The 144,179-nt window shown below is 47.8% G+C and overlaps 1 protein-coding gene across 2 annotated transcripts; it reads left to right on the plus strand.

The window, feature by feature from the left end:
* Positions 1 to 2,388: 2,388 nt before the first annotated feature.
* Positions 2,389 to 60,310, plus strand: MICALL2 (MICAL like 2). 2 transcript variants are annotated; one of them, XM_080981019.1, is made up of 17 exons: positions 2,389 to 2,661; positions 20,429 to 20,477; positions 32,712 to 32,853; positions 33,733 to 33,911; positions 34,488 to 34,609; positions 37,394 to 38,068; positions 40,195 to 40,466; positions 42,843 to 42,921; positions 43,782 to 43,921; positions 45,720 to 45,872; positions 47,875 to 47,939; positions 49,364 to 49,487; positions 50,678 to 50,768; positions 51,787 to 51,860; positions 53,562 to 53,676; positions 57,536 to 57,582; positions 58,712 to 60,310. In XM_080981019.1, exons 1-17 carry the CDS (start codon positions 2,519 to 2,521, stop codon positions 58,789 to 58,791), a joined length of 2,550 nt encoding a protein of 849 aa, XP_080837145.1. In that variant the 5' UTR covers positions 2,389 to 2,518; the 3' UTR covers positions 58,792 to 60,310. The 2 variants fall into 2 exon arrangements, with proteins under 2 accessions (XP_080837145.1, XP_080837146.1); XM_080981020.1 differs by having other exon boundaries at positions 2,390 to 2,661; positions 40,198 to 40,466.
* The last annotated feature ends 83,869 nt before the right edge of the window (positions 60,311 to 144,179 follow it).

Raw genomic sequence — 144,179 nt, forward strand, 5'->3', positions numbered from 1 at the left:
CTTTCTGTAATGTATGCATGATGTCAACCCCTCCTTTCTGTAATATATGCATGATGTCAACCCCTCCTTTCTGTAATGTATGCATGATGTTTCTGGGGGTGGGCTTGACCTAGAGGGTGGGAATTTCAAAAGTTTTTATAAGGTCTTGCACACCATCTTTCTGGGTCTTTCCTCTCTCCTGCAAGTGAGGGGAACACCCTGTTGCAACAGTTCAATAAAGGCCAAGCCTACAGGCTGCTGTTTTGCTCCAAGTTATCCTGGTTGGTGTCTTTGTTTTTGTCCAAGGGAGCCCTCGGATTTTTCCGGTAACACTCCTTACAAAAATATGTAATTTGTCCCCAAGATCAACTTGAGGACAGGTAAGTGGCCAATGAAAATGCTTTTTATTTTTTATATTTTTTAAGGGATCCAGTGGGGAATTTCCAGGGGGAAATCACAGGCTGGTTAGCTTAGTGTCTGTTCTGGGGAAATCGGTTGGAAAGCATTGCTGTTGTTGTTGATTAAAGATCTCTTTGGTTTACAAAAGCACATGCCTTGCCTCTTTTTTCAGGATTTCTCACAGACCAGTGACATTTGTTATGAAACATTAGTGCTGAGTACAGTATAAGGCTGGAGAAGAGGGGGGAGAGGAAGGGGTAAGGGGTAAGGCCTATATTCTTTTATATAGTGTACTTGTGTGTGGGGGGGGGTTGTGTCAGCCTTGGTTGAAAAGCATTGCTAAAGATACTATTTGTAGTTGTTGGCAACCGTCTGTTTCAGGAGATGTCTGCGGGAATCCCCTGGAGACAAGAGCAGTCAAGTTCTGCATCCACAGCAGTGACCAGAGGAGAAATGACCCCCGGGAGGAGCAGAGAGAAGATTCGCCCTGGTGCATCTGCAGCAGCACAACTGGACACTTTCATGTGTCCCAGCTGCAACAAAACATGTCTCTCCCCTATCGGTCTCTACAGCCACGGCGGGCGCTGTAACTCTCCAACAGTTTGACTTTACCCAGGAAGGAGCACTTCTCCATTGTCTCCAGAGGTGCCAAAAACAGGGGATAGGAGGCCCTCTTATGGATTAGTAACTGCTTAAGAAGTGGGTGGCACTGTGGGTTAAACCACAGAGCCTAGGGCTTGCCGATCAGAAGGTCGGCGGTTCGAATCCCCACGACGGGGTGAGCTCCCGTTGCTCGGTCCCTGCTCCTGCCAACCTAGCAGTTTGAAAGCATGTCAAAGTGCAAGTAGATAAATAGGTACCGCTCTGGCGGGAAGGTAAACGGCGTTTCCGTGTGCTGCTCTGGTTCGCCAGAAGTGGCTTAGTCATGCTGGCCACATGATCCAGAAGCTGTACGCTGGCTCCCTCGGCCAGTAAAGCGAGATGAGCGCCGCAACCCCAGAGTCGGCCATGACTGGACCTGATGGTCAGGGGTCCCTTTACCTTTACCTAAGAAGCAGGAAGCCAAAAGTAGGAATAAATGGACAGCTCCCCCCAGCCGAGCCCTGTGTTTAAAAAATAATAATCATAAATGATCTAGATCGTTTTCCTGTTGGACAATAGGATTGGGCTGGACGTCCTACAGGACTCTAGGAGCTTACTTTTGAGAAAGTGCAATCAGGATCCGACCGCTCGACCCACCATTGGGAATCCTTTGCAAGGACCCGATCCTCTCAACTGCGCCAAGCGCGCCTTACTCCAGAGTAAGCATGCATAGGATCAGGCCAGGACACCCCACTGGACCACTCCCGAGCGCACCGGAGAGTAATCACGCAGAAGATCGCCGCTGGAGGCCCGACAGCAGCGAGGAAGGGCAGAGCCGGGAGGCGGAGTTCGGCTCGTCTCGTCCCGCTCCCCGCCCTCCTGCGCTCCAGGCTCGGCCATTGGCTCCCCGGCTCCCCCCGCCGCCGAAGTTTTCCTTTCCCTCCCCGCCTCCTCTTTCCCACAGATCCGGAGGCTGGAGTTTCTCCGGCTTTCCCGGCGGAGCCTCCCCGACGCGATCGCTCCTTACGGGGCTCCCTCCGCTCGGCCGCCCGCCCGCTCCTTCGGGCGCCTCTGGGGTACTTTTTGGAGAGGTCGTGCGTCTTGGCGCACGTCGGAAGCGCCGCGGGCGCTTTCCGTTCCACCGATCGGGAGCGGGGCTGGATTTGCGCCGGCGCTGCTCTTCCCGGGCGCCGGATTTGGGGAGGGTCTCTCGCACAGAGTGCCCGCCCCGCGCCCCACAACAATTTGGCACATTTTGGAGCGCGCGACGTGGCTGGCCACCAGACGTTGCCCCGCTGCTAGACACGTGTGCCTGGGATTTCAGACAGTTTTGCCTGCAGCTTTCCTCGCCTCGCCTCCTGCTATGGAAAAAGGAGGGCGCGGGGCGACTTGGGGGGCTGGATAGGGGCGGGGAGAGCTTTAGACGGCGGCGCGCTTCGGAAGACCGCCGGCGTCTCCAACCCTGCGCTGAGCAGCCCAGAAGCCAAGGCGAGGGGCTCTGAAACGCTCTCTCCTCCTTCTCCATCGCCTCCTCGTATTTTCATCGCCCCCCTCCAAGATGGCAGCTATCCAAGCCCTCCAGCAGTGGTGCAAGCAACAGTGCCAAGGATACCGGGATGTCAGCATCACCAACATGACCACTTCTTTCCGGGACGGTTTGGCCTTCTGTGCTATCCTTCATCGCCACAGGCCGGATCTCATGTGAGTTCTACAAAGAGAGAGAGCGCTGGGGAAGGGGTTGCCTTAGGGGTCTCACCCCCTTGCAATTAAGGACTTGGTGTGTGTGTGCAAAGAACCCTTGCAAAGCACTGGGGGGGGGGGGTGAGGGCAGGATGGCAAGTTTCTGGCAGGTAGAGCTTTCAGAGGGGGGTCTTCTGGAATAGCTAAGTGGCACCTCCACGGACAGATGCAGTCTACCAGAGACTTAAGTCAGCATGGTGCAGTGGTTAGAGTGTTGGACAAAGGCCTGGGAGTGACCAGGGTTCCCTTGGCCATAAATCATAGAATCAGAGAGTTGGAAGGGACCCTGAGGGACATCTAGTCTAACCCCCTGCAATGCAGGAATACTCAGTTGTCCTATACAGGGATCAAACCTGCAACCTTGGCATTATCAACACCACACTCTAACCGACTGAGCTATATTTTGGAACAGGCACTTACTCTCAACCTGGTCTGCTTAACGGGGTTGTTGTGAGGATTAAATGAGGAGGCAGGGAGAACCATGCAAAGGGGGGATATTTAAAGCAAATAATAATAATAATAATAATAATAATAATATAGGTGGTGTTGGTGGAGGCAACTTCTTCATGTCTCCAAAAGGCAGGATCAGCTGGGGTTTGTGGTCCAAAGTTGTTCCTACGCAAGATGAAATGTCAAAGTGCTCTGATCAGAAAATATGATGCGGGAATATCTCTCTTTAAGTAGTAGTAATTGCTGATGCTGGGGACCACAACTCCCATCACCCCCTGGCCATTTGCCATGCTGGCTGGGGCTGATGGGAGTTGGAGCCCAACAACTTATGGAGGGCAGCAGTTTGCAGGAGGCTGCTTTGGGCAATAGAGTTTCACATTCATTAACCTGTAAACATCCAGGTCGATCCAATAAGCTTCCTTATCAATCTGCCTTTGCTCTGAAATCATGTTCCAATGTCCACCTCTGTTTGTGCCTTCCCTTTTCAAGCGAAGTGGGTGGCGCTTAGTGAGAGAAGCTTTCTTCCTCTGTTATGGGATGCCGTCCCCTGAGGCTCACCTGGCAGCATCACAGCTTTCTTTTAGGCGCCAAGTAAAAAAACCCCACACCTTTTTGTTTGCTCAGCCTTTTGAAATGTTCTTTTGCACTTTTAAAGTGTACTTGCCCGCTCCTTCCCCCTCAGTTTCGTCTTGTGTGCTTAAAAACAGACAAACAAACAAACCAACCTGTATCCTGCCCTGGAGTCAATCCGGATGAAAGGAGGTTTTAAAAACATGCTCATTAATTTTGTCCTGACAATCCGTACAACAACCCTGCAAGGTAGGGGTGGTATCAGTGCTGGCTGAAGCCCGCAGGGTGGCTTGCCAATTCAGGACAGAGGTGAGATCTGAACAAGTTTTTTCACCTAAAAGCAAAAGTGATAATACAGAGTTGTCATGGCTAGTCACTGCTGATAGCTTTTACCTTCATGGATTTCTGCAATCTTCTTTAAAAGCCATCCAAGTTAGTGGCCATTATCACATTTTGCAGTAGGGAACCTCACAATTTAACTATGCGCTATGTGGATAAATTATTTTTGTCTGTCCTGAACCTTCCAATGTTCAGTTTCTCTGGATATCCTCTAATATTCTGAGAGAGGGAGCAAAACTTTTATCTATCCACTTTCTTCATGCCATGCCTAATTTTTATAAACTTGTATCTTATCCCCTCTAACTTGCCTTTTCCCTACACAAAAAACTCCCAAATGCTGGTGCCTTTCCTTGTAAGGTTGTTGATCCATCCCCTCCATTATCTGCATTGCCCTTTCTTGAACTTTCTCCAACTCTTCCATCTCCTTTTTGGGGTGAGGTGACCAGAACCCTACACGGAATTCCAAATGCAGTTGCACCTGAGATTTACATCACGGTGTCATGATACCAGCATTTTTCTTTTCAGCTCTTTTCCCTAATGATCCCTAGTGTGGAATATCAATAATTTTGGTTGCCCTTTTCTGGACCTCTTGAGTATCCTGGATGTCTCAGTTGGTAGAGCATGAGGCCTTTAATCTCCGGGTCATGGGTTCAAGCCACACGCTGGGCAAAATATTCTTGCATTTCAGGGGGTAGGACTAGATGACCCTCATGTCCCCTTCTAGCTGATGGTCCAATCAGCTGATCGGCAGTCACAGCAAGCCCTGGTGAGATCAGCTGCAATAGGGAGTGCCTGAGTGGGGGCTGCACAGCACAGCTTGCCCCTCCCATTTCAGCAAGTTCACCCCCCCCCCCGTTTTGCCCTAGATTCACACTAGGGCTGCATGCATTCCCCCAAAGCTAAGAAGTTCACCGTTTGTCTCCCGAAGCTTCAAAATTAATTCAAATTGGCAGTTGCCGCCCACAAAAAACAGGATGGAATTCCAAATAATAAATAACAAAATTCAGCCCCTTCTCTTCCAAGTAAATCCATTGCAGGAGCAAAAGGATTAAGAAGCAAAGGAAAGGAACTGCCTTCTCTTGGGAGTTAAGAAAACTAAGAAGTTTTCCACAGGCCTCTCGGGGGTCCACTATATCACCCTCCACTCCCACAGATGAGGGCCAGACAAAGGAATTGCTCACAACCAAACTTCGCCCACCGGATGACGCCATCCCTGTTGAAACCCCAAACGCACATGATGAATGAACTCAGAGGTTATGCATGACTGTCTGAGCCACTGTGGCATAATGTGCCCATGTCCCACTTCCTTCCATATGACTGACTCTGATGAAGGAACTGGTGGGAAATGAGAAAGGAGACAGCTGAGCAGTTGAGCTGTATCGCTGCTTCTCCCCAGCCCTCTCCTCTGCCTTCAGCACCAACAGGTCAAAGAATCGTAGAAATGTTGAGTTGGAAGTGTAATAAACAAAAATCTGCCCTTATTCCCTTATGGGGAACGCAAGAGCCCTTATAGAGTCCTTTGTAGGTTCTCCATCAGTCGGAGAAAAGAACAGAGGCCAACCAGAGAATATTGAGAAGCAAAGCAGCTCGTAAGCCTGATCTTTATTGATCTGTTGCAACAGGGTGCTCCCCTCACACGCAGGAGGACAGAGGAGGAACCCAGAACAAAGGTGTGCCCGCCCTTATATAGACAATTTAAATTGCCTTCCCTGGAGCTCAAGACCACCCCTCCATACATCATACATGCATCACAGAAGGGGTGTAACCCAAGACCCCCTCCCACAAACATCATACCTACATCACAGAAAAGGCGGTCTACAACAGAAATTTGAATGGTGTTGTTTTTCCTATCTGCCAGGTTATCTGATAATGTCTTATCTGATTGCCTTTCCTGGTAGTCTGGCCATTCCTTTGAGATGGTGATTTGCCAATTCCTGAGACAATGGGAAGGTTCTCTGATCCCCTCTCTCCTTGCAGAGAAAGCATTTGGTCAGTTTGGGAGTCAAAATGGTTTCAGGACTGTCTTCCTGTGCTGATCTATGTACGTGCTTGGTTGGTACATTTATGAACATTTATTATATATATAAGACCTTAAAATTTTTATTTCAGAAGGGACCCCCAAATGTCATCTAGTCTAACCCCCTGCAATGCAGGAATCTCAGCTAAAGGACAGATGGCCACCCAACCTCTGCTTAAAAACCTCCGAGGGAGGAGAGTTCATAACCTCCCGAGGGAGGTTCTGCAGTCAGACATCTCTCACTGTTAAATCCGCAGATGGATTCAATAAGTTTTGCTCCGTTCTTAAGAGCCCATCTGATTCTGGACCTTTGCAATGGAGCCTTCCTGGAAAAAAGCCAGGATTCTTGTCCCATATCCTTTCTCTTGATTGCATCTGTGTTTAAACAGCGTTTGTTTCTCAGCAAACAGACACTAAACTTACCCCTTGGAATGTGGAGACTAAAGCAAATAGTTTAGATGGAAAGCCTGCCTGCCTGTTATTGTTTTGACTTGCTTTGCTAACAGGTCTGACACATGTTTGGCTGTTTATACATAGTCCACATCCTTCTCAGGAAAAGCAGGCGGGGGAGGGGGGGTAGAGGAGAGAAGTGAAACAGAATCTGCTCGCCCAATGGCTAGCCTCTGCCTCCGTATTTTTACAATTTGTTAATCACTTTCTAAACCACTGTCCCAAGGTGATTTGCACATAAGATAATTAAAAACTGTTAAAAAAACCCCCAAGATTAAAATTCCAGTGAAGCATAGTGGGAAAGACCCCCTTTATCTATCTGGGGAAACCTGTTGGATCAAAAATGTCTTCAGCTGTTTCTGGAAAGTGCCTGTTGAATCTTGACAGGAATACTCTAGCCAAGTAAGATTGTCTTCCATGAGCGCAGTCTTAACAGTGAGTCTGTAATTGACTGTGGAGGCCAGTTCTGGATCCACATGTCCTTCCACAGTGGGGACATAGGTTTCCGGACGGGAGTTGATCACAGTGAGGGTTTGCCAAGCGTGCCTTCCTCTTAGCACATTTCTCCATTGCGTCCTGAGTTCCAGCATCTTCAAAGCCCATGACACCTTTGGTAAAGGCCGTTCTCCAATTGGAGCGCTCGCAGGCCAGTGTTTCCCAGTTGTCGGTGTTTATACTACATTTTTTTAGATTTGCATTGAGAGAGTCTTTAACCCTCTTTTGTTGACCACCAGCATTACTGTCAGAGCTGCTTCCAGATCCTAGCTCACAGAGGATCACGCTAGCCAGCGATCATTAAATAAAAGTCTTTATTGAGTTACAGTTTCCATTCTCAAGCTGCTGCGTGCAACTCTACGTCTCATGGTTAGATCGGCGAAGCTCCATCTGAGTCTCCGCCCCTTGTACACCAACTTAATATCCTAGCCTTGCTCCACCTTTTCCGCCTGACTGTTCTTCTCTGGGTCCCTCTGCCCCCCGGGGTCTCTTCCTTCCTGGATTCCTCTGACGCTGACGCTGACCCCCCTGACTCTTCTCCCTCCTTTCGGCGGGCTTTAGGACCTGGCTCCCTTTCCGGGCTGCCTACTGCGCCACCTTCCTGTGCATTTGAACTTGGTGCGCGCGCCCAACCTTCCACCTTCCGTCTGACCGTTTCTTCGCTCCCCGATGGAGGTGTGGCCACTCCTGACTCGTGCCCTCCCCCCTGTTGTGAGCTGCCAGCGCTTGATCCCTGGCGCCCTTCCTTTTCCCTGCTCTCTGGCGGTGACGCTGGTCCCGATTTCCAACTGCTCCCCTCTGAGTCCCCTCTGGCTCTATCTTCCTGGGGTGTCCCCCTAGGCTCCCCCCTTGCCCTGGCCACTGGTGCTCCTTTCTGTGAATCTTCTGATTCACTGGAAAGACTCGGAGATCTCGGGTCGTCGTCATCACTCATCTTTTCTTCTGCCTCCTCCCCCTCGCTCTCTGTTTCCTCCCTTGCCCTTGCCTCTGCTCCTGAACCCCTGACATCCATCCCCCCCTCGAAGCCCCCTCTTCCCCCCTCCCCTCCTTCCGGTGCGGGATCTGGGTGCTGCTGTGTCAGGGGAACGAATGTCGGATACAGTTCGCTTCCCGTGGCGGGCCGCCATCCGAAGTCTTCCGGTTCTTCCTCCCTGCTCTCGTTGACGACGGTCACCTCCGCTTCCATCTCTGTGCCGCCGTGCTCGAAACCCGGGTCGTCCCCGAAAACGTCCATGTCCGTCTCTCCCTCGTTGCCTTCTGGAGACGTTGCTCGTCCTGGACCCTCCAGCCACCTTCTGCGGAACTGCTCCTCTGGTCGATCATCCCACCAATACGAGGGTTCTGAAGCAGATCCCGAGGGTGACCCCTCTGGGGAACGGGCGTCTCGTGTCGGTTCCTCGTCCGAGTCGAACCCCCGGAACGTGCTGGCTGAAAGCGTGGGCGTGAAAAGCCAGTCGTCGAAAAAGTCTGCTGGCATTGGCCTATGTGGGAAGAGGGCATGAAACTCTTCTTTGAGCAGAGGTTCGTCTAAAGCGTAGCCCGGCACCCAGCTGTTGGCACTGGCCGGGGTGCCCTCCTTGGCGAGAAGGTATTCTACCCCCTCTTCCCCCCATCTGGAGTCCAAAATCTCCGTGACTTCGTTGATGCGCTCCTCCTGTGCCACTCCCCCTTGCCCGGTTCTCTCTCGGAGCGGACCCGGTGCCGTTCCTGGTTCCTGAAACCTGTGAGGTGCCTTGTAGGGAGTGAGCACCGATCTGTGGAACACCGGATGCATTCTGGAACCCTCCGGAAGAGCCAGCCTGAAAGCCACCGGGTTGACCTGTTCTTCGACTTGGTAGGGCCCCAGTTGTTTATGCCCTAGTTTCTTCTTCGCCAACGACCTGGCCGGCACTGCGTGGGCTGCTAACCAGACCCAGTCTCCCACATGGATCTCTTCGCCAACCCTTCTGTGTTTGTCCGCTTGTACCTTGTATGCGTGTTTAGCCAGCTCCAGGTGCCGCCGCAGCTGATCGTGGACCTCCTGCAACTCCGACGCGAACGCATCTGCTGTCTGCGGCTCCCCCTCCCCCATTCTTTCCAGTCCCGGGAAGGTTCTAGGGTGCCTCCCGTTGTTGGCGAAGAACGGCGTGACCCCCGTGGACACGTGCTTCGTGTTGTTGTAGGCGAACTCGGCGAGAGGCAGGTAATCCACCCACGTCGCCGGCTGTTGATTCGCATAACATCTCAGGTACTGCTGCATGATGGCATTGACCCGCTCCGCTTGCCCGTTGGTCTGCGGGTGTCTAGCCGACGCCAGGTTGATCTTGACGTTCAGGAAGCCCATCAGCCTCTGCCAGAAGTTTGAGATGAACTGTCGCCCTCGGTCGGACAGAATAGACCGCGGCAGACCGTGAACCTTGAACACGTGGTCTATGAACAGTTTGGCGGTTTGTTCCGCCGTGGCCACCTTCGCACACGGAATGAAATGTGCCATCTTGGAGAACAAGTCCACCACCACCAGCACAGCCGTCTTGCCCCTCGAGCTGGGCAGATCCGTGACAAAGTCCAGGGCCACTCTCTCCCATGGCTCGAACGGAGTTTGCAGCGGTTCCAGCAGTCCGGCCGGCGGTCTGTGCACTGGTTTGGACCTCTGGCAGGTGTCACACCTCGCCACGTAGTCCGCGACTTCCCCTCTCATTCCGGGCCACCAGAAGTCTCTGGCTACTAATTCCACCGTCTTCTCCTTGCCAAAGTGTCCGGCAGTGGGCGCGTCGTGCAGCTGCTGCAGTACCTTGGCGCGAAGTTCGTCTCCCGGCACGTAGATGGCCCCTTTACGGATGAGCAAACCATCTCGCAGCTGGAACTCGTCGGTCGCTGCCGTGCCCCTGTGCACCTCTGCCATCTTTGCTTGCGCGAAGGAGTCATCCTGCAACGCTCGTCGCACCGCATCCAGGTCAACTGTTGCCGCCGCGCACGCCCACACTGTTGGTGCGAAGATGTGCATGGCGGCCGCTGGCGTTGCCTCCTCCAGATACTGTGGCTTACGGGAGAGAGCATCCGCCATGATGTTGGTGTCCCCCGGGACATACTCTATTCGGAAGTCGAAATTCGCAAAGAACTCAGCCCAACGTATCTGCCTCTGGTTCAGGAACTGTGCCGTGCGCCAGTGCTCTAGATTCTTGTGGTCCGTGCAGACCTGCACCGTGTGCTTGGCGCCGATCAGGAAGTGCCTCCACGCTTTGAACGCTGCATGAATGGCCAGCAACTCCCTGTCCCAGATGGTGTAGTTCTGTTCGGACTTGCTGAGCTTCCTTGAGTAAAACGCTCCCGGCCTCCAAACCCCCTGCGGGTCTTTCTGCAGCAGGACTGCTCCCACGGCTCTGTCCGAAGCGTCTGTCTCCACCCTCATCGGCCTGCTGGGGTTGACATGAAGCAGCTGCTCTTCCGACGCGAAGAGACGCTTGAGTGCCTGAAAGGACTGCTCCGCCTGCTCTGTCCAGATGAACTTCTTTTTCTTGGAGCTGAGCGTGTCCGTGATGGCCGCTGTCTGCATCGCAAAGCCTTTGATAAACTTGCGATAGAAGTTCGCGAAGCCGACAAACCGTTGGACCTCCTTCCGGTTGCGTGGGCTTTTCCAATCCAACACTGCTCGGACCTTGGCGCTGTCCATGGCGAGCCCTTTATCAGACCACTTGTAGCCCAGGAAATCCACCTCGGTCACGTCGAATTGGCACTTCTCCAGCTTGGCGTAAAGCCTATGTTGCTGTAGCCTGCTCAGCACTTCCTTGACGTGTCTGTCATGCTCCTGCTGCGATTCCGAAAAGATCAGGATGTCATCCAAGAAACAGACGCACGTCTTGTAGAGGAGCCCCGCCAACACGTGATGCATGAAAGCTTGAAAAACGTGGGAGCCATTTTGCAATCCAAAAGGCATAACTCTATATTCGTAGGTGCCCAGGGGCGTGAACATGGCTGTCTTCCACTCATCTCCCTCCCGCATGCGAATGAGGTTGTATGCCCCTCGCAGGTCCAACTTGGTGAACACTCTGCCCTTCCGTACCTTTGCGAGGAGGTCGTCGATTCGGGGCATGGGGAAGTCCGATGGCTTGGTCACACTGTTCAAGATGCGAAAGTCCACTACAAGTCTTTTTTGGGGCGTGTCCCGCTTCTTAACAAAGAATACCGGACTGCCCCCCGCTGCCTTGGACTCTCGGATGAAACCGCGCTCCAAATTATGATCTATGAACTCTTTGAGTTCCTGCAGTTCGTCCTCAGACATGGAATACAGCTTCCCTTTGGGCAGCGCCGCCCCCGGCAGCAGGTCAATTTTGCAGTCATATGGTCTGTGTGGGGGTAGCCTGTCTGCCTCTTTCTCGCAGAAAACCTCCAAAAATTCTGCGTACTTGTGGGGAACCGCTTGCAGCGTGCCTAGCTGCAGCTGTGACTCCTCTTCCCCTCCTTCCTGCCTGGGCACGATGCAGTGTTCAGCGCAAAAGGAAGAGCCGAAGGTCAGCTGCCTCTGGTACCAAGCCAGCGTCGGGCTGTGCTTGTCCAGCCAACTCATGCCCAATACAATGGGCGTGTCCGATAGTTGAGTGACATTGAAGCTGATGATTTCCCTGTGATTCCCAAGTCGCATCACCATTGGTGGCGTCTGCTTCACCACTTGCCCCCCTAGCAGCTCCCTGCCATCCACCGTGACAACCTGCAGGGGCAGCGTGGCAGGCAGCAACTGTATAGCGTGCCGGTCGACAAAGTCCTGCCCTATAAAGTCCGCATTGCTTCCGGAGTCAATGGTGATTGGCACGTCCATGGTGATTCCATTGGGCAGCTGGAGCGACGCGGTGAGCTTCACTACCGGTTTGGGCGGGAGGGGGTCCATGGGCTGTAAAATCTCTGGGGACTGCTTCACTGACACGTCTGGCTGGGCCCCAGTGCCTCTTCTTCCAACCAGACTCCTTCGTTTCCCTGCTGTGGTTGTCCTTGCTGCGTTGCTGCAGTTACCATTGCTGAGGCTGCAGTGTGCTTGTGGAGCCTCTGGGGACACTCTTTCGCCATATGCTGTGGATCATCGCAGATGTAACACTTCCTGTTCCCTCTAGGAGGCTTCGCTTTCACTGCTGCCGGTGCTAGGGCTCTGGCTGCTGACTGAGCCCTTGCACCTCCAACCTCCATAGGTTCCGCTCCTCCTCCTGGCGGAGGCGTGGATTGCGCACGCGCTGCTTCTCTGGGAAGGAAGGAGGAGCCCCTAGCTGGTTCGCGCCCTCCACGCCCTTCGTCCCTGCTCCACGGACGTCCTTCCAGCCGCACCCCCACCGCCAGCGCCCTCTGAACGATCTCCTGCGTGGTCCGGGGTCTCTCCCCCCTCGCAATTTCATCTTTAACCGAGCCGTGCAATCCCTCCCAAAACAGGTCTCTTACAGGAGCCGAATCTCTGTCCCATTCCAGGGCACTGACCAAAGCGAAAAAGCGGGCATGGTACTGCCTTACGCTGGCCCTCCCTTGCTTCAGTCCATGTATCTCCTGCCGAGCAAGATCCACGTCAATGCTTGATAAAAAGCACCCATCCATCGCTTTAATAAAGGCATCCGCATTTTGGAGCGCCGGATCCTTATCTCTCCACAAATTGCGCAGCCATGCTTTAGCATCTCCATGCAAATGGGACATGATGAATCCCACCTTCTCTTGCTCATCTCTAAAGTCTTTGTTCAGCAGTTGCAGTGCACACATTACATCTGCTCTAAAGTTGGGGTACTGTTGCAAATTCCCATCGAAGTGAGAGACCAGACCGCCTGTTCGTCTCCCCAACCCAATCCCCTCCGGTTTGGGTGTCAGTTGCCCTTGCTTCGTAAGCACTTCCAACCTGACCTGGAGATCCCTGTAGGCGGCAGCTGCGTCCTCCTCTCTCTTCCTGGATGCAAGAGCCTCGGCATTCAGTCGTGTCACTGCTTCTCTGAGTTCCACTATCTGCTGTTCGGCCGTCATGTTGTCTGCCGTTCGTGAGCTCGCTAGTAGGCACCCGCTTTCTCTCCTCTGCGCGAGGACGTAGATGCCCACAATCTAGGGATGGAGCTTACTGTCAGAGCTGCTTCCAGATCCTAGCTCACAGAGGATCACGCTAGCCAGCGATCATTAAATAAAAGTCTTTATTGAGTTACAGTTTCCATTCTCAAGCTGCTGCGTGCAACTCTACGTCTCATGGTTAGATCGGCGAAGCTCCATCTGAGTCTCCGCCCCTTGTACACCAACTTAATATCCTAGCCTTGCTCCACCTTTTCCGCCTGACTGTTCTTCTCTGGGTCCCTCTGCCCCCCGGGGTCTCTTCCTTCCTGGATTCCTCTGACGCTGACGCTGACCCCCCTGACTCTTCTCCCTCCTTTCGGCGGGCTTTAGGACCTGGCTCCCTTTCCGGGCTGCCTACTGCGCCACCTTCCTGTGCATTTGAACTTGGTGCGCGCGCCCAACCTTCCACCTTCCGTCTGACCGTTTCTTCGCTCCCCGATGGAGGTGTGGCCACTCCTGACTCGTGCCCTCCCCCCTGTTGTGAGCTGCCAGCGCTTGATCCCTGGCGCCCTTCCTTTTCCCTGCTCTCTGGCGGTGACGCTGGTCCCGATTTCCAACTGCTCCCCTCTGAGTCCCCTCTGGCTCTATCTTCCTGGGGTGTCCCCCTAGGCTCCCCCCTTGCCCTGGCCACTGGTGCTCCTTTCTGTGAATCTTCTGATTCACTGGAAAGACTCGGAGATCTCGGGTCGTCGTCATCACTCATCTTTTCTTCTGCCTCCTCCCCCTCGCTCTCTGTTTCCTCCCTTGCCCTTGCCTCTGCTCCTGAACCCCTGACAATTACGCTTTCCATTTTTAAGTTCGGAATAGAGTAGTTGCTTTGGAAGACGATCATCAGGCATCCACACAACATGACCAGTCCAACGAAGTTGATGTTGAAGCATCATCGCTTCGACACTGGAGATCTTTGCTTCTTCCAGTACACTGGCATTAGTTTGCCTGTCTTCCCCAGTGATGTGTAAACTTTTTCGGAGACACCATTGATGGAATCTTTTGAGGAGTTGGAGATGGCGTATATAAGTGGTCCCTGTTTCACAAGCATGGGACCTGAGCGCCCCGTGTGGCTTCTCGCCTGTTCAATACAACCAGCAGAAGCTGAGTCAGTTCTGCCCACTGGCCTGATTTGCATAATGGATATAGAGGGCAAGACTTTTCTTGTGGGGAGGAGACGTTTGGGTGAAGTTGAGCAGGATTTTGATGCACACATATCTCTGGTGTTAATAGGGAGTGGGCTTTTGTGGGGCGGCTTCTGTGACCCTCTCTATGCTGTTTCTTAAGTTGTGGTAAAAAGATCATTTGCCAGCTTGCTGCTCCCCCAAAAAGCATCTTTTGTGCTGTTACCTCCCAAAAGCCCCAACAAGCACGGGAGGGGGGGGTTTGTGGTCCAGAGCACCAGGAGGGCACCAGGCTGATGAAGGCACCAGGTTGCTTTGTACACAAGCATTTTGGTTTCCCTGTGAATGTCCCAGTCCTCATACACTCTGCACTTCATTCGGGAGAAAGTTGTACTTGCAGAGAAGAAGAAGAAGAAGAGTTTGGATTTGATATCCCGCCTTTCACTCCCTTTAAGGAGTCTCAAAGCGGCTGACATTCTCCTTTCCCTTCCTCCCCCACAACAAACACTCTGCGAGGTGAGTGGGGCTGAGAGACTTCAGAGAAGTGTGACTGGCCCAAGGTCACCCAGTAGCTGCATGTGGAGGAGTGGAGACACGAACCCGGTTCCCCAGATTACGAGTCCACCACTCTTAACCACTACACCACACTGGCTCTCAGGTGATGCTCAGGTGATGCTGAATTTCGGCATGAATGTCGGCCCTTGTAGACGGATAACTCCCCAGGCAGGAGAAGTGATCAACACTTTCCAACGTTACACCATTGCGTTGGATTTGTGACACTGTGGAGGGGTTGTTTTGTGCTTGTCGGTGCAGCACTTTGGTTTTTTGGATGTTGAGCAATAGGCCAAGATTTCCATAAGCTTCTGCGAAGATATTTAGGATGGTTTGGAGGTCATTCTCTGAGTGTGCACACACTACGTTGTCATCAGCATACTAAAGCTCTGTGACGGAGGTTATGGTAACCTTATTCTTTGCTTTCAGCCTATTCAGCTTAAAGAGCTTTCCATCTGTTCAATATATTATTTCTACTCCGGTGGGGAGTTTCCATTTGACAAAGGGTAGGATCATGGCGATGAAAATAATAAATAGAGTTGGGGTGATAACACAGCCCTTTTTAACACCTGATGCCACTGTGAATGGTTCACTGAGAGCCATTGTTATCTGTGATTGCTGCTGTCATATTATCATGGATGAGCTGAAGCCATTGCCTCCAATGTTTGACATGCACACACCGCAAATCTACCTTAAGAGCTGAGTGCTGGGAGCAATTCACATACTTTTTCCTGATAATCTTTACAGCGACCCTGCGAAGTAGACCAGTATGATTATTCCCGTGTAGCGAGGGAGCTACAATTCCCAGATTTCCTTGGGAAGAGGGATTGGTTGTTGAACCACTCTGGGAACTGCTGCTTCTTCTTTCTTCTTTGGCTATCACTCGTAGCCAATTAAGATTGTCTGCAGCTGTGTGAGGGCAAGAGAGGGGGTCTCCCAGCGACTCTCAGCACCCTATAAAACCGCAGCTCCCAGGATTCTTTGAGGAGCTGAACTGGAAGCTGACCTGAAGCCGATTTGTGAGCGGAGGAAGGAAAAATCTCTTGTGCTGAGGATCCAGAAGTAAAAGTGAGTCTTCACTGAAACCGTAGAGAAGGCAAAGTACTTTCCTGCCTCTGTCCTGAATCAGCGGCACCCGAGCCAGGAGAGGCGGCTGAGCTCCTCTTTATCTCCATATCTTCATAACCTTCGTTGGGGGTTTTTAATAAGAGGTTGGATGGCCATCTGTCCTATAAGATCGAGTTGAGATTCCTGCATTGCCGGGGGTTGGACTAGATGACCTTTGGGTTCCCTCCCCAGTTCTATGATTCTATGAAACCACAGCTGTTTAAAGTGGCATCACGGCCCTTTATTTATACTGCCAAGTGGCCTTTGTCTCTTCATTATTTACCCTCCTTTTCCCCTTCTCATGCATCTCTTCCTGCTTCCTGCCAGCCCCTCCCACCTCCCTCAGGCATTTCCTTGAACTTCTCTCCCTCCTGTTCTCTTCCTGGCCAGGGAATCAACTTTCCTTTCAAACTGTGGCAGCGGGAATCCTTTTTTCACTGCCCCGGTGGTGTTGTTCTGAGAGTACGGGATTCCCCTCCCTTCTCCCTGCTTTCCCTTCATTTCCACTCCAGTTTCATTACTAATTGCCTCTGTCAATCTAGCCAGTTCAATATACTCTAACAGTTTGTCTTGCCATTCCTTTTTTGTTGGCACAAATTTTTTCCCCCAGTTTTTAGCAATTAGGATCCTTGCCGCTCCTGTGGCATAGAGGAATATTTTCTGATCTTCTCTTGCTATACCTGTGTCTGTTATCCCTGGTAGAAAAGCTTCTGTATTTTTCATAAAGTTATACTTAAACATTTTTTTAAGCTTGTCATATACAGTGGTTCCTCGGGTTAAGTACTTAATTCGTTCTGGAGGTCCGTACTTAACCTGAAACTGTTCTTAACCTGAAGCACCACTTTAGCTAATGGGGCCTCCCGCTGCTGCCGCACTGCCGGAGCACGAATTCTGTTCTCATCCTGAAGCAAAGTTCTTAACCTGAAGCACTATTTCTGGGTTAGCGGAGTCTGTAACCTGAAGCATATGTAACCTGAAGCGTATGTAACCCGAGGTACCACTGTACTATATTCCAGAAGCTTTTGATTTTTTTCACAGGTCCACCAAACATGTATAAGTGTCCCCTCTGTTTTACCACACCTCCAGCACAGATTTGTTTTTGTCTTATACATGTTAGCTATTTTGGTAGGTGTTAAGGACCAGCTATATAACATCTTGAATAGATTTCCACTCCAGTTTCATTACTGCACCAGGCAGGTTTGTTTGACCTCCTGCGCCTTTAATAGTTGTGTAGAATTTGGAGGGGGGAATTTTATTATGTGCCGCTTCTCCCCTTTCCTACAGCGAGACAAGTTGCGCTTGCAAAAATTTCCTTTTTTAAGCAGCTGTGAAATGATAGAGGAGACCGCATGCCCTCGAGGAAATCGCTTGGCTTCTACTGAGTGGGGCTTTTTGCACGACAGGCAGAAATCAACAGGTCAAGACTTTCCCAGGATGTTGATATGGTGATACTGGAAACTTGCCACAGGCATCTGGGGGTCAGAGACTCAGCGTCAGCCTCAGACCCCTTGTCCTTCCTTGCCCTGAGCTGAGATGCAAGTATGGGCAGGATCCTTTGGGGGAGCGGAGGACAACTGAGCAACTGTTTCCAGCTTCTCTTCATCTGCGTTGTGTGCATGTACAGGAAAGGATAAACTCACATTCCAGCAAAGGGCAGTTCAGAAAACTGGAGAGCAACAGTAGCAATGTGCAAACGTCAAGTAAGATGGACTAGTGAATTCAGTTTGTGCTCTATGTGGGGCGACCTTTGAAGGTGACCTGGAAGCTACAACTCATCCAGAATGCGGCAGCTAGACTGGTGGCTGGGAGCAGCCGCCAAGACCACATAACACTGGTTTTGAAAGACCTACACTGGCTCCCAGTACATTTTTGAGCACAATTCAAAGTGTTGGTGCTGACCTTTAACACCCTAAACGGCCTCGGTCCAGTATACCTGAAGGAGCGTCTCCACCCCCATCGTTCTGCCCGGACACTGAGGTCCACCTCCGAGGGTCTTCTAGCAGTTCCCTCGCTGTGAGAAGTGAGGTTACAGGGAACCAGGCAGAGGGCCTTCTCGGTAGTGGCACCCTCCCTGTGGAACGTCCTCCCACCAGATGTCAAAGAGAACAACAACTACCAGACTTTTAAAAGACATCTGAAGGCAGCCCTGTTTAGGGAAGCTTTTAATTTTAATATTCTGTTGAAAGCCACCCAGAGTGGCTGGGGAAACCCAGCCAAATGGGTGGGGTATAAATAATAAATTATTATTATTATTATTATTATTATTATTATTATTATTATTAACATACTAGGACTGCCACTTGCTTGCCATTATGGTTTCATTTACTGTATTTGTATCCCACTTTTCCTCTGGACCCTTCTCTGTTTTGTCCTCAACAACAGCCCTGCCAAGTAGGATAGACTGTGATGGAACAAATGGCCTGAGGCCAGCCAGTGAACTTCGTGGCTGAGTAGGGTTTTGAAGCAGGATTCAATCCTCTAACCCAGGCTTCCTCAACCTCGGCCCTCCAGATGTTTTTGGCCTACAACTCCCATGATCCCTAGCTAGCAGGACCTGTGGTCAGGGATGATGGGAATTGTAGTCTCAAAACATCTGGAGGGCTGAGGTTGAGGAAGCCTGCTCTAACCATTGCACAGCCGGTCAAACTATTGGAAACGTCTTCCTGATTTCTGATTCTTCCGGTCATTTTAGCCATTTCAGCATAGTCCATCAACTTCATCTGCCATTCTTCTCTGGCATGGACTTTATCTTCTTTCCATCACTTCCACCTCTCCTTTTATCACCCTACTATCCTGCTCTAGTGTCCTTATCTGTGGCTGGACACGCAAGCCAGCAGGGGACTTTCCTCCCGTGCCCAACCTCTGTGTTTGCATGCCAAACTTTGCACCTGCCAGGTGGGTCTTAAGGTTAATGCCCAGGTAGAAATGAAAGAGAAAGTGAGGGCGCTGCCTCCAAATTGCAGCAGGATTATAAACTTAAAGCTCCGGTGGTGATGATTTCCTTTCAAGTCTTGAGCCGGAGTAATAAAGAACAAAGATCAGCATGGTTTTTTTGGCTGCTTTGCGGCGTCTGCGTTGCCCAACCAGCTATGCCTTCGGAGGAAATGTGTTCTCAAGCTGATTTTTGATGACTCATCGGTCCTGAGTCATGCTTCCCTAAAACCGCCGTGGAAAATGCCTGCTAGCTCTCCGTGCCCAATTCTTCCGAGTACAGCGGTACCTTGGTTCTCAAACCTAATCCGTTCCGGAAGTCCGTTCCAAAACCAAAGAGATCCAAAACCAAGGCGGACTTTCCCATAGAAAGTAATGCAAAACGGATTAATCCGTTCCAGACTTTTAAAAACAACCCTTAAAACAGCAATTTAACATGAATTTTACTATCTAACGAGACCATTGATCCATAAAATGAAAGCAATAAACCATGTATATTGGTACCTCTAGTTATGAACTTAATTCATTCCGGAGGTCCGTTCTTAACCTGAAACTGTTCTCAACTAGAGGCGTGTGTTCACTAATGGGGCCTCTTGCTGTTGTTGCGCTGCTGGCACACGATTTCCGTTCTCATCCTGAGGCAAAGTTCTCAACTTGAGGTAACTCTTCCAGGTTAGCGGAGTTTGTAACCTGAGGCGCTTGTAACCTGAAGTGTATGTAACCTAAGGTACCACTGTACTCAAAATGGAAGCGTAACCCTCAAAACAGAGCATGTTCGGCTTCTGAAAAAGGTTTGCAAACCAGAACACTTACTTCCGGGTTTGCGGTGTTTGGGTTCCAAGTTGTATGAGTGCCAAGGCATTTGAGAACCAAGGTAGTCCTGTACAGAGTCACCCACCCACTCAGTGGACAATTGGTTGCTTGTGGCTTGGTCTGAGATCAGAGGCGAGTGCAAGCCAGCATTCCTCAGGCTTAAGGGAGTTGTAGTTCAAGATCTCTGGAGATGCATGGAGTTGGGGATAGCGGTTATAGGATTTGGGGGTGGCTGCACCGGTTCATGTTCCTCAGCAAGTTTGGAAGGTGCTTTTAATAAACATATCTACCTGCTTCTCTGGCCACATTTACAGCATACGTTTAAACCAGCATCATGCCGTTTTAAACAGGCATGGCTTCCCCCCTGCAAAGAATTCTGGGAGCTGTAGTTTGTTAAGGGTGCTGGGAATTCTTAGGAGGCCCCATTTCGTACCCTCCAGTTCATCAAAAGGGAAAAACCAGGACGCCATATTCTGGGGTGTCGTATTCCCTTTTTTTCCTAGCGAGAACATGAGGGCCATTTTGGGTGCTGTGATTTCACGCTGCAATCTCTCCCTGAAAAAGTGCTTTTCAGGCATGGTGCCTCAAAATGCACAAGATCGCAGCCGTGGGGAAAACACTGAGGAAATCGTGCAAGATCACGGCGCCCTAAATGGTGAGTGGAGCTGGCGAGCTGAGGGTTTGATCCTGCTGGGTGCTGCTTTGCCTTCGACAATCCCTGCAGGGATTAAAACTCAGATCCCTGCACCCGGCAGGATCGCAGGCTCCACTCTCCAGCTGAATAAAGTTCTCGGTGCCCGGTCTCACTTGTTTGGCTTAAACCTCCCTTCTCTTTGACCTTCTTTTCCAGAAACTTCGATGCTCTGAGCAAAGAAAATATCTACGAAAACAACCAGTTGGTAAGATTTTCCAGTTCTGCTTCCTGCTGTGACGTCATGTTTTCTGTGCCCTCAGGGTGCCTCTCTGCCCCTCCTCTCTGCCCCATGCTTTAGCCCTGGACAGATTAGATCAAAACAAACGGACCATAAATTAAGACAGCGTGCCAAGAAACTTAACCCTTCTTCCATTCTGCCTGCATCTGGCAGCCTTTGGGTCAATTCAAACACTCCTCCATCTGTACCTGTTTAATCGACGTTTGCCACTTTGTACAAAAGGCTTGGCAATGTGCCCTGAATTGAACCAAAGGCTGCCGCTCGTTTGCCATGTTGCCAGAGCAGAAAATCAGGAATTTGTTTGAGCCGTGGGCTAGTGTAGAAAATATCCTTTACTGTTCAGGACATAGAGTGCCGCCCTTTTCTGTCCAGGCTCTGAAAAACCAGTTCTGCAAGATTTCCAATGTGGTCAAGTGCAGCGAGGGAAAAGCTAGACGCAAGGGGTGTCTATTGGCCAATGCACGTGCCGTCACCAACACTCATACACACCCAGATCCTCAAGGCGGTTTTGCAAGTTTATAATTTGTTTGAGGGGGAGAGGTGAAGGATTGAAGAATAAGCGTATCCACATGGATTTGGGGAAATGTGTCTCTGTGAGGCAAGTGGAGAGGCCGGACTAGGACCTGGGAGAACAGGGTTCAAATCCCCACATGGCCATGAAGCTTCCTGAGTGACCTTGGGGTTCAGTCACTGCCTTTCAGCCTAACCTACCTGACAGGGATGTTTTCGGATTAAATGAGCAGGTGGAGAACCATGCCTGCTATCTTGAGCTTCTTGAAGAGAAAGGTGGGGTGGACATGCAATAAATAAACAAACAAATAAATATTACATACACACACACACCTTTTTCTGAGGACTGTGGAACAGTATAGATGGCTCTCCTTCCTGTTTTATCTTCACAGCAACCCTGTGAGGTAAGTTAGCCATAGACATGCCCAGTAGGCTTTTGAAGACAGAGGTCCTTTGGCTGGGTCGGGACGATATGGGGGGAAACTCCCATCTCTTGCGGGGGTGCAATTAGTGCCAGACCATCCGTTAAGAATTTGGGTGTAATCTTCGACACCTCCCTTTCCATGGAGGTGCAGATGCAGCTACAACAAAGGCGGCATTTTTTCATCTCCACCAAGCTAAGCAGTTGGCTCCTTACCTCTCTCGCCCTGACCTCGCCACTGTGATCCACGCGACGGTCACCTCCAGGCTTGATTATTGCAACTCGCTCTACGTGGGGCTGCCCTTGAGACTGACCCAGAAACTCCAGCGGGTGCAGAATGCCGCGGCTAGAATCCTTACTGGGTCCTCACCGCAGGATCACATTCACCCAGTGCTATACCAGCTGCACTGGCTCCCGATGGGATACAGGATCAGGTTTAAGGTGCTGGTTTTAACCAGCCCTATATGGCCTAGGACCCTCATACCTACGGGACCGCCTCTTCTGGTATGTCCCACAGAGGACCTTACGGTCTTCAAACAAAAACATATTGGAGGTCCCAGGCCACAGAGAGGTTAGGCTGGCCTCAACTAGAGCCAGGGCTTTTTCGGCTGTGGCCCCAATCTGGTGGAATGCTCTGTCACAAGAGACTAGGGCCCTGTGGGACTTGACATCTCTCTGCAGGGCCTGCAAGACAGAGCTGTTCCACCAGGCCTTTGGCCAAGGCACAGCCTGACCCCCTCCTTTGGTAATTCTTCACAGAACTCTAGCCCAATGGTTGCTATTAATTTGATTTGAACCGATTTTATAATGAATGGATTTTAGAATGCTATATTACTTTAATGTTGTTAGCCACTCTGAGCCCAGCTTCGCCTGGGAAGGGCGGGATATAAATAAAAAAATATTATTATTATTATTATTATTATTATTATTGGCTTCATGACTGAATGGGCAGGGTAGGATTTGAACCTGGGTCACCCCGGTCTCAAACCTTTATTGACATACAAACAAAATTCTGAAAGGTTCGGTGCAATAGAATCACTCAGCAAAATCTGCTTCTAACGATTAAAATACTGTCATACAACATTTGTGAATCCTCACTGCGTGTTGCAGAAACCTGGCTACTGTCTGCAAGATCACCCCAGTCTCCAATCTGACCCTGCTATCCTTGCACCTCGCTGGCTTCTATATTTTATTTTTTTGCAACCTCTCCCTAGACTCTGCCTTCCCATTTGGAAACTGGACCGTGCCCTGCTCATTCGCTTGTGTTTACCGAAAATTGCATTTCTGGATCTCTGCATGCGTGGTGGTGGGGGAAGGGAGCTGTTGTCTTGCACAGATGTTTCCCAACAGAGGCACAGCATTCGGACCACCCATCCGGCTCTGTGCTGGCTCCAGAAATCTGAATGTGGGCTGGCTGGATGAATGAATGAATAAATGAATGCATTCAGAATGGAATGTGCCTTGCGAAGAAGATGGGCTGCAGATTTTGCGGCTTCTACAAGGAGAGCTTCCTTGGCCTCAGCCCAGAATCAGTTCAGCACGAGCCTCAGAAGCCTCATCCTCAGCCTGCCCCTGCCAGAGAATATTTCCATGAGGACTAGTGACTTGACCCTCCGCTGAGCGCTGGGATGATGCCGCAAAGAGGCCACTCTGACATCCCTTTGCCTCTGGGCTTGTTTTGCCTCTGATTCCTGAGCCCCGAAACCAGGCTTTAGTTCAGCCAAGTGTGGGGGTGCTTCATTCCCTTGTGGGAGACTTTTGGGGGGCCTCATGCTTGGGCTGGGGTGGGCCAGTGGCGGGAATAGGCAGAAAGGCATCTATCCAAACAAACCCATAGCTTCCTCTGGCAAGGAAAATACATTATCATACTCCACAGCAGGGTGGATTTGATTTAACTCAAATCGATTTAAATCACGATTTAAATCACTAGTCAGTAAGGCTTGATTTAAATCACTAGTCAGTAATAATATAATAATATAATAATTTATTATTTATACCCCGCCCATCTGGCTGAGTTTCCCCAGCCACTCTGGGCGGCTTCCAATCAAGTGTTAAAAACAATACAGCATTAAATATTAAAAACTTCCCTAAACAGTAAGGTAAGACTTGATTTAAATCTTTTTTTTTTTTTTACATAAAGACTCATTCTTGCTGGTATTATCTTAATATTCACAACCAGATGAAGGTTTCATTTTTGAAATAATAAATTTTCAGAGTAGTTTTTACAGTTATATCAAAAATTGCTGATTTGGTTATAATACATAGACAGATAATTATGAAAGTATTTAAAGGTAGGTAGCCGTGTTGGTTCTGTAGTGGAAACAAAATAAAAAAATTCCTTCCAGTAGCAACTTAGAGACCAACTGAGTTTGTTATTGGTATGAGCTTTCGTGTGCATGCACACTTCTTCAGGCTTGTTTGCCTCGATTGACTACCGTCTCCAATTTTGTTCATACAATATTGATTTATTTTATTAGCTGTATCTCCACCATATGTTCTCTATTCAAGAACTTTGAAATAATACAGGTTATACATACCGTATTTTTCGCTCTATAAGACGCACCAGACCACAAGACGCACCTAGTTTTTGGAGGAGGAAAACAAGAAAAAAAATATTCTGAATCTCAGAAGCCAGAACAGCAAGAGGGATCGCTGCGCAGCAAAAGCAGCAATCCCTCTTGCTGTTCTGGCATCTGGGATAGCGGCACAGCCTGCATTCGCTCCATAAGACGCACATACATTTCCCCTTACTTTTTAGGAGGGAAAAAGTGAGTCTTATAGAGCAAAAAATACGGTATATATGTTGTTAGAACATGATTAGCCACACGTTGCCTCTTACTGCTTAAGTTGGTCTGTGTTTGCAACACAGGGGATTTTTTTTTGTTACATGCAACCTGGACCACCAGATCTCTTCATTGCCTGCTGCGGTTTCCTTCATCCTGACACCCTCCAGCTGTTGTTGAACTTCAGCCCCCATCAGCCCAAGCCAACATCTGGAGAACATCAACCTGGGCTGGGCTAGCCTAGTTGCAGTATAGCCATTAAGGGACGCCTCTCATCCGGCCGTACCTGACCCTGCTGAACCACAGCAAGACGTGGTTGCCGGGGCTGTGGGAGGTCTCTCTTCTCACCCAAAGTTCTTATTTTCTGCCCCCCAAAACATGGTGGTCACCTCATTGCCGTAAGCCCTGTATATTTACATTTTGTTCTTTAATGCAGTTGGGTGAAAGCAAGCTGCTGTATCTGTGGCTTGCCATTAAAGCCTTAAAAAGAAAAAGAATGCAATAAGAAATAAACCTAAAAAGAGGGTGAAAGAAGAATGGGAATGTTTAAATAATTACCTAGGGGGTAAGGGTTCATCAATAAAGACCTCGTTATGTTTAGCATGATACCGCATAGGGAAATGTTCCCTGATACCAGGATGAGGGATTCTTTGGAATGCAGATAGAGAGAATTGATAAGAATAAGGATCTGTTGTGACCTTGATGGAAGCGTGCAACAGACGCTTGTGTTTTGGCTCATTTTCCTCCCCCCCCTTTTTTCCTTTCATTTTTTCCCTTCCTCCTCCTCCTCCTTCTTTCCTTTTCCTTTTTCCTTTCCCATAATAGCTTATGTTTTATGCCACGTACTTTGATATTTTTTGTACAGTGATACATCTGGTTATGGGACGCGGGTGGCACTGTGGGTTAAACCACAGAACCTAGGACTTGCTGATCAGAAGGTCAGCGGTTTGAATCCCGGCGATGGGGTGAGCTCCCGTTGCTCGGTCCCAGCTCCTGCCAACCTAGCAGTTCGAAAGCACGTCAAAGTGCAAGTAGATAAATAGGTACCGCTCCGGTGGGAAGGTAAATGGCGTTTCCGTGCACTGCTCTGGTTCTCCAGAAGCGGCTTAGTCATGCTGGCCACATGACCCGGAAGCTGTACGCCGGCTCCCTCAGCCAATAAAGCGAGATGAGCGCCGCAACCCCAGAGTCGGTCATGACTGGACCTAATGGTCAGGGGTTCCTTTACCTTTACCTACCTCTGGTTATGTACTTAATTCATTCTGGAGGTCCGTTCTTAACCTGAAACTGTTCTTAACCTGAAGCACCAGTTTAGCTAATGGGGCCTCCCGCTGCCATCGGAGCACGATTTCTGTTCCCATCCTGAAGCAAAGGTACTATTTTTGGGTTAGCGGTAACCTGAAGCGTATGTAACCTGAAGCGTATGTAACCCGAGGTACCACTGTAGATTTTTTTAGCTTTCCATTATTATTATTAAGGGTTTTTCTTTTGTAATTTTGGTTGTTTATATTTATATGTATTTGTTTAAAGCAAAATAAAAGTATAAAAAAAGAAAGAAAGAAAAAGAAAAAGACAGATATTGTTCTCTGGGAAAACGAGGGGAGGGGGAGTCTAGAACAGGCCAAGCTTTAATATGAATCGGGAGGGGGGGGAAACGCAACCAGGAAGCTGATTTTAAGATCTCTCTGCTCAGCTGTGTAAAACTGTAATGGATTCAAGATGGTGGAGCCTCATGGAAAGTCGCCAGTTGAGACCCAGGAGGACCACCTCCCACCAGCGTTGGCAGCAGTGGGCAGATGGAAACAATGGTCTTTGACTTAGTGATGTTGTTGCTTTTGCTGTTGTCATTTATTTAAAGCCTTTTTAAAACCTTGCTCTTTCATCCCAGAGTTGCCTTTACTAACAACAGTAGGCAGGCAGACCCTGCTCCTCAGGCTGGCAAACTTACCGTCCTTTTCCGTGTAAAAGATTAGGTTTATTTTTACTTTAAAATCATGCTAAAAAGTGAGGGTCGTCTTATACATGGATAGTGCATAGGGTGGACGTTTGATTGGCTGCTGGCAGCTATTGTGCGTGTGATTGGTCGCTGCATCAACGGGTGGTGTTGATTGGCTGACGTGGCGAGGGGACAGACGGGAGGTGGATTTTGCGACACGCGCAGGTGACCGATTTTCTGCATTCCCCCCTTAAAAAAAGTTCAACAACCCTTGGTAAACCCACTCCCAAGGGAAGCTCAACGACTCTGGGCAATCGTCCCCCCAAAAAGCTCAACAACTTTTTGCCATCTCCCCCCATTTTCCGAAAATCCAGTCCCCCAAAATAAGGGGCGTCTTATACATGGAGGCGTCTTATAGACAGAAAAGTACGGTAAATGGTAGGGCACACAAGGGGAAAAAAGAGAGGAGGAAGGGAGAGAAAAACCTTCCCAGTGAGTTCCAGAATCAGCTCTTAAAGCGAATTTATTTCTTTGATTTTAAAAGAATTTTAGGGCCAGGCACCCTCGCCAAAGGGGGGATTCCACGCAGATACACAGATGTAGGGGTGCAAATATCCAGAGTGTGGGGGTCAGGTGGGATTGCTATGAGGAATTATGAAATATGGAGCAAGCCATTTGTGTCAGCAATGAAAGCATTGAATCATAGAATCATAGAATCATAGAGTTGGAATAGACCACAAGGGCCATCGAGTCCAACCCCCTGCCAAGCAGGAAACACCATCAGAGCACTCCTGACATATGGTTGTCAAGCCTCTGCTTAAAGACCTCCAAAGAAGGAGACTCCACCACACTCCTTGGCAGCAAATTCCACTGTTGAACAGCTCTTACTGTCAGGAAGTTCTTCCTAATGTTTAGGCGGAATCTTCTTTCTTGTAGTTTGGATCCATTGCTCCGTGTCCGCTTCTCTGGAGCAGCAGAAAACAACCTTTCTCCCTCCTCTATGTGACATCCTTTTATATATTTGAACATGGCTATCATATCACCCCTTAACCTCCTCTTCTCCAGGCTAAACATGCCCAGCTCCCTTAGCCGTTCCTCATAAGGCATCGTTTCCAGACCTTTGACCATTTTGGTTGCCCTCCTCTGGACACGTTCCAGTTTGTCAGTGTCCTTCTTGAACTGTGGTGCCCAGAACTGGACACAGTACTCCAGGTGAGGTCTGACCAGAGCAGAATACAGTGGCACTATTACTTCCCTTGATCTAGATGCTATACTCCTATTGATGCAGCCCAGAATTGCATTGGCTTTTTTAGCTGCCGCGTCACACTGTTGGCTCATGTCAAGTTTGTGGTCAACCAAGACTCCTAGATCCTTTTCACATGTACTGCTCTCAAGCCAGGTGTCCCCCATCTTGTATTTGTGCCTCTCATTTTTTTTGCTCAAGTGCAATACTTTACATTTCTCCCTGTTAAAGTTCATCTTGTTTGTTTTGGCCCAGTTCTCTAATCTGTCAAGGTCGTTTTGAAGTGTGATCCTGTCCTCTGGGGTGTTAGCCACCCCTCCCAGTTTGGTGTCATCTGCAAATTTGATCAGGATGCCCTTGAGTCCATCATCCAAGTCGTTGATAAAGATGTTGAATAAGACCGGGCCCAAGACAGAACCCTGTGGCACCCCACTAGTCACTCTTCTCCAGGATGAAGAGGAACCATTGATGAGCACCCTTTGGGTTCGGTCAGTCAGCCAGTTACAAATCCAATTGCGTTGACTGGGTTTGATTCATTGACAATAGTTTCTGATTGAATCCCACAAGCCTCTCCACCTCTGCCATTTGCCTTCTCTACACCCGACAGGCACGTATAAGCATTCCAAATACACAGACCAGTTGCCGTTGCTTCATCAGGCATCCTGGGTCATAAAGATGATAGTTAGCTTTGATGTAGCTATTGTTAGTTTTGTTAATCTAAGGGCCGGGAAGAGAGTTCACAAGGAGATGGTAAATCCTGCCTCTCCTGTTTATGATCTCCAGGGTTTCCTAAAAGCATTCCTCCTTGCTTCCTCATTTATTTTCTCTAGACTACTGTGCATGCTCAAATTAGGTAATGCAAATAAATACAATATCTTAATCTCACACATTTTTACAGCAAAATTAATGTAAAAAACCACAAACAACTGTACATACCATATGTAATATTACAGGATAGTGGATCTTATAGCATAGTAGTGGTTGCAGTCAGCTGCGACTGTGACAAAGCAGGATTAGATGGACAAGCACAATATTGGTTTGAGTAACAGGTGTGGCAATCTACAGATACAAAATTTCTTTCCTAAAGTGACCCATATGGCACAACAGAAATAAAGCAATCCATGCTCTGGTATGGTATCTGGTATGCTCTGGTATCTCCATCGAATGAGGTCTCAGGCAGAGACCCCTTGCCAGAGACCCTGGACAGCCCCTCTAAGTTGCTGGAGTGTTTCTGGCCCTCCTGAATCGAGTCTTGCTTTCGACCAGGGTTTCTGAACTTGGATCTCCAGCTGTTTTTGGACTACAACTCCCATCAGCAGGATCAGTGGTCAGGGATGATGGGAACTGTAGTCCAAAAACAGCTGGAGACCGAAGTTTTGGAGCTCTGCATTAGATCGTCTCCACCCCCATCGTTCAGCCTGGACACTGAGGTCCAGCGCCGAGGGCCTTCTGGCGGTTCCATCACTGTGAGAAGTTAGGCAGAGGGCCTTCTCAGTAGTGGCGCCCGCCTTGTGGAACACCCTCCCTTCAGATGTGAAGGAAATAAGGAGCTATCTCATCTTTAAAAGACATCTGAAGGCAGCCCTGTTCAGGGAAGTTTTTAATATTTAACGCTGTACTGTTTTTAACACTTGATTGGGAGTCACCCAGACTGGCTGGGGATGCAGCCAGGTGGGTGGGGTATAAATAATAAATTGTTGTTGTTGTTGTTGTTATCTTGTTGTTATCTTGTTGTTATCTCTGCCTATGAGTCTTGGGGAGGACCGCTCCCCCTTGAAGCCCATTTTCCACCTTGGGCATGGGGGCGGGCCCCATACTCGCCTCCGCAGCTTATGGGGCTCCAGGGAGGCCTCGGGTGTGTGGGGTGGGGTGGGTGTTTAGTTGGGTGTGGGAATTTGTTTAATTTAATTATGTTGTGTTTGTAACTTTGTTTTTTGTTTTTATAGTTTTATTGTTCTGTTAGTTTGTTTTTTGTATAGGCTTTAATTTGATTTTAAGGGGAGGGGTCAGGGCTGCCTGGGAGTGGGTCCCAGCAAACAAAATGGCTGGGGCAGGTTCCACAGGGGGGGATGCACTCGGACAACCGATCTCAGTGATCACGGGTAGGAGGAGGAGTTACGCTAAGACCAGACCATGTCATTACCGAGGAAGCAGGCTTAGTCATTGTTTGAGGATTATCCCTGCCTCCAGGTCTGGTCCTGACCGGAAGGATACTGGAATCAACAAGGGAAACCCACATGACCTGAAAGTGTTGCTGTGCAATGCCAGGTCAATGATGAATAAAACCTCTGCCATCCACGACCTGATTGTGGATGGAGGATTTGACCTGGCATGTGTGACAGAGACCTGGTTGGATGAAGCAGATGGGCCCGTCCTTGCCGCTGCTTGTCCACCAGGTTTCTCTTACGCACAGCAACCCAGGCCTTGTGGGCGGGGAGGGGGGGTTGCAGTGATTTTTAGGAAGTCATTAGTTTGCACCAGGCGTCCTATTGGAAAGACCCAGTTCTCTGAGTGCATGTTCTGGAAGTTGGGCAATAGGGGCAGTACAGGATTCCTATTGGTGTACCGACCTCCCCGCTGCACCAAGGATTCCCTGCCCGAGCTGCTTCAGGTCGTGGCGGATGTCCTCCTGGAGACACCTAGTTTGGTTGTCCTAGGGGACTTTAACATCCATGCCGACACGACCTTACAAGGGGCCGCTCGGGACTTCGTGGAAAGCATGGCCTCCATGGGGCTGTCCCTGAATAAGTCTGGCCCAACTCATAGCCACGGGCATGCCTTAGACCTGGTGTTCACCTCTATGGATGTTGGTGATCTGACATTAAGTAAAAGCGAAACCAAAGAAGTGCCATGGTCAGATCACTTCCTGGTGCAACTGGACTTCTCCGTGACCCTTCCCCTCTGCAGTGAGGCGGGACCGATTCAGATGGTCCGCCCCCGCCACTTAATGGATCCAAATGGTTTCCAGAGAGTGGTAGGGGATGTTTTATCCCATGTTGATGGCCTTTCAGCTGATTCCCTGGTGGCCCGCTGGAATGTGGAGTTAACCAGGGCTATTGACTGTTTGGCTCCAAAGCGCCCTCTCCGATTGCATGGAGTCCGGACAGCCCCGTGGTTTTCCACGGATCTGAGGGCAATGAAACAATCGCTGAGATGGCTAGAGCGCCGGTGGCGGATAACCCATTCTGAATCTGACCGGACACGGGTTAGAGCTCAATGTCGAGCCTACCAAGTGGCGATAGCGACGGCGAAGAAGACTTTCTTCACTGCCTCTATTGCATCTGCGGAAAACAGCAGCAGGAGACTCTTTCAGGTGGTTCGCAATTTAGCAGAACCACCTGCTCCATCAGGGCCCAGTAGCGGCCACATGATCTCCTGCAATGACTTTGCAAAGTTTTTTGCAGATAAAGTCACTCAGATTCGAGAAGAGGTAGACTCCACCGTGGGAGCAGGGCCGGGGCGGGAGAGTGCTAGAGTCCTGTCTAGTCAAGTTGTGTGGGATCAATTCCAATCTGTTACCCCCGAGGATGTGGACAGGCTGCTTGGACGAGTGAAACCAACCACTTGCCTCCTTGATCCTTGCCCATCCTGGCTTATAAAAGCTAGCCGGGAAGGACTGGGCGATGGGCTTCGTGGGGTGGTGAATGCTTCCCTCCGTGAGGGAGCCTTCCCAGACCCGCTGAAAGAGGCGGTTATTAAACCGCTTCTTAAAAAACCATCTTTAGATGCGGCCACGATAGCCAACTATCGCCCAGTCTCAAATCTTCCATTCTTGGGCAAGGTGATTGAGCGAGTGGTTGCTGAACAACTCCAGGCACGCCTGGAAGAAGCGGACCATTTGGATCCCTTCCAGTCGGGATTCAGGCCTCATCATGGGACTGAAACTGCCTTGGTCGCACTGGTTGATGATCTCCGGCGGGCTAGGGACAAAGGTGAGAGCTGTTTCCTAGTTCTGCTGGATCTCTCAGCGGCGTTTGATACCATCGACCATAACATCCTTCTGGACCGTCTTGAGGAGCTGGGAGCTGGGGGCACTGTTATACAGTGGTTCCGCTCCTTCCTCCTGGGCCGTGTTCAGAAAGTGGTACTGGGGGATGAGTGTTCAGACCCCTGGGCCCTCACTTGTGGGGTGCCTCAGGGTTCTGTCCTCTCCCCCATGCTTTTCAACATCTGCATGAAGCCGCTGGGAGAGATCATCAGGGGATTTGGGCTGGGTGTTCATCAGTATGCAGATGATACCCAGCTCTACCTCTCTTTCAAATCAGAACCAGTGAAGGCAGTGAAGGCCCTGTGTGAGTGCCTGGAGGCGGTTGGAGGTTGGATGGCGGCTAACAGATTGAGGTTGAATCCTGACAAGACAGAAGTACTGTTTTTGGGGGACAGGAGGCGGGCAGGTGTGGAGGATTCCCTGGTCCTGAATGGGGTAACTGTGCCCCTGAAGGACCAGGTGCGCAGCCTGGGAGTCATTTTGGACTCACAGCTGTCCATGGAGGCACAGGTCAAATCTGTGTCCAGGGCAGCTGTTTACCAGCTCCATCTGGTACGCAGGCTGAGACCCTATCTGCCTGCGGACTGCCTCGCCAGAGTGGTGCATGCTCTGGTTATCTCCCGCTTGGATTACTGCAATGCGCTCTACGTGGGGCTACCTTTGAAGGTGACCCGGAAACTACAACTAATCCAGAACGCGGCAGCTAGACTGGTGACTGGGAGCGGCCGCAGAGACCACATAACACCGGTCTTGAAAGACCTACATTGGCTCCCAGTACGTTTCCGAGCACAATTCAAAGTGTTGGTGCTGACCTTTAAAGCCCTAAACGGCCTTGGTCCAGTATATCTGAAGGAGCGTCTCCTCCCCCATCGTTCTACCCGGACACTGAGGTCCAGCACTGAGGGCCTTCTGGCGGTTCCCTCACTGCGAGAAGCCAAGTTACAGGGAACCAGGCAGAGGGCCTTCTCGGTAGTGGCGCCTTCCCTGTGGAACACCCTCCCACCAGATGTCAAAGAGAACAACAACTACCAGGCTTTTAGAAGACATCTGAAGGCAGCCCTGTTTCGGGAAGCTTTTAATGTTTGATGTATTATAGTATTTTAATATTCTTTTGGAAGCCGCCCAGAGTGGCCGGGGAAGCCCAGCCAGATGGGCGGGGTATAAATAATAAATTATTATTATATTATTATTATTATTATTATTGTAGCAAACCATAGTTCAGCTTTGTAAACCGTGGCTTGGCCTTGCCTCTCATTGGTTTGGGATTTCAAAACAAAGCAACAATCAGGTCTCCTTATCTCCTCTGTTTGCGAATGATAGGCTTTCAAAGTGGCCGAAATGGAACTGGGCATCCCCGCCTTGTTGGACGCTGAGGACATGGTCGCTCTCAAAGTGCCCGACAGACTGAGCATCCTCACCTACGTCTCCCAATATTATAACTATTTCCATGGACGGTCGCCAAGTAAGTCATTTTTCCCTAACCCCTTCCTTTTCTCCTGCAGAGCTTTTGTCTGAAAATAGATCCGCAGCTGGCATGAACGCTTCAAAAAATAAAAATAAAAAATGGTTCTAGCAACTAGATGGAAGCAACAGCTTTCAATCGCTGTGTTAGTCATGGTTGGGTATTAGGAAACCCGTTTCCCCTCACAGAACTACATTTTCCAGAGTGGTTTAACCATTGACCCCTCTTCCCAGTGAACTCTGGGAACTGTAGCTCCGTGAGGGGAAACGGGGGTCTCCTTACAACGCTTGGCACCCTCAACAAACTACAACTCCCAGGGTTCTTTGGGGGAAGCCATGATGGTTTAAAGTGGTACCCATTGTGCTTTAAAAGTATGGTGGGGGGAATGTCATATCCATTGCGTCTGAGCTACTTATTCCCCTGACAGCCCAGTGAGATCCATTAAGACAGTCTTCCCCAAACTGGGGTTGATGGGAGTTGGTCTCCAAAACATTTGGAGGTCTACCAGGATGACAAAGGAGGTTGTGTTACACTGAAAGACTGCAGTCCTCCGCTTATTAGATCCAATTAGTTTTCGGCTGACATTTTCTCAGTTTAGGGCATTGATCTATAATAATAATAATAATAATAATAATAATAATAATAATAATTATACCCTGCCCTCCCTGGCAAGAGCCATGCTCAGGGTGGCTAACAACAGTAAAATTACAGTAAAAACATAATAGGGGGGGATTTAAAATACAGGATAAAATGCAATTTAAATTGCAGCCTCATCAGAACCATAAGGGGAGGGAAATATAAGGGTCAGACTAACCACCTTAGGTCAGTCCTGCTTCCTGCTTCCTTCCTGAGACTTTTTTTGTCTTCCTTTCCCAACAGTTGGAGGAATGTCTGGCATAAAACGCTCTTCTACCGCACCCAGCGAGGAGCCGATGGGGAAGAAGGTTGCTTCTGAACCGGCGGCCCCCAGCAAGCCCCCGCGAGTCCTGCCGCCATCCGAACCCAAGACCGTTTCAGCCTCTCGCAATCTGGCGAAGGAGAACTCACCGGTGGCAGCGGTATGGACCCGCCATCTTTTGCCCTAGAAGCTAAACAGAGGGGCAGGGAGCCTGTCGACAACAATTGGATGTGATGTGGGTGGCGCTGTGGGTTAAACCACGGAGCATAGGACTTGCCGATCAGAAGGTCGGCAGTTCGAATCCCCGCGACGGGGTGAGCTCTCGTTTCTCGGTCCCTGCTCCTGCCAACCTAGCAGTTCAAAAGCACGCCAGTGCAAGTAGATAAATAGGTACCGCTCCGGCGGGAAGGTAAACAGCGTTTCCGTGTGCTGCTCTGGTTTGCCAGAAGCGGCTTAGTCATCCTGGCCACATGACCCGGAAGCTCCCTCGGCCAATAAAGCGAGATAAGTGCTGCAACCCCAGAGTCGGCCACGACTGGACCTAATGGTCAGGGGTCCCTTTACCTAGCCAAGAATGGAACTTCCACATCAAGGGGCAATGTATCTCTGGAAAGCAGTGGCTTGTCCGCTTCCTGGAGGCACCTGATTGGCTGCGGCACAAAACGGGAGGCGGGATTAAATGGACCCTTTGAGTCGGGTCTCAGGTTCACTTCTCTCTTGCCTTTTTCTCCCCCAGAGACGTGTCTTAGCAGAGAGAAGCAACATGCGGAGCAGCAACTGCGCCACCTGCGGAAACCACGTCCACCTGGTACAGCGCCTCCTGGTGGAAGGGAAGCTTTATCACAGGAACTGCTTCAGGTACTGTTCAGGTGTGGCATTCGCACCTTGTTTCCACCTTTTCTCTGTTTGGATTGTTGCTGCTGCTGTGTTTGTTTGTTTGTTTCACAATAATATTTAATATTTTTCATACAAAAATATAACAAAAGAGAGAGTAAACAATAATAAAAGAAAAAAAAGGAAAAAAAAGAAAAGAGAATATGAAACATAAAATACATCAAATCACCACGTAAACTAAAACTTAATTAATTAATTAAAACCCATCTTCATAAACATATTACTTGACTGCCTCTAATCTCTTCCATCTGAATTTCTTAGTAATTATATATAGTAGTTTCCAGTATCATTATTTCATAAAACCATATCACAGTCATAATCATATTTCCAAACTTTTCTTATCGTACATTTTCTTATTTATTTATTTAATCCTAGTTTAGTCCTAGGCCTATTTAATTCTTTCAACTGGTTACATATCTTTAATATTACAATATTTATTCAAATAGTCTTTAAATTTCGTCCAGTCTTCTTGGTGTTCCTCTTCTTTCTGGTCGCGGGCTGCTGCTGTGTTTGCGTTGTATTTTTAAACAAAATTTTATTAAGTTTTCAAATTTTTTAAAAAAATTTTCTCAATCGAATATAATTAACAAAAGAAAAAGCAGATACAAGATTCCCTTGCACCCTTAGACCTCCCTCCACCATTCCATGGCTTCCCTATATAACATTTCCTGGTGCATATTTTATGCCTTCCATTTATTCCATTTAACATTTATATCTTAAGTCTCTGTTAACCCACAAGTGTCATTTAAGTCCTGTTAAAGAGCTCAACTGTTTACAGTGGTCTTCCAAATACAAAAAAAAATTTCTTCCAGTCTTTATTATAACCTTGGTCTTCCTGAATTCTGATATTTCCAGTCATTTTCGCCATCTCAACATAGTCCATCAGTTTAACTTGCCATTCGAAGACATCTGAAGGCAGCCCTGTTTAGGGAAGCTTTTAATGTTTGATGCATTACTGTATTTTAATATTTTTCAATGCTGCTCAGAGTGGCTGGGTAAGCCCAGCCAGATGGGCGGGGTATAAATAAATTATTATTATTATTATTATTATTATTATTATTCCCCTCTGGTTGGGACCTTTTCATCTTTCCATCTCTGGGTTATGAGCATTCTGGCAGCTCTCGTTGCAGATGTAAACAGTCCTTTCAGCTCCTTCCATATTTCTGCACCTATAATAAGAAAGCTTCTGATTTTTAAACAAACGTTCTTTTAAACACTTTTTTCATTTTATTATACATTGTCTCCCAGAATATGTTTGGATTGTTGCTGTTAGCATTAGAATTGGCATTGGCATTTATATCCTGCTTTTTTATCCAAGCTTCTTAAGGGGGCGTACAAGATAGACCCCCATCTCCTTTGACCCCCACAACAACCCGATGAGAGAGGTTAGACTGAGGGGCAGCGACTGGCCTCCAGGGTCACCCTGAGATCTTCATTTGCGGCCAAGTGGGGATTTGAAAGCTGTGGCACTGGACACAGAAGAAATCTTGTATTGGTTAAAATAGTTGACCATTGGGACTCAGAAGGGACTAGAGACTTGCTTCGTTCATTCTGAGAAACGAACGTGGAATCTTGTTATCATTTTCCACTTCACAAAATGCATAATCTCAAGGGCTGCTACTTTCTGCGTAAAGCGCTCACCCTCTGTCTCCCATTTTTCTTTTACTTTCTTTCTTTCTTTTTGAGAATAATACTTTCTTTAGAATTCAACAATAACAAAGGAAAAACCCACAGTAGTTGCTACATCAATTCATTACAATGAACCAATTTTAACAATATATAAATAATAATAGAAAAATTACACAACATCACTTTTAACTTGCTGAGGTTTTCATATTACACTTTTATCTCTTTATCTCTTTCTTAACATATCAAAAAGAGAAAGACCAAGAAAAGAGACGCAAAAAAGAAAATAGAAGAGGAAGAAGAAGGGGAAGGGGAGTGAGGGGAAGGGGAAAAAGGAAAAACAAAGCAAAACAAAACAAACACATTTGGCTTCCGATTAGACTCATTGTATTATTATTTCTACAATTTTTTTCACATACAGTTCCAAATTATTGTATTTCTTTCTTTGTTTTCGTCAGATATCAAAAAACATATTTGTTGTTTTTTTAAAAGTTTTTTATTAGGATTTTCAACATAGCAGTTTATCAAAAATACATCATTCTCATTTCCCCCCATTTTCCCCTCCCCCTCCCCCCAAAAAGAAAAAAAACCCCTCCCACCCCCACAGACTTCCCTCAGCTCCTCCCTCTGGTTTCTCAGCACATATTCTTCTCTGCATATTATAAAATTGTAAAGATCCTTAATGAATCTATCAATATGTTACCAGTAAAAAAATTGTGTATGTTTATTCCAAGCCTGCCAAGGAGTCCAGTTCATTTTGTTGTTTCTTTAAGTACAGTGGTACCTCGGGTTAAGTACTTAATTCGTTCTGGAGGTCCATTCTTAACCTGAAACTGTTCTTAACCTGAAGCACCACTTTAGCTAATGGGACCTCCCGCTGCCGCCGCACTACCACAAGGTGATTTCTGTTCTCATCCTGAAGAAAAGTTCTTAACCTGAAGCACTATTTCTGGGTTAGCGGAGTCTGTAACCTGAAGCGTATGTAACCTGAAGCGTCTGCAACCCGAGGTAACACTGTACTTTGTAAAAGGTTCCCATTCTTCTTTATTTGTTGTTTTACAAGATCATTCTATTTCTGCCAGGAGATATTTGTTATTGTATTGCTGCCATTTTTCTCCCCAGGTGCAAAGAGTGCTCTAGCACCCTGCAGTCGGGAAACTACAAAGCTGGGAGCCACGCCGGCACTTTTGTCTGTAACCAGCACGAGCAACCGACGCCCCTCCGGGATTCCTTGTCCTCCGGCACGAGGGCTTTCCCCAGCGAGGATAAACCTCCCGCTCCTGCCTCCGCCGCACAGAACTACTTGAAGGGACTCGAATCCAAGACGCCGTCCGTGAAAGTGAGCGGTGCCGTTAAATCAGCAGCTTCTGAGCCACCTGGGAATTACAAAGGCAGCTCTGCGTCCTCAAGCTCAAGTTCGCATTGGTCAGACCTTACCGGGAACAAACCGGATTCTCTAACCGTCTCCAGCACTTCTCCGTCCCCACCGCGCTGGACACCATCGTCCGCCAAAACACAGCAGGCTCGGGAGAAATTTTTCCAGGCCGGATCCGGGGGCTCGGGACTTCCTCCGAGCAAAACGGAGCCGGTTAAAAACCAAGGTTCTCTTCTGAACCCTCCTCGGGTCTCCGGGAGAGCATCCTTTTCTGGCACCCACACATCAGGGACCGGTCCGGATGTTGGTGAGAAGGACAGAGCACGGAACGTCCTGATGCAGGCTTTGCCGGGGCTCCAGCCTTCCTCCAACAGGACTAGTGGCTTTGGCAGCGATTCGCCCAGCTCAACGGCATCCAGCATGTAAGTGTCCCTCCTTCGGCGCCCCTGAGCAGGCAGCAGGTTCCCATCTCTGTGCTAGAAAAGTCACAACCACCCGTAAATTCTGCAGTCCTTTTGTGCTTGGAGGTATACTGCTCCTGGGATGGAGGTTCTAGTTGCCTACACTGGATAATGGGAGGCTCGACCAGCCAATTCTCTTGCAAGCCCCAACCCCTTCTGTTTTTAACATGCAACTAGAAAAACGCGCTGTGGGTTAAAACACTGAGCCTAGGACTTGCCAATCAGAAGGTCGGTGGTTCAAATCCCCATGACGGGGTGAGCTCCCGTTGCTCGGTCCCTGCTCCTGCCAACCTGTGATTTTGGATTCTGTACACTAGCGAGGCAAATGCGTGCATGTTTTACTGCGGTAGTAGAAATTTTAATTTGAACAAATTTCCAGTCTTCTCTACTTCCCTCATGTTAGGTAAGGTAAAGGGACCCCTAACCATTAGGTCCAGTCGCGGAAGACTCTGGGGTTGCTCAGCTTGCTTTATTGGCTGAGGGAGCCGGTGTACAACTTCCGGGTCATGTGGCCAGCATGACTAAGCCGCTTCTGGTGAACCAGAGCAGCGCACGGAAACGCCATTTACCTTCCTGCCAGAGTGGTACCTATTTATCTACTTGCACTTTGACGTGCTTTCGAACTGCTAGGTTGGCAGGAGCAGGGACCGAGCAACGGGAGCTTACCCCGTCGTGGGGATTTGAAGCACCAACCTTCTGATTGGCAAGTCCTAGGCTCTGTGGTTTAACCCACAGCGCCACCCGCATCCGTTCCCTCATGTTAAAAAAGAACTAAATAAATCACAGGCTAGGTTTGGAAATTTGGGAGGGAAGTTTCAGCTTTGCAATGTACACACTGGAAATTTTAAGAATGCAAGTTGTTTACTCTTTTGCCAATTATTTTTATTGATTTTCCATAATCTTTAACAAATGGTCACCAAATTAATACAAATTCAATTCAAATTTAAAAGCTGACTTCCCACCCACCCCCTCTATTTTCCTCCCTCCACAGCTCCCAATAAAACAAGTTTTCCAACTATCATTTCAAAATACATCCATCCCCTTCTCCCTACGCATCACCTCCCTACACATCACCAATTTCTGCTATGGCTTTTATACATTGTTATAACCTGTCCTCAAAATAGTTGAGTGGAGTAAATCCTCTTCTATCTATCTACAGTAGCCGTTCATCAATTTTCAAACATTTCCTTCTGATACCTCTTGAGTACCACTTTGCCTAAGAAAAACAGAGCTTGCTTCCTCCCAGACAAGTTCTTACCCAATGGGACTTAGTGGGCAGCTAGACTGGTGACTGGGAGTGGCCACCGAGACCACATAACACCGGTCCTGAAAGACCTACAATGGCTCCTAGTACGTTTCTGAGCACAATTCAAAGTGTTGGTGCTGACCTTTAAAGCCCTAAATGGCTTTGGCCTAGTATACCTGAAGGAGTGTCTCCACCCCCATCGTTCAGCCAGGACACTGATGTCCAGCTCTGAGGTCCTTCTGGCGGTTCCCTCACTGTGAGAAGTGAGGTTACAAGGAACCAGGCAGAGGGCCTTCTCGGTAGTGGCGCCCGCCCTGTGGAATGCCCTCCTATCAGATGTCAGGGATATAAACAACTATCTAACGTTTACGATACAATATGATCATCTTTATTGTCGTTGTCCCATATAGAACAACGAAATTGAAAAAATCTACATTAGACATTCAAAAACCAACAAGCCTGCTATCCCAGCTATCCCAGCCTGGTTAAACCCCCTAAAAACTCTGATACCCCATAATTAAATACAATATACTCACACAGAGACTACCTTACACTGTGTTTAAAACCAAAATCGCATTTGGATAAAAACTGTTTAGAAGACATCTGAAAGCAGCCCTGTTTAGGGAAGTTTTTAATGACTGGTGTTTTAATGTATTTTTAATCTTTTGTTGGAAGCCGCCCAGAGTGCTGGGGAAACCCAGCCAAATGGGCGGGGTATAAATAATAAATTATTATTATTATTATTATTATTATTAGCCCTGGGAGGGGTTGGTGGTCAGCTGGATGTTGTCCGTTGTCCATCCCACTGGCCAAAGGGCTAATCTCCTCCTCTTGCCCATAGCAGCAAGCCATCTCCAGCCACCTCTGGCACACAGCATATCGAGACGAAAAGCATCTCGGACTGGAAGCCTTCCAGGCCTGTCAGCATGCCAGCTGCCACGGAAGATCCACGGAAAGGACCCCGGGCTCTTTCACCCGCCCTTGAACGTTCGCCCAAGGATCTGGGTGGCAAAGCGGGCATTGGGGTGGCCCCCCAGAGCAGGCTCAAAGATCAGCCCCCCAGCAGACCTGCTGCTGATTCTGGGCATAAACTGGACGCTAAGGTCTCCAAAGGTAAAAAGTGGCCCTTGCTTTATTTACTCATTGCATCGCCTTTTTGTTCCTTTATTTATTCATTTCATGAAATTCATACATCGCTTGATTGTAAACCAACTAACCAACCTCAAAGCAGTTCAGGAAAAAAGATAAAGCAATGAAGCTGAGAAACATTTACAACAATACTTTAAAACGTACAAAACGTCAACAAACTAAAAGAGATTGAAATTCTCACCAGCCTTTCTAAGCATCCTGGTAAGCTTGCTTAAATAAGAATGCTTTTAGCAGGTGCTTAAAAGAATACAGTGAAGGCACCTGCTTGAGGTCAACAGGCAGGGAGTTCCACAGTGTAGATGCTGCCACACTAAATGAGACTTCTTACCAGTGCGGAACAGGTTGAATAATTGAATCACTGAATTGTAGAATTGGAAGGGACCACATGGGTCATCTAGTCCAGCCCCCTGCAATGCAGGACTGTTTTGCCCAACATGGGTCTTGAACTCATAACCCTGAGATTAAGAGTACAGTGGTACTTTGGTTCTCAGACTTAATCCGTTCTGGAAGTCCGTTCCAAAACCAAGGCACGCTTTCCCATAGTAAGTAATGCAAAATGGATTAATCCGTTCCAGACTTTTAAAAACAACCCCCAAAACAGCAATTTAACATGAATTTTACTATCCAACGAGACCATTGATCCATAAAATGAAAGCAATAAACAATGTACTGCAGTCACACAATCAATCAGTAGCTGAACTGGGTTCCACACACTCACAAAATTAATTACACGCACTATATTCTGTTAGTTTTCTGGGTGGCAATTTATGTTTTGTTGAAGCTCAAATATAGCACGGAACTGAACAGGTTTGTGTGAACACTGCCCTTAACTTGCATACTCTGCTTTGCCTAGTTACAGGTCGGTAGCTGTGCTGGTCTGCCGTAGTTGAAACAAAATAAAAAGATTCCTTCCAGTAGCACCTTAGAGACCAACTAAGTTTGTTAAGTTTGTTATTGGGATGAGCTTTCGTGTGCACTTAGAAGTGTATCTGAAGAAGTGTGCATGCACACGAAAGCTCATACCAATAACAAACTTAGTTGGTCTCTTAAGGTGCTACTGGAAGGAATCTTTTTATTCTATTCTGCCTGTGCTGATTCGCATGGAGGGTTCTGTGTAAAAGGTTTATAGCTTAGGGTTACCAGACGTCCCCGGGGATAGTTCCCGGATTTGCAAATCTGTCCCCGGACAAATTCCGTCCCCAGAATGTCCCCAGATTTGCAAATCTGTCCCCGGACAAATTCCGTCCCCAGAATGTCCCCAGATTTGCAAATGTGGCAGCGGCAGCCTCAGCAGCCTGGAGCCAGCCTGGTAGCGCAGTTGGCTCTGGCTGGCTTCAGGAGCTGCTCACTGCTCTGGCGCCCGCCATTCTTCCTGTGCCACGGCAGCAAGCAGCTCCTGAAGCCAGCTAGAGCCAACTGCACTACCAGGCTGGCCTCTCCTGGGCAAGGGCTGCTCGTCCGTGACTCCCAAGCTTTCCCTGATCTGTCAAAACAAAGGGGGAAGGGGGAAGGAGATTGGGGAAGACTCGGGAGTCATGGGCGGGTGGCACGCCATTGCCCAGTTTTTTAAAAAACCTGTGCATTTATGTTTCACAGGGTGCGAAAGAAGGGCTTTGCACCTTTATACAATATGCACGTGTGCTTGGGCCCAGGGTCTTTTATAATAAATAATAAATTTTTATTTATACCCCGCCCTTCCCGGTTAAAAACTGGGCTCAGGGCGGCTAACAACAAATTTAAAACACTTTAAAACACTTAATTATAAAAGTAGCATAAAATACAGTATAAAAACATGAATAACAATAAAATTCAAAAATCAAAAATCAATTAGATAATCCCCAGGGCTAGCTGGCTGAATTGGTCCTACTTGGGCCAGTGAGGAGGTCAGGGGAGAATTAGCTGTGGGGTCTCAGAGCGGGTAATCTTCATAAAAGGGGAGGGGGAAGGAAGAGAAGGGAAATAAAAGATCAGGCTGAATTCAAATTAAGGGCCAGGCGGAATAGCTCTGTCTTACAGGCCCGACGGAAGGAGGTTAAATCCTGAAGGGCCCTGGTTTCATGGGACAGAGCATTCCACCAGGTCGGAGCCATCACTGAGAAGGCCCTGGCCCTGGTGGAGGATAGTCTGACTTCCTTGTGCCCGGGACCTCTAAACTATGGTTATTCATGGACCTCAAAGTCCTCTGCGGGGCATACCAGGAGAGGCGGTCCCATAGATACGAGGGCCTCACCATCCCCACTACTGACTCCCTGTTGCTACTCAGATTCATTGAAAAAAATCTGGTAACCATATTATAGCTGCCTTCTTATAGTCTCATTCGTGGATGAATTCTTTCTCCAGTGGGAGCTGCAAGCGTTGCGGAAGAGAAATCAGAAATGCCAGCGGACTGGAGATCTCTGCTGAAGCCGGTGGCAAACAGGTGAGTAGGGCAGGAGAAGAGGGGATTTCGGTTGGGTGGAGAACATAAGGTTGTGTTTGTGGACACACACAACAAAAGTGTGCCATAGGCAATATATGGCAAAACAATTGGTCGAGCAACCAGGATGGAATATTCCAGCAATCAGGTTTGGAGCTTCAATGTCCCGCGGAATAAATTGTGAAAATTGAGGAAATATATGCACGACTTAGTCTGCGTAAATTGCCTGGGTAAAATTCTGCTTTTATTGGCATGGAAAGTTGGTTGAATGAATGAATTTTATTATTACGGTCACAGACCAGTTCTGGCTCACTTACAATATCAGAAAAATCATGAAACACAACAGGAATGCATTGAATTGCAATTGGGTGTAACAGAGACAATACAGATATAGCGGCAGTTAAAAATATATATTAAATCTTCATCACTAAAATATAACCTAAAATTGTCATTTAAAACCTTAATCAGCTTGTTCCCTAAGTTTTATGGCAGTCGCACAGAATTTGGCCACCCTTAACGTGATCTCTAGATCCTTGTCCAGGAGTTTTAGACATTGAAATTCGGAACCATTTGGAGATTTTTGTATAACAGGAGTGATAAATACCAAGCGTATATCTCCTTAGAAATGGCAGCGTAACAAGACATGAGAGACAATTTCTACCTCCATCAAGCCGCAGGGGCAGACTGGTTCCACGTATGGCTTACCCTCGAATCTGCCCTGCAATGAGGCAGATGGCAGCACATGGAAAGTTGGTTTGTATTAGAGCAGGATATAAACAGCTCTGTTAAAAGCCCTTTTAGGGTTGTTGGGTTTAGAGCACTCTGGGCTCCTTCTCTCAATGCTTGCTTCCCTCCTTTTGCAGAGTCCCTGGCCACGGTGACCCCAGAACCGCTCACAAGCCTGCAGATGTTCACAAGGCAGCTGTTGACATAACTCCGAGTCCGGGGCAGAAAGACAAAAAACCAGCTCATTCAACAACCTCCCCGTCGAATCAGGAAACTGGTATGATAGCATTGTAAAGGCAATAAGTGCAGCAGCAGGGCAGTTTGTATAGAATTCGGCATAGAAACTGTGATTTGAACCGCCTTAGCAAGTATCCAGTCCTCATTGAGGCTGTCGAAAAACCTAAAAATGGGGGGGTTGTCCCTGTAGAAAGCCCAGATCCCCCCCCAAAAAATGTGTCCCTGGGCACTTTGTGCTAATGCAGATTTAAGAACATAAGGAGAACTTACTGGATCAGGCCAATGGCCCATCTGGTCTGCCATCTTGTTCTCACAGTGGCCAACCCAGTGTCTACAGAAAACCCTCAAGAAAGATTCGAACACAAGAGCCCTTTCTCCTCCTGTGGTGTCCAGCAGCTGGTATTCTCCTAGCCAGTAGCCACGGATAACAATCTCCTCCATGCATTTGCCTAATCCTCTTTCAAAGCCACCCCAGTTAGTGGCAGGGAGTTCCACAGTTTAACAATACACTGCATGAATAAGCATTTTCTTTCATCTGAAGCAATTTCATAGCTCACCAGTCAACTGCTAGACAGAACGCTACACTTAGAAATATTGGACCAGCCAACCAGCAGCATCTAAGGATGCTTAAATTGATCAGCTCCATATATTAGACATTCAGCTTCATAAAAGATGGAAGAACTGGTTTGCTGCAGTAGCCTTGAGTACTATCAGTTTGTGCATAGTGGAGAATTTGTGTGGTCTGGGTCTCAGAGGTCCCTCTTGGCAGGATTAAGCTGTGTTGTGGCTGTTTTTCTTCCTTCATGCCCCCCCCCCCCCCCGGTTTTGGGATAGTTATTTTTAAAGAAAAAACAACAACCCGTGTTATGCTTGTCTATTTGTTTTAATTCTGTTGTGTTCTTAACTTTTGGAAGTCACCCTGAGAAAGCTTTTGAAGGGTGGCATTTGAGTTCCTCAAAATATGTAACCCTTAGGTTGGACGGGCAAATGGGCAAGTTTTTTTAGGCGGTGGGATTTCCACACGGGAAGCAAGCTTGAAAAACTCATTGAGCAAACGGTTTTTCAAGATGTCTTCGGAGGAGCCCGTTTCCTGCAAGTCTACCGCTTCTGCGCATGAGTGTACGGCAAAACCCCGAAAATATACCGTATTTTTTTGTTCCATAAGACACACATTTTTCCTCCTAAAAAGTAAGGGGAAATGTCTGCGTGTCTTACGGAGCGAATGCGTGTTCCCTGGAGCCGAATTGCCCAGGGGTAAAAAGCAGATTGTGCTTTTTTTTTTTTTTAGAAAGAGGGAAGGGTTGTTGAAACAAGGCCACTGAGCAGCTGATCGGCAAGCGATCGGGAGGGAGATAAGGAACTCTAGCGATAAAGGAGGCTGCCTGGGACGGGGGAGGTAAAAGCCCATGGATCCTCAGGATTTTTGCATTGGGTCACCCCAAATTCACCATCAGATCACATAGCATGTCCATGGCTACAATCTGCACCAAAAAAAAATCATGCACCCACTGTTGCCTGGGGCCGCAATGGTGCAAAAACATGGTTACAAAGCACGGATCCACATGGATTCTCAGGATTTTTGCATTGGGCTACCCCAAACTCACTGTCAAATCACATGTCTGTGGCCACAACATGAACCACAAAAATCATACATCCACTGTTTTGTTCAGAATATTTTTTTCTTGTTTTCTTCCTCTAAAAACTAGGTGCATGTTATGGTCAGGTGCATCTTATGGAGCAAAAAATACGGTACTTCCGGGTTTGCCGCTCACGTATCCCGAAGTTTACTGGAGGGATACGTAAGCGGAGGTACAACTGTATACATTTTTTCATTGCAGCTTCACCAGTTGATCAGCCGCCAAAGAAAAAACTGCTGGTGCCTCCCGCGGATATTTCCAGTGGCTGGAGGTCCCCCAAGCAGCAATGGGAGGATATTGCCACAACCAAAAAGGCCGAGGGGCTGAGCCCCTCCAGGAAGGCCGTTGCGCCCGGTAGGTTTCTGCTTCCTCACTGGACTGGCTTGTGTGTCATGCTAAGCCACGGTTTAGCCTCGCCGTGGAGAACTTCTGACCTGCGGGCCAAATGTTGTCTCCAGGACTCCTTTATATGGCCCTTGGTGTCATGGAATTCTACTCAATATTGATCCAGAATAGATTTCAATGTATAGTTAGCAGAGAAACCACTTTAACACGTTGCAGGATTCCCCAAAAATAGATCAGAGGCAATTTAAAGAAGTTTTTAATGTTTGAAGTTTTATTCTGTTTTTAGTTTTCTGTTGGGAGCTGCCCAGAGTGGCTGGGGAAACCTAGCCAGATGGGTGGGGTACAAATAATAAAATTATTATTGTTGTTAATATTAATATTAATACTTCATCCAGAAGAGCTTTACTGCTACTAAAGGCAAATGAGCATAATAGTCACAAATCCAATACATTCAGAATTGGCATTGTCCATAAGAAATCCAGACATAACATAAACTTACAATAACTTATAATAAGTCTAAACCTTAACACTATATACAGAACACCACACCAGAAGGAAAAAAGCGAGAGATCGAAAGTGAAACCGAGGCTCGTTCTGGCCTGACTTTTATAGTCAGCATGACCTTGACAGAAAGAGATAACCAGTTTAAGCCAGCTGTACTCAGCTTCTCTGAAGGAATAACCCAAACATCAGGAACCTTCTGCTTGCTTCTTTCACACAGAGCAGCTTCCAGAAGCCTTTTGAATTAAGTAGAATAGGAAAGACCTCTACACATCAGATCAATACTTTCTGTACTAAGAAATGCAAACTGACACTTGGGGCCAGTGGAGTCTTTCCCAGCCTTACCAAGAAACTCCAAAGATTGGACCCTCTGCATGCTGAGATACAGAGGTGCCTTGGTTCTCAAACGCCTTGGTTCTCAAACGCCGAAAACCCGGAAGTTACGGTTTTCGAACATTTTTCGGAAGCCGAACGTCTGATGCGGCTGTCAGCTATTGTTTCCAGGGCACCTGCACCAACCAGAAGCTGCACCTTGGTTTTCAAACATTTCAGAAGTCAAATAATAATAATAATAATAATAATAATAATAATAATAATAATTTATTATTTATACCCCGCCCATCTGGCTGGGCTTCCCCGGCCACTCTGGGCGGCTTCCAAAAGAATATTAAAATACTATAATACATCAAACATTAAAAGCTTCCCGAAACAAGGCTGCCTTCAGATGTCTTCTAAAAGCCTGGTAGTTGTTGTTCTCTTTGACATCTGGTGGGAGGGTGTTCCACAGGGAAGGCGCCACCACCGAGAAGGCCCTCTGCCTGGTTCCCTGTAACTTGGCTTCTCGCAGTGAGGGAACCGCCAGAAGGCCCTCAGCGCTGGATCTCAGTGTCCGGGCAGAACGATGGGGGTGGAGACGCTCCTTCAGATATACTGGACCAAGGCCGTTTAGGGCTTTAAAGGTCAGCACCAACACTTTGAATTGTGCTCGGAAACGTACTCGGAAACAAATGGACTTCCGGAACAGATTAAGTTTGGTGCTTTTGTTTTTGCTATTTATTTTGCGTTTTTGAGGCTTTTTTGGTTCATTTATTTTTGTGACCGTGTGGAACCCAATTCAGCTACTGATGGATTGATTGTGTGACTGCGGAAATGGATAAAAGTCCACCATCCAAACAATGACTATCATCAGTGCAGGGAAGAATTTTTTAAAATTCATAATAAAATTCATAGTAAATTGCTGTTTTAGGGGTTGTTTTTAAAAGTCTGGAACGGATTCATCCGTTTTGCATTACCAAGCGCACCTTGGTTTTGGAACGCTTTGGTTTTGGAACGGACTTGCGGAACGGATTAAGTTTGAGAACCAAGGTACCATTGTACAGCCTTGCAGTTCTGCATTTCCTTACCTGGGAGCAAGACCTATCAAACGTGGTGGGGCTTGCTTCTGAGTAGACATGAACTGGGTGGTGCTGCCCGTTCATCTAAGAGGCTTTCCTTTTTCCTCTCTTCCCAGTGAGGCCGTCTCCTCCTAGAGTCCTCCAGAAGTCTCCGACCGGTCAAGCGGTGTCTCCCTCAAAGGTACAGCCAGGAGTGAAGAAAGGCAGTTTTGTGCAGGGATGGGGAAGCCTCTAGCCCTCATCCAGGAGCAGTGGGACTCCGAATCCCATCTGCACCTGCCGGCATGGCCAGCGGTCATGGGTGATGGAGTCTACCAGCAGGTCTTCTGCAGGCATCCCATCTCTGATGTTAGGGGTGAAGAGGCTCAGATTTGCTCAAGGCCATTGGTGTGGGCCAATATTCTGGTCCCCCCCCCTCTCTATATATATACATACCGTATTTTTTGCCCTATAGGACGCACTTTTTCCCCTCCAAAAATGAAGGGGAAATGTGTGTGCGTCCTATGGGGCGAACGCAGGCTTTTACTGAAGCCTGGAGAGCAAGAGGGGTCGGTGCGCACCGACCCCTCTTGCTCTCCAGGCTTCAGGAAGCTTTCCGCAAGCCGTGGGACCCGCCCGGCGGGAAGTCGCGCCGGGCTCCCAAGGCTTGCGGACAGCAGCCTGCAGCCCGAAACCCGGGGAGCGCAGCGGAGCGCGCCCCGGGCTTCGGGCAGATATCCGCAAGCCTGGGGAGACCGGCGGGAGTTCCCACCGGTCTCCCCAGGCTTGCGGATAGCAGCCTGTTCTGGGGGCTGGGGTCGGGAAAAGCTCAGGCTTCCCCAGCTCCGCGCCTGGGGGGAAAATAAATTTTTTTCTTTATTTCCCCCCCCCCCCCAAACTAGGTGCGCCCTATGGGCCAGTGCGCCCTATAGGGCGAAAAATACGGTAATTAGTTTTTTAACGTATCATTTTCAACAATTATTAAACATACTTTTATATCTTATAAAAATTTTTTGACTTCCATCAATCACATCTGAAAATTTTCCAATCTTTTCACTTAATTTACATTTCTTACTTTCACTATTACATTTAAATATCATAACTAATGTCTCTCTTTGCAATATTTCATATATTTCTCCTTACAAAACTTCTTGTAGTCCTACTAGCGTAATTCGTTGATTGTAGTTGCTCTTCAAACAGTTCGTATATTTCTTCCAATCTTTTGCAAATCTCTGGTCCCGCAGGTTTCAAATCCTTCCTGTCATTTTATCCAATTCTGCGTAGTCCATTAATTTTGTCAGCCATTCTTCTTTCGTCGGTACCGTTTCTCAGCCCGACGTGCCTCACAGGGACGTTGTGCGGAACAGAAGGTGGCAGACTCTCCTTTACTGGAGGTTTTCGAGCACAGGACAGGCGGCCAACTGCCAGGGACTCTTGAGCTATGATTCTTGCAGTGGGGTTGGTCTAGATTTCCCTTGGGGGTCCCTTACAGTTCTGCAATTCTGTGAAGACAACGTGGAGGAAGAGAACCGGATGATTCTGCTCCGAGGTCCCTCCTTAACGGTCAGGATTATATTGTTGTATGACGTGCAGGATAAAGTTCGGCTGGTTTTTTTTTCATTTCAGCGCCACCCAGACTATATCCCTGAGGAGGAAATCCAGAAGGAAGTCCGGCAGATCGAAAAGGATTTGGACAAGCTGGAGCTCAAAGGGGTAGAGATGGAGAAGCAGCTGAGGAACTGCGAGGGAGGTGAGGCGGGCCCAGGTGTCTTTGGGGCGGAGAGGCGACTGCAGTCCCCCACTGCGGGATTAGTTATTCTTAGTATGGGATACAGTGGTACCTTGGTTCTCAAATGCCTTGGTACTCAAACAACTTGGAACCATAGCTGTCAACTTTTCCCTTTTCTTGCGAGGAATCCTATTCGGAATAAGGGAATTTCCCTTTTAAAAAAGGGAAACGTTGACAGCTAAGCTTGGAACCCAAACACTGCAAACCCGGAAGTAAGTATTCCAGTTTGCGAACTTTTTCCGGAAGCCAAACATGCTCAGTTTTGAGTGCCACACTTCCGTTTTGAGTGTCTGTCTGTTTTTGCTATTTACAGTGGTACCTCGCAAGACGAATGCCTCGCAAGACAAAAAACTCGCAAGACGAAAGAGTTTTTCGTTTTTTGAGTTGCTTCGCAAGACGAATTTCCCTATGGGCTTGCTTCGCAAGACGAAAAACGAAAAAAACGAAAACGTCTTGCAAGTTTGTTTCCTTTTTCTTAAAACCGTTAATACCCAGGGTGACTTCGAGAAGCAACTCATAGCACGCGGTGTGGTAGCCCTTTTTGAGGTTTTTGAAGACTTTGGTGATTTTGAAGACTTTGGGAAACCGTGCTTCGCAAGACGAAAAATTCGCAAGACGAAAAAACTCGCAGAACGAATTAATTTCGTCTTGCGAGGCACCACTGTATTTGGGTTTTGGGTTTTGTGGCTTTTTGTGTGTGTGTGTGTGACTGTGTGGAACCCAGTTCAGCTACTGATTGATTGATTGTGTGACTGCTGTACAAAAGTTTATTGCTTTCATTGTATGGATCAATGGTCTCGTTAGATAGCAAAATTCATGTTAAATTGCTGTTTTGGGGATTGTTTTTAAAAGTCTGGAATGGATTAATCCGTTTTGCATTGCTCTCCATGGGAAAGCGTGCCTTGGTTTGGGAACGCTTTGGTTTTGGAACGGACTTGCAGAACGGATTAAGTTTGAGAACCAAGGCACCACTGTATATGAAATGTTGAAGCTTTTCCTTCGGGACGCTTGTTTGGCGGGGTCTGAGATGTCCCCCATTCAAGCCCCAATTGGCTCTAAGATTTCTATATTCCCGGACGCCAGAGTTTATCAAACCTCTGGCAGCCTCCGAAGCGAAGAGCTCAGAGGTTTCTTTGGTCTTGCGTCTGCAGATGACAGCGAGGATGCCTTGATGGTAGAATGGTTCAAGCTGATCCATGAGAAGCAGCTGCTGCTGCGGCGGGAGTCTGAGCTGATGCACAAGTAAGTGAAACCGGAGAATTGCAGAATCGTGGAGGTCCTCGAGTAGGACCCTGGCAGAGACACATGCCCGACTGGCATGTTCCCTCCCTTCTGGTCGATCGTTCAGGAGCTTCATAAGCTTTCTTCTGCCCAAACATCACAGCGGCCGATGCCAACAGACACCGACACACTTAGGGACCGGCAGAGTTTGTGCAACTTGTGTGACAGACCTCAGCAACTCAGCATTTTGGCTAATCTACTTTATTTACATATAAACACACACTGAGCACTGTAACATGGCTCCCTCTCTCTCTAGCATCAGACAGCAAAGAGAAAATGAACAAAGGACAATAGTCCCACTTCACGGAACACAGTAACACAAACATCCTGTCTCCATCACTTCCCACTCTGTGGAGTCAAAATATACACCGTCATGTGATAGACAACAATCCCATGACTGCAATCATGGAGCAGGAATTCTAACAGGCTCATCTAGTCCAGCCCCCTGCAAAGCAGGATCACAGCTAAGGTCTGGAAAAGTTTGCCCATTTCTCAGCAGGGGCGGGGTATTTGTGTGTGATGGGAAAGTGGCTGCAAAGATGGTATTCAGCCTGTCAGCTGATATCCTTCCCTCTGCTGGATTTTTCAAATCTGGCAGATTATTGATGTGTTTATAACCGTATTCACATACCGCTCTTCACTAATAAAAAATAAAAAATGAAAACAAGAAGGATCAGAGTGGCTTAGAACAATTGCACATTCAAAACCATACAATGGAAAGCACAAAAAGAAGTTTAAAGAGCTGTTGGAATCGTCCCTCAAGTACAGCCGAGGGCAGTACATTCAATTTTGCGATTGTAAAAGTGTGTCTATATTTTTGAATTGCCAGGTTATGCAGATAGGGTGCCAGAGGGTCAAAATGGGAAGGTGGAAAATAGTCATACCATGGGCAAAATTTCCTGATCGTGGCCAGGTTGTTTTGATGCTGATATCATTTCTCGCTAACCTTCCTCCCCCTCCTTTCTTTGGAAACCGACAGGATGAACCAACAGAAGCTGGAGGAAAAGCAGTGGGACATCGAGAGCGAGCTAAGGAGCCTCATGAGCAAATCTGGTGGGTCCTCCGCCTTTCTCTAGAGACTCTTTTTTAAGAAAGTGTTTTCCCCTCCCCTTTCCCTTTGCTCTGATCCAGTACAGGTGACTCATGTCTTGTGTTGCTTTCACTTTGTGCAGGTGAAAAATACATACATACATACATCTTCTTCTTCTTTGGCGATCACTCGTGGCCAAGTAAGATTGTCTTCCATGAACACAATCTTAACAATGAGTCCGTAAGTGACTGTGGAGGCCAATTCTGGATCCACACGTCCTTCCACAGTGGAGACATAGGTTTCCGTGCGGGAGTTGATCACGGTGAGGGTTTGCCAAATGTGCCTTCCTCTTAGCACATTTCTCCCTTGCGTTCTGACTTCGAGTGTCTTCAAAGTCCACAACACCTTTGGTAAAGGCTGTTCTCCAATTGGAGCGCTCGGAGGCCAGTTTTTCCCAACTGTCAATATTCATTCTACATTTTTTTAGATTTGCCTTGAGACAGTCTTTAAACCTCTTTTGTTGACCACCAGCATTACGCTTTCCATTTTTAAGTTCAGAATAGAGTAGTTGCTTTGGAAGACGATCATCAAGCATCCGCACAACATGACCAGTCCAACGAAGTTGATGTTGAAGAATCATTGCTTCAACACTGGTGGCATTAGTTCACCTGTCTTCCCAAGTGATATGTAAGATTTTTCGGACACACCATTGATGGAATCTTTTGAGGAGTTGGAGATGGCGTTTATAAGTGGTCCCTGTTTCACAAGCATATAGTAAGGTTGGTAGTACAATAGCTTTGTAAGCAAGCATTTTGGTTTCCCTGCGAATGTCCTGGTCCTCAAACATGAAAGCTGTACTCACAGAGCTCAGGCAATACATACATACATGGAGAGCAGGGAAACCAAACCCACATGGAAGCTACAAGTTGCCTGCACATTTTGCCAGGAACACCAGCTCCACTGTCCCTCAGACCTTGTGCGGGGCTGGACTGTATTTTTTTGGGGGAAATGAATGAATTCCTATCCCCCACAAATAACCCAGAGATGCATTGTAAATAAAAGGGCACATTGTACTCATGTAAAAACACGCTGATTCCTGGACTGTCCGCGGGCCGGATTTAGAAGGCGATTGGGCCGGATCCGGCCCCCAAGGCCTTAGTTTGCCTACCCATGTTGTAATGTCTTGGGACCTTGGGGTCAAGGACAGGTGATAAATTTATTATAAAATTATTATTTATTACAACTAATTTATTAACCTCCTTCTAAAGCAGCACCTCAAGGCGATTTACACATAAGGTAAAAAACAATTAAAGTTCAAAACACGGCAGCAGCAAATGCATTTAAAATATGACTGGAACTCTTAACAAATGGATACTCATGGTAGAGATCTACTGGGTGAATAAGGGGCAAGACCATCTGCGGCTTCCTCTGTACTCCCATGTCTTCCTCCATTCCTTCCCGACTTCATCTCATTCTGTTCTTTCGCCACTCCTCCAATGGAAGACACATTTGTCCTTTCAGTTTTCTTTTCCGTTCTCCTGCCATCACTGTCGCCACTCGAATCCAGGACACGGGGACGGACTTTTGCATGCCTTCCCTCTTGGCAAGCCCTGCCAGCCACCTCCCCCCAACCACTGCCACTACCCCACTCACAGCTGTGTGGATGTTTCGTGAGCCAATTAATGGTAATGGCATGTCCCATTTCCCTTCCCCCTGTTGCTCAGAGTTCTCGAAGACGCCCAGGGAGAAGGCCCGCGAGGAGGAGCTGCTGGCGTTGTATGTGGCCACGGTCAACGACAGGAATAAAATCGTGGAGGACCTGGATGAAGACCGACTCAGGTGCGCAAAGGCCTTTCAGGCAGGGGGTGGAGGAGAAGGCTGTGGCTGTGCATTGCCTTGACTCTGTTGCCTATCCCTCACCATCCTGGAGAAAAAGGACAAGTGAGGTACTGTAGGGTTATGTCCTGGACCCGTTGTTGTTCAACTGTCAGACTTCAGGGAATCGGCTTTCTCCCTGCCCGCTGCCCACCCAGCAGCAGATAAGCAGAACAAAAGGAGTCTTCTAACCAGTTAGAACCTTTAATGATCATAGCGAGAGAACAAAGGACCCATCTCCTAGAATGGCGGTGCTCCCAGTTAAGGATTACACCCCCTTAATCTACGTCACTCCTACATCTTGTTTGTGCCCTCTGCTTTCTGTTCTGCCACTGTCTCAGCCCTTCTTGACCTTGGGGAGAGTGGATGAATGCTTTCCAGAGACAGTGAATCTGTTAACCCTCTCTCTTCCAGTGTCTCTTCTCCTAGCTGTTCCCCATCCAGTATTTCCCAGCTTCTGCCTTCTGTTTTTTTTTTAAATGATATTTATTAAGAATTTTAAAGTTACAGAAAAAACAAAAAAGAAAAAGAAAAAACAGAAGAAAAACAAACCACAATCAAACAATACAAATTGATAAAAATCAAAATAAAAAAAAATAAGAACAAAGCACGTAGCATAACACAATCAAAAAACAAAAATAAGCCACAAACATTTAAAAAAACAAGTCCAATATTCTCAGATCCTTGACTGTCATTACCTTCTTTCTTTGACCTCCTCACTCCTCCCTTTTTTTGTATCCTAGTTGTTAATTGTCACAGCAAATCCTTTCCATTTTTCATAATATTCTGTCATTACATTACCTTAATCTATTTTAACCTTATCTTACTATAAAAGACCCTAAAACTTAAAACTTAGATCTTATTTATACCAATTTCTCATAACCATAACATATTCTTACATAATTCTTTTAACATTTTTGCTAAAGCCAGATAATTTCGTTCCAACATTTTTCTAACATTCATCAATTTTATAAAGCAATCCTAATAAATTCTTTTTTTCTTCCAATCTTCATCCAGCGTCTCTTCCTCCTGGTCCCGGGTTTTGTCAGTCCTTTCTATCCCATCAATCTAGCGCATTAACCTGGTAATCTTATGTCCGAGGCCCTTAAGTCTCTTCCATGTCCCTTCCGCGGCTCTTCTTCATATTTATACCTGTACGTTACTTTGTCTCCTGCTCCTTTCACTCGTGGGAACTCCGACTTGACAGTGTTTTTGACCCTTCTCAACAAATCAGTCCCTTTTCCATATTCCACACTAAACTCCATGTGGTATTTAAAAACATGTTTCAAAGTCCCTCCAGAATTAAGAGCCCCCACAACCCCAAACATCTCACGGCCCATTGCCAGACTTGAAAAGTCCAAACATCCCTGCATAGGGGGGTCTATCCAACCCCCCATTTCCAAACCAAACCAAACTTTATCTTTCCAAATCTGGCTTTTTCCAAGTTCATTTGTCAGATCCAAGAGCTCATGTTCCTGCTGAGCCACAGCTCCCTCCATCTCTGGCGCCCGAGGTTCAGCAACATCCCCTTCCCTCATCTGATCTGTCAGAGCACACTCCTGATTTGATTCCTGGGTGGGCTCTATATAGTTTCCCACTACCTGTCCAAAATTTCTGATCGCAGCAGCCATCAAGTCCGTCTTCTCATGTAGCTGTTCCAGTAGGGCCCCAGCTTCTGCCTTCTGAACCACGTCCCTCTGCAAGCCACTGTTCCAAATCTATACTGCCCTCCTGCTCCTGGGAAGATTCAGGATCCTGATCAGGGCAATGGCCTTAAAAAATTAGAGAACGGGAATCACAGTGATCGGCGCAGGGTCGTGCGTGTTCTGCAACCTAACCATATGCAAAGAGAGCAAGTAGATGCATGGCTTGGTTTGCATAATCTGTGCCAGCTGCAAAAACCGACTTTTATTGGCACAGAAAAGTTGTTGACCTTAAGGACAGGTGAGGCAGTGGAATAATAATAATAATAATAATAATAATAATAATAATAATAATAATAATTTATTTGTACCCCGCCCATCTGGCTGGGTTTCCCCAGCCACTCTGGGCGGCTTCCACAGAGACCAAAAATACACTAAAATGTCACACATTAAAAACTTCCCTGAACAGGGCTGCCTTAAGATGTCTTCTGAATGTCAGGTAGTTGTTTATCGCTTTGACATCTGGTGGGAGGGCATTCCACAGGGCGGGGGCCACTACCGAGAAGGCCCTCTGCCTGGTTCCCTGTAGCTTTGCTTCTCGCAGTGAGGGAACCACCAGAAGGCCCTTGGTGCTGGACCTCAGCGTCTGGGCAGAACGATGGGGGTGGAGGGTCTTTCAGGTATACTGGGGGTGGAGGGTCCTTCAGGTCTACTGGGCCAAGGCCGTTTAGGGCTTTAAAGGTCAGCACCAACACTTTGAATTGTGCTCGGAAACATACTGGGAGCCAGTGTAGGTCTTTCAAGATTGGTGTTATGTGGTCTCGGCAGCTGCCCCCAGTCACCAGTCTAGCTGCCGCATTCTGGATTAGTTGTAGAAGAAGACCCCTGGAGGGGCACTGCCAGTCAGTGAAGACAGAACTGAGTTAGATATGGCCCCAAGACTCAGTGCAAGGAGTCTCGCAGCTGTAAGGGAGATGCCTCCCCACGTGTAAGAAGGCAGGAACTGAACTCGGGGCCTTTGACATGCGAAGGTGATGCTCTGCTGCTGAACTCGGACCCCTCCCATCCTCTCCAGTCTTGGCGCTTCAGGGCTCTGTCGGTTCCTCCCTTCCCTGTGTAGGAGTGGAACAGGCTGCAAAGTTGGGCTGCCTGCCTCTTTCCATTTTTGCCTCCCTGCCTTTTCCTGTTTCTCAAGAGGAAGCCCCTTCAGGAAAAGGAGGCAGGACTTCTTAATAGAGGGCCCTGCGTTGAGGAAGCCCTCTTGGCCTCAGCATTTTCTGAGAACGGCCAACAAGCTCCCACAGTGGGTCTTTACTTGCTTCTTCTGCCAATCGAGGTTCATAGGGTCCGGCTCCTTGGCAAGCCTTTTGGAATAATTAGGAACCGTCTTAGTTTCTGGCTGCTGTTTCCTTGTCGGTCCAGGTCTTTTCGCCCCAAGCTCCGAAAGAATTTGCTGACTAGGCAGGTGGGGAAGAGGCTGCGTTGCCAGCCTGGTATTTCTCTCCCCTGCCCCCCCAACCCCCCCCCCACAAAACTTTCTGTGACCCAAATCAAAACTTTGCTGAGTTAAACGGAAGGGCTTGCTTCAATTGAAAAAGACTTGCAAATGAGTGTCAGGGAGGAGGCGAGGGTCCCTGCTGGGTCTCTGCTTGAGTCTCTGCTCGCCTCTTTGGACGAATGAGCAGAACAGGAACTCCTGCAGGACGACAACGGGCAGCCTCCTCTGGGAAACAAATCATCCTGTGCCTCCAATAGAAGAATGATCTGATGATTTGCGCCACAGAGACATGGCAGAATTAGCCAATCCCAGCAACAGTTGATTGGAAAGAGGCATGTCTGCTGTAGGGAATCATGCAGAGAGGCGGTAAACAACCTCCTGACTTTTCTTTGCCTCCTGCCTCCTTGATTAGTTTTTTGAGGAGATGGCTTTCTTGATAGAAACAGGGGAGAGGGAAGGAGCTGAAATAGTAGAATGTGCCCTGCTCCTTTGAAACGTAGGGTCTGGCTTGGCTGAGCTGAGACAAGGGTCATACCTGACCTTTATGAAGCCAAGAGTCCTCATCTATCTAAGTTGCATAGTTCAGTGCTCTGTTCTCCATAGCGTTTAAGCTGCTGAAACATCTGGAGTGCATTTGCTCTCCCCCCCCCCCCTTTTCAACTGTCTGTCTTTCCTTCCTCAGGGAAATTGAAGAAGATGAAGTGATAGCGGCCATGATCCAAAAGCTTGGTAAGCCTGATCTGCAATATTTTTTGGGGGAAAGCCTTGTCCTTGGATAAGACCAGGTGTGCTGGGTCAGATCTGGACCACATTCACAACACACATTTAAAGCAATATCAATCAATCATTTTATCTGCATGCTGCCTTTCCAAAGTTCAAACCATGCTCAAGGCGCAGCTTACAACATATATATATATATATATATATAATCACATAGCTACACACAGAGCAAAAGTAGTCATGACCGATAAACAAAGCATCAAAAGATACACAGCCTGCTTACACGATCGCCACATAAATTTTGAGATCCAAAAGAAAGATGCAAAAACTTCCTGCAACAACTTCCCTGAAGCAATACAGTGGACGCTCGGGTTGTGAACGTGATCTGTGCAGGAGGCACGTTCGCAACCCGCAGTGCCGTGTCTGCGGATGCGCAGGTTGCGATTCGATGCTTCTGCGCATGCACGATCACCAAAACCCGGAAGTAACCCGTTCCGATACTTCCGGGTTTCGGCGTTTCCGTAACCCAAAAACATGCAACCTGAAGCGTCTGTAACCCGAGGTATGACTGTAATCTGTTTGGCAGCCTCAGCTTTTGCAGCTGGAGTCAGTCCAGGCCCTAGGAGGAAACAAGACCAATAGAAGCCCAGATGGTGTTCTCCATGTGGTGTTGCTGGACTCCAACTCCCATCAGCCCCCAGCCAGGGATGATGGGAGTTGTAGCAGGCACCATGCAGCCTGTCCCTCCCATAGATAACAACCTTCCTGGTCTGAGGAGTCAGGTGATCTTGGGAATCCAGTCTTGAGTCCTTTCCTGCATTTACACTCCATAATCTATCGCACCCCTTGATCGCAACCACATCTGCACTCTTGTTCAGTTATGCAAAGGTGTGTACAGTGGTACCTCAGGTTAAGTACTTAATTTGTTCTGGAGGTCCGTTCTTAACTTGAAACTGTTCTTAACCTGAAGCACCACTTTAGCTAATGGGCCTCCCGCTGCCGCTGCACCGCTGCTGCACGATTTCTGTTCTCATCCTGAAGCAAAATTCTTAACCCGGTGTACTATTTCTGGGTTAGGGGAGTCTGTAACCTGAAGCGTCTGTAGCCCGAGGTACCACTGTATTGTTTTTCTCTGCAGATGTGCCCCGTAACACCCAGGAAAGTGAAAAGAAGAAAACGAAATTCGGCTTATTCCATATGTTGAAGATAAAGAACTAGGTGGAAGAGTGAAGTATCTTTGGAGAGACGGAGAGTCCATTTGCTGTCGGTGATGGAGTAGCCATTCCGTTTCCGTTTTCTGCTTTAGGAGAGTAAAGGCCATTTGGCCAAAAAAAGAAAAGAAAAAAGAAAAGAGGAAGCTGAAGAATCGAACAAGGGGTTTATTCAAAACCTGGAAAGTGGACAGTCAGGGATGGAGTGTCCCTGGTCCAGATCCTCAAACTGAACAGGCCTTGAAAGCCAACTTGATGGACTCATTGGCATCATTTGGAGAGCAAATGTGATCATTGGCTGGTGTTTCTCTGTACACTAGTCTGTCTGGAGAATCCTAGTCCAGCCTAGAGCAATTCAGGAACTCTGTTTAGGACCAGTTTCTTCCTCCTCTGCTACCAAGAGAGTACAGTGGTGCCTTGGTTCTCAATCTTAATCCGTTCCGGAAGTCCGTTCCAAAACCAAAGCATTCCAAAACCAAGGCGCACTTTCCCAAAGAAAGTAATGCAGAACGGATTAATCTGTTCCAGACTTTTAAAAACAACTCCTAAACCAGCAATTTAACATGAATTTTACTATCTAACGAGACTATTGATTCATAAAATGAAAGCAATAAACAATGTACTGCAGGCACACAATTAATCAATCAATCAATCAATCAGTAGCTGAACTGGGTTCCACACAGTCACAAAACAAAAGCCGCAAAAACAAAAACCCAAATAAATAGCAAAAACAGACAGACCTCAGTGTGGCACTCAAAACGGAAGCGTAACACTCAAAATGGAGCACGTTTGGCTTCCAAACTAAGTTTGCAAACTGGAGCACGCACTTCTGGGTTTGCAGTGTTTGGGTTCCAAGTTGTTGTGAGTACCAAGGAGTTTGAGAACCAAGGTACCACTGTAATTGGGCATGGATGTAGAGCTGCCAGAAACCTTATGGCTCCCCCAAAGAATTCTGGGAAGTGTAGTTTGTTAAGGGTGCCGAAGGCTCTTAGGAGGCCCCTATTCCCCTCACAGGGCTACAATCAAGAGGATTGCAAACCCACTCAGAGCCAGGTTCACACCACACATTTAAAGCACTATCTTACCTCTTTAAACAGTCGTGGCTTCTCCCGAAGGATTATGGGAGCTGTGGGATTCTTGAGGGGTGCTGAGAGTTCTTAGCAGCCCCCCCCCCGCTACATTTCCCAGAGTGGTTCAACAACGGTCACCATACATTTAAACCACTGTCATAGACCCTTAAATTTTTAAGCATCCCCCAAAGAATTCTGGGCATTGTAGTTTGTTCAGGATGCTGGGAACTACAATTCCCAGAACTACAATTCCAAGACTTCCCTGGGAAGAGGGAGACACTCTGGGAATTGTAGCTCTGGGAGGGGCAGTACCGGATTTACGTATGAGCTAAACAAGCTATAGCTTAGGGCCCCACTCTCTTGGGCCCCCAAAAAATTAAAGGGGAAAAACTGGATGCACATTTCCAAAATATAAGATAAAAACAAATAAAATAAAACCTACATCCAGCAACAGTGTTTCATGTTGTGTAGGCTCCTATGATGTAAGTCATGGGCCCCGCCTGCTAGCCTGCTCCCTAAAGTATCACTGGTTTGCTCCTTTCTATATATAGGGTGCCTACATTCTGCATGGACTGGTTGCATGGCAACATGGGCAAATGGCTTGAGATACCTATTAAAGGTAAAGGTAAAGGTACCCCTGACTGTTAGGTCCCGTCGCGGATGACTCTGGGGTTGTGCACTCATCTTACTCTATAGGCCAAGGGAGCCGACATTTGTCCACAGACAGTTTTTCTGGGTCATGTGGCTGTGTCAACCCGCTTCTGGCAAACCAGAGCAGTGCACGGAAACGCCGTTTACCTTCCCGCTGGAGCGGTACCTATTTATCTACTTGCACTTGATGTGCTTTCGAACTGCTAGGTTGGCAGGAGCAAGGACTGAGCAACGGGATCTCACCCCGTCACGGGGATTCGAACTGCCAACCTTCCGATCAGCAAGCCCTAGGCTCTGTGGTTTAGACCACAACGCCACCTGTGTCTCATAAGATACCTATTAGGTGCATAAATTTACCATATAGCATATATTCAGCACAAAAAACAGCGGCAATTTGTTGTTGACAAAGGACAGTTGGACATAGAAAGGGCCCCATTACCTTCAGTAGCTTAGGGACACATCAGACCTAAATCCGGCCCTGGGGAGGGGAATAGATGCCTCCTGACAACTCTTGGCACCCCCAGCAAACCACACAGTTCCCAGAATTCCTTGGGGGGGAAGCCATGGCTGTTTTAACGCGCTGTCCTTACGCCAGACCCCTTCATGTGTTGAGCAGAGAGGAGGGTGGCTTTAACTGGGGGGGGGGGACGCTGCTGAATTGGGCTTGGCTGTGCATGCCAGGCGCAGAGCACCCATATAGAAGCAGCTCCCCCCACCCCACCAGTTAAAATGGGAAGGGGGCCTGCTTGTTGGACTAGATGACCCCTGGTGTCCCTTTCAATTCCACAATTCTATGATTCTGTGTGTGGGGAGACCAACTCGCTGCAAACATTTCCTTCTCACCACTAGGTGGCAGCACAGCTCTCAGCAAGCCGCTTTGCCCAAAGCATCACGGACCACTTGACTTTTCCTTCTTTTCAAAATAAACCTCAGGAAGTTGTATTAAAGACAGAAGGGAGGGGTGGAAAAAACAAATAAGGGAAATTTGTTCTTTTCTTATATATATATATATAAAAGAACGACAACATCCAAACATGCGCGCCTGTGTAGCTAGCCGGTTGCTCCCGCAATGGGCTTCCTTTTTGCACTTGTTTGTATTAAATCGAGAATGATTTAAACGGTGCTGGTTTATATAACGTGGCTTTGCTTTGGTGGCTCGGGGGAAGAAATGGCCTTTTCCCTCATCTGAATTTCACCTGGTGTTTATACTGGCAGCCAAGGGAGAGGACTTTGGGCAAGTAAATAATATTAATAAAAAAGGGGACAGGCGGATGTTGTTGTTTTTTAAAGTGGGGGACCTTTGATTGTTCGTCTTTCTTTTTAAAAAGTAATTCTGTGGCCAGTTCAGATACGCTGTTGGGGGTGATGCCCTCATAATCCAGTTAAATATTTTGAATAGGACCACATACCATTTTTCATGAGAGTGCTGGCTAAGGTTTCCCCTGCCTATTCTTAGCCACAGGATCATTCTCAAGACCAGGAGTTTGCAGATCTATTCCCTTTTTTTTTTTTTTTTGTGAGGTGGGTTGGGAATTGTGCAGAGTTAATTCTCAAAGGCCTATGAAAGGCTCCCATCTCCTTTTGACACCATGCCTTTAAAGTGCTGCTGGACCACTTCAAACAGTCATGCCCCCCCGCCGCCCCAGAGAATTCTCCACCAAATTTGTGCGTACAGAAATTGGGAGGATCATTTCAACCCATTTCTCCGGGAAAGATTGTCCCAACAGTTTCTGAAATACTTGATTGTCACTTGTACAACTTGTATGCAGTGAGATTACACGAGCACCCCCCACTTAGCTCTCTTAGTCTTAATTCCCCTCGTTTACTGACGCACACCCACCAAACCCGAAAGTCATTTGCCCTGTTGTGATCTTTTCATTCAGCAGCCTAACAGCCCATGGATAGAAGCTGTTCTTTACCCTGTTGGTGCGACTATTCATGCTTCTATATCTTCTGCCAGAGGGCAGGAGATCAAGAAAGTGCCGGCCAGGGTGTGAATCATCCCTGAGAATTTCCCTCACTCTCCTGAGGCAATGTTCTTCCACTATTTCATCCAGCAGATTCACGGGACAGCCCATAATATCTGGGGAGTGGGGCTCACCATTTGCAGAAGCAGAGCTTCTCCCCCCGCAAGAAAGGGTTTGGGAGGTTTTTTTGTGCCGTAGCTGCAAGGAGGGTCAGAAATTGTTGACCGCCCAACCGCACTTTTGCAACTAGATGGAACCATGGTGGGGTGGGAATGCTGGATATACCATAAAAACAGACGAGAATATTCAGAAGAGATTCTGCAAAGTGGCCTTATTCTTTGACAGGCATAGGCAATCTCGGCCCTCCAGATGTTTTGGGACTACAACTCCCATGTTGCCTAGCGGTCAAGGATGATGGGAATTGTAGTCCCAAAACATCTGGAGGGCCATGGTTGCCTATGCCTGTTCTTTGAGGTGAGACAAGGAAAAACCTGGCATTTTCTCAGAAAAACAACATTGGGGAAATTTTGACTCAGCAATAATATGATTTATTTGGGACTATTTAATGCCCCACCTCTCCGCCGCACACATGCCTTTAAAAAGCTGTGGGAATTGATTGCAAAGCTCTCCAACATTCTCCAGTGAAAATAGGGACATTCAGCGCTATTTTTCTAGAAAAAGAGGTTCTGGCGCTCACCATGAGCACCTCCCTTGTTCTCTTATGATGGCAGTGGTGCTCACCTGAGAGCTGCCGGAACTGAGTTCTGGTGAGTTCTAACTGGGGGAAAAAGCCCCGGGGATGTCCAATTCCATACCCTCCAACATTTCTCCAATGAAAATAGAGATGTCCTAAGGAAAAGCGTGGAGTTTTCTTGGCAGGGATACTGGACTGGCTTGCCGGTGGCCACTGGTCCCATCACCTCCTGGCAAATAGAAGAGGAAGAAATGGAGGCAGTGAGAGATTTTACTTTCTTGGGCTCCATGATCACTGCAGATGGTGACAGCAGTCACGAAATTAAAAGACGCCTGCTTCTTGGGAGAAAAGTGATGACAAACCTAGACAGCATCTTAAAAAGCAGAGACATCACCTTGCCGACAAAGGTCCGTATAGTTAAAGCTATGGTTTTCCCAGTAGTGATGTATGGAAGTGAGAGTTGGACCATAAAGAAGGCTGATTGCCGAAGAATTGATGCTTTTGAATTCTGGTGCTGGAGGAGACTCTTGAGAGTCCCATGGACTGCAAGAAGATCAAACCAAGGAAATCAGCCCTGAGTGCTCACTGGAAGGACAGATCTTGAAGCTGAGGCTCCAATACTTTGGCCACCTCATGAGAAGACTCCCTGGAAAAGACCCTGATGTTGGGAAAGATGGAGGGCACAAGGAGAAGGGGACGACAGAGGACGAGATGGTTGGACAGTGTTCTCGAAGCTACCAACATGAGTGTGACCAAGAGGCAGTGGAAGACAGGAGTGCCTGGCGTGCTCTGGTCCATGGGGTCACGAAGCATCGGACTCAACTAAACGACTAAACAACAACAAAGGAAAAGCAGGACATTCTGGGATCAGATCAGAAACTGGGATGGCTTCTTAAATCTGGGACTGTCCTGGAAAATAGGGTCTGTGGTTCAGGCAGCCATGTTGGGAGATGGGGTTCCAACACTGAGATAGACCCAACCAGAAGAGTTAGCAAGGACTATGTGCTTAGGCTCTGGCACATCAAGAGATGACATGGGGCATCATCTATGTGGTTGGCACACAACACAAAGCCTCCAGATTGGCCAGGCCTTGCAGGATCAGACCAAGGGCCCATCTAGTCCATCATCCTGTTCTCACAGTGGCCAACCAGATGCCCATTGTGGGAAGCCTGCCAGCAAGACCTGGGTGCAATAATGCTGTCCACACTTGGGAATCCTAGCAACTTGTCTTCAGAGGCATAGCAGAGGAAGAACATTGAGCCATCACAGCTATTGATAGTCTTCTCCAGGCTAAGGGTTTTCTTCTGTCTCCACCCTGCAATGAAGTAGAGAAGCAGAGATGCAACTTGGCCAACAATACAAAGGTGTTTGTCCTGGCGAGGTTGTGGCAGGAGAAGGCCTTGATATCTGCTGTGCAATGCTCCTGGTAAGTTTCGTAGACCCTCCAGACAATAGCCCAGGACTGATGTGAGTCTGAAACTGACAAGGCTTAACTGGGCGTCTCATCTTGAAACTCCCGATTTCTGGGCCGGTTGGAGGAGCTTACTGGATGCATATCAAAGCCTTCACGCAAATTGTGGCGGCGTGATGGAGGTCTAGAGTGAAAGTGATAAGACCCATATCAAGGGAATAACTTAATTAACCGGTCTTGATCAAAGAACTGCATGGATTCAATAGCCCAGTTTCGAGAGCTAAATGAGGACATTTAAAGAAACTCTACTTGACTGCATTATCAATTTTCCTGGCCAAAGAGCTTTGAAGTAGAATTAAGCAGGGACAGGAAATTGTCCCTCCCCCACCCCAGCTCCCTTGGCTGCCAAGTGGCTCTGTGTTTCACTAGCAAAGGGATACTTGAGATCATCAGAGGCGCAATTCAATGGGCAAACAGATTTCTTGCGCAGCCTCACCAAGATGGACCGCGAAAGCCAGGATTCTCTTATCATCAAAGAGAACTAACGTTTATAGCAAGCCATCCACCTGGGCACCTGCAAAAGTCATATGTGCTCATCCCAGGCGAGTTGCTAATTGCAAGGGGGCATTGGCACCAGCGTTGGCAGGATTCATGGATTCAGAAGGATCAGTCCTTGGCAAATCCACTTAGGAGCAAAAGAAACTTCCTTGTACAAAGACAGACACTTGGTCTGGCAAGCTTAGTACTGCCTGTCTGCATTGTTTCAGGGCTGCATGGAGACACCAGAAGTTGAATCTGGGATCTTTGGCAAATGGAGCATGTGGTCTGCCACTGAGCTAGAAAAGGATCTCTGGCTGCAGGACTTGGAAAGATGGGCGACTCTGGGGTTGCGGTGTTCATCTCACTTTCAGGCCGAGGGAGCCGGCGTTTGTCCACAGACAGCTTTTTCGGGTCATGTGGCCAGCATGGCTAAACAACTTCTGGCGCAACAGAACACTGTGATGGAAACCAGAGCGCACAGAAACACTGTTTTCCTTCCTACCACAGCAGTATCTGTTTATCTACTTGCACTGGTGTGCTTTTGAACTGCTAGGTTGGCAGGAGCTGGGACAGAGCAACGGGAGTTCACCCCGTCGCGGGGATTCAAACTGCCGACCTTCCGATTGGCAAGCCCAAGAGGCTCGGTGGTTTAGACCACAGCGCCACCCGCGTCCCTACTTGGAAGGAGACTTGCTATGTAAGTAGACCAGCCTTCTTCGGCCTAATGCTATTGACCTGATGTTGTGGAGCTCCAACTCTCACCAGTCCCTGAGGTCAGGGATGATGGGACTTGTAATCCAAAACCTCAAGAGGGCCCGAAGCTGGGGAAGGCTGGAAGAGGCCGTTCTGAGTTACCCGGATGAATGATCTGACTTGGCTGGAAGCAGCATCCTTTGCACAAATGGTGGGACCCTATTCCGCTGCTTCCTAAGCTGTATGTTCTTGGACCTATTAATTGCTCATGAACTTTCCACCATCATCTCAGCAGCTGAGCTTGGGGGTCTAGGCGAGGGGCTCATGTCAGTCAGCTGAAACCAGAGCCAAACAGAACCAACGGGAATGGAAGTTTGCAAAATCTGCAGGATGCCTTCTCTTCACACAGCACATTGTTAAACTATAGATCCCGCTCAGCCAGGAGGCAGCGATGGCTGCCAATCTAGATGGCTTTAAAAGAGGATTTGTCAGGTTCATAGAAGAGAGGAATATCAAGGTCTACTAAGCATGATGGCTAAGGTTCTGGAAACCACAGAAGAGGAGAGTGTGCTTTTGCTATATTTATTTGTTTATTCTGCGAACCACCCTGAGACCCCTTGGTATAGGGCGGTATATACATTCAATAAATAATAATCTGGTTGGCTACTGTGAGGACAGGGTGTTGGACTGGACGGGTCACTGGCCTGACCCAGCAGGGTGTGATGGCCTGGGACTTGGGTTCTGGCCCGGAACCAGAGGAGTCTCAGTCCGCACTGGATCCTTTGCCTCAGGCGGCATCTGAACCTAGTCTGGGGCCTGATCCTGAAGAGCCCCAGTCTGCACAGGTTCCCCTGCAACAACCACTAGCTGGGCCGAGTCAGGGGCCTGAGCCTGCCCTGGCTCCAGATGCAGGGATTACCTCGTTGCCTTCAGCTGGGCCGTCACTTACAACTGCTCCACTACCGGTTGGGTCAGGGGAGGCTGAGGCGGCCTCTGGGTTTAGTAACCCACCGACATCTCTGAGCTGCAGAGACTCAGGTCTGAGAGAAGGAGAGACCTGAGTACTCACAGGAGGAGTGCTTGCCTTCGGGCGAGACAGGGAGGTGAGTCAACGGGGGATCAGGACCGGCCGTTACCTTTACAAAGATAAAAGGCTGTCGGACTCTGCCCCAGGTTGCGGGAGCGACATTGCTGTTTGCTAGAACCTGCCTGAGACCCTGTGCCTGACCTTGCCTGGTTTCCTGCCTCGTGTCCTGCCTTGGTCCTGTTGGACTCTCTCCTCGCGGAACCCTTGGATTCGGGACCGGACCTGGACCGCGTTGCTCGGGTTAACCCCTGGGCCCAGCACAGAAGCTCTCATTATGTTCTTATGTTCTGGCCTAGCCTGCTGATCTCTCCCTGTGCTGCCCTTTAATCTGACATATCATTCCAAACCATCGTCTGGGCTCCCGCAGATGATCTAAACCATGGCTTGGGTTTCGAAACCAGACGTGCAGCCATACCTCCCCGTCCTTCTGCAACGGTTGAACTTGCAATTTCCATTGACGATCTGGAGAGTGAAAGGGTCAGGGGGCAACTCTCCCTCTCTCTCCTCCCCACCCCACCCCCCAAGTTGTATTTTCCTGCTGCCATTCTGAAGGTGATAATATAATTCACGTCGGAAGAGTTAGTGGGCTGAAAATGAATTGGTGGAATCAATCCAGAGGGTATAAATGAATTAGCATGTAAATGAGGACACTTGCTCTACATACTTTCATATCGCCTGCAGCTGTAAATAATTCCAGGGATGGAATCAAACACTGCAAACAACTTCATTTTGATGCTCTTCTCCCCCTCCCTCCCATCCTCTCCATCTTCCACTCTGGAGTACTTGCAGCTGCAGGCACTGGATTCTACCTTCCGTGAGGGGGGGGGGGAGAGGCTGGCAGAGAGATGGGTCTCATGTGGATTAAAGGGGGATCCGTTTCTCGCATTTTCCCATATCCCCCTTCCTGCCTGATCACGCTTTTTTTTTTTTTTTACAAAACGGGCCTGCTAATCATTTGGTTTTTTATTTTTGTTTCTCTCTTTTTTGCATTCCTGCTTAGCACACATACAGTGGTACCTCTGGTTAAGAACTTAATTCGTTCCGGAGGTCCGTTCTTAACCTGAAACTGTGCTTAACCTGAGGTACCACTTTAGCTAATGGGGCCTCCCGCTGCCATCGCACAATTTCTGTTCTCATCCTGAAGCAAAGTTCTTAACCCGAGGTACTGGGTTAGCAGAGTCTGTAACCTGAAGTGTTGTAAGCCAAGGTACCACTGTATAGGTAAAGGTAAAGGTACCCCTGCCCGTACGGGCCAGTCGTGTCCGACTCTAGGGTTGTGGTGTAGTGGTTAAGAGCCAGTGTGGTGTAGTGGTTAAGAGCGGTAGTCTCGTAAATCTGGGGAACCAGGTTCGCGTCTCCGCTCCTCCACATGCAGCTGCTGGGTGACCTTGGGCCAGTCACACTTCTTTGAAGTCTCTCAGCCCCACTCACCTCACAGAGTGTTTGTTGTGGGGGAGGAAGGGAAAGGAGAATGTTAGCCGCTTTGAGACTCCTTAAAGGGAGTGAAAGGCGGGATATCAAATCCAAATCCAAACTCTTAAAGGTATACAGGTCAGAGCCAAACAGTACAAATTGAAAGCATTTGCAGATGACTTAGTACTGACGTTACAGGAGCCAGAATCTAGTACCAAAGGAGTTTTAGAACTGATTCAAGAATTTGGTCAAGTTGCAGGATTTAAGCTGAATAAGTTAAAGACCAAGGTTTTAGAGAAAAATTTAACACCAATGGAGAGAGAGAGGTTTCAGAATGAGACAGATTTAACAGTGGTTAAGAAAGTTAAATATTTGGGGATTAACATGACAGCAAAAAATGGGAACTTATTTAAAGATAACTATGAAAAATGCTGGGCTGAAGTGAAAAAAGATTTGGAAATTTGGTCAAATTTGAAGCTTTCACTGCTGGGCCGTATTGCTGCAGTAAAAATGAATGTATTGCCTAGAATGTTGTTTTTGTTTCAAACATTGCAAATTGTGGACAAAATGGATTGTTTCAAGGGGTGGCAGAGAGATATTTCTAAATTTGTCTGGCAGGGCAAGAAGCCTAGAATAAAATTTAAAATATTAACAGATGTAAAGGAAAGAGGTGGATTTGCCCTGCCAGACTTTAAACTTTACTATGAATCAGCAGCTTTCTGCTGGTTGAAAGAATGGTTGCTTCTTGAAAACACTGACATTTTGGATTTAGAAGGTTTTAACAATGTATTTGGATGGCATGCATATCTGTGGTATGATAAGGTCAAAGCACACAAAGCATTTAAAAATCACATCGTCAGGAAAGCATTGTTTAATGTCTGGATAAGATACAAGGACTTATTGGAAAATAAAACTCCAAGGTGGCTGTCACCGATGGAGGCAAAAGCTCTGAAAAAGCTCAATATGGAGGCCAAATGGCCGAAATATTGGGAAATTTTGGAACAAGATGGAGATAGACTGAAATTGCAGAGTTTTGAGAAATTAAAAAACAAAGTGTGAGACTGGCTTCATTATTATCAGATAATGGAGGCATACAATTTGGATAAGAAAATTGGTTTCCAGGTGGAAAAATCAAAATTAGAAACAGAACTATTAGAACCCAAAACTAAGATCTTGTCAAAGATGTATAACTTGCTGTTGAAATGGAATACTCAGGATGAAACGGTGAAATCTGTTATGATTAAATGGGCACAAGATGTTGGTCATAACATAATGATGGCCGACTGGGAACAGTTGTGGACCACAGGTATGAGGTTTACGGCATGTAATGCTTTAAGAGAGAATATTATGAAAATGATCTACAGGTGGTACATGACCCCAGTCAAGCTTGCAAAAATCTATCATTTGCCCGATAACAAATGTTGGAAATGTAAAGAAACTGAAGGTACATTCTTTCACCTTTGGTGGACGTGCCCAAGGATTAAGGCTTTCTGGGAAATGATATATAATGAACTGAAAAAGATATTTAAATATACCTTCGTGAAGAAACCAGAGGCCTTTCTCCTGGGCATAGTCGGCCAATTGGTGTCAAAGAAGGATAGAACCTTTTTTATGTACGCTACAACAGCAGCAAGAATACTCATTGCAAAGTATTGGAAGACACAAGATCTACCCACTCTGGAAGAATGGCAGATGAAGCTGATGGACTATATGGAACTGGCAGAAATGACTGGCAGAATCCGAGACCAGGGAAAAGAGTCGGTGGAAGAAGATTGGAAGAAGTTCAAAGATTATCTACAGAAATACTGTAAAATTAATGAATGTTAGAATGATGTTGGATAGAAATTAAGTGGTTTCTAGCTGTAATGCTTTAAGGGAATATGAAAAAGGGGTTATTAAGAGGTAAAAATTTAATGTTATTATTTTAAGACCAAAGATTAGGATAAATAAAGAGGGTAAGGATTTGCTGAACCAACAAATTGAACTGGAATACAAAAAAGGGAGGTATGAGGAGGTCCGGGAAACAAGCTAAAGAAAAATAAGCAATGGAAAATCTGAGTGTTTTTAATCATTTTTATTTTGTATGTTTTTTTCTTTTTCATTTTTTATTGTAATATTTTAAAAAAATCCTAATAAATATCTTATAAAAAAACAACAACACAAACTCTTGTGCGCTCATCTCACTTAAGAGGCCGGGAGCCAGCGCTGTACTTCCGGGTCACGTGGCCAGCGTGGCGAAGCTGCAGCTGGCAAGCCAGCACCAGCGCAGCACACGGAAACGTCGTTTACCTTCCCGCTATAAAGCGGTACCTATTTATCTACTTGCACTTAAGAGTGCTTTCGAACTGCTAGGTGGGCAGGAGCTGGGACCGAACGACGGGAGCTCACCCCGCCGCGGGGATTCGAACCGCCAACCATACGATCAGCAAGTCCTAGGCACTGAGGTTTTACCCACAGCGCCACCCGCGTACCACTGTATAGAAGTCATCAAAACAGGTCAGGGGAGTGTCTTGCTAGCAACCCAGTCAGATGGGCAGGGTACAAATAATAACTTTATTATTATTATTATTATTATTATTATTATTATTATTAGCACCCTAGGCAGTGATCATAATCTCCCCCTGAAGTGTGGAAATCCTTTAGACATAGATGGGCGAGTATCTAAGAACTGCCATTTGCACAGGGTTACAGTATCTGGTGGTTAATTTCTAAAGTAGGAGTGATGAACCTGTGGCCCCACAGATACATATTTTTATTTGTAAAAATATTTTTATACCACGATTCATTTTTTAAAAAAGAAGAGTGGTGCACAATTTTATGTACATACAATCAGTACTTTTTTTCCCCTGGGGGGACGCAGGGGTACGCATACCCCTAAACATTTTATGAATCTATGTTTGGCCTCATTGAGGGGCAGTATTTCAATATGTGTAGGAAAATGAGAGTACCCTGAAACTTTTATTGTTTTTTAAGAAAAAAAGCACTGCATACAATGAAAACAATACGTTAAAATCAGAAATCAGCTAGCTATTTTGCTAAGATGCCTTCCTCCTGCCTACATAGGCCTGATGGAATAGAAAAGTTCTCGGCAGGCATTTAAAAGTTCTGAATCTCTCTTGGCAGAGCATTCCCCAAGATGGAGAGGCCGGTTCCTTGTTGTCCTCAAATGAGCCTCGCCGACTCGGGAACGACCAGTGGTGCCTCTGCGGGTTTTCCCAGTGATCAAGCTGAAATAGAAGGGTTCCTACAATTCTGTGGTTCTAAGTTGTTCTGTTTGACCAACTCCCATAAGTCCCAGCCAGCGTGACCAACAGGAAGGGTGATGGGAGGTGTAGTCTAGTAGCATTTAGAGAGCCACAGGTTGCCCATCCGTGTTATAAAGAGGTGGTGGAATACAAGGTTGCTTATGAGCTACACCCTTTGAATGGCCCATCCTGCCACCTAATCCCAGATAACAAAATGATTGTGCCGATTCTGTGATTGGGGGCAGAGGGGAGACACTTCATAGGCTTACAGATAAAGGTAAAGGGACCCCTGACCATTAGGTCCAGTCGTGGCCGACTCTGGGGTTGCGGCGCTCATCTCGCTTTACTGACCGAGGGAGCCGGCGTACAGCTTCCGGGTCATGGGGCCAGCATGACTAAGCCGCTTCTGGCCGCTTCTGGCGAACCAGAGCAGCGCACGGAAATGCCGTTTACCTTCCTGCCGGAGCAGTACCTATTTATCTACTTGCACTTTGAGGTGCTTTTGAACTGCTAGGTTGGCAGGAGCTGGGACTGAACAACGGGAGATCACCACGTCACGGGGATTTGAACCGCCGACCTTCTGATCAGCAAGTCCTAGGCTCTGTGGTTTAACCCACAGTGCCACCCGTATTACAGGTACAGTATCCTTTATTATTACACCGTATTCTCCTGCGCGTAGCCTTGGCACAAATGTATGCGATGATGACTATGAGCATATGAAGGTGCCTTACTCTGAGCCAGGCCATTGAGAAACCCTCGCATGCCAGGCACAAGAGCAATGATCCCTCTTGTTTATTTGGGCTGTGGGTGCAGTGAGGAAGAATCTGAAGAGACCAGCCTGGAGCAAGAAGACATCTAAGACCTGGTAGCAAGCTGCTTTTATGAGCATCCGGTATCTCTCGCTTGGACTACTGCAATGCGCTCTGTGTGGGGCTACCTTTGAAGGTGACCCAGAAACTACAACTAATCCAGAATGCGGCAGCTAGACTGGTGACTGGGGGCGGCCGCCGAGACCACATAACACCGATCTTGAAAGACCTACATTGGCTCCCAGTACGTTTCTGAGCACAATTCAAAGTGTTGGTGCTGACCTTGAAAGCCCTAAACGGCCTCGGTCCAGTATAGCTGAAGGAGCGTCTCCACCCCCATTGTTCTGCCCAGACACTGAGGTCCAGCGCCGAGGGCCTTCTGGCGGTTCCCTCACTGTGAGAAGCCAAGTTACAGGGAACCAGGCAGAGGGCCTTCTCGGTGGAGGCAAGAGCTTCAGGACCCAGGACAGCTCCAAGTTTGCATAGATGTTGTTCCAGCAAGAGATGGAAGTCAACCAAGCCTTTGTATCCTGAGGCAGGTGCAGTGACTGTCTAAGTCCTACCCCTCTGTTGAGAGCGGACAGGAGCCTGAAGGAGCAGCCCACTGTCCTGAATTCTTACTCTTATTTGACACTCAATTGTCTCTAGCTGTGTCTTTTCAGGGCTGGAGTTGTAGGGAAGACGATGCCTCCTCAATCCATATAGAGAAGCCAGCCAGACTGGCAGTTGAATCTTACATCTGGTAACTGAGGAGTCACTGGTGACTGAAAGCTGCAAAACAGGCCACACGATACCCACAGTCCTTTCCTCCACTTCCACACTGTTCCTCAGCATCTACAGCCCGAGAAAGCTTCCTCACCTTGTCTAATGGTAGTGCTGGCCCTGGGGAGGGAGAAATAAACAAACCAAGCAGGGCAGTTTATGGTTTGTTGAACAAGCCTATGGCTTCTTCGTGTCGTGTGCAAATGAAACTAGCTGGTACGAGCATTTGCGAGGGGCTCATGTTTCCCTTTTGAGGATGCCCTACCCGACTCAAAGTCCGCGAGCAGATAGGCCCTGACACCCACTGGAGATTTGATTCCGAAAACTCGCAACCGTCTCCCCTCAGCTGCCCTGCCTTTCCGCTCTCCTCCATCTTGGCTTTCTCACTTTGACACTGACGGATTGTTGTCTTGCCTCCTTCATCAGGCCGGCGTTTTGGGTTCCACGCAAACTCGATCTCCCAGGTGGACTGGAATCGTTGATTAAGACAGATTGAGTCGAAGCGAGTCCATTAAATTGTTAATAAAGGATATTACACCCCTGCCTTAATCGCCAGCGAGGCTGACACCTTATAAAAGTACATTAGGGCCTAATCCAATTGCCAGCCCCGCTATCCGAGGCGCCTCCTCCCCGCCCCAAATTGAAATTATATCATATTCCTCATTTCTTAAATTAAAAAGCTAAAACCTTTTAGTTTGTTCTCATATGCTTGTGTAAAACTTAATCAGAGGCTTTAACAATGTTATTCACCCCTCCCCAAGATGGGCCATTTCAGCTCTCATTTATTTACAAGGGAGAACTTCCTGGTAGGCGAAGTGATTCAATTTGCGGGCGGATACATCAAGCACTTAAGGATTTCGCTCGGGATTGATTGATTATTTATCGTGTTATCTTGCCTGAAGATGTCTGATATGGCTTTCCTCTTGCTATCTCTTTTTCCACCTAATGCTCTGCTTCTTCGTAGTTTTCTCCTTGCCAAACGCTCCGAGGCCTTTTTTCTTCTCTGTGGCAGCAGGAAAAAGCTGTCGGGAAACCCAGCATTCCTCAGCCCGTGTGGGAACGGAGACCCTGGCCTGCCATAGCACATCAGTTTAATGACTGAGCGCATTGGCTGCATCCCTGGCAGTTTGAAGCACAGGGATGCTATTCCGTATTTATGTATTGAATTTACAGCCCACTTTTCCCCTGCAAGGAGTGTACGTGTCTCTCCCTTGCTCCTCATTTTGTCCCCAAAACAACCCTGTGAGGGAGGTCCATTGCAAATCCTGAGGTGAAAGGCGAAAAAGTGTCTCCTCAACAAGGCATTTGGTTGGTTGACATTCTATGACTTCTTAAATGTGTTTGTTTTGCTTGTTTTACAGTGGTACCTCGGGTTACATTCGCTTCAGGTTACATACGCTTCAGGTTACACACTCCACTAACCCAGAAATAGTACCTCAGGCTAAGAACTTTGCTTCAGGATGAGAACAGAAATCGTGCTCCAGCGGTGCGGCAGCAGCGGGAGGCCCCATTAGCTAAAGTGGTACCTCAGGTTAAGAACAGTTTCAGGTTAGGAACAGACCTCCGGAACGAATTAAGTATTTAACCTGAGGTACCACTGTATTATGTATTTTGTGCTCTCCTTTTGTGAGATCTTCGGATGAAGGGTGGTGTGCAGATTTAATAAATAATAATAATAATAATAATAATAATAATAATAATAATAATAGGTTAGGCCAAGAGGCAGTGACTACTTTCAAGCTCACTTACATGGCTGAGTGTGAGATTCGAACCCTGGTCTCCAGGGTACTACTCCAACAATCTAACCACTGCACCAAGCTGTCTCTCAAGATGACCATGAGGAGGTCACTAGGCTGTCTCTCGTAGGGATGGACCTGCGGACTTCTGGATCTTTGTGGACTCCAGCTCCCATCACCCCTAACCATTGGACATGCTGGCTGAGGGAGATGGAAGTCTGATAGCATTCAGAGGGCCCCAGGTTGGTCATTCCTGCTGTATGTCCAGCCACCTTAAAGCACGGATGAATTCAACACCACATTTAGACTATCTAAGTATTAAATAACACTGCCATAGAACCATACATATTTCTTTGGTAATGTCTCCAGATTTCCCTTCTACACAGACCCCCTTCTCTTCTTTTCTTTTTTAGCTTTGGGGACCCACTCTGTGCTAATAGCCGTTCCATATTTCTAATCAAAGATGCGCTTTAAAAAAAAAAAAAAAAGCCACAGCAAATGTTGCCAGCTGCAGAGAGACCCGACGATTAATCAAATTCATTCAGTAGAATGCAAGAGAACTGGGAAGAGACCAGCTTCTTCCAACAGAGATGTCAAGCAAAACATTTGGGCACCAGAACTCTGTGGCGCAGTGGAGCCAAATGGATGGTTAATGCCGTTCTGGTTGGGGAAACGGTAGCCAAACTAAATGCGCCAGGTGGAGGTCAAAACAGCAAGCCTGGGCTCGTGGTGGAGGGCCTGTTTGGCATGCACAGGGTCCCGAGTTCAAATCCTGAAATTCCCAGGTAGGGCTGGGAATGACCCTTGCCTGACTCCCAACTCTAGAATTCTATGCTACTGTGCAATGCTAGAGAGATGCTGTCAGTCAGTGCAGACAGCACTGGGATAGATGAACCACTGATCTGATTTGGTATAAGGCCGATTCCTCTGTTTCTCACATCATTTCCCTCCACCTGTCCCGATTTGAATGGGACAGCCCAGAATTACAGAAGCCGTTACGGCTTCCGATTGGATCCCTGAACGTCCTGTTTCTTGGTCCCGCACTCTATTGTGGGAGTCAGCTGGCCTGTCGACCTGTCAATCCTATGATTTTGGGGAATATCACCAGCTTATCTCTGTTCCATCTTAAAAAATAGAGACATCACCTTGCCAACAAAGGTCCATATAGTAAAAGCCATGGTTTTCCCAGTAGTGATGTATGGAAATGAGAGCTGAACCATAAAGAAGGCTGGTCGCCAAAGAATGGATGCTTTTGAATTGTGGCGCTGGAGGAGACTCTTGAGAGTCCCATGGACTGCAAGAAGATCAAACCGATCCATTCTTAAGGAAATCAGCCCTGAGTGCTCACTGGAAGGACAGATCCTGAAGCTGAGGCTCCAATACTTTGGCCACCTCATGAGAAGAGAAGACTCCTTGGAAAAGACCCTGATGTTGGGAAAGATGGAGGGCACAAGGAGAAGGGGACGACAGAGGACGAGATGGTTGGACAGTGTTCTCAAAGCTACCAGCATGAGTCTGACCAAACTGCGGGAGGCAGTGGAAGACACGAGTGCTTGGCGTGCTCTGGTCCATGGGGTCACGAAGAGTCAGACACGACTAAACGACTAAACAACAACATCTCTGTTCCTGGTGAAATGTGGTTGCTTTTCCTGTTTCCTTCCAGAAACACGGAATGCAAACAAAAGCAAATCATCAATATTTATTAATTTGCCATTATACGGGAATGCGAGTGAAAAGAAAATTATCCCCTGGCCTCTGATTTGTTGACGGCTGCTAAAATTGCAATCACAGGCGACGCGACGCGTTAAAAATACCTTCTGTAAAAGAGTGGATTACTAAGGTTTAGCATGCTGCTCAGAACTGACAGAATTTGGGGAGTTGAGAGACGGGAGACAAAAGGCGGCTGGGGGGGGGAATGTTAATAAGAGGCATCCATTTATTGACTTGTGGAGGCCTCTGCACAACATTTGCTATCAATATTTAGCAGTGGCATAAATAGTTGTGCTTTCAGTTCCATAACTCCGACTCCAGTCCATTTTGATTCCTTGCAATTGTAATGGAAAGCGGGGGTGGCAATTGTAAAGACAGGCATAACCTCCCCTCCCCATCTCTTCGTTTTGCATATATTTTGCATACATGCCCACACATAAGGAGCAATCCGACCTGACAGTTATGCCAGGGAGCTGGGTAGACTCTGTTTTCCAAACCTGCTTGACTCAAGAGAGGAAAGATAAACCACATGACCAGAAAACCAGGAAGCGGCGCTGAAAAGAGAAGCCACGCCCCAAACAGTCGTGGGAATGCCCGCCCCCAAGGCCAACCAATCAGGGATTGTAGTGGTGCCCACATGCCACCCAGACATAGAGCCAATGATGATGATGATGATGATGATGATAATTAATATATTGATCGCCTTCCAAATCACTGTCTCAAATTGATATGAGAACCATATTGAAATATCTCACAGAAGATGAAGCAAGCTTGTTTTCTCTTGCTTTGGAAAGTTGTACTCTAGCCAATGTCTTCAAGTTGCATATATTTCCGAGCACAATTCAAAGTGTTGGTGCTGACCTTTAAAGCCCTAAACGGCCTCAGCCCAGTAGACCTGAAGGAGCGTCTCCACCCCCATCATTCTGCCTGGACACGGAGGTCCAGCGCCAAGGGCCTTCTGGCAGTTCCCTCTTTGCGAGAAGCCAAGTTACAGGGAACCAGGCAGAGGGCCTTCTTGGTAGTGGCGCCCTTCCTGTGGAACAGAGATGTCAAGGAAATAAACAACTATCTGACTTTTAGAAGACATCTGAAGGCAGCCCTGTTTAGGGAAGTTTTTAATGTTTGATCTTCCATCGTGTTTTTAATATTCTGTTGGGAGCCACCCAGAAATTCCAGCTAAAAATCAGGAAGAACTTTCTGACAGAGCTCTTTAATTCAGTTTGCCACATTTCCCCATCATTGTGTGTAGATTCTTTGGTGCACCATCCTCCGTCCATTTCTGCAAGTAGCTTTGCCTGACACTCACCATTTTGCATGCACCTTCCCCTAATATATGGCATTTTGTGCACACCATTTACACCATGATACACATTTACGTGTAGTAAGTTTGGTAGACATATTTTGGTTGGGGAACCACACTGCAAAACTCTGGGAAACATACATTTTGAAGGACAGCTATGTTTTGGTCCACATTCTTTTGCACAGCCCCGATATCTGAGCTGCGAGAGAGAGACTGCGTTTTTTCAAGGGTTCATCTTCCTTGGAATGGGGGTCAGTGGAGACTGGCGTGTCTCTCCCATGATGCTTCCATGAAAATGTCAGGGAAAGAACAATATTGTTGATATATTGCCCCAAATTTCAAGTTGTGTACACGTGTAAATAAAACGATATATCTTTATGGATATATGGTTTTGCTTACACATATACACATCACTGGGGAAGACAGGCGAACTAATGCCAGTGTACTGGATGAAGCAAAGATACCAGTGTTGAAGCAATGATTCTTCAACATCAGCTTTGTTGGACTGGTCATGTTGTGTGGATGTCTGATGATCGTCTTCCAAAGCAACTACTGTATTCCAAACTTTAAAATGGAAAGCGTAATGCTGTTGGTCAACAAAAGAGGTTCAAAGACTATATCAAGGCAAATCTTTAAAAATGTAGTATAAACACCGACAACTGGGAAACACTTGCCTGCAAGCGCTCCAACTGGAGAACAGCCTTTACCAAAGGTGTCATGGACTTTGAAGACGCTCGAACTCAGGACGCAAGGGAGGAATGTGCTAAGAGGAAGGTACGCTTGGCAAATCCACACCGTGATCAACTCCCACTTGGAAACCAGTGTCCCCACTGTGGAAAGACGTGTAGGTCCAGAATTGGCCTCCACAGTCACTTATGGACTCTTTGTTAAAACTGTGTTTATGGAACACAATCTTACTCGGCTACGAGTGATCGCCAAAGAAGAATATACAACTTGAAATTTGGGGCAGTGCACCAGCAATATCAGTCTTCCTTTACATTTTCATGGGGAGATCATGGGGCAGTGGAAGCAGGCATGGGCAGAAAGGGTGAGGGAGTAGTGACATTGTCCAATGACATTCGTTGTTGGGCCACATCACTCTCACCTCTGTGGATGGCATTTACAGTGGTACCTTTGTTCCCGAATGGCTCAGCTCCCCAGCAAATTGTTCCCGGACGCTGCAAACCCGGACGTAAGTGTTCTGGTTTGCGAACGTTTTTTGGAAGCCGAACTTCCGACACAGCTTCTGATTGAGTGCAGGAAGATTCTGCAGTCAATCGAAAGCCACACCTTGGTTTTCAAACTGTTCCGGGAGGCGAACGGACTCCGGGAACAGATTAAGTTCGAGAACCAAGGTACCACTGTACCATGACTTGCTACAGTGCTTGCTACACCAGTTCAATAGGTTTGAGACATCTTCAGCACCCCTAAGGTTTGTTGGCACAGGGCTGAGCCAATGTTGTGATCAGGAAAACCGACACAATATTCACTACGTCTGAACGTACCCCTCAGGACCCGGGGCCTCTGTTTCATTCCCAGCCAGATGGGTGGGGTATAAATAATGAAATCATCATCATTATTATTAATACCATGACTTCATAGCACAATAGAATCACAAAGTTGGAAGGGACACAAGAGTCATCTAGTCCAATTTCCTGTGGGACGCGGGTGGCGCTGTGGTCTAAACCACTAGGCCTCTTGGGATTGCTGATCAGAAGGTCGCGGTTCGAATCCCCGCGACAGGGTGAGCTCCCGTTGCTTGGTTCCAACTCCTGCCCATCTAGCAGTTCGAAAGCATGTCAAAGTGCAAGTAGATAAATAGGTACCGCTCCGGTGGGAAGGTAAAAGACGTTAGGTCCAGTCATGGCCGACTCTGGGGTTGTGGCGCTCATCCCATTTTATTTGCCGAGGGAGCCGGCGTACAACTTCCGGTTCAAGTGGCCAGCATGACTAAGCCGCTTCTGGCGAACCAGAGCAGCGCACGGAAACGCCGTTTACCTTCCTGCCGGAGCGGTACTTATTTATCTACTTGCACTTTGATGTGCTTTCAAACTGCTAGGTTGGCAGGAGTTGGGACCGAACAACAGGAGCTCACCCCGTCACGGGGATTCAAACCGCCGACCTTCTGATCGGCAAGTCCTAGGCTCTGTGGTTTAACCCACAGCACCACCCGTGTCCCTAGGGGTACCTTTACCTATTGCAATGCTTGAGCCCCCTTTCCAACCCTTACCAGCAGGTAAAGGGCCAGCAGTTCCGATGTTGTCTCTAAATATGGAAAGGAGGCACAAAGTTCTCTCTCTCTTTTTGGAGTGGCGCTGGCGACGGAGGAGTTTTGCGCAAAACCATATGCCCGAGCGTCGAAGCAAACCGCAAACAGGCCAGCGACGGCGGCAAGGCTGTTGCGTGGGTGGGGAGGGAAGTGTTCATAAACGAAGCTGCGGAACCCAACAAGGGGGGAGGGGAGCGCTCAGCAAGGTATGCCAGTTGGTATTTTGATTTTTTACAAAAGCAATATTGTGACGGCTTGGCTCACACTTCCTTCTGAGACGCTCTGTGGGTTAACGACATCGTGGAAGACGCACAATTTGAGGAGGAGGCTGAAGGAGTGGGGAGGGGAGTTTGGCAGAGAAGCCCAGGAAGAATATCCTCAGGGGCAGACATAATTCTCCTGAAAAGGGGCCACGCCAGACCTTAATGACCCATCTTGAGAGGGCCGTTACCCAAAACCTGCCTGACTAGTCCAACAATTTGAATCCTTCGTTCGATTTTAACACTTGCTGGATCCAGGAATTATAAGGGCTACTCCTTGCAAAACTCATAGCAGTTTTATTAGGGTTGCCATATTTGAAAAGTTGGTAAAGTTGATGAGCATTTTTTGTTTTGTTTTGCACAAAGTTCTTGATCATTTTTGCAAAATCTCAAAAGAAAATGAAGTTTTAAAGCTATTTTTAATTTTAATGAAATTCGCCAAAATCTAGACGTCTGACACCAGTTGCCATACGTGGTTTCCACCCAGACACTACTTCCAACTGCAGTATTCCGGCTATATATGGGAAATTCCAGACATATGGCAACCCTTGCTTTCCACTGTGACCAACCCTATGTATGATAGGATCTTTCCTCATTGGAGGGTCGCTCCATCCCTTTGAATGATCTGGTTGTCCTTTTATGAATCATCTCCAACTTTTCCGTATCCTTTTTGAGTTGAGGCGACCAGAACTGTACACAGTATCCCAATTACGACAGCGCCGTAGATTTACGGTATATGAAGGCATTGTGATGTCGGCAATTTGATCTTCAACCCCTGTCACTGAACCCGCTATTGCTATGATACCAGCTGACCAGAGTGCTTGCTTCTGCACTCCTCACAGCTGACCTGTATGTTCTTAGACAAAGATGATTTCACAGAGGTCATGAATGCGTACTCTTCTCCCCCAAAGGAACCTGCAAATGATGGCACCTCCACTTCTGAGAAGGGAACCCACCCCTCATTCCCTGCAGGGTGGGGATGGAAAGCTGTTGTGAGACCCCCACATCTCCACTTACAGCAATTGTCCTCTCCTGAATGAGCACCACAGATATCCCTCGCTTGGCTGCATCAGCAGTCAAGCTGATATTCCCTGTATCAGTTTCACTGGAGACCAAACAGCCTTGTATCTGTGTCTTGGGCTTGTTTTCACCTTCACTATATCTTGTAATTATGTCTTTATCTGTGCTCCGTACAAAATTGGTTCGTGTCCAATTATAACCCCCCCCAACGCATCTGCGCATGTGTTCGCCCGCGCAAGCAAAGCCAGCCAGCGCTGTTCCAAAAGTTCCCCCTACGTTTCTCACCTGAACACCAATTAATGAAATAATAATAATGATAATTGCATGCCAAAATTATCAAAGGAGAGGAGGGGTGTGGTGGGGGAATTGTGAAATTCTCACGGGTGGGGTGCAGAGATTCTGGCCCAATGCAGAAACACAGGGCACTGCCTTCGGCAAAGTCTGACTATTGTGTCTATTGATTAGTATTGTCTACACTGACTGGCAGCAGCTGTCCGAGGTTTCAGATGCAGAATGTTTCCCAACTTCACTTGGAGATAACCGGGATTCGAACCTGGGACTTTCTGCGTGCTGAGCAGATGCTCTGCCATTGAGCCACAGTCCTGGGTGCTTGCGTGAGCTGTCTTCCTTTCCCTCTTCTTTTTCTTCTAGCATGCCTTATTCAGCTCTCTTCATGCTCAGTGGAACAATGTGTGTTTTCCCTTGCAAACATTTATCCATTGCTCTGCTACGCCCGCCCCCCACAACCCATGCTTTCTGATCTTAAAAGCCCCGTGGGAGAAGTCGCCTCTTCACATCATGTCTTGGGCTTTAACTGAAGCCCGGGCGCCCATGAAGGCTGCAGGCTGCTGACTGTTCAGCCCTGGCATTTTGCCCTCCCTCTTGCCACGTCAAACAGCATCTCGAACCTGGCAGTTGGCTAACACCCCAACGTGGCTTGAGAAAAGAGCTGCTAAATCAGCAGGCAGCAGCAGGCAGCCCACTTGGCTGTTCTTCTCCAGAGGACATAGAAGCAGCTCCCTCCCTTTCCAGGTACCGACCGAGTGCCCATTTTGTGCCCCCACCACCTGCCACTGATGTCTTCTTTGGCAGGGTCCAGCAAATGTGGATGTGGGTCCCTCACATGAGGAGGCAGACTAAGACCTGGGGGCTGGATCTGGCCCAAATGCCTTCTAAATCTGGCCTGTGGACGGTCCGGGAATCAGTGTGTTTTTACAAGCATCTCTGGGTTATTTGTGGGGCATAGGAATTCGTTCATTTCCCCCCCCCAAAATATAGTCCGGCCCCCCACAAGGTCTGAGGGACGGTGAACTGGCCCCTGCTGAAAAAGTTTGCTGACCCCCGCGTCCAGTGGCACCAACTTGGGTCAAAGATCTGGGTGCCTGGCCTGCGCGTGCCGTACCGCGACGTGTGGCATCCTGACAGCGCAGTATGGCTTCTTGCGCACGCGTTCCGGTGCTGCGGCAGCAACTGGGCGGGGGCCTGCAACTCCACTGCTCGGCCTCTGGGCTGCAACGGCAGTGCCAGAGGTAAGGCGGCAGCAGGCAGCGGAGGCTGGGCACCCACAGGAAAAACTTCATGGGTGCCTGGGCACCCAGGGCCCACTAGATTTGGCACCAGTGCCACAGAACCTGCTCTCATCCCAGTGGCTCCCAGCTCAGCCATCCAAACTGCTGGAATCTGTGGGTGCAGAACCTTTACATTGTATTCTGCCTGTGGACTGCCTCGCCAGAGTGGTGCATGCTCTGGTTATCTCTCGCTTGGACTACTGCAATGCGCTCTATGTGGGGCTACCTTTGAAGGCGACCTGGAAACTACAACTAATCCAGAATGCGGCAGCTAGACTGGTGACTGGGAGCGGCCGCCGAGACCACATAACAAAGACCTACATTGGCTCCCAGTATGTTTCCGAGCACAATTCAAAGTGTTGGTGCTGACCTTGAAAGCCCTAAATGGCCTTGGTCCAGTATATCTGAAGGAGCATCTCCACCTCCATCGTTCTACCCAGACACTGAGGTCCAGTGCTGAAGGCCTTCTGCCGGTTCCCTCACTGCGAGAAACCAAGTTACAGGGAAGTTACAGCCCTTGAACAGGGCTTCCTTCAGATGTCTTCTAAATGTCAGGTAGTTCTTTATCACTTTGACATCTGATGAGAGGGCATTCCACAGGGCGGGTGCCGCTACCAAGAAGGCCCTCTGCCTGGTTCCCTGTAACCTCACTTCTCACAGGGAGGGAACCGCCCCAAACCCCTCCATCCTATGCTCAGGTTGTATATTTATTATATTATATTATATTATATTATATTATATTATATTAACCCCGCCCTCCCCAGCCAAGACCGGGCTCAGGGCGGCTAACATCAGGTATAAAAAACAATTGATTAAAATACAACTTAAAAACAAGATTAAAATACTACTTAAAATGCAGCCTCATTTCAGTGGAAACCCAGATCAAAAAGTGTTTGAGGGGAGAAAACGTCAAATCTTCACCAAGGCCAACTATCCAGACTGGTCCTACATGGGCCAGAAGAAAACCAGGGAAATCCCCAAATAGGGGTACCATCACAGAAGGAAAAGGAAAGAGGGGGAGGAGATCAAGTTGATTCCAAGCCAAAGGCCAGGTGGAACAACTCTGTCTTACAGGCCCTGCGGAAAGAAATCCAATCCCGCAGGGCCCTGGTCTCATGAGGCAGAGCGTTCCACCAGGCCAGAGCCAGGGCTGAAAAGGCCCTGGCTCTGGTTGAGGCTAATCTGACTTCCTTAGGGCCCGGGACCTCTAGGGTGTTGCTATTCATGGACCTTAAGGTCCTCTGCAGGGCATACCAGGAGAGGCGGTCCCGTAGGTACGACGGTCCTATATAATAGAATCATAGAATTGTAGAGCTGGACATGACCCCAAGGGACCTCGAGTCCAACCTCCCTGTGGTGGAGGAATCTCAGCTAAAGCATCCCTGGCAGATGGCCAGCCAGCCTCTGCAGATCATGAAGAGTAGATGACTGCAGAGGTTGCAAGGTTTCTAGCTGGGGCTATCAGAATAAGGTCCACCATTTGACTGCTGATTCATGACCCTAAACTATGTTTTATATAACCGACTTGTTCTGTGTATATCGCAATGCTTTTTGTTGCTATGGCCTACGGATGATGGAAAAATTAAGTTTCATTCATTCATTCTGCTTAAAAACCTCCAAAGAAGGAGATTATTTATATTTGTAAAGAAAGCCATGTCTCATGAAGACACCACAGTCTCCATTGAAGACTGACTCCAGTCAGGAGTGCCAACATGGGCCCGCGACTGTGGGTGCCTGGGGCTGTGGGTGCCCGGCCCCTCCATGGGGAATTTTGTGGATGCTCAGGAACCCAGGGCCCCAGGGAGCAGGCATCTATGACTCCAGCACAGAAACCCTTTGAGTCTCTCGCCACTTGGAGACTGGGGCTGGGCGTAACAAAAGACATCTCTGTATCCCTATCTCTGGGAAGTGATCTTGGTGGTGGTGATCATCTGGCTGCCCGGCTCACAGACTTCCCGGGGGCATATGGTGTTGGACTTTCGGAGGAAGAGAGGAGAACTAGCCCTGCTGTACATCGGGGAGGGCTGTGTGGAGAGAGTCTCTTCCTTTAAATTCCTAGGAGTTTATCTCAGTGAAGACCTTACTTGGAAAATAAATACAACTCGGATCGCTAAGAAAGCCCATCAGAGACTCCATCTCCTCAGAGTATTGCAGAAGAACGATGTCAATCAACATTTGATGATCATCTACCGGTCCACAATAGAAAGTGTCCTTTCATACTGCATCACGGTGTGGTACGCTGGTTTGACATCAACAGATAGGAAGTGCCTACAGAAGGTGGGGAATACAGCACAAGATATTATGGGCTGTCCTGTGAATCCGCTGGATGAAATAGCGGAAGAACGTTGCCTCAGGAGAGTGAGAAAAATTCTCAGGGATGATTCACAGCCTGGCCGGCACTTTCTTGATCTCCTGCCCTTGAGCAGAAGACATAGAAGCAGGATTAGTCACACCAACAGGGTAAAGAATAGCTTCTATCCGTGGGCTGTTAGGCTGCTGAATGAAAAGATAACAACAGGGGAACTGACTTTTGGGTTTGGTGGGTGTGCGTCAGTAAACGAGGGGAATTAAGACTAAGAGCTGAGGGGGGGGGGCTCGTGTAATCTCACTGTATGCAAGTTGTACAAGTGACAATAAAGTATTCCAATTTCAATATGATTGGTCACAGTGGAAAGCAAGATGGTGGACTAAGGCAGAGATTCCCATCCAGAAGACCCAGGGAGTCAATCATGTTTCATCCAAGGGGGTTATTTCTACTTGGAAATAAGCATGGGGAAATCTATCCATTCTGGTTTTTCTCTGTTTCTCCTTTTTTTCAGCCTTAAGTCTGATCCTATCCATTTCTGCATTAATTTGTGGATTTCTTAAAGGCCCTTGATGATTGGTCAGTGATTTGGTACAAATTTCTCCTTACGTATTTATCTTTGTGTCGGCATATGTTATTTTCAAGGGACGCTGGTGGCATTGTGGTCTAAACCACTGAGCCTAGGGCTTGCTGATCAGAAGGTCGGCGGTTCGAATCCCCACGATGGGGTGAGCTCCCGTTGTTTGGTCCCTGCTCCTGCCCACCTGGTAGTTTGAAAGCACGTCAAAGTGCAAGTAGATAAATAGGTACTGCTCCGGCGGGAAGGTAAACGGTGTTTCCGTGTGCTGCTCTGGTGCTCCAGAAGTGGCTTAGTCATGCTGGCCACATGGCCCAGAAGCTGTCTGCGGACAAATGCTGGCTCCCTCGGCCTATTGAGTGAGATGAACCCCAGAGTTGTCCACGACTGGACCTAACAGTCAGGGGTACCTTTACCTTTATGTTATTTTCACTCACGTATGCCAATGTAGACATACTTCCCCCTCATGCGCCCATTTTCATACACATTATTTGACTGGAGAACCAGATCACAAAATTCGGAGACGTGTCCTTGTTTCTTTCACCAGCATGTGCCCAGTTATGCCCAGTGCCTCCTCGTGTGCGCATTATTGCGTCCGAGCAGCGTCACAAAATTCGGAGAACCGCGAATTTCAAAAGGCAGCTGTGTTCTGGTTTCCACATTGTTTCGAAAAGGACAAAAGAGGTATGTTTGCATTAAAATCCAAACAGAGATCAATTTCTCCATCATTCCTGGGCAGAAGCACATAGGGCCGACTCTGGAACAGACCTTTCGCCCTGATTCAGCAGAGCTCTTTCCTTAAACCAGACGTCACTCCTGCCTCCCCTCTCCAGCAGACTAGAACTAGCAAGTCTCTTTCTCTCTCTCTCTCACACACACAATCTCAGAGGCAGCACTTCAGCCACAAACAAGAAGAATCAGGCTCCATGTGCCACCTCGACGGGGGGAAATCCTGCGGCCGGCCGTGTGTGAATATTCATGCGCCATCTGTGGACGAAAGCGCCGAGCGGCTGGCTCAGCTGTTTGCGCCCGGGCGAGGCGTCACGCTCCAGGCTGGCTCCCTTCCAGCTCCGAGTGCAGGTAGAGCCTCTGCTTCCGTCCGGAGCCTGGCAAATGTCCGCCCTGGGCCCTCTCGTCGGAGGCGTCCCGGTCATGTGACGGGCCCGTCAGCTGACAGAAGAGGATGAGTCAGCTGGCAGCTGTCGGGCCGCCTCGAATAATGACAAAAACAATTAGCAGTCCGAGTGGTAGCCTCTCCTTAATTATCTCCTCCGAGTTTAATTAACTAGCTAAATTATCAGCAGTAATGTAGGCATTAATTATGTCAAATTACAGTGTAAAAATCACTAAGTGTGGAAAATGTCAGTTCAGCTAAGCTCACCTGCCGGGCTGAGCTGAGCCGCTATGACAGGGTGCTGTGGACAGACGTGGAAGGGGGTTTCGTCCTTTTTGGCATAATCTTTCCAACGCCCCCCCCCCCTTTTTACAGGTACTGAGCACAGCGACTCCTCAGCCCTATCAAAGGGGCAGAGGTGAGCAATGGGTAGCTGAGTGGGGGGTGTCACAGCAAACGGTTGAAGCAGCCGGGGGGGGGGCTTCTTTATTATTCACAGCCTTGGGGGATATTCTGGTCTCGAGCAGGGGAAAAAATAAAAATAAGAGAGCGAGCGAACAGTGGAATATTTTTGGCTGGTGCAGAGGGAAGGAAGCAACGCAGCTCCCCTAACCAGATGGCTTGGCTGCCGAATTATTAAATTATGAATATTAATACAAATCAGACACGGAAGAGGTAATAATTTTGCTGCCCTACAGAAATAATTAACATAATTTTGATAAATTACACGATAAGAGAATCTAAAAATTGAGGTAGATTTATCTTAATTAACATCTTGGACCTGCTCCGAAAGGTAAATTGTTCTGCTGGGGATTACGGAAGGACAAGGAACGGGGGCGTCCCCTCGCCTCGGAGAGCCGAGCCGGCCTTTGCCCCTTCCCCAGTGCTTCGTCGTTAAAGCCATTAAGGCTACAGGCCCAATCTACAGACAATTCTGGAAGCAACTGAGACCCGGGGCCAGTTGAGAAAGCCATTCTCGCCTCTCGATTTCTTGCCACCGAAAAAAAAAATTGCCTGGCATTTGGTGAATGTCTGAACGGATATCACCAGAAAACCGTTGTGCACATTGAGTTGTGAACGTGCTCTCTGTGTTGTTTGGTTCAGACATTCAAAGTCACCCTGGTGCCTGTAGTCACTGAACAAGACACGTGCCTTTACAAAATCTGCAGTACCACCACATGTGGATTACTGTGTGCAGTTCTGGTTGCCTCTGCTCAAAAAGGATATTGTTGCAGGCCACCCCAATCTCTTAGCAGTCAGGGATTCCAGGGGTTTCAGGTGCTCAACCAGGATTCGGTTTCCTGGGAATGAAGGACAGCGCCGAGCATTTCCTATCAGAAGAAGCGCAAGTACCACCAGCAGGACACAGCACACACGCCTTCAGCCGTCCCGAGAAAACCCTGACTTTATTTCATTTTATTTTTTGGTAAAGGTAAAGGTAAAGGGACCCCTGACCATTCAGTACAGTCGCGGACGACTCTGGGGTTGTGGCGCTCATCTCACTTTATTGGCCAAGGGAGCCAGCGCACAGCTTCCAGGTCATGTGGCCAGCATGACTAAGCTGCTTCTGGCGAACCAGAGCAGCGCACAGGAACGCCATTTACCTTCCCGCTGGAGTGGTACCTATTTATCTACTTGCACTTTGACCTGCTTTCGAACTGCAGGAGCAGGGACCGAGCAACGGGAGCTCACCCCGTCGCGGGGATTTGAACCGCCAACCTTCTGATCGGCAAGCCCTAGGCTCTGTGGTTTAACCCACAGCGCCACCCACATCCCTTTATTTTTTGGTAGATTTACAAAAAAGAAAGAAAGAAAACGAAAAACACACACCAATAAAAAAGTTCCAGAAAGGGGCAAGATCAGACGCGGAGGCACAAAGGCTCCAGTGGTGGCCAAACCTGGCCCTCCAGCTGTTTTGGGACTACAACTCCCATCATCCTTAGCTAACAGGACCAGTGGTCAGGGATGATGGGAACTGTAGTCCCAAAACAGCTGGAGGGCCAGGTTTGGCCACCACTGCACAAAACTTTTTTTATTTTTTATTAAAACAATCAAGACTCATTGCACTCTGCTCTACTCCCCCTTTCTTCCCTGCCCTCTGCCTGCCCCTCAGAGCTGGTGGGTCAAGCGAGGCCGGGCCTTGGCAATGGCAGCAGCCTCTTCTTCTCCTTGCCCGCTCTCCAGCAGCTGCTACAAGCTGCCCAAGGCAGGAGGCCGGCAGCAGCGGCCATGGAGAGGCAACAGAATGCTCAGCCTCAGCCGCTGCTAGGGAAGAAGAAGAAGAGTTTGGATTTGATATCCCGCTTTATCACTACCCGAAGGAGTCTCAAAGCGGCTAACGTTCTCCTTTCCCTTCCTCCCCCACAACAAACACTCTGTGAGGTGAGTGGGGCTGAGAGACTTCAGAGAAGTGTGACTGGCCCAAGGTCACCCAGCAGCTGCATGTGGAGGAGCGGGGAAGTGAACCCAGTTCACCAGATTACGAGTCCACCACTCGTAACCACTACACCACACTGGGGCAAGTGCTGGCTCCTCTTCCTGCCTGAGGTGGTGCTGGTGGGGGAAATAGGGACATTCCAGGAACAAATCAGAAGCTAGGATGGTTTCTGTCATTCCGGGACTCTCCCTGGAAAACAGGGACTCTTGGAGGTTATGAGCTTTCTTCGTTCCTAAGTCCTTATGTCTCCAAGAAGCTGTCAAGCAGGACCTGGGTGCAACAGCACTTTCCCAAGGTGATTCCCAGACACTGGTGCTCAAAGGAATGGACTGCCTCTGGCCCTGGAGGCAGAATAATAGCGATAGCGGTTCGTGTGGATATTTTTTGGAACGTTGCAAATTGGCTCTTCAGGGCCTTGGAGATGAAGGTTCAGGGCGCCAGAGTGCTGCGTTCAGCTCAAAAAGTTGTCTTCGCTGATGTTGGTCATAACATAATGATGGCCGACTGGGAACAGTTATGGACCACAGGTATGAGGTTTACGGCATGTAATGCCTTAAGAGAGAATATTATGAAAATGATCTACAGGTGGTACATGACCCCAGTCAAGCTTGCAAAAATTTATCATTTGCCCGATAACAAATGTTGGAAATGTAAAGAAACTGAAGGTACATTTTTTCACCTTTGGTGGACGTGCCCAAGGATTAAGGCTTTCTGGGAGATGATATATAATGAATTAAAAAAGGTATTTAAATATACCTTCTTGAAGAAACCAGAGGCCTTTCTCTTGGGCATAGTCGGCCAACCGGTGTTAAAAAAGGATAGAACTTTCTTCGTGTATGCTACAACAGCAGCAAGAATACTCATCGCAAAGTATTGGAAGACACAAGAGCTACCCACACTGGAGGAATGGCAGATGAAAATGATGGACTACATGGAATTGGCGGAAATGACTGGCAGAATCCGTGACCAGGGAGAAGAGTCGGTGGAAGAAGATTGGAAGAAATTCAAAGATTATTTACAGAAATATTGCAAAATTAATGAATGTTAGAGTGATGTTGGATTGAAATTAAGTGGCTTCTAGCTGTACAGGCTTTAAAGTTATAAATATATCAAGATTAAGGATTAGGATTAAAAAGGTTAAAAGAATGGAAAAATTGGTTTTTAAGAGGTAAAAACTTAATGTTATATTATATTAAGATTAAGGATTGGGATTAAAAAGGAGGGAAAGGAACTGCTGGACTAACAAACTGAATTGGAATACAAAAGAGGGAGGTATGAGGAGGTCCGGGAAACAAGTAAATGTAAAAGTAGTGATGAAAAGAGGGAATTGTTTTTAACTGTTTTTTCTTTTTTCTTTTTGTATTTTGCATTGTGTATTTTTCTTTTTATTCTTGAATTTCTCTTTTTTGTTGTTGATGTGATTCTTTCTTTGTGAAACTTTAATAAATATCATTAAAAAAAAAAAGTTGCCTTCGCCTTTCTACACAGTGTCCCTTGAGATTTAAAAAGGAAGTCAAGACAATGGACTTGATCAGAACTCAGTCAGCAGTGCACAAGCCTCTTAATCTTTGTGGCCCTTTGTGGCTTAGGGCCCTTGTATCTACGGGACTGCCTCTCCTGGTCTGCCCTGCAGAGGACCTTAAGGTCCATGAATAACTATAGTTTAGAAGTCTCGGGCCCTAAGGAAGTCAGATTATCCTCCACCAGGGCCAGGGCCTTCTCAGTGATGGCTCCAACCTGGTGGAATGCTCTGTACGATGAGACCAGGGCCCTGCAGGATTCAACTTCCTTCCGCAGGGCCTGTAAATCAAAGCTATTCTGCCTGGCTTTCAATTTGAACCTGGCCTGATCTTTTGTTCCCCTTTCTTCCTTCCCCCTCCCCTTTTTGTGAAGATTGCCCGCTCTGGGATCTCACAGCTGGTTCTCCCCTGGTCTTATCGCTGGCCCAAGTGGGACTAATTTAGCCAGCTAGCCCTGGTGATCATCTAATGTTTATTGGATAGATTTTCCCCCTAAATTGATTTTTGATTTTATTGTTATTTACGCTTTATACCATATTTTATGCTTTTTTTTTGGTAGCATCAATTAAGTGTTTTAAATTTGTTGTTAGCCACCCTGAGCCCGGCTTCCTGAACTGGGAAGGGTGGGGTATAAATAAAAAAATATTATTATTATTATTAATCTCAGGGCCATGGGTTCGAGTCTCACGCCTGGCAAAAGATTCCTGCATTGCAGGAGGGTGGGTAGGCTAGAGGACCTTTGTGATCTCTTCTGACTCTTGTAGAGTCTGTGATTCTAAGAGACCTGCAGCTGGCCAAGGGGGGCCTTTCAGTTTAGCGTTGTGTTCTTGCAGCGGCCAGCTGGATGCCGCAAAGGGGCAGCCAGAAAGCAGGACCCAAGAGCAGCTTTCCCCTCCTGTGGCATTCAGCAACTGGCATTCAGGGCCTCCAACAAAATGCTACCCTGTTGCCGGCATCGAAACAAGATCCAGCTCCTCTTGCGTTCTGCAGCCAGCGTGGCATGAGTTGGGGGTGCAGCTGGCATAGCTATAGGATGGGTGTTGCAGTCTATTTGGTGGGCACCGGCTTGGGGAAGCCCGTTCCCTCCTGACTCCTGGCCAAAGGCAAAAATCCATCATTGCATTCCCTCCTCCTCTGCTTTCTCTCTTGGCAGCCAGATCGGGTGGGAGCAGCTGGAAAAGAGAACTTAGTGCTTGGGCGGGTGTGGGGCTGGTGTGACCCCCCCGGGGGCCGCGCTCCTAATTTGGGAGTCGCCACAAAGGCTCATCCGGTCCGCACCAGAGGACCTGCATAGCAGTCTGCAAACAGTCTCTGTTGTGTGTGGCGAAGATCAGGTGGCGAAGGGGGAACGGCGCACAGAGTACATGTCTGGGCGGCGCAGAGAGCGGCGCTGGAACAAGGGGAACCCCACTGAGGAATAATTAACGTGGCTCCGTTTCACCAGCTTCTCCCAGCTGGGCTCTGCTGGGGCTTGTCCCGGTTCGCACACCTCAAACGCGACCCCCGACGGCAAGCTGTGCAAAGCGTTCCGAGACGCATATTGATAGGTGCTGTGCGCTGCAAGGATAGATATTGTGGGGTGGTGGGGGGGGGGGAGAGAGGAAGGGCCTGGAATTGTGCCCACTGCCCACCCCACCTCCAGAGCCCAGCTGAGCTTGGTTTTATTGGCCTTGTGACGATGCACAAAAGATGACGGGGACGTTGGGCCAGCCGCCAGATGTTTCGGTCTACGATTCCCATCTGCCCCGGCTGGCATGGCTGCCCATCTCCATCACCACCTTTCATGACCACGGCCGCACACGTTTTTCCTCGCCCTGCTCCCTGCCCTCTGCCTCAGATGGTGTTTTAGTGGCTCTGCCAGTTTTGAGTGGGAGCCGAGCTTGGCTCCCATTCGTGGTTGCCACCTGCCCTCTTCGTTTGCCCACAATGCAATGCCTGGGCTTGCAGATCTATGAAATCTGTGCATTTCACAGACCTCTAGTCTGCGTTTCGAACTCTCTCTGCTCGCGTTCGGAAGCGGAGCCCCCACTTAAAATGTCCATCCAGGGTCCTGATGGGGAATGTCAGTGTGGCCCCCAGTGAGGGGCCCTTCAGAGCCCCTGGGGCCATTGGTCAGGGTCAATTGGGCCTGAGTGTAACTCCTCTTAGCAGCAACCAGGATGGAGGTCACCAGATTATGTGGGGTATCAGCAACCTTGTATGCCTCCAGCCGGCAGAGGGCGGGATTGAGACCTACAGATAAAAGGTAAAGGGACCCCTGACCGTTAGGTCCAGTCGTGACTGACTCTGGGGTTGCGGTGCTCATCTCGCTTTATTGGCCAAGGGAGCCGGCGTACAGCTTCCGGGTCATGTGGCCAGCATGACTAAGCCGCTTCTGGCGAACCAGAGCAGCGCACGGAAACACCGTTTACCTTCCCGCCAGAGTGGTACCTATTGATCTACTTGCACTTTGACGTGCTTTCGAACTGCTAGGTTGGCAGGAGCAGGGACTGAGCAACAGGAGCTCCCCCCATCACGGGGATTCGAACTGCCGACCTTTTGATCGGCAAGCCCTAGGCTCTGTGGTTTAACCCACAGCGCCACCTGCGCCCCACAGATATAAAGGGGAAAATACATTTTGTGGTTTCCCGCCAGACTCCTAAGTTCCATTTCTCTCTCTCTCCTGCACAAAGCAGTCATAGTACAAGCTCCAACCATGGAGACCTAGAATCTGAAGCCTAGAATATGAAGAAACTGCAAGTGAATAACATTGCCCCCGCTTTACCAATGGGACCTCTCTCCCTCTGCGGTTTATTTTGCTCTTTTAAGCAATGCTAGCTCTATGTGAATGAGATAGAGCAGGTGTTGGTGGGACTTGTAGCTCCAACTTCCCGGCTTTTAACTTTGCTGTAAACCAAACACCTTTTCACTTTATTATAATTATTTATTTATACCCCACCCATCTGGCTAGGTTTCCCCAGCCACTCTGGGCGGCTCCCAACAGAATATTAAAAACACAATAAAAGAGCAGACATTAAAAACTGGATTCTGCTGATCTTCCCCCCCCCTTTCCTCCCCCTTTAAACAATAATCACACAAACATTCTTATAAAAGTTAAAAATAACATTTACTCACTCGGAGTAACAGATACAGCAGCTTTGTTCAGGCAGGCTTAAAATGGGAACGTTCTTTCATATGTGGTGGACTTGTAAAAAGGTAAAAGAGTATTGGGAAATGATCCATAATGAATTGAAAAAAAAGTTTTAAAGTACTTCCCCCCCAAGTCCTTCTGCTGAAGATAATTCAGACTGAAATTCCCAGGTGTCAAAAAAGGTTACTTATGTACACGGGTGGCGCTCTTGGTTAAACCACAGAGCCTAGGACTTGCCGATCAGAAGGTCGGTGGTTCAAATCCCCGCAACGGGGTGAGCTCCCGTTGCTCGGTCCCTGCTCCTGCCAACCTAGCAGTTCGAAAGCATGTCAAAGTGCAAGTAGATCAATAGGTACCGCTCCGGCGGGAAGGTAAACGGCGTTTCCATGCGCTGCTCTGGTTCACCAGAAGCGGCTTAGTCATGCTGGCCACATGACCCGGAAGCTGTACGCCGGGTCCCTCAGCCAATAAAGCGAGATGAGCGCCGCAACCTCGGCCATGATGAGTCGGCCACGACCGGACCTAATGGTCAGGGGTCCCTTTACCTTTACTACTCTGGCCTGTGTTTTCTGAGCCCAAAAATGGAAAACGAGCGAGGTCCCAACCAAAGAAGAATGGCAACTTAAGCTGACAGAATATGCGCAGTTTGCAGACTTAACATATAGAATAAGAGAACAAGAAGAACATCTGTTTACAGTGGTGCCCCGCAAGACGAATGCCTCGCAAGACGGAAAACCCGCAAGACGAAAGGGTTTTCTGTTTTGGAGGCGCTTCGCAAGACGAATTTCCCTATGGGCTTGCATCGCAAGACGAAAGCCCATAGGGAAATGCTGGCGGTCGGGAGCAAAGACTTTCGCCCACAGCCGGCCTTCAGAAGAGGACCTCTTCTGAAGGCCGGCGGGGGGCAAAAGTCTTTGCTCCCCCCCGCCTGCCTTCCCCCCCGCCTGCCCCGGGCGATCTTAAAATGCTGGCGGGCGGGAGCGAAGCGTTCACTGACGACCCCCAGCATTTAAAAATCTCCCCGGGACAGCAGAGAAGTCTCTGCTGTCCCGGGGAGATTTTTAAATGCTGGGGGTCGGGAGCGAAGCGTTCACTGCCGACCCCCAGCATTTAAAAATCTCCCCGGGACAGCAGAGAAGTCTCTGCTGTCCCGGGGAGATTTTTAAATGCTGGGGGTCGCCCAGCATTTAAAAATCTCCCCGGGACAGCAGAGAAGTCTCTGCTGTCCCGGGGAGATTTTTAAATGCTGGGGGTCGGCAGCGAACGCTTCGCTCCCGACCCCCAGCATTTTAAAACGCTGTTCCGAAGCGGGGCGGGGGGGGGCGGGAACACCTGCCCCAGCCGCCCCACTTCGGAACGCTGTTCCGAAACGGGGCGGGGGGCCGGGAATACCTGCCCCAGCCGCCCCACTTCGGAACGCTGCTCCGAAGCGGGGCGGGGGGCGGGAACACCTTCTGAAGGCGGGCGGGGGGCGAAAGTCTTTGTCCCCCCTGCCTGCCTTCCCAGGGGCTTTTAAATCGCCCCGGACAGCGGAGAAGTCCTCCGCTGTCCGGGGCGATTTTAAAATGCCGCCCGCCAGCATTTTAAGATCGCCCGGACAGCGGAGAAGTCCTCCGCTGTCCTGGGGTTTTTTAAAATGCTGGGGGTGGGAAGAAAAGCCCTTGTCCCCCCCCCAGCCTTCAGAAGAGGTCCGGGGACAGACTGTCCCCGGACCTGGTCTGAAGGCGGTTTCCCTAGGAACGCATTGATTGATTTTCAATGCATTCCTATGGGAAACCGTGCATCGCAAGACGAAAAACTCGCAAGACGAAGAGACTTGCGGAACGAATTAATTTCGTCTTGCGAGGCACCACTGTAGATAAGACTGGAAAACGTTTGTTGAATATATGGGAAATAACTGTGCACAGCTGAAAACGTTGGCAGCATTAAGATAAATTCAACAGTGTAAATAAGTTTTGATGGATGCAGTAATGGAATACTGAATTGTATAGTTTTTGTAAAATATGCAGCGTCTTATGATATGTAAAATGAACCGTGGAAAGAGAAGAAGGGAAGTCACTGATATTTTAAGGATGTAAAAACGAGTATTCTAAATTGTAAAACAGAAAACTTAATAAAAACTATATACAAAAAAGAAAAGAAAAGAAAAGGTAATTTAGTTCCAAAGACATACTTAAGTCTAGCTTAAAATGTAGTCTGAGCATGACGCTCCTGTAGGAAACTTAAGGAAAACTCTGTGAGCTTCAGTTCCCGCCATGTGCCTATCCAGCAAAACATGAATTGTTGGTTTGATTGCATTTTAGATAACCCCACAAAATGTCCTGATTTATTTCCACTGACTGGCAATAGCTCTCCAGGTTTTTTTTTTGGGGGGGGGGGCACATTCAAAGCCCTACATGGAGAAGGCAGGGATAGAACCTCAGACCTCTTGCAAGGAAAGCTGGGGTATTTGGTTCATGCATATGGCCGTTCTCTGTGATGAATTTGCTATTGCAGTTTTTTCATTAAAAAAATTCTTGTGTTCCGGTGGGTTGCATATATTGCTTTTTATCTTATGATCTGCTTGTTTGAACCCATTTACTCGTTTCAAGGCGTCTCTGAGCAGCTTGGCATTTTGAAAACCTCTAAGCGGTGTACAAAAACCGCCACGTAAAATGAAGAAAACAGTGTAATGAAAACCATGCAGTAAAAACCGTGTTGTAAAAAAGACAGGGAAACAAGAGATTCGGGTCCTATCTTATGGGCCGGGGAAAGCCTGGGCAAGAATATATTGTCTGAAGCAAATGATTAGATGATCCTTCGCATCTGGTGGAGAGAAGGATATTCCACAAGGCTGGGGCAGGGAGGGAAAAAACCTGTTTTCCAGTCACTGCCCTGAAACACTCTGTTAGGACACAGAGCAATAAGTAACATTTCCCCTGCTGTTTATTTCAAGCGATCATAGAATCATAGAACTGTAAGGAGAGGGTACCTTAATGCACATGTGGTGGGATTGTGTAAGGATACGAGAATTCTGGGATATAATATACAGCGAACTTAAAAAGATTTTAAAATTCTCCTTCCAAAAAACCCCCAGAAGCCTTTCTGTTAGGCATCATGTCCACTGAAATACAAAAACTTTTTAGAAACATCTTTATGTACGCAACTACGGCAGCTAGAATCCGAATAGCAAAAAACTGGAAAGGTGACTTAATTCCCAGAAAGCTTGACTGGCAGGTAAAGATGTTAGAATACCTGGAACTTGCAACAATGATTGGGAGAATAAGAGGAAACACAAATCGGAAAGTGAGTAAAGTATGGATAATATTTAAAGAATATATAAAACAATATTGTGAAAATGCAGATCTTCTTGCAGGTTTAGATTGAATCTTGAATATTAAGGAATGCTAGAAAGTTAAAAATGTCTTTGTGCTATGCAATTGATATAACAGGAAGTGCATATAGGCTGAGAATATGTAGAAAGGTGAATCGGAAGTCAAAAGTGTGTGTGAAGTTAGAAGATTTGTTGTTTGTGTGTACTTGATGCACTGTTCTTTTTGTTTGTTTATCTGTGCTGTTTTATGTAAACTGTTTCGCAATATATTTTTTAAAAAAAAGAATCATAGAATTGTAGGGTTGGAAGGAGCCACAAGGATCATCTAGTAATATTAATAGTAATCGTAATCATAATAATTTTATTATTTGTACCCCACTCATCTGGTTTGCCCCAGCCACTCCGGGTGGCTTCCAACAGATAGGAAAAACATAACAAAACATCAAGCACAAAAAACTTCCCAAGGCAAGGCTGCCTTCAGAGGTCTTCTAAAAGTTGTTTATCTCCTTGACCAGTTCAAGGGGCTGCATGGGGCTTGAACCCAGGACCCGAAGATTAAGATGCTCATCCTCTACCAGCTGAGCTACTAATAGGTAAAGGTAAAGGGACCCCTGACCATTAGGTCCAGTTGTGACCGACTCTGGGGTTGCAGCGCTCATCTCGCTTTACTGGCTGAGGGAGCCAGCGTACAGCTTCCAGGTCGTGTGGCCAGCAGGACTAAGCCGCTTCTGGCGAACCAGAGCAGCGCACGGAAACACCATTTACCTTCTCGCCGGAGCGGTACCTATTTATCTACTTGCACTTTGACGTGCTTTTGAACTGCTAGGTTGGCAGGAGCAGGGACTGAGCAACGGGAGCTCACTCTGTCACGGGGATTTGAACCACCGACCTTCTGATCAGCAAGTCCCAGGCTTTGTGGTTTAACCCACAGCGCCATCCGCGTCCCGAGCTACCAATAGGGTTGCCATACTTCCATCAGTGAAAATCTGGACAGGAAAAGTTGTTGAGCATTTTTTTTGGCCAAAGTTGTTGAGCTACCAAGGCCAATCTTACGGGTCGGATGGTCTTTCAGGTAAGCCTGGTCTTGAGTTATTCAGGGGTTTATAAGTGAATAATAAGACCCTTTGCGTGCGAGCTGCTAGCAGACAAAAGAAGCACAAATCATTTCTTTTATTTATTTCATTAAATCGTGTCCTCCCTAAAAGAGGGCACGTGTTGCGGTGAGACCTGGAGACTGACTTCCTCGTTGTGGGTGGGTCTATTGGTCAGCCACAGTGCCCGATTGGTAGGACCCTCATTGCTGGGTGTACTCTGGCCAATGGAGTGCAGTCTAAACAGTTCGAGGGACCTATTTAATCCCTTGCACGTGACCCAGAGATTCTCTTTGGGCTTGTGCAAACGGAATACCTGCCCACCTCTCCCTACTTTTAGGGCATTTTGCGATTGACCTTGCTATGCCGTTATGTGTCGTCTGTCATTGGGACAGGGGCACAGCAGGAATTTTCCCCACTTGGCTGAGTGGCTGTTGCCATTTGGGTTTTGCCTGCTGCGTAGCAAATCGTCACAACTTGTAAGGTTGCGGATAGGCACTGGTTCATGTGATAGGGATGGGAGAACGATCTCGCCATCCCTATGTGAAGGGTATTTCTTTAAAGGAATCCAGGGACTTGATGGTTTGGTCAACCCCTGTGAGGGGGTTGTGCCCGTGCCTGAGTCCAGGGGGGCATTTGGGTGGTGGAAATAGCCTGTTCCCGGCTTTCCGCTTATCCAGGTGTTCACCCTAGGCTGACCTATGATAGACCTCTGGGTCAGCGCTCCCTGCAACGGTGTAGGGAGCTAGTCAAACCAGAGCCTATGCAACAACTCACTTTTTCTGTAATCAGTAAAGCTGTGGCCTAAATTCTGCCAAAAACCAAAACTAAAATTTGAGTCAAGTATGTACCGTATTTTTCGCTCTATAAGACGCACCAGACCATAAGATGCACCTAGTTTTTGGAGGAGGAAAACAAGAAAAAAAATATTCTGAATCCCAGAAGCCAGAACAGCAAGAGGAATCGCTGCGCAGCGAAAGCAGCGATCCCTCTTGCTGTTCTGGCTTCTGGGATAGCTGCGCAGCCTGCATTCGCTCCATAAGACGCACACACATCTCCCCTTACTTTTTTGGAGGAAAAAAGTGAGTCTTATAGAGCAAAAAATACAGTATTTATTTAGTGGGGAGGTCTCTGGGTCTGAACACTCAAAGTATATATACCGCCTAAATGTAAGGGAGAAACAACAACTTGGAGCCCTTTAGAAAAAGAACAAATACACACACACACACACACACACACACACACACACACACAGTTAAAACTAGCTATTAAAAACAATTGAAATCAATGAGAAGCTGAAAACAGTTCAACCTGCTACATATCCTGCTAGGCTTGCCTGAACATAAATATTTTTAGGAGGCACTGAAAAGAGTACAGTGAAGGACCCTGCTTGGTGTATCAATTGGCAGGGAGTTCCAAAGTGCTGGTGCTGCCCCACTCAAAGAAGGATTTCTTACAAACGGGTATTATGCGGCACCCGTAACAGCGCCATTTCCATAAATCGAAGTAGCGGTGGAGGATTGCGCATACGCGGAGCGATAATAATAGTGTTTTGGGATATACCCAGAATCCTTTTCAGTGCCCGTGACTTCCACCACAAGTGTCGTCGAGGCCTGACTTGCAAAAATGAAAAAGAAAAAGGTTTCCTCGAGAGTAGAAGCATTGCAGTTGGCAGCCTTTGGCCAGCAAGCCTTTGGCCCCCGATCCGCCGCGTGGCCGTCCCCCCAGCGCTGGCCTAATTACTTTCCGACACGCTGCAGGAATAGGGAGGGAGATGGCTAAAGCTGGAACAACGTTACTGACAAGGAAAACATTAATTTCTGGAGTTCTTTTAATTAATTCATCAGGAATCATGCTGTGTGGGATGATTACGTTAAAGTGTTTAATTACAAATTTATATGTAATGATGCACTTTAATTACTTTGGACTGGTACATTATTATTGGGCCCCTTTCCCAAGATTCCTGGCACCAGATCCGGGCTGAAAACAAGAAGCTGCACCGATGGGGCCTGCGTCCCTGAATTATTTACGGGGCGTTGGGAGAGATCCAGTGGTGATTGATGGTGTGTGTGTGTGTGTGTGTGTGTGTGTGTGGAAGCTCTCCTCCTAAGTGGACGGTCTCGCCTTGGGATCAGCAGCAAAGCGGGAAAGCTTGGATCAAATGTCCTCTTTTTGGGGAAATGGAAGTGCTGGAGCCAATTGACCCTCGTATCTACGGGACCGCCTCTCCTGGTATGCCCCACAGAGGAACTTACGGTCTTCAAATAAAAACATCTTGAAGGTCCCAGGCCTCAGAGAGGTTAGGCTGGCCTCAACTAGAGCCAGGGCTTTTTCGGCTGCGGCTCCAACCTGGTGGAACGCTCTGTCACAAGAGACAAGGGCCCTCCAGGACTTGACATCTTTCCGCAGGGCCTGCAAGACAGAGCTGTTCCACCAGGCCTTTGGTCAGGGCGCAGCCTGACTCCCTCCTTTGGCAATCTTTACAATACTTTAGTTTATGGTTGCCATCAATTTTGATTTTAATTAATTCTTTGATGTTTTTATAACGTTGCACTATTTTAGTGTTGTTAGCCGCCCTGAGCCCGGCTTCGGCTGGGGAGGGCGGGATATAAATAAAATTTATTATTATTATTATTATAATTGAGAGCATACTGGAGCAGGCTTCCCCAAGATGGCGCCCTCCAGATGTTCATACTATAATTCCCAACTCCCAGCTGGGCTGTTGTAGCCCCAAACCTCTAGTTTGGAGATGGATACATCAGAGGAACTGATTTCGAAGTTCCAATTGCCTAGCGAAGCAAAATACAGTTAAAACGCTAAGAAAGAGGAAATAATAGTAATAATTTTCATTACTTAATTTCTGGTTGCAGATTGAGGGGAAGCAGAAATAATGCAGCTAATGAAAGGATTGCTATGGAGGGTTGTGGGGCAGGGGTCAGTCTGGGTGATTCCAATGGGTACCTTCCAATCCTGTGATCCTGCGCTCGCGAGGCTAGAATCTAAAGGGCAGATCCCTTGTTAAGGTCATGGCCTGAACGCCTCAGCCAAGTACCCATTGTTTGCATCTTAAAGAGTGGGCTCTGTTTCCATGGAGACAAGCAGGAGTGTCTTTTCCCATCTCACCTGGCTGGATGCCACATTCTAAGGATAGCAAACAACAGGCCAAAGGGGGGGGGGGTCTGTATAAGAGACAGCTGTGTGTGAGAGAGTTTGGGGCTGTTGCTGAAAACTGGAGGGCCAGAGACATGGTCTTGCTTGGTGCTGGACTTGAGGCTCCCTGAAACTTGAACGGAAAAGCAAGATCTGTTGGGGTGTTAATGCTGTGACCAGGGCCGGATTGAGGTTTGATGAGGCCCTAAGCTACTGAAGGTAATGGGGCCCTTTATATGTCCAGCTGTCCATTGTCAACACTGGTTTTTTTGTGTTGGATATATGCTGTATGGTAATTTATGGACCTAATAGGTATCTAAAGCCATTTGCACATAACAAAATATGTATTTTATCAAAGCAATTATTGAAGTGAAATACAATTAAGAAGAAGTACAGTGGTACCTTGGGTTACATACGCTTCAGGTTACAGACTCCGCTAACCCAGAAATAGTGCTTCAGGTTAAGAACTTTGCTTCAGGATGAGAACAGAAATTGTGCTCCAGTGGCGCAGCTGCAGCGGGAGGTCCCATTAGCTAAAGTGGTGCTTCAGTTTAAGAACCGTTTCAGGTTAAGAACGGATCTCCGGAACGAATTACGTACTTAACCCGAGGTATAAGCTAAACAAGCTATAGCTTTGGGCCCCACTCTCTTGGGGGCACCCAAAAAAATTAAAGGGAAAAACAACCTGGATGTACATTTCCAAAATATAAAATAAAAAACAAATAAAATAAAACCTACATACAGCAGCAGTGTTTTGTGATGTGTAGGCTCCTATGATGTAAGTAATGGGCCCCGCCTGCTAGCCTGCTCCCTCAAATATCGCTGATTTGCTCATTTTTAATATACAGTGGTACCTCTGATTACATACTTAATCAGAGCGTATGTAACCTGAGGGACCACCGTACATAAATCTGGTGCCTCATGCATCTCAGCTACGGGGGCTGAAAAGGGCCCTATGCCTTTGAGCTCTTTGCTCTCCTACTTTCAGTGCTTGCCGGGTTCTGGGAGGGATGGGTCTGGAATGCTCTCTAAAGACACGGTGTCCGTCAGCTGTCGCACCTCTGGTGCTTCTGCCTCCTCTTCCTCCTCTCCCATTATTTCCCAGCTTCCCCCCTCATCTGCCTCTAACCTGTGACCTCCCTCAAACCAGTCATAAATCTATACTGTCTTCTTCTCTGGAAAGGTCAGGCTGGGAAGTCGGTCTCCACCGTTCCTCCTCTGCCCAGTCCCCAACAGTCTTTTTTAAATTTATATATATATATATATATAATTTTTATTGATTTTAACATATAAATTATAAAATGTACCACAAAACTTATCACTTATACAATCTTTTTAGACTTCCATCAGCACTTCTGATGATCCACCGTTTTAACCACTTCTTATGCATTTCTTAACTTTATATTGCCTTTAAATCTCTTAACAAATCTTCTTTCCCCTTATCCATTTTTGCAATAATGCCAATAATACTCCTCACAAAACTTCTTGCAAGCCTACAAACGTCGTCTGATCTTCACAAATACTTTTCAAATAGTCCGTAAATTTACTCCAGTCTTCCGTGAATTTCTGGTCCCTCCGGTTTCGAATCCTTCCTGTTAGTTTATCTAGTTCTGCATAGTCCATTAACTTCATCCTCCATTCTTCAATCGTCGGTAGTTCTTCTTGCTTCCATTTTGGGGCCAGTAATATTCTTGCTGCTGATATTGCATATAAAAAGAGCTTACATTCCTTTCTGTTTATATCACTCCCAACAATGCCCAGTAAAAATGCTTCTGGTTTCTTTATAAATGTATATTTCAACATTTTTTTCATCTCATTATATATCACCTCCCAGAAGCTTTTTACCTTTTTACATTCCCACCACATGTGATAAAATGTTCCCTCTTTTTCTTTACATTTCCCAATTTTACCCAATCACTCAGCTGTATATTATACCCAAAATCCTTGGCTCAATGAATCATGACTGACTTAACCTCCTTGTCCTTCAAATGCCATTCAAACAGCAATTTATATATTTTATACAAAATTTTAGAATCATTACTTAATATCGTCCACAACAGTCTTGTTGTCTGGGCAGTCCGGGACCTCCATGCCCACTGCCCAGGCTTGCACCCCAAGGAGGTCACTTTGGTGCTGTTTGACTTCACCCCTGGAGGGGCACTCCATTGCCTCTCGAGACAGACAACAAATGCCCAAAAAACCGCCATCTCCCCTGACATGCATTCCAAGGAAACCAAACCCTTTGTAAAAATGCAAGAACCCCTGGAATCTCTCATCACTCAGAGACCATCTTGTGTGCAACAATGTACAATCCACCATAAAATAACGACAGCAACAAAATCCCCAATAGTGCAATATTCACAGTAAACAGTCTTACGCACTGAGCTGTATTAGTGGCTGGGAAAGGGCCGTGGCTCAGACATAGAGCACTTGCGTTCCATGCAAAGGTCCCAGGTTCATTCGCTGCCCCCCACCTGAACCTCTGAAGTCCCACTGTAGATATAATTCTGAGCAAGATGGAAGACTTCCGGGGTGGCGCCATCGGTAATGGTGGATTCCCTCTGATCCGGAGGGACTGGCTCTACGGAAATCGGGTCTGTTCCGCTACGGCGAAGTGGGGACCCTTTAAAAAATCACAGGCGGATGAAGCCTGTGACCATGGGACCCGGCGGGCACCTTTCGCGCGCCCCCAATTCGTAAAGGAACCCAATTACGGGCTCCAGAGCGAAGAGGGGCTAGTGGCGCGGTGCTGAGAGTCAACTGCTTCTTTCGTGGAGCGAAGTCGCACAGCCGTTGCCGGAGAGCGCTACCTTTTTCCTGGGACAATTTGGCTACAAAAAAAACTACCCGTGAGCAGATCAAATTTGGACAATTGGACTTTAAACAACGATCTGTGAGTAGAATGGAAAATTGGATTAAGAAATTCCTCTTAATTTGGCACTGAAGCGGGAAGGTCTAAACAGGAAGTCAGCCTTCCGTTTCTTGTAGATAGATTAAAGCAAAGACATGGCAAACTAGAGTTTAGAAAATCGTTTGTAAAGGATCAACTTTCATCATCTAAAATTACTGAACCCCCTTCGGAAGCAGGAGAAGAGGGGGGATTTTTTCCGGATTGTTTAAACCTGCAGAAGAGAGTGTAAAGAAAAGTAATTTTCCACCGTCTTGAAGCTGGGAGCGGGGTGTCATGACAGATGTTTTTGGGAAGTTCATTGACTATAGACAAATGTTTTTGACAGACAGTTAAAAGAAGAGAAACATAGTGATTCCATTGTTCTCTTTCGCATTTTAAAGGAACAAATATTGACAAAATATCTGAAAAAGGAAACTTTGTTGTTAGATCTGCTGTTAAAAAAGAAAAAAGAAAAGAGATGGATACAAATAGAAGTTCTTCCCCTAGAGGGAGCTTGTGAAACTGTTATTAAATTTGAACTGGGGAGCTTCGTAGCTGCAATAGATTAAGATCGTGGGAACAGACTTCTGACCTTGCATAACAATGTACTCAGAGGCTTTGGTACGTGCTTTCTGCAAGACAAGTGCTTTATTGGAACAGTTACATGAGAAGACGGATTTGATGACTGTTGCGATTAGAAATTTTGGACAGGTAGTGGGTATCTATATAGAACCCACCCAGGAATCAACTCAGGAGTGTGCTCTGACAGATCAGATGAGGTTGTTGCTGGACCTCGGGTGGCAGAGATAGAGGGAGCTGTGGCCCAGCAGGAACATGAGTTGTTGGATCTGACAAATGAACTTGGAAAAAAGCCAGATTTGGAGAGATAGAGTCTTGTTTGGCTTGGAGATGGGGGGCTGGATAGACCCCCCTATGCAGGGATGTCTTGACTTTTCAAGTCTGGCAATGGGCCGTGAGGAGTTTGGAGTTGTGGGGGTCCTCAACTCTGGAGGGACCTTGAAACATGCTTTTAAATACCACATGGAGTTCAGTGTGGACTATGGAAAAGGGGCTGATCTGTCGAGAAGGGACAAAAATACTGTCAAGTTGGAGTTTCCACGAGTGAAAGGACCAGGAGACAAAGTAAAGTACAGTGGTACCCCGCAAGACGAACGCCTCGCAAGACGGAAAACCCGCTAGACGAAAGGGTTTTCCGTTTTGGAGGCGCTTCGCAAAACGAATTTCCCTATGGGCTTGCTTCGCAAGACGACAGCCCATAGGGAAATCTCCGGGACAGCGGGGAAGCGCAGCGCGTCTTCCCCACTGTCCTCGGACCTCCTCCCGCCGCCTGGCTTCGGAACGAATCTCCGATGCCGGGCGGGGGGGGGGTAACGCCTCCTCCCGCCGCCCGGCATCGGAACGAATCTCCGATGCCAGGGGGGAACGCCTCCTCCCGCCGCCCGGCATCAGAACGAATCTCCGATGCCGGGCGGGGGGGGGGAACGCCTCCTCCCGCCGCCCGGCATCGGAACGAATCTCCGATGCCGGGCGGGGGGGGAACGCCTCCTCCCGCCGCCCGGCATCGGAACGAATCTCCGATGCCGGGCGGGGGGGGAACGCCTCCTCCCGCCGCCCGGCATCGGAACGAATCTCCGATGCCGGGCGGGGGGGGAACGCCTCCTCCCGCCGCCCGGCATCGGAACGAAGCTCCGATGCCGGGCGGGGGGGGACGCCTCCTCCCGCCGCCCGGCATCGGAACGAAGCTCTGATGCCGGGCGGGGGGGCGGGGACACCTTCTCCCGCCGCCCAGCTTCGGATGGCTTTCCTGAAGACTTGGGGTGGGAGGAGGGTTTTCCTTCCCACCGCCAACATTCAGAATGCTGTTCTGAATGTTGGCGGTGGGGAGGAAAAACCCTCCTCCCACGCAAGCCCCGGGAACAGAGGGAAAGCGCTGCGCGCCTTCCCCTCTGTTCCCGTACCTGTCCTGAAGGCTTGCGGTGGGGAGAAAAGCCCTTCTCCGCACCGCCAGCCTGGCAAGCGGTTTCCCTAGGAACACATTAATTGATTTTCAATGCATTCCTATGGGAAACCGTGCTTCGCAAGACGAAAAACTCGCAAGAAGAAAAAACTTGCGGAACGAATTAATTTCGTCTTGCGAGGCACCACTGTACAGGTATAAATATGAAGAAGATCTGCGGAAGGGACATGGAAGAGACTTAAGGGCCTCGGACATAAGATTACCAGGTTAATGAACTAGTTGGATGGGATAGAAAGGACTGACAAAACCCGGGACCAGGAGGAAGAGACGTTGGATGAAGATTGGAAGAAAATTTTAAAAAAAATTATTTAGGATTGTTTTGTAAAATTAATGAGTATTAGAAAAATGTTGGAACAAAATTATTTGGCTTTAGCAGAAATGTTAAAAAGAACTATGCAAGAATATGCTATGGTTATGAGAAATTGGTATAAATAAGATTTAAGTTTTAAGTTTTAGGGTTTTTTATAGTAAGATAAGGTTAAAATAGATTAAGGTAATTTAATGACAGAATATTATGAAAAATGGGAAGGATTTGCTGTGATAATTAATAACTAGAATACAAAAAAGGGAGGTGTGAGGAGGTCGATGAAATAAGGTAATGACAGTTAAGGATTTGGGAATACTGGATCTGTTTTTAAATTTTTGTGGTTTATTTTTGTTTTTTGATTTTGATGTGCTATGTGTTTTGTTTTTGTTTTTTGATTTTGATTTTTATCGATTTGTATTGTTTGATTGCTGTTTGTTTTTCCCTTGTTTCTTTTCTTCTTTTTCTCTTTGTTTTTTCTGTAACTTTAAAATTCTTAATAAATATCATTTTTTTAAAAATATATATATAATTCTGAGCAAGATGGACGAATGCTCTTACTATAAGGAAGCTTCCTATTTTCCTGTGTTCCTATATGTCTCTCTTTCTTCTTGGGCATTTCCAGTCAATGGCTAGTGTGAATTACTCATCTTTGGGCTCTTTTCATAGAATGACCGCTGAGACCATCTGGCACCAGTCCTGAAAGACCTACATTGGCTCCCAGTATGTTTCCGAGCACAATTCAAAGTGTTGGTGCTGACCTTTAAAGCCCTAAACGGCCTCGGTCCTGTATACCTGAAGGAGCGTCTCCACCCCCATCGTTCAGCCCGGACACTGAGGTCCAGCGCCGAGGGCCTTCTGGCGGTTCCCTCCCTGTGAGAAGTGAGGTTACAGGGAACCAGGCAGAGGGCCTTCTCGGTGGTGGCGCCTGCCCTGTGGAACACCCTCCCATCAGATGTCAAGGAAATAGACAACTATCTGACTTTTAGAAGACATCTGAAGCAGCCCTGTTTAGTGAAGTTTGTAATGTTTGATGTTTTATCGTGTTTTTAATATCCTGTTGGGAGCCTCTCAGAGTGGCTGGGGAGACCTGGCCAGATGAACGGGTATGTATGTATGTATAAATAAATAAATAAATAAAATGACAGAACTGTAGATTTAGATCACGAGGGTCATCTAGTCCAACCCCCTATTGTGCCCAACATGGGACTCGAACCCACAACCCTGAGATTAAGAGTCTCATGTTCTACCGGCTGAGCATCCCTTTCCAGAGCGGTTTAGCCACCAATCCCTCTTCACAGGGAACTCTGGCCATGGTAGCTCTGTAACGGGAGCAAAGAGGCCTCCGAACACCTCTCAGCACCCTTAACAAACTACAACTCCCAGAATTCTTTGTGGGAGGGAGCCGTGACTGTTTACAGCGGTGTCCTAGTGCTCTAAATGTGAGGGTGGCCTGGTCCTGCAGTGGCTACGTCTCCAAATGGAAAGTGTGGTCAACAAAAGTGGTTTAAAGACTGCCTCAAGGCAAATCTAAAAAAAATGTAGTATAAACACCAAAATTGGGAAACACTTGCCTGCGAGCGCTCCAATTGGAGAACAGCCTTTACCAAAGGTGTCATGGGCTTTGAAGACACTCGAACTCAGGACGCAAGGGAGAAACGTGCTAAGAGGAAGGCATGCTTGGCAAACCCTCACCGTGATCAACTCCCGCCCGGAAACCAATGTCCCCACTGTGGAAGGAAGAGTGGGTCCAGAATTGGCCTCCACAGTCACTGTGGACTCACTGCCAAGACCGTGTTTATGGAAGACAATCTTACTGGACTACGAGTGATCGGCGAAGAAGAAGAAGAAGAAGAAGAAGAAGAAGAAGAAGAAGAAGGTCTCCAAAGGTAGCTTGGACTGGGCGACATGCCTTAGGTCACCCTGTGAGCAGGGATTTGAACACAGCTATCTCTCTCTCTAGCCCCTCTCTGGCCCCCTGAACCATCTCTTTCTAATCCTGCCCCCCTACACCCTCACCTAGCCCCAAACCAGCCTGTGATTTTGTTTCTAGAAAAGCCACCATGAAAACCAGGCGATGAGGGGTGGGGGTGAGGGGGACGACTGTCTGTCTGTCTGTCTGTCTGTCTGTCTGTCTGTCTGCAGGAAGAGACGGGCATCTGCCTGGGAGCCTGCCTGTTTGATCTGGGCGAGAGCAAAACCGCTGCCAGGCGTGCCAATGCCAGATGGTGTTTGCGAGCGCTGCCAGGTCCCAGCTGAACGCTGCCCTCGGAGAGCCTTTGAGAAGTTGCCTCCGCTGCCAGCCCTGCCAACTGCAGTGGCATATGCTTGGCTTTGCCCCTACACCTGTTGGTGGGGAAGATTCACACTCGGCTCTGGCAGCCGTGGAGGAGAGGAAGGAAATACCCAATCTGGAAGTGGGCATTTAAAAAAGAAAGAAAAAGAAAACTGAGAAGAAAGCTGTTAAGGTTCCTACAACTCGAGGGAGAAAGCTGGCTTGCCAGAAGAGAGCACAGAGGACCCATCAGAGGACTGCAGCCTCGAGCGACACGCAGAGGAAGAATACTGGGATTTCCTGGTACGGGATGGGGGAGGCGTTTTGGTGCACTTGTGAAATAATTAGGGTTATTTATACCCCGCCTTCGCCCCCAAACTGGGACTCAAGGTGACTTACACAAATTAAAACGACAGAGAAAACACAGAAGGCTAAAAACATAGAAAAGGTAATAGTTTAACTAAAACTCCCATAGAATTAAAACAATATATTAAAAACAGATCTATTAAAATACAGATAGTAAAAACAGTACAGCACTATTTAAAGGCTTTTTCCTTAAAAAAAAAGGTCTGTCCGTCTCCCAAAGCCTGCTGGATGATGATGATGTTTATTATTACAATATTTTATTTCCCCCCTGATGGGGCTAAAAACAAGAACCACTAAAAACATAGAAAAACCCATCATTAATTAAACATTGATAGAATTAAAACTGTATACCTATATACAATCTGTTTGATATAGACTAGCAATTACAATAAAAACAGCACGATGCCAGGAATAACGCTGTCTTCAGCTGTGGGCAGCAAGGAGGGAGTCAGTTTGGCTTCACTAGGGAAGGACTTCTGAAGTTGTCTGGGAGTGGCCACCACCGAGAAGGCTCTGTTCCACGTCCCTACCAAGCGTCCCTGTGAGGCGGGGCAGGACAGAGAGAATAGCCTTCCCCAAAGATCTTAAAACTTGGGCAAGTTTGATGGGAGAATAGGGTCCTTCAGGTGGCCTGGCCCTCAACTGCACGGATCCAACCAACCTAAGACAGGTGGATTTTTTGCAGGTGCAATCTGTGACATGTTGTTCAGGCATTTATCATGTATTAGCGATGGATTTATACAGGACCATCTACTCATCATTCTGCCTTAGTCATTTTGTGGTGCTTCTCCTGATGTCTGTCTCTCGCTCTGTGTGTGTTTTCAGTAGATCTGCAGTCAGTTCAGATGTGGTGGCAAATTTTTGGAAGGCTTTTGATCTCAGCAATCTGGATCATTGGTATTCCACGACATGGCAAATCCATGCAGGGCATAGTTGGCGAGCGCTCTCATCAGATGGCTTTAAGAGAGGATTGGCAAATTCACGGAGGAGGAAAGAGCTATCGGTGGGTACCAGCCACAATGGCTCATCATTGGCAAATTTGTGGAGGAAAGAGCTATCGGTGGCTACAGGGCTGTCTTAACTGTATGCTTAAGGGCCTTCCTGGTGGTGGCGCCTGCCCTGTGGAACACCCTCCCATCAGATGTCAAGGGAATAAACAACTATCTTATTTTTAAAAGACATCTGAAGGCAGCCTTGTTTAGGGAAGTTTTTAATATTTAATGCTGTATTGTTTTTAACACTCGATTGAGAGCGGCCCAGAGTGGCTGGAGAAACTCAGCCAGATGGGCAGGGTATAAATAATAAATTATTTATTATTATTATTATTAGCGGTGCCGGGGTGCAAATATCCACCCGGCACCCCCCCCCGGTTGCCCAGTCCCAGGCTCGCAGGAGGGTGGAGCCATCTGCCCGCCTCAGGGTCTCGCTGGCTCTGTCGCCCCCCCGACGGGCTGACTCTTCCCCAGACTCAACTCTCGGGCACTGGCATACGGAGGGGGGGGGTGGCGGGAGCACACCGGACCAGGTACCATTTCGGGAAAGGGTGCCATCGCGGCTGCCACCCCCAGGACACACGCCGCGCCCTCCCGGGACACGTGCCATGCGCCGCACAACCTCAGGATGTGCGCCACGCCCCCAGGGGTGATGCGCCACACCCCTGAGATGTGTGCCAGCCACGCCCCTGCATGTTCTTTCCTCCGGGGGCTGCAGCATGTTGCTCCACCACTGCTCTCAGGCCCTGGAATCTCGGCCTGGCGCCCCTGAGAGCCCGGCGCCCGGGTGCCCCGCACCCCTAGCACCTATGGGGAAGACGGCCCTGGGTGGCTACCGGCCACAATGGCTTTGCTCTGCTTCCACAATCAGAGGCAGTAAAGTATCGGTTGCTGGAAAGCACAGGAGGAGAGGCAGCTCTTGTGCTCGGGTCCTGCTCGAAAGTTTCCTACAGGCATCTGGTGTGCCCCTGTGCTGGGCCCGGGGGTAACCCTTGAAACGCAGTCCAGGACCAGTCCAGAATCGGGAGGTTCCACTAGGAGTCAGTCCAACAGGGCCAAGGCAGGACACGAGGCAGGAAACCAGGCAAGGACAGGTGCAGGATCTCAGGCAGGGTCAGGCATACTGCAATGTTGCTCCCGCAACCTGGGGAGGGATCCGACAGCATTTTATCTTTGTCGAGGTAACGGCCAGTCCTGATCCCCCGGCGACTCACCTCCCTGTTTCACCGAAAGGTGAGCACTCCTCCTGCGAGTACTCAGGTCTCTCCTTCTGTCAGACCTGAGTCTCTGCAGCTCAGGAGACATTGGTGGGTTACTAGACCCAGAGGCTGCCTCAGCCTCCCCTGACCCAACTGGTAGTAGAACAGCTGTAAGTGATGGCCCAGCTGAAGGCAACGAGGTCATCCCTGTTACGATATGGATGCAATGCAGCTGCAAACTGCTAGCTTGAAAGCAAAACATAATGGGAATGTTGGGACTGTCCGTGGGAAACAGAGGGACAGTCAATTCACAGGGCAATGCACCGGAATTAGCTCAGAGTGTAATATGAGCTCTTCCTCTTTTTCTTGTACAGGAAGTACAGGAAGTGTTTGTCTCTCGACTGCTGGAGCTTGAAGAGAGCAGTCATGTTTTCTGTAATGCTGCAAAGACAGAAATAAAAGCATATAAATACGTTTCTGTCTATCTCCTTTTCCCTGCCGGGAGAGCAGGAGGGAGGGGGTGTGTTCTTCCCATGTTTGGGAAGAATCGCCTATCGAGACCTAGCCTGGATCTTGCTGGGAATGCAGCCAGGGAGGTCAACAGGAGACCAAGCCGGGTGCCTGGGAGTGTTGCCAGTTACTCCCGATATAGGCTTGATTTCCGACAATCCCCACATCTGGAGCCAGGGCAGGCTCAGGCCCCTGACTTGGCCCAGCTGGTGCTTGTTGCAGGGGAACCTGTGCAGACTGGGGCTCTTCAGAATCAGGCCCAGACTAGGTTCAGATGATGCCTGAGGTAAAGGATCCGGTGCAGACTGAGTCTCCTCTGGTTCTGAGTCCAAGCCCCAGTCCCAGGCCATCACAGCCCCTATGAGAACAGGATGCTAGAATAGGTGGGCCATTGATTTGATCCATCACAATAATTCTTATATTTCGTATATTTGTTGTTGTTTAGTCATTTAGCCGTGTCCGACTCTTCGTGACCCCATGGACCAGAGCATGCCAGGCACTCCTGTCTTCCACTGCCTCCCGCAGTTTGGTCAAACTCATGTTGGTAGCTTCGAGAACACTGTCCAAGCATCTCGTCCTCTGTCGTCCCCTTCTCCTTGTGCCCTCCATCTTTCCCAGCATCAGGGTCTTTTCCAGGGAGTCTTCTCTTCTCACGAGGTGGCCAAAGTATTGGAGCCTCAGCTTCAGGATCTGTCCTTCCAGTGAGCACTCAGGGCTGATTTCCTTCAGAATGGAGAGGTTTGATCTTCTTGCAGTCCATGGGACTCTTGAGTCTCCTTCAGCACCATAATTCAAAAGCATCAATTCTTCAGCGATCAGCCTTCTTTATGGTCCAGCTCTCACTTCCATACATCACGACTGGGAATTGAAAACAATAAGAATTGAAAACAAAGGCAACAATTCTTATATACTCACAGGAATTCAAAACGGGGTGGAGGCAAAACATTGCTGCAATCCCCTATTTCTCTGAGCAGCGATAAGTTTCAAAGGTGCACCCAATCTGCGTTCCCTCTTCTTGGTTGCTGGAGACTTGCTGACATTTTGTGCTATTTCCATTTATTTGCAAACACACAGGTGGGGGGGGGGGCAGCACCACCCACACACTCCACCAGGCAGCCAGAGCCTCCCATCGGATCTCTAGGGAGGGGGTAGAAGGCCCCCTAAGACGCAGAGCCCTCAGGCATTTTATTTAGGGTGTCATTCCAGGGCAGCAAATGATTAGCTCTCCATTCATTGAGATTGCATTTTGACTCCCGGTGAGGAAGGGAAGCGCATGCTGGATTTTCTGCCTAAGGTGCCAAAAATAGCGCAGCTTAACTGGTTTATTATTCATTTATTTACATACTCCCTTATAATTAGCATTCCTAAGCGGTGTTGAGTACTGTGTACCTTGACGGGGGGCCAGGAGTGAGGGTGGGCACAATTTGCCATTGCATGTCAGGCAGCAAAATTTACTGGACAGTCCCTGTCCCCAAAGATGCATCCCAAGGGCACATTTACAACACATGGCTCCTCCCCCAAAGAATCCTGGGAACTGTAGTTTGCTAAGGATGCTGGGGACTGTAGCTGTGCGAGGGGGGAAACTGCACTTCCCATGATTCTTTGGGGGAAGTCACATGCTTTCAGTGCACATTGGGGTTACAGGAAATGTATGGTACAGATCTGCAGGTGGCCACGGTCAAAATGGGAAATTGGTTTTTTGTGTCCTTCTTGGGCACCTGGATTTCAACAACTTCAGCCAGGAGTGGGGTGGGAGAAAGAGGTCTTGTATCTCCCTTCCAGATGTTTCATACAACTCAAAGCAACTAATGTACACATTCCTTTAAAAAGAAACAAACCCAATACAAACACAAACCCCAATATCAAATACTGTGGTACCTTGGGTTAAGAACTTAATTCGTTCTGGAGGTCTGTTCTTAACCTGAACCTGTTCTTAACCTGAAGCACCACTTTAGCTAATGGGGCCTCCCGCTGCCACCATGCCATCGTTGCGCGATTTCTGTTCTCATCCTGAAGCAAAGTTCTTAACCCGAGGTACTATTTCTGGGTTAGCGGAGTCTGTAACCTGAAGCGTAAGTAAACCGAGGTACCACTGTAATAATAGTAATAACAAGTAAACGGAATAAGTGAAAATTCAGCAAACAGCAAAAAAAGAAAAGAAAAGAAAAGTCATCATGCCAAGAATAAGCTGAAAAAACCAGACTGGATCAGCAATAACCAGAAACAGCACACAAACACAATGTCAGATCTCTGTGCATGTTGAAGTTTACCTTAAGTTTAGATCTAAAGCGTTTCGTCAGTTTAATTTATGGAAATGAAATAGCCCGGAAAACAAATCCATCTTATGACTAATTTCCCCTCATCATCACACCCTAATCTGCCAGCGAGAGGCAGGGTGCTTTGTTTTTCTGAAAAATTAGTTCTATGTCCAGCTTAGTAACAGCTTCCTTCTACATTTTCCTCTCTCACCATAAGAAATGCTAGAAGAGCCTGCAGCTGGATCAGGCCAATGCCCATCTAGTCCAGCTCTCACAGTGGCCAACCACGTGCCTGTGGGAAACCAGGGAGCAGGACTTGAACACAAGTAAGGTAATGGAGGCGGGTGGCACTGTGATCTAAACCACCGAGCCTCTTGGGCTTGCCAGTCAGAAGGTCGGCGGTTCGAATCCCTGTGACGTGGTGATCTTCCGTTTCTCTGTCCCTGCTCCTGCCAACCTAGCAGTTCGAAAGCACACCAGTGCAAGTAGATAAATAGGTACCGCTCTGGCGGAAGGTAAATGACATTTCCATGTGCTGCTCTGGTTTCAGTGTTCCGTTGTGCCAGAAGTGGCTTAGTCATGCTGGCCACATGACCCAGAAAAACTGTCTGTGGACAAATGCCGGCTCCCTCGGCCTGTAAAGTGAGATGAGCGCCACAACCCCAGAGTCGTCTGAAACTGGACTTAACTGTCAGGGGTCCTTTGGTAAAAGACCCCTGGATGGTTAAGTCCAGTCAAAGGTGACTATGGGGTTGAGACACTCATCTCTCTTTCAGGCAGAGGGACTTTCATAGCTGTCAACTTTTCCCTTTTCTTGCGAGGAATCCTATTCAGAATAAGGGAATTTCCCTTAAAAAATGGGAAACGTTGGCAGCTATGCGAGGGAGCCGGTGTTTGTCCATAGACAGCTTTCTGGGTCATGTGGCCAGCAGGACTAAACCGCTTCTGGCACAACGGGACACTATGACAGAAACCAGAGAGCACGGAAACACTGTTTACCTTCCCACCACAGAGGTACCTTTTTATCTACTTACACTGGCATGCTTTCGAACTGCTTTGTTGGGACAGAGCAACGGGAGCTCACTCCGTTGCATGGATTCGAGCTGCCGACTTTCTGATTGGCAAGCCCAAGAGGCATCAATGGTTTCCCTCCTGTGGTTTCCAACAACTGGGATTCAGAAGTATTGGTGCCTCTGACTATGGAGGCAGAGTTGAACCATGGATAGAACCCAAGACATCTGAAGGACATAAGGATATGGGAGACTCATGTAGGAAGATCCTGTTATGGGTGGGCAGGTGTGTGGGTGTGTGGGTGTTTTAAAGCCCCCTTGATACGCCCAGGTGTATCCGACATAGGGCAGTTATTTATAAATCACAAGCAGAAGAGAGACCCCTTCTGGTGGGTTATGAATGAGATGCGAGGTTCTCCCGTTTTTCTGGATTTCAACAACCTAGCTTCCAGCTACAGGAAACTAAAATTAACCAGTGTCTTCTCTCTCTCTCTCTCTCTCTCTCTCTCTCTCTCTCTCTCTCTCTCATTCAATTAATTTTAATTCACCGAGAGCAACTACTCTAGGGGGTAATTGCTTCTCTCCTTGGAAATTGCGTAAACTTCATAAGTGCACATGGCCCTCCTGTTAACACGCTTTAAAGGCAGAGTCCCTCCTTTGAACTCTAGTCCTGCCTCATTTCCATTCTTTCTTTCTTGTTAATAATAATATTTAGCATTTCTAAAGGAGCACTTTGCATCTTCAAAGCGCATTTGCAGACATTAAATAATGGAACAGCACAACCCCTTTTGGGTCATGTGGGGGGGCGGCTGGGGGGGCCTCACCAGCCTCCTTTTGCAGGTGCTTCTAAGGAGAGAGAGCGAGAGCGCAGGAGAGAGAACAAAAAGTGCATTAGAGCTGGGTTTTAATTTGTGAATTCCTGACAGGGTGCAAACCAGAATTCAGTGGCAGTGGCGAGTGGGGAAGGAATGCAGGGGAGTACAGCTCCAATACCCCCCCCCCCGAACAGGAGCAATTTGGTCAAGGTACCTGATGAATTCTCTGGTGAAGAGGTGATAACGAAGCTTTCAAGTTTTACTATTGTTTTGAAGGAATGGGTTTCCCAAACCCAAAACTGACTGTGCAGGCAGTTTGAAATGGGCACCAAAATCCCTATTTTTCCTTAGCTAAAATCCATTAACTTGAGCTCTGAGTCAATGTATAAACAAAACCCCGGCTGTATAAACAAGTGCTCAGAGCCCTCTCCTTTATCAGTCACGGCAAGGGATGACCTTGGCTGTTCCAGTGGAGTAGGGATGACATGTCTGGGTCTTATCTTACCACACTCTGACGCACAGACCTAGTCTGGGAAGAGCGCCAGAGTGTGTTCTTGGAGTTGGTGACCTCTTGCTCCAAGATAAGAGTACAGGAAGGAATACCCTTTTATGGTCACAAGTACCGGAGCAGGAACATCTGTGATGTCAACCTGCGTGCACAAGCTGACGTGGCTGGATTCCTGGGGAAGGGGGGAGAGGGTGCCTGGAGGATATATATACTGCATGAAATTTCTCGTTTCTTTGGACTTGCTGTGGACTGACCACGCAAGTGCCTTTCTGCTGCTCCGGAGAGCAGAAATAAAGAACTCATTCTCTGAACCAACCCTCGGTGTCATTTGACTTCCTTCCTCCCGTCCGGGAGCAACAGAGAGCCCACCAATCGGTAAAGTCTAATAAGGCTACAAACTGAGGCTAGCTGACTATTCTGTGACCGATCCCCACAAACTGGACATTATCCTGGGCACCACTGCTCTTTGTTATGTGTTAGTGTGTGTTATAGGGACCACGAGGGTCATCTAGTCCAACCCCCTGCAATACAGGAATCTTTTGTCCATGACCCTGAGATTAAGAGTCTCATTCTCTACCAACTGAGCTGTGGCTATGTCTGCTTTCTTGATGAGCTTTCTAACCCCCTGGCCAAGGGTGTTTTCAAGCAAGAGGATCACAGGCATGCAAGACGTAGAATCATAGAATCATAGAGTTGGAAGAGACCACAAGGGCCATCGAGTCCAACCCCCTGCCAAGCAGGAAACACCATCAGAGCACTCCTGACATATGGTTGTCAAGCCTCTGCTTAAAGACCTCCAAAGAAGGAGACTCCACCACACTCCTTGGCAGCAAATTCCACTGTCGAACAGCTCTTACTGTCAGGAAGTTCTTCCTAATGTTTAGGTGGAATCTTCTTTCTTGTAGTTTGGATCCATTGCTCCGTGTCCGCTTCTCTGGAGCAGCAGAAAACAACCTTTCTCCCTCCTCTATGTGACATCCTTTTATATATTTGAACATGGCTATCATATCACCCCTTAACCTCCTCTTCTCCAGGCTAAACATGCCCAGCTCCCTTAGCCGTTCCTCATAAGGCATCGTTTCCAGGCCTTTGACCATTTTGGTTGCCCTCCTCTGGACACGTTCCAGTTTGTCAGTGTCCTTCTTGAACTGTGGTGCCCAGAACTGGACACAGTACTCCAGGTGAGGTCTGACCAGAGTGGCACTATTACTTCCCTTGATCTAGATGCTATACTCCTATTGATGCAGCCCAGAATTGCATTGGCTTTTTTAGCTGCCGCATCACACTGTTGGCTCATGTCAAGTTTCCTCAGGGAAGGTCCCTCCACAATGGCTGTGTACAGAGGCATTTCACTTTCTTAAATGACGGGTGGCCCAGACCAAACATTTATCTGGTCCCACATCCTGCTTCCTGCTGGGGCCAGCCAGGTGCCCCAATGGCAAGACACCCCCCCCCCAAAGCAAGGCACAAAGGCAACTTTCCTCTCCCGTAACTGGCATTTACAGGTAGACTGCTTTTGAACATGGAGGTGCCATTTAGCTGGCGCAATAAATAGCTGTTGATAAACCTCTCTGCCTCTGCTGGAACAAACAGAACCAGTGGGATATGGTTATGTCTAGATTTAAACTCTATAGGAAGGACAGAGAAGAACGTGGGGGCGGTGATGTCACTCTGCACATCAAAGGGGCCACTGTGTCCAGCAAGAGCTTTTCTGAATGGTGGGCGAACTCTTGTCATCTGTCCAAGAGAGCTTTGCTCTGACACTTTCAGAGACCTGCTGTAACAACTTGGCAATGCACTTCAGGGACACAGTTGCTCCCATTCGGACAGACTGCTTCGTCTAGTTCAGCGCTGTCTACACAGTTGGCGCTCTTTCGAATCCCTACGTGGAGAATCGATGGACTGGACCTAGACCCTTCTGCTTGCCTTAAGAGAAGGCTGTGCCCAGGCCAGTTCACCTGCTGCAGCTCACAAGGTATGTTTTCATTCATGTAGAATGATTGCAGTGTGTGTGTGTGTGTGTGTGTGTGTGTGTGTGTGTGTGTGTGGTATTTACATGCATTTGCATAGCATTTCCAATTATTCAAAAAAATTCTGTATGCATCATCTAATTCTAATCCGTACATAGGACGCGGGTGGCGCTGTGGTCTAAACCACTGAGCCTCTTGGGTTTGGCGCTCAGAAGGTTGGCGGTTCGAATCTGCGCAATGGGGTGAGCTCCCATTGCTCTGTCCCAGCTCCTGCCAACCTAGCAGTTCAAAAGCACACCAGTACCAGTAGATAAACAGGTACTGCTGCGGCGGGAAGGTAAACGGCGTTTCCGTGCGCTCTGGTTTCCATCACGATGTCCCGTTGCACCAGAAACGGTTTAGTCCTGCTGGCTACATGACCCGAAAAGCTGTCTGTGGACAAACGCCGGCTCCTCGACCTGAAAGCGAGATGAGTGCCACAACCCCATAGTTGCCTTTGACTGGACTTAACCGTCCAAGGGTCCTTTACCTTTACCTTTTTACTTCCAGGTAACTGGATGCTGGATAGCACAATATGCTTGAAATGGTATATATACCCTCCAATATTTCTTGGATGAAAATAGGGACGTCCTGGTCAGCAACAACAACCACCACATGACCCAGAAAGCTGTCTGTGGACAAACGCCGGCTCCCTTGGCCTGAAAGCGAGAGGAGTGCCGCAACCCCAGTGTCGTCTGCAACTGGACATAACTATCAGGAGTCCTTTACCCTTTACTTTTTACCTTTAATCTGTACAACAGCCCTGTCGTGTAGATTCTGCACTGGAGTAAATAACGTCAGAGATCCCTTCCAACTCTAAAATCCTAGGGTTCAGGTAGTAGTATTAGCCCCCATATTGCAGATGGGGAGACTGAGGCAAGGAGGAAGAGAGAGAAAGAGCCTTGCACAAGGTCTTTTGGCACATTTTGCGAGAGGCAAAATTTGAACCAGGAGCTGCCATGATTCATACCCCTGGTCTCAAAGTCACTATGCTACATCCCATTTCTGATCTATCTATCTGTTGCCATTATGCCTTGTGAATCCAACTCTGCCATACTTCTAAGACTTCACTCTATATTCTAGAGAGTTATTAGATGTGGCTTTCTGATTAAAAACAAACAAACCCTGGGTTTCTAGGGTCTAAATTTGGAGGATCTGTTGCCCAGATTTTAACTGCAGGGGTGAAAGAAAAAATAATGACTGTTTAGAAGTTTTAAACTGCAGGGCAACAGCGTCTTTTATTTGCTTCTGAGAGCTGTCTCCTGGAGAGAGGTGAGCGCGCATGAGATTGTCTGCTATTCACCAAGGAAAAAGAGCGCCAACAGATGGCGCCCTACTGTTTCTTAAAGTCTAAGAGTTGGGTTTTCCAGAATCCCTTGACAGGTTTGTTTTTTTTATAACCATGCTGCTATATTTTGAAGACTTTGGTTTTTTTATTCAAAAAATCACAGTACATTTCAAGTAGCTTAAATCTCTGCATCTCCCTCCTTTCCAGTGAGCTCGACGAGTTTCAACACCACAATTACGGATGACGGCTACTGGAAGCCAACGGGCCACCCATTTTAGTCAAGAGTTTTCAATCTAAGTTTGCCATTTCAACCAACATCATTTTACCAGTCTTGCCGGTGTAAGCTAGGCAGCACTGGAGTCTGCAAAGATTCTGCCAGCTCATGCAAATCTGGCTTGGCTCCACCCACAACCCATCAGACCCCATCCTGGCTCCACCCCAGCATGCCAGTCTCCTATAGGCTCCGCCTTAATCCACCAGATTTCGCCCCCTCAAATGTTGTGGTGGCATTGAATGATGGCGAACTGTTAATCATCATTATTATATTTTTACCAACACAAGGAAGGGGTGGCACTGGGATTTTTGACCTCAGGCACTAGGGCTTGCCGATCAGAAGGTCGGCGGTTCAAATCCCCGCGACGGGGTGAGCTCCCGTTGCTCTGCCCCAGCTCCTGCCAACCTAGCAGTTCAAAAGCACGTCAAAGTGCAAGTAGATAAATAGGTACCGCTCCGGCGGGAAGGTAAACGGCGTTCCGTGTGCTGCTCTGGTTCGCCAGAAGCGGCTTAGTCATGCTGGCCACATGACCCGGAAACTGTACGCCGGCTCCCTCGGCCAATAAAGCAAGATGAGCGCCGCAACCCCAGAGTCAGTCACAGCTGGACCTAATGGTCAGGGGTCCCTTTACCCTTTACCTTTACCAGAATGTCGTAAGCTGTCTCTGAGGCCCTATTCACACCATACATTTAAAGCACTATGATAACACTTTAAACAGTCATAGTTCCCCACAAAGGATTCTGAGAACTGTAGTTCGTTGAGGGTGCTGAAAGTCATTAGGAGACCCTCCTAGAACTACAATTGCTGGAGTGGTTGAGCTCTCTCATCAGAGAGAACACTGGGAATTGTAGCACTGGGAGCAGAATAGGAGGGTGTCCGAATAACGCTCTGCACTCTTAGGAAACTACAGCTCCCAGAATTATCTGGGGGAAGCCATAACTGTTTAAAGTGGTATTGTGGTGTTTCAAATTTATGTGACGGTGGCCTGACTCTGCCTCGCTTGCTCCCATCCTAAGCTTCATAGTCTAGAATAAACCTAGAATATAGGCTTATAGTACTGAACTGGGGGGGGGGGGGAGTAAATCATTACATCATTTACAATGCAGTCCTATGCATATCTACTCAAAAGTACCGTATTTTTCGCCCTATAGGGCGCACTGACCCATAGGGCGCACCTAGGTTTTTTTGGGGAGGGGAATAAAGAGGAAAAAAATTATTCCCCCCCCCCCGGCGCAGGGCTGGAGCGGGGGAAGCCCGAGCTTCCCCTGACCCCAGCCCCCAAAACAGACTGCTATCCGCAAGCCTGGGGAGCCTGGCGGGAACTCCCGCCGGGCTCCCCAGGCTTGCGGATATCTGCCTGAAGCCCGGGGCGCACTACTCAGAGCGCCCCAGGCTTCAGGATGCAGGCTGCTATCCGTAAGCCTAGGAAGCACGGTGAGAACTCCCGCCGGGCTCCCAGGGCTTGCGGAGAGCTTCCTGAAGCCTGGAGAGCGAGAGGGGTCGGTGCGCACCGACCCCTCTCGCTCACCAGGCTTCAGCGAAAGCCTGCATTTGCCCCATAGGACGCACACACATTTCCCCTTCATTTTTGGAGGGGAAAAAGTGCGTCCTATAGGGCGAAAAATACGGTAAGTCCTGTAGGATAAAATGGGGCTTACTCTTAGATATGTGGGTGGAGGCTTACAGTCTTAAAATTTTTATTATTGACATGCTGGGCATTCTGGGATTGAGATAAATAAGAGATGATTTGCTGGAGCTTGCAGATTGTCATGGAAGCACCACAGGGAGGCGATTATCAGGCAGCCAGACAAGGACATTAGTTGTTTTCTTTATCTTCCCTATACAAGAGCAGGAAACTCCGGACGATTGCCAGATGTAACTCCGGTCGAGTGCCACCTAGTGACGAAACAATATAATGACATGATCCACACAGGAAGCTCCGCCTGGATACAGTTAAGTCTAGTCCCCTCTAGTGACAGAACGATGCAATTACACGATCCATACAGGGAAATTTGCTTGCTTACAAAAGTCTCTACCTCTTTCAGGGGGATCTGGGAGATGCCCCTTCTTCCCCACCAAGAAATCTGCTTTGAGATTCAGAGGAGAAAAGCGTAAGTAAATAAATACAATAAATGGATACACTAGTGCTGACCATTTTAAAATTAATAAATGTAGGATGTGTCAATGAAACACCCACTGCCACAAGCTAAAAGTGTGTGTGTGTGGGGGGGTTTGTTGCCTTAAATCCACCTTAGCTTTTTTTTTTTTTTAGAAAAAGGAAAAAAAGTTGATTTAATGCCTCAGGAAAATGCCTGCAATTGCATCTCCGGTTTGGTCAAGAAAACAGCTGCAATCAATCACCCCGTAATTGATCCAGTTTGGCAGAAATCGCTCACCAATCCTTCCTGGAAGACAATCTGATGAGCCGCTGGCCGTCAAGCCAACGCTGCCCTTTAGCTCTGGGGAATTGTTGCTGTGCAAATCCCGAGCTGTGAGTCTCTCTCTCTCTCTCTCTCTCTCTCTCTCTCTCTCTCCTGCTTTGGAAAGGACCTATTGCACAAAGCAACACCTCAGGGCTTCAGTCCTTGATGTGGTGCAAAGTGCAGAATTCAACTTCTAGATAATCTTAGCGTTCCGTTGTGTTTTATTTTGAAAGCAAGTTGCTAGCCCTCATGCCTGCAGTGGACGTGTTTGTAAGGGGGGGGGGAGGCCTATTGCAATCTCAGAAGCCTGGAAGGAGGCTGGACATATTAATTATGTCTGTATCACATTCTTTTTTCCTCCACGGAACTCAAAGAGTTCTCCCTCTCCCTCTTTTACCTGTACAACAACCTTGCGAGGTAGGTTAGGCAGAGAGACAGTGATTGGTCCAAGGTGAATTTTATGGCTCAGTGGGGACTAGAACCCCAGTCAGTTAGGTCTTAGTCCAGTACTCAAAACACAACGCTACACATTTGATCCTCACAACAGCAACCCTGTGAGGTAGGTTAGGCTGAGAGACTGTGACTGGTCCAAAGGCATCCAGGGGTCTCCATGGGCGAGTGGGGATTTGAACCCTGGACTCCCAGGTCTTAGTCCAACTCCCTAAACTAGGCATGTCCAAAGTCGGGTCTGGGGGCCAAATTTGGCCCTCTGGTTGATTTAATCTGGCCCCCGTGGCAGTTTATTCACTGGGGGGGGGGAATCCCCCCAAAAGCTCAGCAACTCTGGACGGTCCTCACGGATGTTCACTTCATCATATCTGGTCCTCTTTGCAAAAAGTTTGGACACTCCTGCCCTAAACACTACTTCACACTATATCTGGTGGAAGAAAACCTTAAAGGCAGACCCTAAACACCTCAATAATAATAATAGGTAAAGGTAAAGGGACCCCTGACCATTAGGTCCAGTCATGGACGACTCTGGGGTTGCGGCGCTCATCTCGCTTTACTAGCCGAGGGAGCCGGTGTACAGCTTCTGGGTCATGTGGCCAGCATGACTAAGGCGCTTCTGGCGAACCGGAGCAGCACACGCAAACACCGTTTGCCTTCCCGCTGGAGTGGTACCTATTTATCTACTTGCACTTTGACGTGCTTTCGAACTGCTAGGTTGGCAGGAACAGGGACCGAACAACGGGAGCTCACCCTGTTGTGGGGATTCGAACCGCCGACCTTCTGATCAGCAAGTCCTAGGCTGGTTTAACCCACAGCGCCACCTGTGTTCTGTAATAATAATAATAATAATAATAATAATAATATATTTTATTTATACCCCGCCCTCCCCGGCCAGAGCCAGCCTCAGGGCGGCTAACACCAATAAAATCACAGTAAAAACATAATAGGGGAAAAAGAGGGGGGGAGGAAAAGGGGGGGAACCAATTTAAAATACAAGTTAAAATGCAATTTAAAATCAATCAGGACTGAGCATGCTCAGTGGTCACAGAATAGTGAGTGACACTTATGTGGGCAGATGGAGGGAATGGAAAACCCAAAAGGGGAAAGGAAATGGGGTAGTTTAGAAGGGGGCCTGGCTGGCTGGAGCACTGTACTTTTTTTGTTCCAGGTTCCATTTGCTGTGGGGGTGGTGACGGATATAGTAATCTAGGGTTCAATTTCTGCTGGCCTCTGTGACAAAACGATCCGCTCTGAATATCTTTCTTAACCCTCCACTTTAAGCGGTTTTGTTCTCTTCCCTTTTTATCTCAGAATTGGCAACGAACAAGATTAAACAGCTTCGTTTAAACAGGTACAAGTGAGGTTAAATAGTTCTACGCGCTCTCTGGAAGAGACGGCAATGCTGTTTTGGTGCCTAGGGCAGAAAACCCCGGTGGCTAAAAATATAACAAAACTCAACAAACTAATATTTGGCTTCTCTTTTATAATATACTCGCAGCCTTGCCCCTGGCGTTGCTTTGAAGAAACCGAAGATCAGTGCGCTTTTTAAAGATTCGGTCCTCTGTCTTGATGCAAAATGGCATCCAATTGGATCCTAACACAGAGGAAAACCTGCTCCTGGATCTCAGGAACCGTAATTCGAACACAAGAGTAGTTTCACCTGTTGCAGTTTCCAGCAAGTGGCGTTCAGAATCATGACTGCCTCTGAGAGGATAGCCACTGAGACATAGCTGTCAACCGTCCCTTATTTGGCGGGAAAGTCCCTTATCCCAGCGCCGTGTCCCGCTGCTGTCCCTTATTGATGATGTCCCTTAAATTTCCCGGGTTTCAAAGGAAGCAGCTCCTCTCCCTGCCTGCCTACCGGCCAGGGAGGAAGGAGGCTCCAACTGTGTTGCTTGGCTGCGTTGCTCACCCAATAAGGAGTCTAAGAATGACTGGGGGGTGGAGCTTGCATGCCTTGTGCCGATCAAATCGGCTCCGTTGCCTGGGGAATCGCCTTTGCTCAGCGCTTCCCAGCGGAGAGGTGACGGTGGTTTTCCTTGCTGCATCCCCTTTGCTGGGTTGCTGCGCTGTGGGAACCACCACTTGAGGCTTCATTTGGCTGCTGGCTGGGCTTTCTGCCTTTGGCTCGGAGGGGCTCAGAAGTTGAACATACCTGTGTTCAGAAAATCCCTTATTTTGGCTGCTGATCCCTTATTTTTGAGGCTGCTGGTCCCTTATTTTCAAATCTGTAAGTTGACAGCTATGCACTGAGAGCCTTCTCCTCCATTAATTTGTCCAGACCTCTTTTAAAGCAATCTAAATTCTTTTCTCTTCAGAATCTTGGGTTTTATTTTGCTGTTGCCGCCGCCGCTGCGTTTGCAAAGGCTCGACAGCCTTTTTCACCTATTTCGCATCTTTTGCCTCGCCCCAACTAGTGGCGTTCCAGGGTACTGCGGAGAGAAAAATGGCAGCCAGCACCCAAAAGTATTTAAATAATAATAATGGTGGGGAATAGAATCGTAAAGTTGGAAGGGACTGCTAGGGTGAACTACCCCCTGCAGCACAGGAATCTTTTGCCTCAGGTAGGGCTTTGAAATAGACTCGGAGTTGAGTGTGGATTTCATGCTCTTTATTCAGCTCATAGTAGTGAGGAATGCAAATTCCCCCAAAGTGTCTGCTTTATAAACATTATTTACACAATGGGCCCCACGTGATTGGCTAATTCCGGGATTCTCCTGTAGGCCAATCAGGTTGCGGATTCACTTCCACCCAGAGTTGGATTGGGTGGCTCCTGTGGACCAATCAGACTGCTGCCTTCTGGATCCTATTGTTCTAGGACCAATCAGACTGCTGCATTCTGAATCCTATTGTTCTAGGACCAACCAGACTGATGTATTTTGGATCCTATTCAACTCAGTACATAACAGGCTTGAACCCATGGCCCTGAGATAAAGAGCCTCATGCTCTACTGACTGAGCTATCCCACCTGCCCAGAAAGAATCCTGCAAAATAGCCTCCTTTCTCTAAGGATTATGATGACGACGGAGTGGCAGAAAAATCTCAAGAAATCTCCTTGGAAAAATGCATTTTGGGAAACATCTGCACAACTTAGGGTTGCCATATTTCAAGGAGTAAAAATCCAGACACGAAAACTGTGATTTCACCCTTGGAATCCCAGAAAAACCAGAGATATGGCAACCCTAGACCATTCCACCAAGGTTAACCAAGAATCCAGGAAAGACCATGGAACTCAAGCAAAGGGCCGGATGGAACAGGAAGCTCTCTTTTGCTACTTCCTGTCCAGGAGGACCCGATGGCCAGCCTGCGTGGGTCAGCCCAGGGCCTGAAGGTACGTCACTGCAAAGGCTGAAGTCGGTCGTTCTTTGGCTCACCACACGAGGCAGCCGGCGCACAGATCCTTGCAGCTCCTGACAATTAGGCACTGATAGGAACATCTCATCCATGCTCAGGGAGCGCCCCTCCAACTGATTAGTCGCTGCCATTGGCGTCTCATTGTTTCCTAGGATGGTTTTTATTTTCGCTTGTGTCAGCGTTTGCATCGCAAGCGGCTCCTTAGCAACGTCTAAAAGTACAATGACAAAATTAAGAGGACCTGCCCAATTAAAGCCCGTCAGCTGATGACACAGCAACACACCCAGAGACGGGGAGAGAGAGAGAGAGAGGCTTTGTATTTCCAGACGGAAACGGCCTTAGCCAGGCATCTGCATTTGTGGAATTTACTCGCATTAACTTCCTCTCCTGCAGGTCAATAGCTCATATTGTCAGCTCTGTGAAATTGTTCAAACATATATAATATGCTCTCAAAACATTGCTTAATTAAATTCTGGAGAACATTGACACACAAACAAAAAAAAAAAAAGGGGGGGGGGGGAGAGGAGAGATATTAATATCAAGGATTCCAGCATCTAACGGCAGTTTACATAGATCAGAGGGTGACGGGGTTTTCTCTTTTGCTTCAAAGAGGTTATGAGCACGACAGGTTTGTTAATCTACAAGTTAAGGATGTGATTTAAACGACATGACATGAAGGAGCAGTAAGGAGATTGGGCGTGAAAAGGAAGGGATATTGTACAGGAGGTTAGGGAAATGTGTGCGAGAGAGAGATTTGCAGAACATAAAAAAATAACATTTATCAATGGAAACGGAAACAAAATAAGCATTGCAATGAACACCACTAGTGCTGTGGCGATCCTGAGTTTACTGGCACCAATGGAATCTTGTGGCCCATTTGAAACCAGTAGGATGGAAATCAGGAGGCCAACAGTAGGTGGCGTCAGAGCGGAAGATAGGCAGAACCAACCTTGCCATCCTCCCTGCGGAGTTCTGCAAGGGGCAACAATGAGACTAAGGCGGAGGAAGTTGACAGGCAGTACCATGCCCTCAGCTACACTAGTCAAAATATAGCATTATAAATGTGTTATAACACTCTGACACCAGATGGTGGTGTAGAGCTGAAATAGCAACTCAATTATATTTTCAATTGTGAGCTTTACAACAGGGTTTTTCTTTCAGAGCGTTTTTATTATAGCTGTGTAGATCTAGCCCTGGTTGTAAGGAGATAGGGAGGTGATGACTGGCTATGGGCAGGCTGAGCTTGATACAGCAGTGCCCTGCTTGCCCCAGTGGGACCCAGTAGCTACAACTATTGCCCTTTTTTGCTGCTCGCTATCCACTTGAGGAAAGAGACATCACCTTGCCGACAAAGGTCCGTATAGTTAAAGCTATGGTTTTCCCAGTAGTGATGTATGGAAGTGAGAGCTGGACCATAAAGAAGGCTGGTGGCCGAAGAATGGATGCTTTTGAATTCTGGTGCTGGAGGAGACTCTTGAGAGTCCCATGGACTGCAAGAAGATCAAACCAAGGAAATCAGCCCTGAGTGCTCACTGGAAGGACAGATCCTGAAGCTGAGGCTCCAGTACTTTGGCCACCTCATGAGATGAGAAGACTCCCTGGAAAAGACCCTGATGTTGGGAAAGATGGAGGGCACAAGGAGAAGGGGACGACAGAGGACGAGATGGTTGGACAGTGTTCTCGAAGCTACCAGCATGAGTTTGACCACCTGTGGGAGGCAGTGGAAGACAGGAGTGCCTGGCATGCTCTGGTCCAGGGGGTCACAAAGAGGCGGACACGACTAAACAACAACGACTTCCACTTGAGGGGCCAAATCTGGCAAAGACTGAGCTGGAATGTATGTCAGATTTCCGCTTCTACATAGCTCCATCCTTATTTCAGACATCGTGATATATCGGTATATTGCGATACACGGCTGGTGATAACTCGCAATGTTGCAAACCAGATGTTGTCTGGCTCCACGTTGTCACCCACCCAAGCCAGCTTGTGTACCCTTTCTGGCAAGGAGGAAAAAACCAGCCAGCCTGCAGCAAAACACAGCGCTGGGGCAGGGTCTGGCGTGGGCAGGGGCACAGGGGGCGGTTGCCCTTGGCACAAAATTCTTAGGGGTGCAACATTTCAAAAAAGAGAAAGTACTGTATTGTTCGCTGCATAAGACACACTTTTTTCCTCTTAAAATCTAAGGGGAAATGTCTGTGCGTCTTATGGAGCGAATGTGTGGTCCCTGGGGCTGGGGGGGGGACCTGGGCTTCCCCCGCCAGCCCCAACCTGCTGTTTGGGGCCGGCAGTGAGGGACAGCCGGGCTGGGGGAAAGCCCCCCCGACAAGCTCCTGAGCAGCTCTGGGGTAGCCCACGAAGCCTCTGCAGGGCAGTGGGGAGCCTTCATCCCGCTGCCCTGGGGAGGCTTCGCGGGGAGGCGGGGGAAGGGACAGAGCGAGGCTCTCTCACTTCCCCCACCTCCCGCAAAAGCCCCCAAGAGCCGCATATTTTTTTTCTTGATTTCCCCTCCCAAAAAAGTCGGTGCGCCTTATGGTCAGGTGCACCTTATGGAGCGAAAAATATGGTAATAATAAATTGAAAAATGGTGTGCCTGCCCCCTCACACATAAAATCTCCCAATGTCCACATGGGCGGACTGTGGAGGGGATTTGGGTGACGGCTGGTTGCCAGGGATACCTGCTCCCGACCAATCCCTCATCCTGCTCTCTACTGTGCTTGATGCTCAAGGGGCATCCCAGCTGCCACCCGGGTAGGCCCCCAACCTATTGTCCCTTCGTTCCAGCCTATCGGCGGGTAGTGCTAAGGATACTTGCCTTGTCCCGGGTACTGGCAGTCCATGCTATGCCACTGCTCTGGGGCATGATGCCCTCTTGGTGGTCTTGCTCAGATCTAACTGGACAAGATATGTGGAGGTACAATCCTATGAGAAAGATGAGGCAAAACAAACCCAGTAGCACCAGATCGTGTCGTTCTATAGTTTAGTCACCAGCTGGCCCTGGACTTGGGTATTGCTGGAAAGAGTCAGGAGTTGGCTGTGTGGGTAGTGTCATTCTGTAGTTTAGTCACTAGGTGGCACTGGACTTATTCCTGGGAAGTCTGGAGTTTCCTGTGTCTGTTCTGATCTCGGAGAGCGGCAATGATGCTCTTCCTGACTGCTGCATCTCCTAAACATTTCACGGCTGTATTTGATTTTGCACTTAGGTTTTATGGAAGAGTCTTCACTGACACAGCATTGAAGGGGCAGCCATGTCAATAACAGCAAGTGGCTCCCAGAATCATAGCTGTCAACTTTTCTCTTTTCTCGTGAGGAATCCTATTCGGAATAAGGGAGTTTCCCTTAAAAAGGGGGAAAAGTTGACAGCTATGCCAGAATAGCAAGTGGGCAACTAGGTTTTTCCAAGGCCTTAAAGCAGTTGTTAATCATGCCTTGCCGTTATTTGGGGAGTTGTTATTTTTCAATGGAAGACCAAGAGCTGTGTCCAAATATCCCCTTGTTTCAATTTTAAAAAGCTGGGTTTTTTTCTGGAACAGGAAAACCAATATTTTCTGGAAAAGACATAGACAAGACCCCTTCCTCCATGAATCAATCTGATCCCCTTGTAAAGCCATCTGAGTCGCTGGCCATCACAGTTTGTGATTAGTATCACCTATATAACCACCAAAGGGGAACAATTCCTTGTATCCAGCTGATTACAAGCTCCACCCCAACCATTCATATCTATCTGTCTAGCTAAACACACACATGCCTACCCTATAGAATCCATACCCTATAGTACTCTATAGTATCCCCTATGCTTTCTTTACTAATAGTGCTATGTAAGTGTGAATCCTATGTGAGTGTGAAACAGAACCATTCAGGTACAATAGGGGATCTAAAACATTTAGAACATGGGTAGGCAAACTAAGGCCCGGGGGCTGGATCCGGCTCAATCGCCTTCTGAATCCGGCCCGCTGATGGTCCGGGAATCAGCGTGTTTTTACATGAGTAGAATGTGTCCTTTTATTTAAAATGCATCTCTGGGTTATTTGTGGGGCATAGGAATTCATTCATCCCCCCCAAAAATATAGTCCAGCCCCCCACAAGGTCTGCGGGACAGTGGACCGGCCCCCTGCTGAAAAAGTTTGCTGACTCCTGATTTAGAGGAAGAAATCCTAAGTAGTATGAGCTCCCCAAATAGCCCAATGAGATCTTCGTCTGTTCAGTTTTATTATTTTTAGCTATTGAATTCATATCCCACATGTTTCTCCAAGGAGGTCAGGGTAGAATAAATGGTTCTCCTTCCCTCCTCATTTAATCCCCACAAGAACCCTGTGAGGTAGGCTAGGCTGAGAAGCAATGACTGGCCTAAAGTCAACCAGACTCATGGCCGGGTGAGTGATTTGAACTCTGGTCTTCCACGTCTGTCAGGGAACTGACATCGGAGCTAGAGGTGAAGGGAGGGCTCTCAAATGATGCTGGAGAAGGGCCCAGCAGGGAGAGAGGCAGCTCCGCAGATGGGGAAGCAAATCAGTGCAACACCAGGGATAAAGGGGGGCTGATGGGAGAATCGGCGAGAGGGCTCCAGGACTCTTCACTGGACAGCAGCGGGGAGAGCACGGGTCCTCCGCTACCCACGCCCTCCCTGCGCAGAAGACTTCCGCACAGAGAGAGTAGGAGGAGACTGGGTGTCAAACAACTTTTATGTTGGAAAAGATTTAAGAAACGCCCACTGACGGATTCTGCTAGCGACTGAGGCAGCCACGAAATGAAGGGCTGCCCAGACTGAAAGGTTTAGCAAGGCAACAAAGCCAGGAGAGGCGGCAACTTACGCACGAGCAACCCCATACTCAGTACAACGTCCTAGACTGATATTCTAACCACTGCACCACCACTGGCTTTCTGACAGACCGCTGTGTAGTGGTGGCAGAAGTGGAGACGGAAAACTGGGGAAAGGGAAGATGGAATGGAATATCCTAGAAATGGCTAGAACCCTAAACACGGCAACCAGTGACATTTGTTGGGGGTCCTGTTTGTTTAAACCATGGCAACGATTTAACTTCAACCCGTTTTCAATGCCATAGGATCCAAATCAAAGTCTACTTTTCTTGCCTTTGGGCTCCCATTCTTTTTGTCTAGAAGGTGATCTGTGAGTTTGAAGTTCGGCAACAGGCAAGGTAGGCCCACTTAGGTTGAGATACAGTCCAAAATGAGACAGCAAACTGTATGAGTCGGAGGATGGGTTGCCAATAAACTTGAGTAAAAGCAAATTTAAGCCTGAGAAATTTATTTTAGCCACCCTCTCCCCACTCACATTTGATATCAATATTGTAGAACTAGAAACAGCAAATAAAGAAATCTGGTTAATTGTTTGGCCTCGGCTAACGTGGTTCTGGGGCCCTCTCTTGTCCACCAGTTATCCCCTAGTCTAAAGATTTAAGAAAATTAAAATAAGAAATTTATTTTAAGCACCCTCTCTCCACCCATATCCGATGTCAACATTGCAGTTATAGACTGGAAGAGTAAATAAGTAAAGCTGGTTGATTGTTTGGCCTCAGCTAACATGGTTCGAGGGCTCCTTTCTTTCCTTGCTTATCTCCACGTCGGAAGATTTATACGTGCACTCCCTGGGAGCAGCGTTTTTTGCGAATCCCTCCATCTCAGGGAGGAAGGTATGCTGCATGCCAAGGCGAGTCTTGCCTCCGCACAATTATCCCCTTATATTACTGGGATGTATTAGCCACTGTTTCAGAAAGTGCTTTGTCTATATTACGCTGTAGATCATAGGGGCCTGCCAAAGCGCCGTAAATAATTCACCGATATGCAGACAAATGGAAGGGACGCGTCTGAAAATGCAGCTAATTTGTGGTATTATTTAAGCAGGGCCTTTCTCCTCTCCTTCCTTCCCAGCTCCCTTAGGCATTAGGGGCAAACTGCTACAATAGCAGTTTCCCCCCCAAGTGCTAAACCAGGACCCCCGCTTGGATTTGGGAGCAGGAAACAGGAGTTTGGAGAAGGGTAATGAAGTTCCACCCCAAAAAGTTTCAGTTGTGAGATTATTCACTCTTTCTCTCTCTCTTGTTTGCTGCTGCTTTCTTCTTCTGATGCCTGGCATAATTTCTGTCCTTAGTTACCCCTTTCCAAACGAGACACGTGGCACATCCCAGCCAATCAGGAACCCCGTAGAAAATGCAATGGCACCCCTATGCTAAGTGGCCGCTTGGATTTGGGGCTGTGATTGCATCACTTGAAAGCAAACAACGTCCACTAGGAGCAAGGGCAGCGCTTTCCTGAAGTGGTCACATGGGCAATCCCAGCCAATCAGATATCCTAGGTTTGCCCAGTAGTGATGTATGGAAGTGAGAGCTGGACCATAAAGAAGGCTGATCACTGAAGAATTGACGCCTTTGAATTCTGGTGCTGGAGGAGACTCATGAGAGTCCCATGGACTGCAAGAAGATCAAACCTCTCCATTCTGAAGGAAATCAGCCCTGAGTGCTCACTGGAAGGACAGATCCTGAAGCTGAGGCTCCAATACTTTGGCCACCTCATGAGAAGAGAAGACTCCCTGGAAAAGGCCCTGATGTTGGGAAAGATGGAGGGCACAAGGAGAAGGGGACGACAGAGGATGAGATGGTTGGACAATGTTCTCGAAGCTACCAGCATGAATTTGACCAAACTGCGGGAGGCAGTGGAAGACAGAAGTGCCTGGCGTGCTCTGGTCCATGGGGTCACGAAGAGTCGGACATGACTAAACAACAACAAGCCAATCAGAGGTAATGGTTGGTATCACAATGTCTTGTAATCATTCATACTGAGCTTTGCAACGATGCCACTAAGTCCAGAGAGAGAAAGTGCGGCATAAGAGAGGGCAATGCAAATGAGCCGTTGCCAATTTCTTTTTCTTTTTCTTTTGGACACAGCCAATAAGTCCTGACTGCCTTAGCCCTAGTAGAAACCTTATGCAGATGGAGGCAAAGGAAGCCGATGGAATGATCACTAGCATTGTGAATGCATCTTTCAAAGCTATCCTTAACACCTTAAGCCCTTGAATTTTGGTTTGCTTGCTCTTTTAAAAAGCCATATTGCAAAGGTGCTGAGTGCTGTCCCAGTACCAGTCCCTTGCTTGCTCAGGGCAATTGCAGAACTGCAGACCCCACATCTGTGGGCTGACCATCTAGCAAAGTTTCGCATGCATTCCCTCAAAGTCACGAGAGAAAAAAAGTATTATTTTGGGGCACCTGAAGAGAGTGACCATCTGCTTCAGTTCTCTGAAACGATGATGAAAAATTATTTTTGGAATGTTAGACATTCCCCCCTCCCACACATTCACACACTTTGCTGTAAGACAGTATGTTTCTGTGATCCGAAATCTCCTCTAGTGGAAATATCTCAAAATCATCTTGCAAGTATTAGAGGAGATCTAGCCTTGCTTTTTTAAAAAGCAGAGACATCACCTTGCTGACAAAGGTCCGTATAGTCAAAGCTCTGGTTTTCCCAGTAGTGGTGTATGGAAGTGAGAGCTGGTCCATAAAGAAGGCTGATCTTCGGAGAATTGATGCTTTTGAATTCTGGTGCTGGAGGAGACTCATGAGAGTCCCATGGACTGCAAGAAGATCAAACCTCTCCATTCTGAAGGAAATCAGCCCTGAGTGCTCACTGGAAGGACAGATCCTGAAGCTGAGGCTCCAATACTTTGGCCACCTCATGAGAAGAAAAGACTCCCTGGAAAAGACCCTGATGTTGGGAAAGATGGAGGGCACAAGGAGAAGGGGACGACGGAGGGCGAGATGGTTGGACAGTGTTCTCGAAGCTACCAAACTGTGGGAGGCAGTGGAAGACAGGAGTGCCTGGTTTGCTCTGGTCTATGGGGTCACGAAGAGTCGGACGCGACTAAATGACTAAAAAACAACTGCCTTGCCTTTATCCTGCACGAAGCAGGAACTAATCCCAGTTTAACAGATGATGGAACAGTCACTGGAAAGGTGAATTTCCCCCAAGGTCACATAGTGACTCTGATGCGTTATTCCAATGCTGCCAAGGTGGTCCAACTCTTCCTCATTTCCCACACCACCCAATCCAAATTTATCTTCCCCTTCTTTCTCAGCTCAGCCTCATGGTCTGTTGGAAAAGCTTCCGCTGTTGCCTCAAACCTGGGCACCTCTGCATGTCACCAAGGAAACTGACCTGGAATGGTGGTCTTGGGGTTGCCAACTGACCAGAAAATACAACCCTGGCCTGCTCTTGGGCCACTGACAGCAGCTTGATTAGAAGAAATCAGCAGCTGATGCTTTTAAGAGTCGAGAGAGGAGCTTGAGAACTCCTGCTGATGTCTGCCAATGTTGTTATGAACACAGGAGCCCTGGGCACTAAAAAATAAAAATAAAAATATGGCAACCCTAGCTGTTTGAAGGGAATCAGTAAAGCTAGGCATTAGGTTCTTGTGCACTAGGCGAGTCCCCCATTTCCTTGCCTGCTAGATACTTAGGTGAAAACTGATTGTTTTTCCTGTTCTGCTCAATTTGGAGAAAGTTTGGAGAATGTAGAATAATGGTTTTTCCTGAAGACACATTAGGATTGCTCAGAGTCCGGCATCCTGTGCTCACATATTGGCCAGCCAGATGCCTCTGGGAAGCCTGCGAGCAGGATGTAAGAATGCCAGATTATTCCTTTCTGCTTGCGTTGCCTGACCTCCAAGTACCCTCTCCACTATCCTAACTTCTTAGAAGATACCTTGGCTTAGTTCCCAAGCTCTGCATCCCTCTTAGATGACTCAGCCAGGCTCCTTCACCGGGGAACGTCCAACAAGACCATGCCTTCTTCCACACTGCCGACCTAGTTTGATGACCAGAAGGCCTGATCCTGTAGCAAAGTTGCATCAACAGCATGGAGGTCAGATTCAGGAAACAGTCTTGCATATGCAATGGGCAGGAAGGCACCAACGTCCTCTTTCACATCAAGCAAGAGAAGATATTGGAGGACAGTTTGCAAACCCAGTGCTTTTTTTCTAAAAAAAAATAAAAATGTTTAGGGTTACTCTCATTTTGACTCGAGAAAATCACCATTTTATAGTTCAAATCCAGGAAAATAAATACAGTAAATCAGGCATGGCCAAACTTGGCCCTCCAGCTGTTTTGGGACTACAATTCCCATCATCCCTGACCACTGGTCCTGTTAGCTAGGGATGATGGGAGTTGTAGTCCCAAAACAGCTGGAGGGCCAAGTTTGGCCATGCTTGCAGTAAATGGACAAAAGTACAAAGATTCACAAAATGTTTAGGGGTATGCGTACCCCTGCGTCCTCCCCAGAAAAAAGCACTGTGCAAACCCAACAGCTCAGACTATTCATGGACAGGGATAACCCCAAGTCTAGGTTACTGTAATGCACTGTTTGTGGGGCTGCCCTTGGCAAGAACATGTGACCCCATTTTTAAAACATCTTCATTGGCTGCCCATCTGCTGCTGAGCCAGATTCAAGGCTCTTGTTTTAATTTATGAAGCCGAGAACAACTTAGGGCCAGGGAGGCTCAGGGATTTCCTGAACCCTTCAATCCCAGCTCTGTGGCAGCGTGCCCGGCTGTTAGCCAGAAGGCTGGTGGTTCGAGCCCACCCAGACATGGCTGTCGGCAGGATTCCTGCATTGCGGGGAGGTTGGACTAGATGACCCACTGGATCCCTTCCAACTCTACCATTCTATGATTCTGTGAATTACTGAGATCACTGGCAGGGGGGATCCCTGGTCTTTCCCCAAGTTGGCGAGGCTCATTTGACAGCAACAAGAAGCAGAACCTTCAGTGTCGTTGGTCCTGTCCTGGGGAACTCTCTGCCACTGGAGATTCCACGGGCGGCTTCCATTCCAACTTTTAAAGGCCGGCTGAAAACTTTCCTCTTCCGCCAGGCCAATGCAGGCAATCAAGAAGACATCCTTCCACAATGACTGGTGTCTGATTTTAATCTCTCTCTCTCTCTCTCTCTCTCTCTCTCTCTCTCTCTCTCTCTTTGGCATGGTTTTTACCGCATAGGTACATTTGTCGCAAACCCATTTGATAAGTTTTATGAAATAGTAGTAGTGGTCATTTATTTATACCCTGCTCATCTGCCATAGAAATATTTTTTTCCCATAAAAAAACATAAATAAAGAAGAAGAACCCTGATGAATCAGGCCAAAGAACTATTTAGCCCAGCAGCCAGATCTCACAGTGGCCAAGAGGGGTGCCAACCTGAATAAAATATTGGGAGGGCAGGTTGGCCCCGCCCCACTTAATCAATTGCAAGACACAGCACATGCGCACCCAGTGCCATCAACTTTGAAGGGACCTGACCCCCTTAAATATTTTATTCGGGAGGGGCGCGAAGGGACTTCAGCCCCGAGGAGTTGGCTTCTGTGGTGGCCCACCAGATGCCCCTTTTAGGATGCCCACAAGCAGGGTCTGAGCAGGGCAAAGCTCTTCCCAGTTGCCATCCCTAGCAGCTGCTATTCAGAGGCATATACTGCATGGATGGGGATGTGGGTGGCGCTGTGGGTTAAACCACAGAGCCTAGGGCTTGCCGATCAGAAGGTCGGCGGTTCAAATCCCCGCGACAGGGTGAGCTCCCGTTGCTCGGTCCCTGCTCCTGCCAACCTAGCAGTTCAAAAGCACGTCAACATGCAAGTAGATCAATAGGTACCACTCCAGCGGGAAGGTAAATGGCATTTCCGGCGCTGCTCTGGTTTCGCCAGAAGTGGCTTAGTCATGCTGGCCACATGACCCGGAAGCTGTACGCCGGCTCCCTCGGCCAGTAAAGCAAGCTGAGCGCCGCAATCCCAGAGTTGTCTGTGACTGGACTTAACTGTTAGGGTTCCTTTACCTTTACCTTTACCTTTACCGCATGAATGAGGAGGTCTGGATGCCCGTGATTTGTAACGGCATTGGGATTGTTATGTACTGAGTTGAACAGGATCCAAAATGCAGCAGTCTGATTGGTCCTACAACAATAGGATCCAGAATGCAGCCGTCTGATTGGTCCTAGAACAATAGGATTCAGCAGTCTGATTGGTCCGCAGGAGCCACCCAATCCAACTCCGGGTGGAAGTGAATCCGCAACCTGGTTGGCCTACAGGAGAATTAGCCAATCACGTGGGGCCCATTGTGTAAATAATGTATATAAAGCAGACATTTCGGGAGAAATCCCATTCCTCACTACTCTGAGCTGAATAAAGAGCATGAAATCCACACTCGACGCCGAGTATATTACAGAGCTGCTACATTCGCAGCTCATCGGAAATCATGAGGCCCGCGCATACAGGAACCGCAGTAGAAGGGAATGGTGGTTTTCACGAGCTCTTGAAACAACGGCTTTCCAGTCCTCCCAGCTCGTTCCCCACCGTGTGCTAGAAGGCTCCACGTCCTGGTTTTCCATTGCTCCTTCTCCCCCCCCCCCACCTCCTGCAATACCCGCTAGTGTTTTTATGGGCTCCCTATCCAATGTTTTCATCTTCTCTTTATGGGTCCCGGCAGTGACAGTTGCCAAGGGAGTGACTTGCCGTTACTGTGTAAGATGCATGGATCAATTAACTCAGTTGCCGGGTTTCGCTTCTGAATCAATTAACTGGAACTGAAATTAACTAAAAATATCCTTTGCTTATTAACAGACTGAACTAATTGCAATAAAAAAAGGTGGAGGGACGGGGGTGGGGTGGGAGGGGAGGGAGGAAAGAGAGCGAAATGGGGAGATTTTATTTATCGCAGCCAATCTCGACCCGTATCATTATCTCAAATATTCCTCACTTGCTAAACAAACTAATAACTCTACGAGCATCAAATCATTATGGTGCTGGGGGGTTGGTGGCCTGTTGGATCGATCCCATCAGTGACTCGCTGGCCCATAAATGTGGGGGCTCACCCCCCAAAAAAGTCACATTTGGGTCCTTGGGACAAGGTTGCTTCTCGGCCATGAACTGATCTATGGGTTGTAGGGTGAATTCAGTTCCCCAACAATGGAAGAAAGAATATGGAGTCCTATAATGACACCCACAAGCCACATACACATCCAATTTTTGCCAAATAAGGCTTGTTGTATCTCTGCCTTTCTGGAAACAGTAGCTAAGGCAGGATCACAATAACTAAGGAAGAGGGGAAGCTGCCTTAAGTCAGACCACCTCGCAGGGTTTTCCCAAACTCGGGTCCTCAGCTGTTGTTGGACTACAACTCCCATCATCCCTGAGCACTGGTCCTGCTAGCTATGGATGATGGGAGTTGTAGTCCGACAATGGTTGGGCACTGGGCCATGCAGACTTCCCGTTGCACCGCCCCAATTCAGTGGTAAAACACAGATTTTTCCAGGCAAAGCTAAGGGACAAAAAACTCCACACACATACACACACACTCGGATAAGGAGTTTTAAATCTCGGACCTGTGGCTAGAAACACAGGACAAAAGGCAGTCTGGATATGCCCTAGATGAGCATTGTTGACACTGATTGACATATTGTCTCCATGGCTTCTTCATCATCATCATCATCATCATCATTTATTTATTATTTCTACCCTGCCCCTCTGGCTGGGTTTCCCCAGCCACTCTGAGCGGCTCCCAACAGAATATTATTATTATTATTATTATTATTATTATTATTATTATTAATGATAATAATAAAGCAATAAAACATCAGACATTAAAAACTTCCCTAAACAGGGCTACCTTCAAATGTCTTCTAAAAGTCAGATAGTTGTTTATTTCCTTGACATCTGATGGGAGGGCATTCCACAAGGCGGGTGCCACCACCGAGAAGGCCCTCTACCTGGTTCCCTGTAACCTCACTTCTCACAGTGAGGGAACAGCCAGAAGGCCCTCGGAGCTGGACCTCAGCATCCGGCCTGAAAGATTCGGGTGGAGACGCTCCTTCAGGTGTCCTGGGCTGAAGGAACACCCTCCCATCATATGTCAAGGAAATAAACAACTATCTGAAGGCAGCCCTATTCAGGGAAGTTTTTAATGTTTGATGTTTTATTGTGATTTTAATATTCTTTTGGGAGCTGCCCAGAGTGCCCAGAAGGGCAGGGTATAAGTAATTAATCATCCTCCTCCTCCTCCTCCCCCTCATTATTATTATACAGTCATACCTCGGGTTGAAGTAGCTTCAGGTTGAGTGTTTTTGGGTTGCGCTCTGCGGCGAACCGGAAGTAACGGGATGCGTTACTTCCGGGTTTCTCAGCTCGCGCATGCGCAGACGGTCAAAATGACGTCATGCTCATGCGCAGAAGAGGTGAATCATGACCCGCACGTGCGCAGACGCGGGTTGCGTTCGCTTCAGGATGCGAACGGGGCTCCAGAACGGATCCCGTTCACATCCAGAGGTACCACTGTACTTAATATTAAAACAAGTCATAATAACAAACTTCAAACAAAATTAAAAGTTATAATATAACTTTGACCATTGCTACATTGTTATAAAGTTATCATAATAAGCTTAATTATACATTACTTGCATTTTATCTGAAAGGTCCTAAGCACTCTGCCACTTTTCCTCACAGACAAGTTGTTGATCTTGTGGGGGATAGTCTATGACAGTTTTTCTCAACCTGAATGCCTCTGGCTGTACTACAACTGCCATCCTTGCTGATCATTGGGCATGGTGACTGGCGCTGATGGGAATTGTAGTCCAAAACATCTGGGAAACATCAGCTATTACAGGAGCAAGAATGTTACTTGCCCAAAAGTGGAAAGAAGGAGAAGTCATAGGAAAAGAAGCATGGATACCAAAACATGGAATATGCAGAAGTGGCGGAACTTACCGGAAGAAGAAAAAAGCAAACGTTCCATAAAAGAATGGAAATGGTTTGTTGAATATTTACAGATAAATTGTAAACAGATAAGATCATTGGCAGGATTGATGTAATAACCTGCAGTTTTATAAGAGTATATATTTACAGTAGATAAATAAACGAGCAAGTTAAATGAACTTAGGCATGAAGAAGATATTTGAAAAAATTAAGGAACCACAGAAAGAGAGGGAAGGAGGTCGGAATTTGGAAATGTTAAATTGATTGTAAAACTAATGAAATGTATAAATTTGAAATATACAGTGGTACCTCAGGTTAAGAACTTAATTTGTTCTGGAGGTCCGTTCTTAACCTGAAACTGTTCTTAACCTGAGGTACCACTTTAGCTAATGGGGCCTCCTGCTGCCGACGTGCGATTTCTGTTCTCATCCTGAAGCAAAGTTCTTAACTCAAGGTATTATTTCTGGGTTAGCGGAGTCTGTAACGTGAAGCGTCTGCAACCTGAGGTACCACTGTATGTATACCGTATTTTTTGCTCTATAAGACTCACTTTTTCCCTCCTAAAAAGTAAGGGGAAATGTGTGTGCATCTTATGGAGCGAATGCAGGCTGCGCAGCTATCCCAGAAGCCAGAACAGCAAGAGGGATTGCTGCTTTCACTGCGCAGTGATCCCTCTTGCTGTTCTGGCTTCTGAGATTCAGAATATTTTTTTTCTTGTTTTCCTCCTCCAAAAACTAGGTGCGTCTTGTGGTCTGGTGCATCTTATAGAGCGAAAAATACGGTATATAAAATGAAAATAAAGAAGACATCAGGTTGGGGAATGTTGCTTGTTGCTTTCTCTGTAGATGGTTGCATGTGAGTAGGCTTAATAGCTGCACTGGGGGACCTCCAGCTCTTGGACTCATTTCGTGTGACCCTCGGTGCCCACATATTGTGAGCCCACTCTTGCTGCCTGGACTGCTCCCCTGGGAATCTTCCATTCCCCGAGTGTGCTTGTGCGTGAGAGAGAAGCTGAGGAAGGATGGAACAAAGGAAGCTGCCTCATACTGAGAGACTGGTCCATCTAGCTCAGTATTATCTGCCCTGAACCTGGGACCTTCTGCTCACAAGACAGACTCTTCCACTGAGCTCTGGAACACAGAGGGGAAAAGCCATGCCCTGGGTAGCCAAGAAGGTTCAGAAATGGTTGGACTCCAACTCCCATCCTCCATGACTATTGGCTGTGCTAGCTAGGGCTGATGGGAAATGTAGTCCAACAACGTCTAGATTCATCACCCCAAGCTGTACAGCCCTGCAGTGCTGAAAACCCCACCCGCTTTTGTCTCTGGCCCCTCCCACCGTCTGCTCTGGCTCCATCCATGATTGGTTGACTTTTCCTTCATTGGATCACTCTTCCTTCACAGGGAAAAGACTCCTCTGCCCTGCTTTGCCTCGACTGAATACAAAGAGAGCAGAAGGGGCAGCATGTGTCTGAACATTGTGCAAACACCCATCAATAGCTATCAGGAGGAACCCATCAGTAGTTGCCATGGATTCTTGAGGCTGTGACCAGTCTCATGGCTGTTCAGTGTGCATTAAGAAACCTACTTAACCCTACATCATGAAAGAAAGTGTGTTTCTGGTCCCTCCCGTCATCTACTCAGGCTCCGCCCACCAGGCCAAAGTCTAGACCTGGAGTGTGAATTGTCCACCTCAGATACCCTGAGGTGCATAGCTAGAGCAAAGAGCCTGAAATGGAGGCTGGCAGCTCAAATGCCATAGGCAGAAAATCCTGCCTCATTGACCTAACCAAAGCAGAAGACCTTGATATGTGCACAAGGCCCAACCAACCTGAAGGCTTTGCAGCCACCAGCACCATTTTTATTTTTTTTAGTTGCCATGGAAATTCCACCTGAAGCAAACGTCTGTGGGGAACAGGTGACCTCCCAAAACGAAGTACCTGAGGAGTTTTGAGAAGATTCGAAAGATCTCCAAAGGGGTTTCTTCACCGTCCACCATGTTCTTGAGCCTTGGAACCGTGCGATGAGAAGCTCCTGGCAGGATTAGACACCCATCAGAATCCAGTCCAGATCTTTGTGCTGAAGGAGCCTGGTGACCTTCTCCCCCCATCCCACCCAGTTCCCCCCTCTTCTTTACATTCTGTTTTTGGGGAGCAGGCCACCCCACAAGGCTGGAAAGAGAGAGGGAGACCTTCATATTTCTTTCGTAGAATCTTCTGCCTCCACCGCGCTGCCACAGCCCACCCCCTCCTGCTGTTGGATCTTACGAGCTGTGTGTGTGTGTTTTGTAATTAAGCAGTTAATTGCACTGGAGTTCTTGATTAGCTTTGGGGGATGGTAATGTTCAGGCAGGATGAGATGTTGTGTACAGTTCAGAATCATTTACAGAAATTGGAGCTAATTTTGCTGTCTGTGCTTATTACTGCATTAATTTAATTTGGGTTGCTTTTAGCTCATTAACACATCTAATTAATTCGTTGACATCACTATTAAGATGTCTCTTTGAAATTGGCGTCTCCAGATAATCAGGATGGAAGAGGCTGACAGATCAGGCGCGAAGCTGACTGGGAAAATGGGGGAAGGATTTTTTTTAATTTTATTTTTTTTAAAAAAAGAAAAATTAAAAGGAGAGGAAGATGCCAGCTAATGAATTTTCCATCAGAATTGCACGGTTTGTCAGAGGCAGCACGGGGAAGGGAGAGAGGGAATTTGCAAAGCAAGAGGCTAGGAGTGCAATGGAGACTGAAGCTCAGAGGGGGTCTTTAGTTATTTAAAATATATTTATTATAAAAGGAGGCAGACTTGCAAGGGAGGGATAAATATTCTCCAGTGAACGGCCATCATGACCACTCCACAGCCCAGAATTCATACTTTGCTTTCCTGATTTTTTAATTTTTCCCCTTTACCATCCTATTTAATATGTAGTATCAGTTTCAGTGGTGTGAATCAATGTCTCAAAGTGCAAGGAAGTCTCTACAGGTGGATGGCAAAGACCACCTTTGTGGTGTGTGGTTTTGTGTTGTGCGATTAAGGGTGAACACGGGCTGGTCTTTTGGGGACTTACCGGTACACCCCAAAATTTCCTTCCTTTGCTCAACAGCAGGGGGTTCAGCCATTTTGGAAGGTGTTGTTGTTGTTTAGTCGTTTAGTCATGTCCGACTCTTCATGACCCCCTGGACCAGAGCACACCAGGCACTCCTGTCTTCCACTGCCTCCCGCAGTTTGGTCAAACTCATTCTGGTAGCTTCGAGGACACTGTCCAACCATCTCGTCCTCTGTCATCCCCTTCTCCTTGGGCCCTCCATCTTTCCCAACATCAGGGTCTTTTCCAGGGAGTCTTCTCTTCTCATGAGGTGGCCAAAGTATTGGAGCCTCAGCTTCAGGATCTGTCCTTCCAGTGAGCACTCAGGGCTGATTTCCTTCAGAATGGATCGGTTTGTTCTTCTTGCAGTCCATGGGACTCTCAAGAGTCTCCTCCAGCCTATGCAATATTTTTCTTTACAGCATTGGACTTTCCTTTCGCTTCCAGGCATATCCGCAACTGAGCGTCCTTTCGGCTTTGGCCCAGCTGCTTCATCAGCTCTGGATCTACTTGTACTTGTCCTCCGCTCTTCCCCAGTAGCATGTTGGATGCCTTCCGACCTGAGGGGCTCATCTTCCAGCTTCATAACTTTTATATGCCTGTTGTCTTTGTCCATGGGGTTTTCTTGGCAGGGATACTGGAGTGGCTTGCCGGTTCCTCCTCCAGGTGGATCACGTTTGGTCCAAACTCTCCACTATGACCTGTCCATCTTGGGTGGCCCTGCTTGGCATAGTTCATAGCTTCTCTGAGTTATTCAAGCCCCTTCGCCACGGCA

Source organism: Podarcis pityusensis (assembly GCF_964106645.2).
Source record: "Podarcis pityusensis genome assembly, chromosome: 14".
Taxonomy (NCBI): Eukaryota; Metazoa; Chordata; class Lepidosauria; order Squamata; family Lacertidae; genus Podarcis; species Podarcis pityusensis.

Excerpts from the sequence above, each read along its gene's own strand:
- MICALL2 (XM_080981019.1), top strand. The coding sequence starts at position 2,519 with ATGGCAGCTATCCAAGCCCTCCAGCAGTGGTGCAAGCAACAGTGCCAA. Across the intron at positions 32,854-33,732 it reads TTTCCATGGACGGTCGCCAA|TTGGAGGAATGTCTGGCATA; the intron begins GTAAGTCATTTT and ends CTTTCCCAACAG. Across the intron at positions 40,467-42,842 it reads GGACGCTAAGGTCTCCAAAG|TGGGAGCTGCAAGCGTTGCG; the intron begins GTAAAAAGTGGC and ends TTCTTTCTCCAG.